Raw genomic sequence first — 125275 nt, 5'->3', positions numbered from 1 at the left:
CCTTCAACTTTAAATTGTAGTGTATAGAGTTTTACTGCAGCGGCTCGCCACGAACTAAGCACTTGACTATACACACACACACAGATGCATGTGTCCTATATATACACACACACATATATATATATAAATATATATATATATATAAATATATCCAAGTATGCGCATGTAGCTGCTTATTGGGAGGTGGCCCAACAAAAACACATCTATTTACTCCTTATTCACAAAAGACGTTACAAATCACAAGTCCAATGGTTAAATTGGTGACAAAATCACAACAAGCATAAAAATAAAAATAATAAAAAAAACTATGTTAAGTTAAAGACTGATGATGTTTATAAATAATTAGAAACAATTGCGAAAAGCTTTTGAGCAAAAAAAAGGAATCGATAAACAAAAATTGTGTGAAATTGAAAACATTTCAAAAATTGATTTAAAAAAAAACATTTTTATTGATATTATGTATTAACTAACTATTATCTGTTAGTATCTGTACTTAGCTACTGAACATGAAATATCACTAAATGCTAAGCAAACATCTGAACAAAACCTAAATTGTAAATAGTTTAATTGTTTTAAAGAAATATATATGTTAAAAAAAAGAACAAAAAACAAAAATAAGATATACACAAAAAAGCACTAAAGTAAAACATATAAATAATTATAATAATAATAATAATAATATTCATATATGTTTAAAAAGTTGCAACCAATTCGTGAGCCGAATTGCTCAAGTTTCTTATATATATATATATATATATATATATATATATATATATTTTTTTTTTTTTGGATTTTTGTTTTTATAATTTTTTCATCCTATAAATGTTAAGCGTATCTGTCTTGTGACTAAAGTTGTGTTCAACTTAATTGTATATAAATTTAAAACGATCTTTGCACGTAACTCATTTTGATTTCGCACTTTTATTGTTTCCTTATTTGAGTCTACTCAATTTTAGCAGCTTAGTCAAATTGTTGGAACTAAATGAAAAGTTGTTTGCATTTTGCATAAGCGTTGATTTGTATGGGACATACTATATACATATGCATATACATATACATATACATATACATATAGATATAAAAATAGATATAGATATAGAAATATCTACACCAGGTTGCAGATACTTAAACTATTGCACTAGATCACATCGATCTACCATTAAATTAAAAATATATACATAAATACAAATATATATAGATATGCCTACAATATAAATGTATACATATATATATATATATATATATATATAAACATTCATAAATGTATTAATGTTAGTTGATATGATGAGACCCAAAATTTTTTTTTGCCTAGCTAATAACAATTGATATGAGAACAAGTGATTGATGAATAAAATTTAAAAAATTGTACATTCACCCGAGTGTTTTAACTCTGAATCAGTTTACTAAATATATAAGTCGCTGTTCAAGTCTTGCTCAAGAGGTTTGCCAATTGGTTTTGCTGCAAGACTGGCTAAGGAATATATATTGAATAGTCTCAATTCTTTTTGGCTGGCTTTGGCTTTCCTTTGTAAGGCTTAAGCCGTAGATCCGTTGAAATACTTAGCGTCTCAGTTGCTTGAGCAAGCTAAGCGGTTCAGGAATAATTCTTTGGGTTTCCTTTGGCAGACTTATTGCCGACGTTGGCTTAAATTTAACTTGAGGTCAAATGGTTGTGGGGCTGCAGCTAAGCACAAGTATACTATTTGGTCCATTTAAGATAGCCAAATTTGAGGCATGCAGTCACAGACTCTCAGACACACACACACACACATACACTTGAATAGAAACAGAAGCGAGGTCTTTTCCAGTTGAGTGGTTAGCTATCCAGGCACCTTGGCTGGAACGTGGCATCGTTGCTTACTGCGCGTCCAGCGTGGCAAGACGTGAGATACAAAACTTCTAAGAATGTAAACAACAAAGCATTTGTTCTCGGGCATAAATGAACCCACTTACGCACAACTTGGCTGGGAGCAAGCAGCTAGCCAGCCAGCCAGCCAGCCAGCCAGCCAGTCAGCCAGCCAGCCAGTCAAGACGGCAAGCAAGGCGTACATACCTTAAGCCACTGCACAAAGAACGTTGTGCTCCAGGAAGCAACGGAAGGATACGAACTACACAAAAAAAAATAAAAAACAAAAACAAAATAAAATAAAAATAAAGAAGGAGACGAAGTTACAGGGTATTTTGGGGTTGGCCGAGCTGGCTGCGTGTCAGCGGCGTTGGCACGGTGGCTGGAGCCAAAGAAATTTGTATAAACGCAACTTAAGTGAGCATTAAACACGCTCCACTGAAGGACTCCGGCCGACGTCGTCCCTTTTCGGAACAGTGGCGCTTAACTTGGTTAATAAACATTACCAACGCCACAAAAACCATTTACGTGAACTATTAAAATTCCGCAGCATTTTAGTTGCCTTTGCCTTGTTTCACGATTATGTTTATTTATATGGCAGCAGCCGAAGCAGTAGATGCTGCTCACACACACACACACACATACACAGACAGTAAAGCTGATGAGGCCTCAGCTGGAAACCCCTTTCGGTTTTGCATGTGCGTTAGCCGTTAAGTGAAATCTCATGGCTGCATGATGAGACTACTTTAAGTCTATATATCCTTTTATGAATATGCACCCATTAAATAGGGGGCTTCTTGGCCCAGCGCCTAAGTTTCCAAGGCGCCTCGTTCTTGTTTGGGTTTATGGGCCATCATTTCGACCTCATATATAGTGTCCACAGCTGGCAGCTTGAGGCGCTCCGGTGCGCTACTCGATCCGGATCGGCCGCTGCCAACCGACTATCAGCACGTTGAAGTGCGATTTATAAATTATGAAAAATACAATTTAGAGCGCTGGCTTGGCTTAAATTGTATGGGGCTAGCGGCCGGCCGACCGACAAATCCAAAATGCTGTTGCAAACTAATTAAAATCTACTATAGGATCGGTGGGCAGGATATTTATAATGCATGCACATAAATCCTGAAATTAAGCGCTTCGGCTTAAAAACCATGCAAAATTAAAATGTGCAATTACGATGCAGTTGCCAGCTATCTGTGTGTGAGTGGGTGTGTGTCTGTGTGCGTGTTTTTGTCTGTTTGCAGAGAGACTGAGTTAAATTAAGCCCATTGCCCAGCGGGAAATTGTTCAACTCTTTCTTTTTAAAAGCTGCTAAATTTGTTGTTTTTTTTTCTGAATTTTGTTAGTTTTTTTTAATAAAACTTTTGCACTGACACAAATAAAAACATGTATATATATAAGTCAGACAGGTTATTTGATAAGACCACAGTCTATTCTAGTTCTAGCTATATTAGTCCAAGTTGCTATTGGCTGCATTTTCCCTGCGAACTGAACTACTGCAGCCAGCGAATCGTTTCCCGCTGGGAAATCGGGCAAGTTGCAGTTATTCTTTTTTAGCTTTTAGCTTTTGGCGTTAAAAACTAGAACCACATGAAATCCGTGCATTTGGTCATTTGCCTGATTTGTCGGTTGATGTGAATAGAGCCAATTGCGGTTTTGACTGCTCTGCAGGTTTTGACCAATTGTGTGTATAATGCGGAGCCATGGAGCTATGCGTGTGTGAGCGGATAATACTTTTTTTGTCATCTAGAAAAGTATATAACAAATTAGTTTTTTTATTGTTCATATTCGCTTTCATTCGTATGTACATTCATATTCATATTCATATTCACATATTTCTGCTCATATTTAGACATTCACACTCTTATTCATATTCGCATTCACATTCATATTTTAAAGCGTTGCATAGGTAGCTAACCACGTAGCTGTCATGTATTCGCATATATATCAGCAGCAAGGATATCACCAGTTAGTTATAATTATCCCACACACACACACACACGCATACAAACTCATATGCATGTAATATTCGCTTGCATATGGCGGTTGATTTTGGGCTGCGTGCTATACGCTATTGAATGTAATTGCATATAAGTATACGCACAACTGTTTGTGTGTGTGTGTGTGTGTGGGCGTGAGTGAGGGAGGCCAAACAGGAAATGCTAATTGCATGGAAGTGTAGACGCCCGACGACATGTGTGTGTCTGGGTGTATAAGGCAATGTGTATGCAAGGCGCGGTCTCAATCGTGGTGCGGAAGAGTTGGTTGGATTGCATTCGCGAAACGCCAGCTCGACCCCACTCCAAAGCATCTAACTGGGTAACCCGACAGACTCGTACAATATTATTGCCCGCAATCTAATTAGCCTCACGGAGTGAAGCAGACAGAGAGAGAGTGAGTAGGAACGAGTGCGAAAGCCGTGAGACCGATTGGCATCGCTTGCCTCCTGTGATCCTTCAGTTGCTCACTTCCCACTTCTAATCCTTGCTGCCAATATTTGCTTCACGTTTTGGTAGCCCTCAATTGGCTGCTGTGTTTGCCTGCTCAAGCTTAAAGTATAGCCACATGCCTGGCGCGTATCCAGACACAGCCACTCGACCACATATACACACACACACACACACACACACACACACACACGCGCAACTGGAGCTATATACTTAATTGAGAAAGGAATTCAGCGGTAATTCAATTCGTTTCGGCTGCGTATATACATATGTGTGCACGCTGAATTGAATGGCAAACGGATCCGGCTACAGCTGACGGCTCTTGTGGCCAGGCATTTGCCTGTTTAGTGCATTTAAAGAACAGCAGCAGCATGGGGTTAAAGCTCCGATTCCCATCACAGGCCGACACAGGCAGTGACACAGTTTTCGCTCCCTTTGCTCTGGCTGCCCATTTGCCACTCACTATTCACACTTGCGGCTGCCAGCGAGAGCGAGTGCGAGTGCGAGGTCTGGCACGTTTTGCTCCTGCTGTCGATTAGTCAATTATAGACAAATGGCCTGGGAGTTGCGCGCGGCGCAATGTAAACAAGCCATCAATAGCATAAAGGAGTGCACAGCGTCGTCCTGAGAAACGGAGAAATGGCGAAACGGCAAACAGCGAAATGGGAGATGCTCGCGTCCAGGTCCAGGCAACAGCCCGAGCGAGCGGCGTGGATGAGATAAAAGAATTATGCATAAGCAGCGGGGCGCACACACAGACACACACACACACAGAAGACACGCCGTCCAGAGCGCAAGACACCCCGGGGCACAATGGAGCGAAAAGCACAAAACGGAAACCACAAAACAGAGAAAAATTTAAAAACAGGTATAACGGAAAAGTGCATGAATAAGTGGAACGCTCTAAAGCGTTTCAACTGAATTAAATGGCAAATCTTGAATCATATATGCGATGGGCGTGGCAAAATAGTGTCAGATATATTGTGAATTGAAGAGCAATTCGAGAAATAAAACCAACAAGATGCAGATATAGATGTCACTGTAGACAGAGCAGAGAAGTGAGATATATGAACAGATGAGGTATTCAGTCCTCAGTTACCAAAAAGGATATTACGGCAATCGAATCGAGAGGGACTGACAAACAGCTCTAGAAATTTGTATTGCATACCCGCAGGGGCGGCAGCTGGCGGGAGATTTGAAAATACTTTTAGCGTGGCGCACTTATCGTCCCACAAATCGGCGCTTGATTTGGACCTGTGTAAAGGTGAAAACATATACAGCACACACACGTATATAGACACACACACATATATACATTCACACAACGAAGCTGTCGTCCAAGTTTTCTGTCGCACAAAACAAAATACCAAATGGATATCGGCAAAAAACAGTCTGGCGCTGGTCATTTGCTTGGCCAGAAGGTTGGCCATGGGCAGGTGGATGCTACTGGAACATAGCTGTGTTTCGGACTTGTGTCCGGTGTGCGGTGCCCAGCGACAATGCTAAGAGATAAATAAAAGTTTTGTCGCCATTGAATGCCAGGACTAGAACAAGGTGCCACAGCTCACACCCAGACAAACATTTATGGAAACTGAACTGAACTGAACAACGGCCAAAGAATGCACAAGTTTAAATTGTATCTGGAGCACTAAAACAGCATCAGCATTGGCATCAGGATGCAGCTAAATGAGCATGGATTCTAGAGTAAATGTCGTCAACATTAACGAATCATTTTTGCACTTTCCAGACGTCACTCTGCTCCATCTTTTAAATTATATTATAACTAACATTATATTATAATTATATAAAATAAATTATTAACTTATACAAAAAATGATTCATCTTAAATGTTCTGATATTTCTTACGATATCCGTGAATAAGGCAAAGTTTTCGGCGATATTCATGCAGAAAGTTGGCTTCATGAAATGATCAGGAAAATTTGCAACTGCTGCCATGTGGTAATCAACTATTCAATATCATAAAATACCAATGATTCGATATGAAAGAGGTGTCAATCTCAGTTGCACGCATGGCCATGGTATATGGCCGAAACAATAACCATAATCGGGCCGATCCAACCCTCGGCTCTGGGCATTTGGGGCTGCAACGGACACACGATTTCCGCTGAATGGCAACTAGAGAATGGTCGACGCTTTCATTGGCAGGCCCAGACCCAACGACTGTACTTTTTGGCTATTGTTGTGCCAGCCCCGAAACAGACAGCCGATGCCTGGCTGCTGGCCTGCCAATGGGGCTGGCAGAGCTGGCAAAACAAACAGAAGCAAAATCTAGTTAATTGGGTAAAATGCTGTGCGGAAATTGAAAGCAAAAGCACAAACACAGAGTCAGCAGCAGTGTTGGCGGCAATGGTAGAGGCGGAGGCGGAGGTGGAGGCGCCACCAAAAGTTGAAACCAGTTGCATTTGGCATTACCGTTTTGGAGCGGAAATGCCTGTGATCCCGGGCAGCGCCTCCGTTCTCCAAAATGCAATAAATATCTAAATTGGCGCATGGCAGTCGCATTTGCATGCTCTGTGGCTGCTGGCCATTGCGCTGTTTGTGCCATTGTTCATCGATTTATGCAAATTTCTGCGCACATTTTATCAATAAACAATAATAAATTAAAATCAACAATCATTGTGCGCGCCGCTCGCCAGGGAGTCCACAGCCAGGCGCCGAAATTGAAAACGAAATTTTTAAATGCCAATTGTCAACGGCCGCTGGCTAATGGGAGAAGGCCTGCAGTCTCGCTAGAGATGGCCAAATGCACAACAACAAGAAACTCTGCTAGTTCTGTTAGTGAAATATTTACAATTTACAACGCACTTGGCTTGCGATAGCCATTATATACTATCGATACTATCGAACAGCTTGAACAGTCATGCATCGATGATGAGCCCAATGATCTGATATAATAGTTAGCTGGAAGTGTCCATCACTTGGTAAGTGGATTTGATATTTGGTTATTCTGCAAGCCATATTTATGCGCATAGACAAATTTACGCGAATGCCATGGCAACGACAATACAACAACAATAGCAAAATATTTCTATATTTGCAATCAAAAATTATACCGAAAAACTAACAGAAACGCAAGGCATACCAAATGGGGGCCCAGCTTCGCACAGAGCTGGCAGCAACAGGCATTGGCCAATGGTAAATCCAAATGTCGCTTTTATGACAAACCACAAATAAAATAGTTTAATAATAATAGCAATAATTTGAATTAGATGGGCTGTGGATAAAAACAAACAGAGCTGTCGGCATCCATACGCTTAAATTGATATAGTATTCTAGATTTCATAGCACAAATATACATATTATTCTCTCTCTCTGAAAAAACAATTTGCATTTAGATTAAAAGTCTGCAAAAGAGTTGTTAGCATGGAAAAAAGCTATAATATTTCAAATGTTAGTTTGTATAGAAAATGTATACAAATGCTGCTGCTGCTGCTGCTGCGGCTGCTCCTCGTGCCATCTATCAAATTTCAGCTCATATTTGGCAATTTGAAGAATGCTCAATGAAAAGTTTGGCACGCGAACGGGCTGAGGCCTGGCCGGCTTGGCCAACAGAAATGCTTTGGCGTCCAGTGAGAAAAGTGCGATAAAGATTAAGAAATAACAGCCGCATTCCTAGCGGGCATCATGAAGCCACAAAGGGGGTTAATTGCGGGGGTGTTCAGCTGGCAGCGCATTGCTTGGTGCTTTTCGTTTCTCCTTTTTTTTTTTTTTGTTCAAGCTTTGGCTTGTTGGGTCAGTTTTGCATACTTTTGTGCGGGGCACATAAAAAATTTGCATTTTCCAATTCACGGCAGGCGTTCGCGTCAAATGAATGAATCGCCAAGCCCAGCGCCCTCGCATTGCAGCACCAACCAGCTGAACATCTGCAGATAGATGGCCCAGTCAATGCATGAGGGCAACGAGGGCAAGGCAGGCGGCTCAGGTTATTCAGATGCAAAAACAACAAGCTGATTGATGATTTATTACGCTTTTGGCATTATTGATATTTTATTTGTATGCGACGAAGTCATTTGCCTCAACTGCAACTGCAATGAAATCAACTGCAGTCTAGCCACTCAGCCTGGGCAGGCATAATTAATGTTTTGTTTGACATCTCTGCACCCATAGCTACACACACACACACTCATGCACATACACACAGATTCGTTGGCGAGGTAAGAGTAAATTGAACTGGCTTTCATCAGAAATTCTTAGCCAACTGGCACTATGGGCTCATTATCCTTCAATCAAGCTGGGCACATGCGAAACCAGGAATCACAGAACTCATTTGAAGTCTGTTTTTATGTGATATTTCCAATTACTATTCTAGCTTAGGCACGCGTCTGCTCGGAAGACAGGTATGCACGGCATGTAGAAAGCAAATTCATGTCAATTGTACTTTCAGGATGTATGTAGGGCACTCGCTGCTCAAAGGAAGTGCCATGGCTTTTTGAGCCTGCAGCTCTCTATATACGCTCCATTACCTGCTAAGATCTCTGCTGAATATTGCCTGCCTCTATCAACTCGTACGGTTGACTTGTTTCCTATATTATTTATCACTTAGCCCATTTAATTCATAATTTTTTCTTAATCTAAGCAACTTTAACTTCTAAGGCAGAGCATGCAGAGTTGGCTATGGAAAAAGGACAAGTAGTCTCAGCCTTTTATTCAATAGAGCACACTCATTTCGATAGTTGGAGCAAAATCGGTAATTCAAACACACTACAGCAATTAAATTTAAAAAATGTCCTTGAACAATTGGACCCGTTCCTGCCTGAAGGCTCGGCGCCTGGCGCTCTGCACCAACCATATGTCGCGCTGCAAATCGGACTACTCAAAGACCATTTGCAATTTGAAGATTAGCAAGGATACCAAGCTGCTTGTGCAGGGCTTCACCGGCAAGCAGGGCACCTTTCACTCTGAGGAGGCTAAAAAGTATGGCACTCAAATTGTAGGCGGAACATCGCCCAAAAAGGCCGGCACAACTCATATGGATTTGCCCGTGTTCAAGAACGTTAAGGAGGCCGTCAAGGCAGTAAAGCCGGATGCAACGGTCATTTTCATACCGCCGGCCTCAGCAGCTGTTGGCATTTGTGCTGCCATTGAGAACGAGGTTGGACTAATTGTGGCCATCACAGAGGGTATTCCACAAGTGGATATGGTACGCATTTTACAGATGCTTCATAGTCAAGAGAAGTCTCGCTTGCTGGGACCCAATTGTCCAGGAATTATATCTCCAGGCCAGTGCAAGATCGGCATCATGCCCGGCCACATCCACAAGCGCGGCTGCGTGGGTATCGTCTCGCGTTCCGGTACCCTCACCTATGAGGCAGTACATCAGACTACCAATGTGGGCTTGGGACAGACCCTGTGCATCGGCATTGGCGGGGATCCCTTCAATGGCACCAATTTCATAGATGCCCTGAACATCTTTCTCTTCGATAAGGAGACAAAGGGAATTATACTTATTGGTGAAATCGGTGGCTCCGCCGAGGAAGAAGCGGCCGACTTCTTAAAGGCCAACAACTCGGGCTCGAATGCAAAGCCTGTGGTGGCATTCATAGCCGGCGTAACAGCCCCACCGGGACGCCGTATGGGCCACGCTGGTGCCATCATATCCGGCGGCAAGGGTGCCGCCTCAGACAAACTGAAAGCCCTTAAAGCCGCTGGTGCATTGATTGCCCTCAACCCCAACCACCTTGGCTCGATTCTTCACAAGGAGATGGTGCGCAAGAAGCTGGTTAGCCCCCAAGAAGTGAAGGCGTGAGTATCGATGGCAGCCGCTTAGGCGAAAAGCTATTAACTGATGTATGCTTCAACTTCATTGCGGATTCGTGATTCTGGTTATTAATAACGTTCAATTATCAAGACTTGCCTAACAAAAAGCACAAACATATCATTGATGTACACACTCTTGGCCAAAAGGGCTCCCAAATTACCTAAAGCAAACACAAAAGGAACAAAGCCCATTTAAATTATGTTTTAAGGTTGGTCGAAAAGCCACACATTATCATGAGACTGACATAATCTTGCATAGTTTATATAATAAAAATATTATATCACGTTTTCAAAGCTACATGAAAATGTGTATGGAGTGCTTGAAGCTGATGGAGGCAAAGCGCCGATTCGAATGACTAGCGCCTAGATCGGCTGTTAAAAATATATACCAAAATATATACTATAAATACATGATTTATATCGCAATTGTATTCAAGTTGAGCAAATTTAAAGCGTGTACAGCGTTTCCTGCTCTGTGGGTCAACATTATTTGGATTGTCCTTGTGCTGTTCTGGTCGCTGGATAGCCTGACCTGCAGCTTGGGGGCACGCAATTACATGAGTTTCATTTGCTTTAGCGCCAACCAAGTTCAGTCAACTTTTGGTGTTATGTCTGTGCGCCAAAAAGCTAATTTTGTTACGTTGTCTGTTTTGTTGTTTGTATATTGTGGGTGCCACAACCACCTTGCCTGTTGTGGTGTTGTTTTTATTGTTGTTGCTGCTGCTGCTGCTGTTGCTGCTGCTGCATGTCATGTCGTGGCGCTATTTTTCCGTGTTTTGCCTAACTGCCGGCTATAAACTAATTACCGCACACTTTTTGCAGTGCTTTGTTGTTCTTTGTTGTTGTTCTTTGCTGCTGCTGTTGCCGCCGTTGCTGAGCGTGTTACTTTCGTACTGTCTGCGAGCTGCGTCCCTGCCAACGATTATGTTGATAATTGGCGTTGGCGTGTCGGCATCACGTGGCGTATGCGCAACATTTGCAGCTGCAGCCAGCGACATCTGCTCCCTGTTGGGCAAGTTACCAGCTACCTGGCCATCCACTTGACAAATATTTAAATCATTTGCTGTCAGGTAAAAGTCAGGTACGGTGTGTATGTGTGTGTGCACTTGTGTATGGCAAGTATGTCTCTTATCCAACTGGCGCATAATTTAACTAAAAGCAATTCAAAAGGCAGCTCAGCGCAGCAACAGCAGCACAAAGTGAAGCCAAGTGTAGCCCGGCTTCAACAACTGCTAAATGCCAGCAGCCATGTACCAGCCACGCCTCTTTTGAATGAGACTAGCAAGTGGGCAGACACACACACACACACACACACACACACACACACACAGAGAGAGAGAGAGAGAAGCACACACTTGAAAATATATGGTAAAGTAAGTTCTTGGCTCTGTTTCTGTCGCCGGCTTTAAAGTATTTGCCCGGCTTTCTTTGCCAGCTGCTTAGGTGTCAACGCTGCACTCGAGCAACGTGCATTCCAGTGAGTTATTCCTTTTCAAGCTTTTTACCAAATCCCACAGCATTGCATACACAGACAGCTAGACACACACGCATTCAAGCCGCAGCCGAGTCCTAGAGCAGTTGAGTTCCCAACAAGTGCCGCACTTCTATGGACGAGTGTGCAGCACAAATGCATTTTCCTTATTAAAAACCTTTGGCTCTGTGTGTGTATGTGTCATTCATTTAAATTAAATAGTATGTGGATTGTGACAAGTGCCAGCCCCCCAAATAGGGTCTTAGCTAGTTGAGCAAAAATAATTTTGGGTTTGCTGTCGTGAGGTGGGACTCGACCGCAGCTACAGTGAAATGCAATTACAGTTGCAATTGAGCACAAAGAAGCTCACAGAGCACTTCGACTTCTGATTGAAAGAGGTGAGACCTCTGCTCCCGTGAAGCAGGTGGTAATTGCTGCTTGCGGTCAGTGCGGTTGTAAGGCATGGCTCCACCTCAGCTTGACATTTGATTAAACGGCATTCGAATCGAATGGCAATTGAGTTTTAGTTTCTTATGTCACCTCAATTTCAGCACAATTGTTCGCTCTTAAAAGAATTCGTACGAATCGAGCAAGTCAAATCATGATTGCTGTCAACGAACGTAGAAAATATGACAGAATTCGTACAAAGCGATTGTATTCATATTGCAATAAATGGAACACACTTCAATTATTGATTCACTCAACACTCGACGGCATTGTAGTTAACCAGCTCTTGTCGCCCATTAAGCACGATAATGGCATTGGAGCTTTATCAACAGCACAGTAAACCACAATTTTGCAGCCACTTGCAGGGCAGCCACATATCGAACTAATTGAAAAACTAAGCCTTCTAGATGAGCTATCTCGAAAAAAGCGCAAGACGGAAGCCCAGTGGTCCCATAAAAATAAACACACGAACACACTCACACAGAGATGTATATGTGGATGGGAGGATTGCAAACAAAGCCCTAAAATGTTGCATTTAATTGGGACGATTGGAAAGTTTTGCCGTTTTATTGCCCCGCCCGGTGCCTGTAACAATTGCAGCCGCATTTTTGCACGTAAAGCCAAATTGGTTTATTTTCTTGCCAAATTCTCGTAACATGTTGTGTCAATGCGATGCTGCATGGCTGGGAGCTGCCAATTGAAAATGGAAAATTTCATGCAAGGCATTTATCCCCAATAAGTCAAAACGAATTTGTCAATTTATGCAGAGCATACAACGGGGCTACGGTGCTGGCCTCGTTCTCAACTGCATCATAAGCCGAGCGAGTTTACATAGCCCCGAACCCACTGAACCACAAGCACCAAGCAATGAGCCACAGGTCTCAGCAAGCCAAAACACTGCTGGCATTGCCATTCGCTTATTTTGTATTTCATTTTTGGCAACTGCAAACAACTGAAATGCTGCACGTGCCACGCCCAACCAAACACAGCGGCAACTCGCAGCTGGCAGCCATCACGGAATTGACAATTGCGAAAATTGTGATTTTATTTGACAAAGTTTCGACTGGAAATAATCATTTGCGACGCATTCAATGATTACTAATGATGAGACATCCCCATCCCAAATGATCCATCGCCATCAACTTTTGCCGCAATTAACAACGCTTTGCTGTGCGCAAATTGATTTGAATATTCAGCTTATGCAATCCATAAATTCGCATCAATTCACATTTGATATTCGATAAGGCTGGCAAAGCTGCGCTGGGAGATTCCTGACATTCCTTTATTTATTTCCCAATCCTTCTCTGTGTATTTATTCATTACAAAATTGCCTATGCATATTTGCTCGAAGCAAATACTATTTATTATATATATATGCAGTTCATCAACTATTTTATTTATAAAAAAATAAAACAGAAACAAATTCCTGGCAGACAGCGCCCTCGAGCTCGTTGCTCGCTCTCGTCAGCTGAATCGCCCGACTGTCCGGCTGCAAACTATGCAAATTTGCTAGCACATGGTTAAAAGCTGTCAACTTTTATGCTTAGCGCGCAAATAATTAGAAAAGTTCGTTGACTGCTGACCAAAAGCCCGCAATGCCCCCCAAAGATAACAGCTGAAAATCATCATGTGTGAGAGGAATTCAATTAAATATGCTAAAATAAATTGTATATTAAGCTAACAAAACAAAGTCAATTTTGATAAGTTACAGTTGATAAATACTCTAGTTAGGGATAGCATAAAAATTATTATTGAAAATTAACCAAAAATATAATGAAGGCCTGATCGAATAAACAAAACGCAAACATCAGATTGAGATAAAGTAATGTGCTTAAAGTTCATTCGGATCTGCTTCAGTTTTTCAGCAACAACATTTAAAATTTACAGCACAGAGGAGTCCGGGGTCCAATTCGCCGGAATAATTATATGCTCTTTTATGAATTTTTAAAGTGTACAGGGTAAAAAAAAGAACATAAATGAAATGGGGGAAAAGTAAACAACGCGCGTTTTAATAGTTTCAAGGGTTGTTGGGATTGAATTAGGGACGCTTGCGGCTGCAAACTTCACTGTCGCAATTAATAAAGTTTTGGCCCCAGCAAAAAACCACTGAAACAATAGCAAAAAAACGTCACATAAATGGCGTGAAGCAGCAACAACAACTGCGACGCGTTTCAGTTGAAAATTTTTGCAATTTGTGGGAAAATGGCTGACATTGCGTATACGCCGCATATGACAGCAAAGCAATTGCCAGCAAATGCTCCCCTTGGCAAGCGTCTATGTATACATCATTTGTCGGCAACCCCACCCACCGACCACAAGGGATACCATACAACCTCATCACGATTGTGTTTTTTCCCACCACGCTGTGGCCTACCAATAGCCGTATCTGAATACTGTCAACATATTGATTACGCAGCTTTAATCAAATTACGAGCAGCCAGCTAGAAACAGATGACACAAGCTGCACATATCAAACCAAAAAGAGTTTCCCTTGCCTTTGTCCGAATTGATTGAAATATGCATTTTTTTACAGTTTCGGATAATCGAAGCGCTTGCTACCGAAAGCTCATACAATAATATATTCAAGTTTTTCTATCGATTTATATGTTTTTGTTCAATCTTCATGAACTTTACCATGCAAGTTCTCTGTCTGCCTCTCTCTCTCTCTCTCTCTCTCTCTCTCGCATTATATCTCTATCCTCTCTCTCTCTCTTATTCACCATCTTTATCTCTTTCTTTCTCTCTCTGTCCCTCTCTCTTTATTTTTCTATCTTTCTTTTTCTCAGTCTCCCTTTGTCTCCCTCTCTACATCAAACGCTTCATCTTTCTTTTCTCCGCTCTATTTCTCGCTCTTCCCTCTCTTTTATTCTCAATTGCTCTCTATATCCCTTTCTTTCTTTCTCACTCATTTTCTCCTCGTCCCTCGTCCTCTCTTTTTCTCTTTTCCCTTCTCGCTCTCACTTCCCTTTTCTCTATCTATTTATAAATTTCTTTCTCTTTTTATCTCATTAGTCTCCCTCTCTCTCTGTGTCTCTCTCTCTCTAATTTTCCCCTTCTCCCACCCTTTCCCTCAGTCTCTATCATGCCATCACCCGCTCTCTCTCTCCCCCTTCATACTCATGCATATATAAATCCTTGTGAACGAGCTCATAGCCGTTAACGATAATTATAATTAGGACATTTAGCAACGCATAGAATACAATTATGAGTATATATGGGCAATTACTATAGAAAAATGTTGCACAGTGTGGTGAACACGAAGTGCTGCCACGGCTTATGTTTTATTAAACAATTGGCAGCCCTGACCACGTGCAGCTACCTTGTGGCTTGGCCTGCAAATATTTCGTTTCGTTTGAGACAACTTTGTGTTTAAAATTCTTTTGCAAACTTTACGCAATTAAACGCTCTTCAAAGTGAAGACATACCTAGGTAGATGGTTACATGTGTGTGCGTGTGTGTGCGTGTGTTTGTGGTGTATGTAAGCTGGTCAGCTGACCGCTGCCACAGCTGAAGTTATTTTTCTACTGTTTTTTTGCAGCGCGTTTCGACAACACGAAAGAGAAACAGCAGAAGTTGCAAAGTGCATTGGTTACTGTGGCAATAACACTCAGACTTTGTGGCATGCTGAGACTTTGCGGTTTTTATGCTCCACTAAATGACGCTATCCAAAAACGTGGCCGTGTGCTTGGACGCGTGTGTGTGTGCCAGCTGAGGTGTTTGGGCGAAAGTTTTGTCGACATCTTAATTTCTCACTTGTAAATTGAGCTGCGCCAGCAACCGCAAATTAGACCCCAAAGTATACGTACTTTGTGGATGCCAAATATGGCCACACACATACACACACACACGCACAGATACAATGTACGCACACTCATGTGTAAAACCAACATGCACACGCATGTCGGCTCACACGGACACAGACAAAGGCGCTTACCCGCACACAGATGCACAGATTCGCTGTGTAACCAAGTTGAAGTGGGCGACGTGAAGCAGGGCAAAAGACAGAATTGAATTGGCCCATAGATTGCGATGAAATTGAGTTTGAATTTGTGATCAGCAGCGGCTTTGATGTGGCCAGACTCAAGATGGGGAGTCTTGAAATAAGCGCCAACAATTGATGCCTTGTATTAATTGCAAATTAATATTACCAATATATAAATATATGATATATTCCACTCAAGCTCGACTAGAGATTTGTTAAGCCTGCTTATTTAATTACTGTATTTGGATATTGTGGTTAATACATTATGATTCATTGGGATCTTAGTTATATTGCTAGAAATTGCCAACAGATAGCTGATAGCAGTGGAGGGCGCGGGTTAAGAACCTGTCAATTTGCCAGTCGCGCATCGCTGAAATTTCCCAGCGGGCGGGAGGCTGCCTCTTTTCACACTCAGTCCGGAGACAGGGACATATACCTAGACACACGCTGGCAGACAAACATGTTGGCGCGCATTTCACACCGCACACGTAGACAAACATTTACAAATGAGCGCTGAAGCGTGGGACACCAGACGCCGCAAATGCCTCAGGTGCCATCAGCTGGGTCCCAGCTGAAGTGCAAGCTTCCGCCCCTCCCACAACTGCCAGCTCTCGCACTCTGATTGCCATTTCCATTTGCCCGGCGCCCGCTCGCTTTCTAATGCGTGCACAATTAGTGCCAGTTGCAGGCAAATTGTGATATTTAATTAAACGTTGGCCACACTGCGAATACCCTTTAGATTGTGTGTTTATTTGTGCGTTACATGCATGTGGAGCTTCTATTTGGCTGGCGCAGCTCAGTCGAAAGTTAAATCCGAACTTTGTTGGCTTGCCTTCGGCCCCAGTCCCCGTGGCACAGTCAATAATTTGGCCAATGACGTGCAATTATTTGCCCAGCCAAGTTTTGAGACAACTCAGCCGCTGACACCACCGCCCGGACCGGCCCGGCCCGGCCCGGCCCGGCCCTGACAGCAGCAAACACTCTCTGCCTGCTTTTTGCCAGCTTTCCTGCATTCTGGCTGGCTGGCAACTGCACGCGTGGCACGTACAAAGTTTGTCTACTTGGCGAGTGCGGAGCTGAAGTTGAAGTGGAAGTTGAAGTTGAAGTCGTAGTCGCAGTCGCAGTCGCAGCCGCAGTCGAAGTGGAAGTCGAATGATTCATGGCCGCTGCAATTTAGCTGCCAACTCGCGAAAAGTACCGGAAACGCATTCATTTTCCGCATTTTTCACATCAATAATAAAGTGCACCCGGCCCAGCCGTTACCCAGCTGCCAATGGCCATTGAATGGCCCTGGCAACTGGCCACACAAACTGTGGCAAACCTAGCGCTGGAAGCTGCAAGAGACAAGCCTAATTAAGTTTGCAACATTTATGACTTGTTAGCTGTACTCCAAACAGTTGACTAACTAACCAACTGAGTTGAAACAGTTGCAACTTGGCCCTTGCCACCGTCGCGACGCCCCCAGCCTTGCCAACTTTCGGCTGAGGGGAAATGAAAAATGTTGAATGCAACTAAAGAAACTAAATTCATTTACAGAATGCAATTGACAGTTCGTCATCTTAAGAATTTCAATTAAAATTTGCTACGTTTCGTCTCATTTCCGAGACAAAAATCGATGGAAATCAAAATGTTTTCTCAACTTATCGATCAATTGTATACTTTTGTCTCTACAATGTGAGAAGAGAAAACTTTTCCAACTATTTTATTTCATTCCAATTCATTCCATTCACTCTGTTTCATTCTCACCCAGTCAATTCCATCTGGCTACGCAGCTCAAAGCATGTGCCAGCTGCAAAGTTGAAGAGATATTTTTCATCATTTCTTTTGCAGTCCATCCCAATCGCGTTCCCATTCCATTCCATTTCTTGCCACATGCCACATGCCACATGGCAAACCTTTTAATTCCCGTTCCGCTCAGAAGAGAGAGAAAAACTGCGTCCATAAACTCAACTAAGCCACGTAAAACTCCATTCATTTCACGCTTCGCCTGCCAGCAAATGCCCGACCCAAAAGATGTCGGCGTCATCTTCAACCTCATTCGTATCCGCATCGGTATCCAAGTCCGTATCCTCGCTGTCCAGCCACTACAAGTATTGAACTTTGCTGTACCGCGGTCGCTGTTGTCTCCATCGCCGGGGAAACGATGACAGTTGCGCTTTTTTTACGCAGCTCTCGCTTAGATTTATACGCAATTTTTTATGATTTACGAGATGGGCAGGCAGAACACACTCATTTCAAGGTAATCTTTGGGCTGGGCTAGCGCAACGGTAAGTCGGCCAGCTGGTCAGTTGGCCAGTTGGCTTAGCTGCCAAATCAATTTGCTTGCCAGACTGATGAGCTGGTCAAAGTCCAAAGTGCGCCTCACTTGGCTAAACCTTTTCGCATTTCCCAAGCTGTTCGAAACTGTGGCTCCTACTGCAGCTGCCCGCCACCTAGACAATCCCATTCTCATTGTTTTGCCAGCGAGTCGCTGATAAGACACCGGCCCAGTCAGCAAACTGAACGGACAGCGAACGACACAGCGCGCACCAGACAGACAGCTGACCCGGCTGCTAACTACCCGATAAGCGCTGCAATGTGCGGCTGCTGTTGCTGTTCTTACTGCTGCTGCTGCTGCTGCTGCTGCTGTGACTGCTGTGACTGCTGTGCCTGCTAGTTGCTGGCTTCTGGCTGCTGCCTGCTGGTGGCTGCTGTTCATATTTCAGACTCGTGTTTATGCAGCTTTGAACTTAACACTTTGCGACTTTCAGCTTGCTGGCGGGCATTAAAAGCGAAGCCGTTAAGCGGCTTAAGAGCACATTGCGCATACGCAGCGTGGACTTTATTAAATATAATTATGAAATACACACGAAGAGGAGTATGAAAAAAAAATAAAAAAAATATGGGAACAGGCGTGAACAAAAGTTTGTACAATGCACCGCATTTGAGATAATCTCTACAGCTAAATTCACTACATTAGAGCCGAGCCCAGAGCCAAGATAATCGTTGCTCCAGCTGCGGTTGTCCAGCGGCTGGTCGCGCCCGAACGCAGGCCCAGTGCCTCGCTGCGGTCCCTGGCCACACGATCGACGACCTGCTGACAGTTGGACTCCTTGCGCACGTAGCGGAACATCGACTCCACGATGTTGCTGGGCGTGATGTTGCTGCACGTTTCCAAGTGGCGCACGACGCACGACTCGAAATCGTGCAGCTCGGTGCACTGGCGCGTGCCGAGCACCAGCTCGGGCAGCTCTGCCTGCGATATGTTCAGCTGGCTGGGCATATAGTGGCCGAAGGACTTCTCCAGGCAAGTGCCCACATTGTCCTTGTGGTGCTCCAGACACTCGGGCCCCTGCTCAGCAATGAACAGTGCTATCTGATCGCCGTTCTTGTAGCAGACAAAGTCGAGCAGCTTGCCGATGATGCGCTGCAACACGGCGTTGTGCTGGCGCTCCTCGCGCGTCAGACAGGGTAGCAGCACCGAGTTGAAGTCCGTGAGGCACTGGCGGGCCTGTGGCAAGCGCAGGCAGTACTTCTCAAAGACAACGTCGAGGTCGCCGAGTGGTCGCGCCTGCTCTACCTCGTCCAAGACGACAGTGATGTTGGCCAGCCCATTGATGCACTCCATCAAGCGGACACCAGCTTGCTGAATATCCTGCCTCAGCTTGGTCGCATTCACTTCGCTGGCGGGCAGAGCGGCATTCGCCTTCTCGCACTTCTGCTCCAGCAGTCGCTCCAAGTCTGCCAGGCTAACGTTTGCGGGCGAATAGCCAGCGGGTAGATAGTGAGCGCTCAGCTCATCCAGATCCTTAATATTGGCCGCATTCGGCAGCTGCAGCTCTGCGGCGACCAAGCAGCAACAGCAGCCAATCAGCGCCACGCACAATGCGAGCAGCTGACGCGAACCATTCAACGTTGTCTCCATGACTGCCAACTAGCAGCTAGCAGCTAGGCCACGCTCTCACTCTCTATCTCTGGCATGGAGCTGGCCGCAGCTGTAACTATCGCTGGCTAGCCATCACCATAGGCTTATCTTATCAGCGGCCAGCGCCGACACACTTTATAGGCTTCGCCCTAATGCGACTGCGTCTCGCGATTAACGCTCTGCGGTCAATGTACGAGATTATCACGTTGTCAGCGTCAAATAAACACTTCCATAATCGCACCAGAATGCACAAACACATAGAAATACATATAAATATATATATATATATATATATATATATATAAATACATATATATATATACTCTTATGTGTGGCAAGCAATTTATCAGAGCAAAAGGCAGAGCAAAGCTACAAATTTTGAAACCAATGCAGATTAGAGTTAAGAGCTAAGACTTCAACGGAGTGGGAACCGGAAGCAAACATAAATCGGCTGAGGGTTAAAGTTAGAGTGGAGTTTCAGTAGCATAATATACACAACATAACATGACCCTCTATTGGCATGTCTTATGTAAAGAACAGCTCTTTTAGTCCAGTCCGTAAATGTAGTCCACTTAAGCAAACCGATCAAGAAGCTCTAATTGAATGGCTTATGCAATCAGCAAGTGAGTGAAAAGCCTTGTGTCCTCCAGTTGGCCTGTGTGCACGGCGATAAGCGCCAGTCAGCATGAGCCAGCATATAGAGATTGTATTGTTTTGGATCGAACTTGATCCATAGTTCAACTCTCCAAATCGAAGCTGATAGGGAGCTCAGGAAATGATGTGTTTGACTCAATTCCCGATCGATTATCAGCGCGCGAGCTGGCAGGCAATAAACGCCAAGCGATTCCACAATTTTTGATAAGTTTTCCAGCAAGGCTATGCCACTGTGCGCACGCGAAGTGGAGGTGAAATTTGAGCTGCAGCAGCTGCTGGCAAAACTCAAATAGAAAAACGCAACACGAACTAACTAACAACAGCAACAGAAACAACAAGCGGCGAAACAAAAACAAAAAAATTTAACAATTTATCTTCGTTTGTAACGGAAGTTGCAACGCAATAAACAACACGGCAACACGGGAGGCGTGCACCAAGGAGGCGTGCCACGAAACTTTGGTTGCATTACACAAAGAATTTTCGGGTTGCTGAAATAATACAGCAAAATTACAGCTAACTGCGCCTCGAGACGATTTGGCTGCAAGTGAATGAAGCGTACGAAAGGATTCTAAAAAATGATGGCAATTAATTGTTGCTGTTGTTGCTGCTGCTGCTGTTGCTACTGCTGCTGTGGGCGTGGCATGCTGCAAGGAATTGGACTTTAGCGAGTGCTGCCTGGCATCGCCTCAAACTAGCTGCCAGCAATTAGTGCGCTGGCATTTCTCAGAAAGCGCAAATTTGCATTTATCACAGCCGCAGCACCAAGTGGTGAAGTAGTGAAGTGGTGGTGGTGCAGTGGTGCAGCGGCGCTATATCGAAAGTCCTTTCGCATCCCTCCTGTCTTGCGTTTACATTTCTTCAAAACTTAGCTGGAAACCCAACTTAAGCTGACTTTGAGTTTAACTGCAACAGTAGCTGCCAAAATAAAGTGCGGACTTCTCGTAAGGCTTACGGCTTAGGCACCACCCATTCGCTGGTAATTGGTGTACGTCAAACATTTTGCGTTGCCATAGCCATGGCTTAGCTGAATCCATCTGACTGCGACAGTGACTGCCAAAAAACAAAGCATACCAGCCTCAAGTTAGCAAAGCTGTTGACTCAATTTCAAAGACTGCACAGTGGAGCGCCGTAGCGGATGCAACCATTATAGCTGCCGAAGCACCACTCGACAGCAACACAAGTGCAGCAGCTCAAGCATTTCGAGTAGATATTGCCATTGGCATGCGCTTAGCTTAGCTTGATGAGCTGAGTCTGATTTGAAGGCAACGCCGACATTGGCTGCCAAAATTAAGTGCATGCTCGTTTATTTTTAGCCGATTGTTGACTGGGACTGTCACAATTTTAATGCTCAACTTGCATTGTAATTGGCACGCAGCAAGTTTGCCAAGTCCCTCGGCTGGCCGAAGTCGGAAGTGCGGCCAACTAATTGCAGCTGCCAATAAATTGCAACTGTGCAGCCGCTGCTGCAGTCGACGTCAACGCCAGCGTCAGCGTCAGCGTCGCCATTTGCCAATTGCTTTTTCAACGTTTCCGTTTCCGTTTTTGCAGTGTGCGTGTAATGCCATTTAGAAGATTACGATGATGCTCATGATGAGCATCTGGCAAATGAAGTTGTTTTATTGTTACGCACACGATTCCAGCAGCTGCTTGTTTGCTTCAGCCAGTCTGTGTCTCTGTCTGTGTGCGAGTGTGTGTTTACATCGGCTAAATGGCACCCGTATTAGTATGTATCTGTGTGCATTTCAAAGCAAATATTTCATTTCCATAATCAGGCGTCGTCTGAGCAACAAATTGAAGCGCATGCAGGAATTCTATAATACGTGCATATTTCTATATACATAATTAAATGCACACACTCACACACATGTCTTATATTAAGCCAATTAAATGCTGATTATAAAGGTACTCGAAAGCACACGCTCTGCGCAATTAATTAGCCCAAATTTGCAGCTATTAAGCGAGTGCTTGATCAAAATGCATATGGAATATGTACATATATATAAACATATATACAGATATATAAATTGAATTTGTTTTTTCCCAATAGGCGAGCTAAATGAGAATTCGTTGACAGCATTTTAAGAACTTGGTTGACTTCGCAGCATGACGGCCCTTTGTTGATGGCGACAGTCAATGCGCTGTGTCCAAGCGGCTACAGCTAAAATCCATTAAGCAACGCATTGCAATTAAATTGAATACAAACCGCAAACACAAATTCCAAATGGCAAATGCCGAATGGCAAATGACAAATGCCAAATGCCAAATGCCAAATTTGGCAAATGGATGCAAAATGCTTGCTTGGCCCTCGCAACTGAAAACAGGCCTGGCAACTGGAACGATTACTGGAGGGAACTTTTATCGCCTCGACTGCACTGCTGCAACGCAAACGCCAACGCCAACGCCAACGCCACCGCCAACGAAACTGAAAACGAAAACGAAAACTATTTCGAGTGAATAGAGCAATAGTCGAAACCCAAACCGCAATACATTTTTTTTGTCATAAAAAAACCGAAAATAAGAATTGAAAACAATCAAAACTAATATGGGATCAGCATAGCCAACTAGTGGGATACCACGTAGATTAGATTAATGTCTTTTCCAATAGAAAATATCTAATGTTGTTCCTTGCACACAATATATATCGCCTATGATTCGATGTTTTACTATCGATCCCGCCAGAAAATGCTGCATCGATAAATATTCAAGGCGCAGCATAAATATTGATAGCTGGAGCCATGGCATCGACAGCTTAGCCAGCTCTCATGCCCATTTCATGGCACATGCCAAAAGATAAAAATAAATGCATAAAACGCTTCTAAGCTGACAAAGACGAGCAGCATGCAAAGCGGGTCACGCCTATTCACGATAGTTGAGTGCGCGTGACACGAAAGGGGATCAAAATCCAAATCAATAAACTGCCAAACATTGTGTCAAGCGGCTGCGTGCCACAACTATAAAAGCTATAAACAAGAAAAAACAATTGCATTTCACTAACAGCAGCTTGAAAAGCGCTTGCAACAAGAGAGAATCAATGTGAAGCGTAGACACACAGCTCCAACCCCAACCCCAAACCCAATCCCAACCCCAACTTTTCACCCGACAACCACAATCATCCCATCCATATGCGACTGTGTGTCCAAGTCTTTGTGCCTGGCGCATGCAGTGTGTGCGACAATGGCGTGTGTCAACTGCCATCCAACATGATATCTATCAAATTGCTGGGATTTTAGCTGATGCTGTTTTCCAACAGCAACAACAATAGCAGCAATAACAGAAAACAAAAGCTGCTGCGCTTGGCAATCATTATAATTGTCGCTGTCATCAATCGTTGGATGATTATCCGCGCCGTCGGCTGATCACCATGATTAGGACATTGATGCCGCCTACTCGCATCACACAATGCTTTACATGATTTGGCGATCCATTGCGAGGTGTCGGCCACAAACACTTTGCCCCAATCAATGATTGCACTGCCACTGCACACACATATTGGCATTCGATGCAGCCTGAAAGTATGCAATGCAGAGTAGCCAGACGAAGCAATAGGGGATCAGGCGGACATGTGTCTAGGCTTATTAAGTATGTTCAGTCTTAAAGGGGATGTCTTCTTCTTATCACAGAGAAAGAGAGAGAGAGAGAGAGAAGCATGCGATATATACTAGTTAGTTTATAAGTTGAGATAGAAGGGAGTTTTGTTAAGAGGCTTAGAGCTTTGCCTTGGCAGGTCTGATTTACGAGACATTTCATTTCACAGCTAAAATATGTTTGTTATTGAGCTTGTATTGACATCTTCTTGCAATAGGCTTACACTAGAGCAATGCTTGCATATTGTTTAAATTTAGTATCAAAACTTACATCGTCCATAAGCATGAAGCACATTTTGGTTGAATGGGTAAATAATTAAGCAGAATTGTCGTATTTACCGTGAATACAGTTCACAAGATTTGGCGTGACACTATTACCTCCACTATTTGTGCGCTTTATGAGCTGACAGAGTCATTGGTCCATAAGTATTCAAAATCGATGATGGTCATTGATTGTGTAAATTGGTGCTTCTGTGTGCACTATATAGCTAAAATTATATTGAAACAATAATGTGATACAATTTCATATTCCATAAAGTTAATTGTATTTATATTAAATTATATTTCTTTGCTTTATTATCGCTTAAGCATGTATAGCTCTGAGATAAACACTCGATCTATATTACATCAGGCGAAGCGAGTTATTAGCTCATATAACTCGAATAACTCAATTCATGTGTTACAATTTCTAAAAATAGCACATCCATAACATATGTATTTTACGAACGTGTGTGTTTTGCAATAAAAATAAAAAAAAAAAGAAAATATTTCAAATCTCAAAGCGCAAAATCAAATTCTAAAAAATTTGAGCAGATTAGCAAATGCATTATATTTGTTTACACAGATATTGGAGCGGCACAACAATGGGGTCAAAATGTGTGTATATATGTCGGTTTGTATGTGTGTGTGTGTGTGCATGTTTTGGCCATAAATCAACAGTCTATCGCATTGTATTAAAAACTTAGCATTGGGCACATTTTGTACCCATTTCAATGCCAATCGTTTGACTGCCAGCCTCCCAGATAAAGTCGAAATTATATGAGCATTTTATGGCCAGAGCCCCAGAAATCAGTCAGTTGTGAATTGAAACGTTGCACGGACTCAGAACCTGCCGCCACTTCACTACACAGACGCAGGCACAGGTTGGCCCTTTATGCCGCACGGCAATCGCAAGAGCTCAAGGACTGAATGTCGATGAATACGATATGATACGTTTGATGCGTGCGTGCGTGTGGCCCGATGTTTGCCGATGTGTGTGCGTGTGTAAGTGAGTGTAAATATGTGTGTTATATAGCAAACGCCAGACTTTTACACTCTGGCGTAAGGATGGGCATCCTAAACAGTTAAATATGCTGCAATTACATGAAAGTTGGATTACTAAATGTATTCTATAAATCATTTGTTCTTTAATAATTAAATAGATTATATATTAAAAGACGTCTTTGTAAACTCTAAATGAGAAACAGCAACTGCCTTGCTCTTTGGGCCACACATTCATCTGAAACTCCACGATGTCGAAGGATATCAACAGATCCAGAGAGAGATCAACAGATTTGATATTGATATCCGAGCTGTCAATCGAACAAACGACTTCAACTTATCGTAGACTTTCATATAGGTCCTATGTTTTCAAGATCCTTCGCCCACTGCATAGACATATGCTAGGGGTTCGACGAACCACACGGACTAGAGTATAGCATAGTGAACCACTTGACAATAGTGAATTGTTTCCGGTTCGCTGTTTTTGGTTTATTCCAGTTTTTTTCTGTTTCGTTTTTTTTTTTTTGCCACTCCCTTGAGTTTTTCATGTTGATTGCGTTTGAATTTCCGCTGGCTGTTCCGATATGACTATGCTTGCCATTCATCGAGATTTTCTTTTTTTTTTTTGCGAAATTCAATGAATTTGAGGAATACACAAATCTGAAGAGCGCGCAGCCAGCCTGGCTGCGTCTTTGACACAGTCACACAGACAAAATAGACAAACAAGGCGGAGAGTGGGCGGGTGCGTGGATTGGCTGTTGCATGCTCGACGCTGCACAGCATGCGGTATATGGTGTATGGTATATGGTGTAAGGTATACGGTGTATGATGTATGGATGGTGTGGCATATGGGCAACCCGTGCTCCTACAAACATGTTTGCATTTCAAATTCGACCGTCAGTTCCTTTCATTCCTTCCATAGGCAGCATGCGAAATTGGAGGCCACATACGAATACGAAAACGAATGCGAAAAAGGGCCGAAATAAACGCAATCACAAAGAAGGGGAGACAGGCCGACTAAATGTCTGGCTGACTCACTGACTGGCTGTCATCGTGTTTGCTCCTGTAAATTGAGCACCCCGCTCAGTGGGCGGCTGACGTGAGTTTATTAACGTTTGGTTTGGGCTCCAGCCAACATTCTCGACTCAATGACAGCAAACATTTACATTTTGCATGTTGTCAGCGCTCGATTCACTAACGCCCCCATTTTGGCCGACCCATTCAAAAAACGCTTCCCACTCTGCCCACTCTATCTCTGTCCCTGTCTCTCTGCCCTGACCCCTTTTCGCTTTTGAATGCAGAGGCTTTGTACCTGAGGATTTACTTAGCATCAAAGTTCTTTGTTACTTTTGCACCTTTCTTGTGGCTGTTGGCTGTCAATTGATAAGACTCAATATATATTTATATATAAAAGCCAGCCAATATTTATTCAGGAGTAGTCAAGCGGCAACCTAATGAGAAATAAGAAATTTTAACAAAAGTATTTTAAATTGACATCTCCTGAATTCGAAATATAAATGTTAAATTTCTTTAATAACTTTTAATTGAAAATTTAAATTGTACTTAGATTATTGTACTGAATTTTTACACCATACACAAAAATCACACGTCTTTTCGTCTGTCCGTATGTGTTAATGCGTCGATCTCAACATCTATAAGAGCTAGAGACTTGAAATTGTATATTATAGGCTAATATAACTTAACTTGAAAGACATAGCAACTGAAGCCTTTCCACTGAAACTATGTAGACAATACACGAACCCACTCCGATCTTTGTAAGGCAGCAAAGCTTATCATAGTTCATCCCATTCACAAACCATAGCCAAGACACCCACTGATCAGAGCAAAGTCAAGACATAAAATTGCGTGCAGCGCACGTCGAGCTGTGACTAGCTTTTGTTAGCTTTAGCAAAAAAGCTCAGCTTCGTCTTCCTAAGCTTTACTCTTCACAGTTAAAGCAATCCAGAGGTTTTCAAGCTAATTGTCAAATAAGAGAATATTTATAGAAAATATAAGTGCTAACTGATATAAATTTACACATGTATATATTTATGTAAATATTTCGATTAAAAATGCAATTTTGATTACTGTGATACTGTGTGTAATTATACCCCACATAAGAGCCTTTTAAGCACGGGGTAGACTCATAATTAAACCTCGTCATGCGGTGAGCAATAATAACACGTTCAAGCAAACAAAACTCAGCAGCTGTTTATCAATTTGGAATCTTTTGTCATTAATTAACAATGCTTAATTGGTGTAGGAACCACGTCTGCTGCATTTACTGATGGGAATGCACGTGCCAGCGGAATCGCGGGCATATCCTTTGTTGCAATAGCAGCCGTCGGGGCAACGGATATGCCTGATTAGACAGGGCTGGCCCAGGGTAGCGCACTCCGTCTGGCAACTGGGACCGCACGGCAGAAAGGTCTCATTCGAAGGACATTCGCGAGGTGCTGCAAAGGATGTGCAAGGATTGCATTAGCTGGGCAAACACTGCACCATCAACACTTACTGATAGGCGGCTGGGCAGCCACCAAAACCGAAAGGCAGACTGCAAGCAGCAGGCACGCATTTAGCACTTTGCACGCAGACATTTTGAGCTTCTCTAGATTTCCAGAAATGTTTCCAGCTGTAGAACTTGTTGACAACTGAACTGATTTGCATGAGTCAAGCGTGTTTTATCTGTATTTCGTTGCTCGCTGGGGAAGCACCTGCGCAAATACTGACTGAGTGGCTTTCAAAGTGTTAAGGCCGCAAAGTATGCTATGAATTGTGTTGAATACATAATGTGAGAAATATTTGTGATAAATGAGCTGTCAAAGAGAGACTAAAGCTGTTCAAATAAATTGAACAATGCGTCGAGACGTGACTATTTTTAAATTGTGTTGAAGTATTTTTATACACTTCTTATCAACAATATGAGTACATAATATCCTGTCTGACTATTTATAGAGCGTCGTTTTTGTTTTTGTTTTATTTTTTTTAAATATTTCCGTCCACCTGCCTGAATAGCTCTCCTCTTCCATAACGGTGATAACCCAACCAGTTTAACCGGCTAGATATTAGTCGTCCGTTCGTTTGACTGCATCTATATCTCAGTATCTTCCCATGGTAGATAGCTCATTAAATACTTGACATTCTATAGAAACAAATTCCATTAAATATTGGCCACGTATTTTCTTTTAGTACAAAATCCATATCAATGAAACACGATTATGAAATGTTATCGATCGTCGTTTGTCCGTCAATTGCTTTGCTTTTTTAGCTATCTGGCTACACTGCATGCTGCCAGATCGTGGCTAAATCACACGCATCTGGCAGCGCTAGCTGAGCGACTTGAACAGGTAAACGGGTCGCAATACTTGTTATAGCTGTGTACCTGTTTTTCGTTTCTTTTTGTACCGCTCTCTCGCTCTGTTTGCGAGTCGCCGTCTCCTTCTTCGCGTTCGCCTTAGTTGAGTTTTGCATGCGGCGCGTTCAACAACGAGGCAAAAAACGTAACGCGATTCGGATTTTTTTTCATTTTTGTTGTTGTTTATTTTTTTACTTATTTTTTTGATTTGTGTTCGGGCATCTCGACGGCAACAACAACAACAACAACGGGATATAAAGTGAATATTTATTTTATTGTGTTGTGTTCTGTGCCAAAAGCGTGAGTTGCCTTTGCCAAGTGGTGTCTTTGGCTTAAACGATGTAAATGGCCGATAGTGCTAAAGAAGCGATCAACGGGCCGTTGCGGCCTTTGAACTCTGACAGCTTTTGACATATGTTCAGAGCTTTGGTCGCCCACTCTTCGCAGCTCGCACTTCTTTGACTCCCTACTCATTCACACGCTTGTCCTCTCACTTGCTCCTTTGCACTCTCACTCTCTCTCTCTCCCTCTCTGTAACTCTCGCCTCTCTCTCTCTGTCTCACCAACTGAGTCCTTCTCTGTCACTCAGTGGAGTGCTAACCAGGCCATGCATTTTTCTGTTTTCGCAACAAGACGTCAATGGCCAAAGGCGCTGCCAGCATCGTCGTCGTCATTTTTCGAAACGTTCTCGCTTTGTTGCATTCCAAAGTAAATGCTACTAATAACAAAAAGGCAACAACAACACCAACAACAACATAGTGGTAGTAGTTGTAGTAAAGAGAAAAAGGAAGGCAATCCAAAGCGGCGGCCGCTTCCAATAAAATGAGGAAAAATAAAAAAGTTGCCTGACTTGTTTCAGCCACGATTGTGAGAGTGTGTGTGTGTGTGCTTCTATGTGTGTGTATGTATCGAGAGAGTAAAATACTATGTGTGTGCTTGTGTCTGTGTGTGTGCGCATTGGTTTAAGGCGGTTGGCTTTGGGCATGCCCAAATGCCTTTCTGGCCAACTCAAAGGCTAAAGCTAAATTCGACATAAGAAATTTAAGCAAGTTAAATGCCAATAAAACTCAACAATAAACTATTTAAATAAGTTTGGCAACAAGAGCCAAAAGTCAACAATTTAAGGCAATTATTTATTATTATGCAAAAATTTGAAAAGCCAATCGAATATTTGAAATTAGTGAAATTAATGCGGCCATTAGAGCGCCTCTCTCTTTCTCTTTCTCTGTGCGTGCGCGTGTGTGTGTATACAACAAGTTCGTTGCCTAAGTCATTTGTATGATAATAAGCCAAGCAGCAACGACTGCAGTTAATCAAACCTAATCCCCACGCAGCTGGACGTACAGTAGACAAAGAGAACAACAAATAGATGCGAGGCATTAAAAAGCCATCAGCTGTGAATTAGACACAGAATCGAATTTATATGTATAACTGAAGTAAATTGCAAGCTCTGACTTACACTGCTTAGAAATATTTATATATATATATATATATTATTATATATATATATTATTACAATATATATATGTATATGTATATATATTACAAGCAACTGTAAACTCTCACGTTAAGTCTCAGGCAGATCACAACCCAGAAACCTAAACAAATTAGATACAAATACAAATACAGTCGCTCATAGCATATATGCACACATATGAGCAACTATACACACACACATATACACACACTTATATATATATATAAGACGGCAATTTACGACGAGGCGTCGGCGACTCCAGTTCGGGACGCTGTCGCCACATTCCACGGTAAGTGGAGGCCATAAATTTACAGTGAAAATTTGTAGCCCGAAAATGCTTAAACATGAAATTTATTAGACAAAGCCAGGAAAATTAAAAAAAAATACCAACAACCAAAATTAATATGCGCCGGGCAGTGTGGTGCGTAAATCAAATGAGAGAAAACACAGACGCAGCATCAATAAACGTAAATAGATACACACATAGGCATAAACATATACATTAGCATATACGTCTCTGTGGATTCTTTGGCTTTTCAAGCGATTTGCATAGATTAAGGGCACTGGGAATTGGAAATTGAAAATCTTTGCTGGTCGGGGCACCCGGTTGCTGCTTGCCGATGCGGTGGGTCAATGCCATGGCATGGCATGGCATATGAGAACGGTTAACGTTGATAACGGGTCTCTCTCGCTGGTCTCGCTCGCTCCATTGCTCCCTCGCTCGCTTGTTCTCTGACTCGCTTGGTGGCAGGCCACTTTCTAGTGCTCCTTTTGGCTGAGCTGGTCGCCACACTCTGGTCGCTGCTCGCGCTTTAGTCTAATGATGTCAATTACATCGTGCCACTCGCATTGTGGGCAACAACAAATGCATGCCAGCTTATATGGCAGCAACAATGTGGCCAACAGCAGTAGCGGTGGCAGCCGCAACAACTAGCAACAAGTGTCTCGGACTCGGCTACAACTACAACGACTTCAGCTTCATTAAAATTGCTTTTCATTTTGGTCCACGTCTTTCATACAGATACGTTTTGGCTTTTCTTGCACGGTTTGTTGGCTTTTCAACAACGGCAGCAGCAAAATGGCCAAAAAATTTTAATGAGATTTAATGAAATTGTATGAGCATGTGGCCGGCCATAGACAAGTTACCAAGTAAAGGCCGCAGTGACCAATCGCAGCAATAACCGCAAGCAAAGATTTCATTTCATTTCATTTCATTTTGGCTCGCTAGAGACACAAACAAAAGACTTAGGCAACGAACTTGAACAAATCCATTGCTATTTCATGAACAGAACGAGCACAGCGCGAGCTGAGCTACAATTTCAGTTGCCTTGGGCAACATACGCACACATACACGACCACATACTTGATGCTCAACAAATTGATTGCTTTGTTATAGTTTTTTTCTTCTTATTCAAGTGCTTATCAAATAATGTGCTTTGAAAAATATCACCAAATACTTAAGCACTTAAACATGAGTAGCAGCACATTTATAATGTGTCGTCTTCAGCTTGGCACGAACCCCTTCGCCGTGGTGCATCAGCGTCAGTGCGCTTCATGTTAATCAACTTTAAATTTATGGCTCAATTTTTGGCTGTGCTTAAGCAAATTTTTTACCTTGAAAAAATTGTTAAGAAAAAACAAATGAGAAAAAAGAAGAACGTAACAAAATCGCTTCACGTCACGCCCACGTTTCTGACTTAATGAGCCTGCACTGGGCGGCAAAGGACAGCGAGCGGCAGCGGGGAGGAGCATCCTTTTCACTTCGGCTGTTTACGCCCAATTTGTCACACATTTCAACAGGTTGCGAGCAGGCATCATCAAAAAGCGAACGGCGATGGCGATGGCGACAGCGACGTCAACGTCGAGAATGACGATGGGGCTGGCGATGACGAAGACGATCAACGAGCCTCCTCAAACGGAGACTTAGCCCCAGCTTGGACTCGGATACCAGATCTGGGGATGGGGCTGTCTGTCCAGCCTGGGTCGGGGTAGGCGTTGTCTTGCGGAATTTTCGGGCATGCCTCACGGGCGTCTGAAGCGTGAGGAATTTCTTTTTCGCCGTTTGCTGTTGACTCCGCCTCAATCGCTGTGTGCTGCTCCCGCTGCTGTTGTTGTTGTTGCTGTCCTCTCTAAGTGAAAAATTATGCAAAAGTGTTTTATTTTAATAGCGGAAATCATTTATAGATGTTGTAATAAAGACCCAGATCGTTCGCCCTGCTCTGCTTCGGCCAGCAAATGCCATGTTTTGAGGATCTTCGTTGCCGCTGTTGCCCAGGGCTGTGCTGCTTTTGTACTCGTTGAACGACCGCCAACGAAGCTGCCAATGCGCAACACTGTTGCCACAATTGCGACTCAGAGACTCAGCTAAAAGTTTATGAGGGTGGACAGCTTCTAAAAGCGAAGCGAATCGAAGAGTCAAAGCCATATTTGTGATAGTTGCCAGGGCTGGAGCTAATTTGCCATAAATTAAATATGTATAAATATATGCATATACGTATGTATATATATGTGTATATAAATCTATTTATGCCCACAGAAAAGGTTGATTCATATGCTTTAGTCCCAGTGGCAATCGTCTCTTTCTTGACCCTGGTATCATTGCGATTTTCTGATTTCGATTTACGTGTTAACAATGACAAAAAAAAAAAACACACATTAAATAAAGTATTGAAAGTGAGATTTATTGCATCGTTGTGTGTTTAAGAGTCACCATTTCCCGTATGACTTCATTTTTGCACGTTGGGACGCGAACTGAACTTGATCAACGCTGGCCGAGGCAATCAAAGAGCGCTCCACAATCGTCACACTGGCTCTTTGAGTCTTTTCCGCTCGCATTTGGTCGACTTGAGAGCAGCCATAAAAACGAGCGGCCGAAGTACAATTATAAAGCCATTAATGCGGCTAAATTAGCTCATTTGTAATGAAACCGGGCTTCATAATCGTTAAAAAATGTATATAAAAAATAAAAGAAAAATAAAAACAAAACGCCAAAAGGCGGCCGCAAAGATACAGAAACAATCAAAGTAATAAAAGCTGAGCGCAGCGCAATTGATAAGCACTTTACGCCGAAGGTAGAACAAACAAAAACGGCAACGATTAATATCTGCTGTGATTGCGACTCTCCAGCGGAAATAGTTGGAGAGCAAAAAGGAAAAAATTGGAAAGGAGAAAACGAAATGGACTATTAGATAGCATTAAGAGAAATGAATAGTGAATGTCATTCAGTATCTGTTAACATATGCGAATGCTTATATGCAAACGAGTTCTTCTATGACATAATGATAAATAAAGAATATCGCTGGCAAGCCCTTCTGTGTCGAGCGAAGTAACCGCATTGAGTTTGTGTCGCAAGCTTTTTGTTCGACTTGCGGCATTTCAGGTTTGTCGCCTAAGTCTTTTGTCATCATGCGTAACATTTCAATTAATGTTAATGTTAATGCTAAACAAGAATGCGCACATACCAATCCACCATATGGCTTCTGTATGGCGAGTGTGAAACCGAAGCCAACAGCGCGCAGCATCAATTTCCGCTGCTTATGAAATGGAGATTGAATTGATGTGGCCAATTTTACATTGCAGCTGTTGGGCTTTTAATTAAATTGGCTAATGTAAACTTTCTCTAGCTACCGCCAAACCCAATTAAATGATAACATATTAAATATACAATGTATTTTCACAAGAAGCCACAGCCGCTCAGCTGAGCTCGCCGCTTGGGCATCGAGAATGAATGAGAGACTTAAAATCGAAGCGAAGACTGGGCACTGGCCTGATCCTCATGATACTGAGGCGCCGCTGGCGAGTAAGCGGCAGAATTCGCACCGAGTTGCTGTGGCCACTGTGCCGCTGGTGCGGACGACACGTCTCAGCTTCGAGAAATTTATGGCCACATTCAATTGTCAAGTTTATGTGACTGCGGCCAGGCCTAAATTTGCATAAGAGCCGTTGGTCAACAGCAACAACAACAACAACAATAACAGCAACAACAGAAGAATCAGCAACCGCAGCCGCAGCAGCAGCAGGCGAACTTCTCTAGAATTCTCTTGTTGAGGCATTTGAAAGTTTTGTTTCACATATCTTGCTGCAGCGTCTCTCTCCCTCTCTCTCTCTCTCTATCTCTTCTTCTCGCTCGCTCTTCCTGTGTAAGTCTTTGTTTCATTTATGTTTAATTCTCGTTTTCTTTTTGTTCTTACAGACCGGCATGCTAAAGGCGCATTGATGGTTCTTGCATACAAATGACGAATTATGAGAATCTTATAAATTTGCCATTAAATTTTAATGCAAATAATCATGCAAATAATAATGAGAACAATGGCAAAATTGCTGTTGGCGAGCAGCTATTGAATAAGATGTCGCAGCGGGACTTCTCCGAGGTGAGTCTGGGAATGGGTTTTGTAAAGCTAATAGGAATTTGAATAGAGTGTGAATGGACCAAAAAGAACAGAAACCAAAGAAAGAAATCTCATATAGACGAGTAGGTGGCAAGAGAGCTATACGTTTGATAGGCAAAGGCTAAGTTTATTCGCCAGTCAGCAGCAATGCTGTTTGGATAAATGCGACTAAATCCGGATAAAGGCAATTAAGAATGCTATCAGTCAAGAGCAACAATTTGCAATAACCTAAACGTCGCTCTGCCTTTATCTCAATAGCCATTCACAGAGTGCTGCTCATGTTTGCATGCATTTCAAGTTCCCAATTTATGCAGCCTGACAATTATTTATGGCCTTCACAGAAACTTAATCATCGAGTGCGCTTGGAAATTAAGACGGATAACAACTACAACAGCTGAAATGAACAAGAAAACGAAAAGCAGCAAAAAAAAGAAATAAAAAAAAAGTAAAGAAGAAAACAATCAACGAAGCCAGCGCTAATAATCAAAAAGATGGCAAAATGATTTCAATGTTGATTAACTGAGCGGCGAGACAACAAAAGGGTTAAGCAACAGCAACAGAGACAGCAGCAGCAACAACAACAACAACAACAATGCAACACACGCCAAATTAAACAAAGCGCAGAGATAAAAACGCCAAACACACAAACCCTTTTTCAGCTCCGACTACACCCTAGGCCCTTTCATCATATTCCGCGCTGTCATGTCATGGGCAACAACGATGACAATGTCGAGACTTGGACTGCGACTGGGACTGGGACTGGGACTGGGACTGGGATTGAAACTGAGGACGACAACGTCAACATTGTTGGATAAGTTTGTGGCGCATGTTTAGAAGCTGCCCGCTGCTGTCTCACTAGCTGTCCATTGTGTCCAACTGTCCGTGTGTCTGGCTGGCTGGCTGGCTGGCTGATCCGCCTCGGCTTCGACCTGAGCAACAGCTAGATGACAGCCAATTGAATCTGTGCATTTTGGGCAGCTCAGCTCAATGGATAATATCTACATCTACTAAGCTCAGGCGACAGCAGCCGGATAGCAACAGCACGGATAGGCTAACAGTAGTAGGGCCTGGAACGGGGAGGCCGTGAACGCAGAGCAACAGCTAATTATTTTATTACGCGTTAAATTGCAATAAAATTCTTGACTTAAGCGCAAAACATGCCAATGTGCGCCACAAGCAATCGTGAAATTGTTAGCATTCCAATGCGGCGACTCTATCGATGGGCCATCGGGACGGGACGGGTCGAGCGCGGCGTGCCACTGGCTCACATATTGCTCCGGCCAGTTGGCACTTGCCGCCTGCCACATCCCGCCCCACCACCGCTTCACGCACATTAACATCGACATGTGGTGCATGTGGCATGGCAGGCAACAACCTGAAGCCAACTGCTGCGGTTGCATCTTTGGGTGCCACTTTTTTTTCTCTTTTATTTTATTTTTTTTTTTTGCTTTTACACTGTTGTCCGCCCAGGCAGCCAAAGCGCGACCAGTTCTCAAGTCGATGGTTTTTTACTTAAAGCATTCCTGGTCGCTCACTCTCTCTCTCTCTCTCTCTCTCTCTCTCTCTCTCTCTCTCTCTCTCTCTCTCTCTCTCTCTCTCTCTCTCTCTCTCTCTCTCTCTCTCTTTAATCTCTCTCTATATATATATATATCTGACAGGCTCTTGCTTCAAGATTCTTGACTATTTTCTAAACAGAGGGCCTTTGGCTGGTGTTGCTGCTCGTGTTGTTGCTTTAGTTGGAATTGTTGGAGCAGGACAGCAGACATATCAGCTTACATGACTTCTCTATGTGGCATTTGGGCGCCAATCCCTAAATTGATACACAGCCCGTTGAATGGAATAGATTCACAGCCCCTGCTTTGACAAGCAAACCGTTTGGTCCACGAAGGCAGCCCCTTCAAGGCAGCCAAAATGCAGCCTTTGCAGAATGTGTTTAACTTCAGCTCTTTATTAAGAGTACTCAAAATTATTCCAAGCAACCCTTGAAATATATCAATGATAAAGCTACGCCAGGTCTTCAATAGTCTATTCTGTGGTTTATTGTGAACGTAAAGCTAGAGATCCCAAGGTTAGATCCATGTTCATACGTAAAAATAGTTAAATAAGAAACTGCAAATGAAATCACAAAAAAAAAACAGACACAACTTTTAAAGGTTTTTACATGAAACAGAAGCCATATGGAAATAGTTGTTGTCATTGGCACTCAGTGCGCTTGAGTTGGCTTAAGATTCGGTGCAAAATAAAGAAAACTTATATGATTAGAGTCGAGGGCTGCTGAATCGGTTTAGTTCATAAAGAGCTGTCTGGCTTGATTGTTATCTGAGGCATTTGCCGCTTATCCACAGCTATCCGGGGCTCATCGTTTGGCACGGATAAACGCTAAGGCCAAACGGCTAGCAGTTGGGCGCGCTCGTAGCGCGCTGCCAGTTATTATTTTTAGCTGGAACGATAATATCTGCTAATATGAAACGGCGCTCCCTTCCGCTCAGCTTGGCCTTAGACGCCTGGTCTCTGTTCGTCCGTTCGGCCTGCCTTTGGGTTAGTCTGGGCATGTTTGGTGCGTGTTTATTTGACTTTGACCATTGGAGCTGACTGTCTTGGACCAATCTGCTTGCTGTGATCTGCGCCAGCAACGCCAACGCTGTGCAAAAATTTCATTTTGCTAAGTTATGCGAGTGGTTTTTAAAGTTGTTCGACGTTTCGCCCTCTCTCTCTCTCTATCTCTCTCAGGTTATTTGCTTTTGTTTTTATTTTTTGATTGTTTTGTTATATTTCGCTTCATCTTCTTCTTGTTCATTGTAACGCCTACTCCATTTGGATTATCGGCTGATGGGGGACGTTGCTGAACGGGGCAAGGGCACGGGCACGGGCACGGGCACGAACACAGCCTTTAATGGTTGCATAAAACATAAATTTCGTTCTGCATCTGTCAGATACACTTTGTGGCTGCCACTTGTGTGAGTATCTATGTGCACGTACATATGAATAGCTGCATGTATCGACGAGTTGATTTATTCGCATTAGCTGGACCCGAAAAACAAAAAGAAATAGCAACAACAATCAGAAGAAGCAGAACGACAACGCAAGCCAGAAGGCTAATCTAAGCACGTTATCCGTAACCCACGCCCCAACTACACCTGGCCCTGCCTCCCCCTCTCTGCTCCACGCTTCACTCTTCGACAACGGCACTTGGCACTTGGCACTTGGCACTTGGCACTTGGCATTTGGCACTTGCTGTGCACGTTTTCTAGGAAAGAGCTCAACGCTTTGGTCTTGCTTTTGGTTTCGCTTTTGACTGTGGCTTTGTGTCTTCAAGCCGGGCTAATGCATTTGCATACTCATTCCATTTAATTGCTTTAAAAATATGTAAAAACTCTACGCTCTTGTCACGGCCTCGTCCTCGTCCTCAACCTCAACCTCAGCCTCAGCCTCAGCCGCCGATCCCGTTGCCTTTCGGTATCGGGCTAGCCTTCTTGTCTTCGCATGGCTTATGCCAAAAAAGGCTCAGACACTCAACACTTCGCTTGGCCACTGGCTCCCTCTGTTTGCTGCGCAGTTCTTGGGCCACGAATTCGTGGAATTGCTTCCGCATTTGACGAGCAGAACTGCTGGCGGAACAGCAATTGGATGCTGACTTCTCAGTCGCCAGTTGGCAGTCGCCAGTTGGCAGTTCGCCGGGAAACGTGACTCAGTGGTCGCATACCTGTAGCATGGATTTGAAGTGGAACTGCGACTGCGATTACAGTGGCGGCAATTTAACGTAATTACAGCCTAGCGCATGCACAGTGGTGCAAAGCCAAGCAAAATATGCAAACAATGTGTGATGTCTCTCATAAATTTCTAAGATAAATCTGAACTTCTGTGCAGCTAAGCCGAAAATGATTCGACAGCAATATTTGTTAGCACATGAAGACTGTAGAGATATATAGAAAACATTCCGAAGAATCCAAGTCAGCTCGAATCTCAGTCACCAGAGAGACACCTACTTAAATCAAGTCACGATTTTTCCTTTCTTGCAGAATGAACCGGAATGCACACCGGAGCTGCCCGCTGCAAATCGCGCGCTCTTCTTGGAGAAGGTGCGCCAGTCGAACGCTGCCTGCCAGAGCGGAGACTTTGCCACCGCCGTGCTGCTGTACACGGACGCACTGCAGCTGGATCCGGGCAATCATATACTCTACAGCAACCGTTCGGCGGCGCGGCTCAAGCAGGGACAGTTTGCAGCGGCGCTGCAGGATGCGACGCAGGCGCGTGAATTGTGCCCACAGTGGCCCAAGGCGTATTTTCGTCAAGGCGTTGCGCTGCAGTGCCTGGGCAGGTATGGCGAGGCGTTGGCTTCCTTCGCCGCCGGCCTGGCACAGGAGCCGAGCCACAAGCAGCTGCTGGCGGGTCTTGTCGAGGCCTCGCTGAAAAGTCCGCTGCGTGCGGCACTGGAGCCGACGCTGCAGCAGCTGCGCGCCATGCAGCTGCACGAGTCACCGTTCGTGGTCAGCTCCGTGGTCGGGCAGGAGTTGTTGCAGGCTTCGCAGTATCAGGCGGCGGTTGCCGTGCTGGAGGCGGCGCTGCGCATTGGCAGCTGCTCGCTCAAGCTGCGTGGATCCGTCTTCAGTGCATTGAGCTCGGCGCACTGGGCGCTCAATCAGCTGGACCAAGCTATTGGCTATATGCAGCAGGACTTGGCCGTGGCCAAGTCGCTGGGCGACACAGCCGGCGAGTGCCGTGCCCATGGCAATCTGGGCTCCGCCTACTTCAGTCAGGGCGCCTACAAGGAGGCACTCACAGCGCATCGCTACCAGCTGGTGCTGGCCATGAAGTGCAAGGACACACAGGCAGCCGCCTCGGCTTTGACCTCACTCGGCCATGTGTACACGGCCAGCGGAGACTATCCCAACGCCCTGGCCTCCCACAAGCAGTGCGTGCAGCTCTTCAAGCAACTCGGCGATCGACTGCAAGAGGCGCGCGAAATCGGCAATGTGGGCGCCGTCTACTTGGCCCTGGGTGAGTGCGAGGCGGCACTCGATTGCCACACGCAACATCTGCGTCTGGCGAGGAAGCTGCACGATCAGGTGGAAGAAGCGCGCGCCTATTCCAATCTCGGCTCTGCGCATCATCAGCGGCGGCAGTTTGGCCAGGCGGCCGCCTGCCACGAGCAGGTGCTGCGCATAGCTCAGACGCTGGGCGATCGCAGCATAGAGGCGCGCGCCTATGCGGGATTGGGGCATGCGGCACGCTGTGCCGGCGATGCGGCCGCCTCGAAGCGCTGGCACGAACGCCAGCTGGCCATGGCGCTGGCTGCGCGCGATAAGCTTGGCGAAGGACGCGCCTGTTCCAATCTGGGCATCGTGTATCAGCTGCTGGGCGCCCACGATGCGGCGCTGAAGCTGCACCAGGCACATCTGGGTATTGCACGCGCCTTGGGCGATCGGGCGGGCATGGGACGTGCCTATGGCAACATGGGCAATGCCCACGCTGCCGCTGGCGCCTACGAGGCAGCTGTCAAGTATCACAAACAGGAGCTGGCCATTAGCCAGGCCGTCAACGATCGCAGCGCCGAGGCGGCCACGCACGGCAACCTGGCGGTTGCCTACCAGGCGCTGGGCGCCCATGATGCAGCACTGGCGCACTATCGCGCCCATCTGGCCACCGCCAGATCCCTGAAGGATGCGGCTGGCGAGGCTTGTGCGCTGCTCAATCTAGGCAACTGCCTCAGCGCACGCCAGCTCTACGGCGAGGCGGTGCCGCACTACGAGAGCTACTTGATGCTCGCCCAAGAGCTGGGCGACGTGGCCGCCGAGGGCAAGGCCTGCCATCTGCTGGGCTATGCCCACTATTGCCTGGGCAATTATCGCGCCGCTGTGCGCTACTACGATCAGGATCTGGCCCTGGCCAAGGACGCACAGCATCGGCCGCACATGGGACGCGCCTACTGCAATCTAGGCCTGGCTCACCTGGCGCTGGGCCACACGGCCGCCGCCCTGGAGTGCCAGCAACTGTTCTTGGCTGTTGCCCATGCCACTGGTCAGCTGCCGGCCAAGTTCCGAGCACTGGGCAACATTGGCGACATACTCATACGCACCGGTGCCCACGAGGAGGCCATTAAGCTGTATCAGCGTCAGCTGGCGCTGGCTAGGTCGGCCGGCGAGCGCGCCATGGAGGCGGCTGCCTGTGGCGCTTTGGGCTTGGCGCATCGTTTGCTGCGGCGTTGGGACAAGGCGCTCGGGCATCATACACAGGAGCTGACACTGCGCCAGGAGCTGGGCGATCTGGCTGGGGAGTGTCGCGCCCATGGTCATCTGGGCGCTGTGCACATGGCGCTGTGCAGCTGGACGCATGCCGTCAAGTGCTATCAGGAGCAACTGGAGCGCGCCCAGGAACAACGAGATGCCGCCGTCGAGGCACAGGCACACGGAAATCTCGGCATTGCTCGGCTCAATATGGCGCACTATGAGGCGGCCATTGGCTGCCTGGAGGCGCAGCTGGGCACCTTGGAGCGCGTGTCGCTGCCCTCGACGCAGGCGGATCGCGCCCGAGCACTGGGACATCTGGGGGATTGCTATGCTGCGCTGGGCGACTATGAGGAGGCGTTGAAGTGTCACGAGCGCCAGCTGCAGCTGGCACTGGGCCTGGCCAGCCATCGCGATCAGGAGCGCGCCTATCGCGGCCTCGGCCAGGCTCGCCGCGCCCTGGGGCAGCTGGCGACGGCGCTGGTGTGTCTGGAGAAGCGTCTGGTCGTCGCCCACGAGCTGCACAGTGCCGAGGTCAAGGCGCTAGCCTATGGCGACTTGGGCCATGTGCACGCAGCGCTTGGTAATCATGCCCAGGCGCTCAACTGCTTGGAGCATCAGCGGGAGTTGGCACGCGGCCTGCAGGATCGCGCCCTCGAATCGGATGCAATGTGCGCCTTGGGGCAGGTGCAGCAGCGCATGGGTCAACATGCCGAGGCGCTGCAGCTACACGAACAGGATCTCCAGCTGTGCACCGAGCTGGCGGCGCCAGCCTTGCAGGCACGCGCCGTGGGCAATCTGGGCGCCGTGCACGAGGCACTGGGACAACAGGAGGAGGCGCTCAAATGCTACGAACGACAATTGGCACTCAGCACAGATCGACTGGGCAAAGCGCTGGCCTGCGGAGCCCTGGGCCGTGTGCATCATCAGCTGGAGCAGCACGCGCAGGCAGTGGAATATCTGCGGCAGGGCTTGGCCAGTGCGCAGTCCATTGGCAAGTCAGAGGAGGAGGCCAAGATAAGACATCAACTGGGTAAGTGTGACTCTCCCTCGCTCTATGTGCCGCGCTGTCTTAACTCTCTCTCGCTCTCTCTTGCAACCAGGTCTTGCTCTGCGTTCCTCTGGCGACGCTGAAGGCGCTCGCATACAACTGGAAACGGCCGCCCAGCTGCTGGAGTCCGTGCGCCAGGAGCAGCGCAGCCCTGAGACGCGTCTAGCTCTCTACGAGCTGCAGACGAGCTGCTACCATCTGCTGCAGCAGCTGCTCGTGGCTCTGCAACGTAGCGAGGATGCGCTGGTCGCTGCGGAGCGCTGCAAGGCGCGCAACGGCGCCGATGCAACTGTCGGCGATGCCAAGGCCACAGCAACAACAGCAAACAGCACTGCGGACATCGATGCCATTTTGGAGGCAGTGAACCGAGGCCGCATGCCCGTGCTCTACTACAGCTTGGCCGGGGAGCAGCTCTATGCCTGGCTGCTGCAGCCACAGACGGGCATCGTGCGCTTCCATGCGGCGCGCATTGATCCGCAGACGCTGCAGCTGCCGCTGTCGCTCAATGAGTGCCATGAGGAGGAGGACGACGACGAGCAGCAGCCGGAGCAACAGAAGCAGCAGCGCGATGATGATCCTGAACCAGCGGGTCAACTCCTGCTGGAGCGCTATGTCAACATGGTGCGTGATAATCTTGGCGTCAACTCCCAGAACCTGTTACACGAGGGCGATGGCAGCGGCTGGCGTGCCAGCAGCGAGCAGCTGCTGGAGGACTTGCCCGGAGCTGGTGCCGGCGGCGGTGGCTTTCTGCGCATGGTCAGCCGCAATCAGCTGCTGAACTCATCCAACTACTCGCTCAGCTCACTGTTCTCTCTGGGCTCCGTGGCTAGTCTGCAGGGCTCCACGCGATCCGTGGGCAGCCGTAGCTCCCGGCGAGCGCCCGCTCCGCCCGCGTGGCGTGGACCCGCCTGCCTACACACGCTCTACAATCTGCTGCTGGCGCCGTTCGATGATCTGTTGCCCAGCGGCGCCAGCGTGTCGCGCCAAGGCAGACGTGAGCTCATCCTGGTGCTGGACAGCGCCCTCTACCTGGTGCCATTCGCCATATTACGCGCCGCGGGCGATGATGGCGAGTACCTGTCGGAGCGCTGTGCTCTGTTAACGGCGCCATCACTGCAGGCGCTGCGCGGCCGCTCCCGAAGCCGACGAGATCGTGGTCGCCCGCCAACAGCTCTGGTCGTCGGTGGACCGCGGGTACCATCCGCTCTTGCGGAGCGCTGGGGCTGGGCCGCCGCCGAATCGCCAGCAGCCTTGCAGGAGGCCGCCATGGTTGCAGACATGCTGCAGGCAAATGCTCTAGCCGGCTGCAATGCCACCAAGGAGTCTGTGCTGGCCGAGCTGCCTGGCGCCGAGTGCGTGCATTTTGCCGCCAATCTCAGCTGGAAACTTGGCGCTGTGGTGCTCAGTCCGGGCGATGTGGTTACCGCCGAGCAGCAGCAACAGAAGGAGCCACATGAGCCTCAGCTATCTGACTTTACATTGGCTGCCGCAGAGCTGCGTCAGCTGCGCCTCGGCGCACGCCTGGTGGTGCTCAGCTCCTATCACTCCGTGGAGCCCATAACAGGCACTGGTGTTGCCCAGCTGGCCGGTGGCTGGCTGCTGGCCGGCGCCGGCGCTGTGCTCATCTCGCTCTGGCCAGTGCCGGAGACAGCGGCCAAAATTCTGCTGCGCGCCTTCTACTCGGCCCTGCTCCAGGGCGCACGAGCGGCACGGTGAGAAATACTACTTATATATATATATATATTATATAACTGAACCTTGCCTCCTCTCACCTCTTCAGCGCATTGGCAGAGGCCATGCAAACGGTGCAGCATACCAAGCACTTTGCACATCCGGCCAACTGGGCTGGCTTTTTGCTCGTGGGCGCCAATGTGAGGTTATCGAACAAGGTGGCGCTGCTGGGCCATGCACTGTGCGAGCTGCTGCGCACGCCGGAACGCTGTCGGGATGCGCTGCGTGTGTGCCTGCATCTGGTGGAGAAGAGCCTGCAGCGGATACATCGCGGCCAAAAGAACGCCATGTACACAACTCAGCAGAGCATTGAGAACAAAGCTGGACCGGTGGCCGGATGGAAGGATTTGCTAATGGCTGTGGGCTTTCGCTTCGAGCCAGCCGCCAATGGCATACCCTCTAGCGTGTTCTTCCCGCAAACGGATCCCGAGGAGCGGCTATCCCAGTGCTCGGCCAGCCTGCAGGCGCTGCTGGCCCTGACGCCCGCTACGCTCCAGGCGCTGGCCAAGCTGGTGAACAGTGCCGAGCATGCGGATGATATTATTGCCGTAGTACGCAACATATTGGCTCAGTTCCCTGCCAAGCCGGAGGCTGAGGCCTGCATTGAGATGCCGTTGAGCGTGCGCCTGTGGCGCGTTGCCGGCTGCCACGAGCTGCTGGCTTCGGTGGGCTTCGATCTGACCGAGGTGGGCGCGGACCAGGTTATACTGCGCACCGGCAAACAGGCCAATCGACGTCACTGTCAGTTCGTGCTGCAGGCGCTCCTCGCGCTCTTCGGTAAGTCAAGCAAATCAGGCAATACAACGCCGGAACTAAAATGCTTTTATTTATTGCAGATACACACGAGGCACCCAAGAGTCTTAGTCTAGACTCGGCAGCTCACAGCAGCAGCAGCTGCGAGTCGCTGACGGAGCCCGAGCTAACTGCCGCACCCGTACAGCCTGTTACGTCGAATGGCAACAGCTCCACGCCCGTTGCAGCCACCAACGCCACACAGTCGCCTCTGCCGCTGCATCCACGCAGCGCATTCATCTCGTACGTGCGTCGCCGCGGCGAGCCCGACGGCGGCGGCGGCCTAGACTCCAGTCTGGCCAACACCACGGACAGCGAGCACTCGCTTTCCGATGGCTATGCCACGCAGGCGGGCAACGGGCAGCCAGCTGCACGCTTGGGCTATGCCAGCCTGCGTGGTCCAGTGCGCGTCTCGCGGCCTGGCGGCGGTGGTGAGAGTGATGCGGCCTTTACGCCCAGTCCGCCGGTAACCGACCCCAGCCTGTCGCTGGCGCTAGCTCACCAGACGCGCATACGCTGCCTCTACGCTCAGCCGAGCACAGTTGCTTCATCAGCTGCGCCTTTGGCGAACTCCAGCCGTCGACCCGATAGCTCAAGCTCAGCCAGCAGCACCACAACGGACTGGGAGGGCTCCGGACATGCAACAGTGCTGCGACGTGGAGCAGCTGCTGGCGCTCAGCAGCAGCAGCCGCAGCAACAACAGACGCAACTGCAGCAGCAGCCACCGCTGCCGCCGCCTCGTCCGCCCGTCTATCACAATTTAGGCGCTGGCGGACGCAGCAAGCCGAAAATCAAGCTGGGCAGCGCACAGAGCTCGCTGGCGGCACGCGTTAACAAGGAGCATGCTCTATTCATGGACAGACTGAGCGTGCGCACCGAGCTGAATGCCCCAGCAGTGCCCAATGGCGCGGCGAGTAACGTGGGTGGCGGCGGAGGCGCCGTGGTCACTGGAGGGCAGCGTAAGGCGCTAACATTGTCGGAAGAGGAGGCTGCCAGTGTGGCCTTTAATCCGGCCAGCCTGTACTTTTCGCCAGCTGACAGCGAGCTGCTGGGTGAGCCCAAGCAGCCACTGGAGGAGACGCCAGTGAAGCCGAGCGCCAAGTGCATTCAGGACAGCATTATGCGGCACATGAATCGCGAGCTGACGCCCAGCATCTCGGAGCTGTATCATGAGCGCAATTTGGGTCTGGGTCTGGCACCGCCGCTCTCCAAGCTGCTGCTCAATCCGAACTACGAGGAGCAGGAGGTGACTGCCATGGTCGAAAGCAACAATCCATCTGCTGGTAATGCGGCTGCCATCAAAACCCTCGTGGATGCAGTTAACGAGCTGGAGCTGAGCGGCAGTTCGTCCGGCGCCACAATACCAACTGTGGTCGGCGGCGGCGAACCGGAAAACAATCCGGTCAACGGCGTCGGGGACACCGAGCGCTTCTGTTCCATATGCGGCGAGCACGCAGACGTCGTCTGCCGCTGCAAGGCGGCCACCATGCAGAAGAAGTCCACACTAAAGCCCTGGCTAAGCAATGTGCCCGCCAGCAGCCTGGTCCAGGCTAGCGAGCTAACTACCGCAGAGATACTGGAGCGACGTCTGGAAACGGTGGCAGCAACCAGCGCACCATTTACCGCCGAGCTATGTCGTCGCGACGAGGGCGACGGACGCTCCGTAGCCGATTCGCAGTGCAGCAGCAACTACAAACGGGTGCTGGCCACCGCCGGCGCCGTCAGTCTGGTGGTTGGCATCGGTGCTGGCGATGCGGAAGCCCAGAACACAACATCGCCTGCCACCTGCTCGGCAGCGCGTCTCGTCTAGATGCGACTACCCCACCACTTGCCACTTGCCACTTGCCACTTGCCACTTGCCACTTGCCGCTCTTCAATTGATATTAGACTTTATTTATAGGCTTAATCGGAGACACCCTGTACTGATCATCGTAGCATTAGTTATTGCATTTTATTTATTTATTTATATACAATATCCGTCAACATTAGTTAGATAAGACACACACACACATACATGCACACTTGCATTTGTAATTTGTAATGTTTCAACGAAGCCACTGATTAAATTTTATGCATTTATGTGACCTTCTTTAGCAGAATCCATTTGTACAGCTTTCGGAGATAATATTTAGGATTAAGTGCAAATAAATATGAATTGATTGATTGAAGTTGTTATACTGTTAACTAACTGTTATACGATTGTCATGCGATTGTCTTAAAACACACAGTTACAACTGATAGGCAACTGTTATACATTGAAAATGTCATAATAATCGTCAAATATGACTTAGAAACCATCGTATACCACAGTTAAATTCTGTTATACAGACTGGTATATCTGATATTGAGCTGTTATACATTGAAAGTATGATCATTTTCTTCAAATATAACTTAGAAACCATCATATAACACAGTAAATTCTGTTATACAAATTTGTATAGTTGATATTAAGCTGTCATACATCACTTTCCTCAAATATGATTGAGCAAATTCTATTATACAGCTCTTGAACAACTGTTATACCACAGTTATATACTCAAAGTGCAAGAAAGTGCAGTAAATGGATATTTACGACTTAACAACTGTTATACAAATATTATAGACGACTGTCATACAACTGTTATACAGCGGAAATACAGATCTAACTTTCAGTCACAGTCAACTATCAGCGACCAGTCGGTGACCTCAGCTGTCAGGCATAGCCCTGACATGAATTATTGCAAACATGTGCAAAAATTTCTATGAAGAAAATATCAAAAAAATTAAAAATACATTCCAAACAAATGAACAGAGTCGAAGAGTTCGACGAGCATACAGCAAAATAAAAGCAGACGAATATGATTTATTGATAATATAGTATGTATGTGCATGAACCTTGATTAGCACAGTGAAGGGTGCCTGTGACACACCGAAGTCAACGCCGTAACACAAAGGCCCACAGAACGGTCGTCAAGGCCAGGCCTCACTGTGCCAAATATTCGGCGTATACGCTCTTTTTCAAGCTGCCGGCCAACCAATTCGCGCTTCTCGAATTGCATCAACATCATGATTCTTGTTTACTCGAAGCTGTCGGTTGTGTAACTGAGCGAGCGGCTTGCGATGCTGGCCTTTGACCCTTGCGTGTGATCTCTCGTTAATATCAGCACGTAAATATTTATGGCCATTTAATTAGGCATGCTGCGTTCATTAAAGTGATTGATACTGCTATGGCAGCAAAATGAACCCCAAAATTAGCAGAACTCATTTTTAGATTTAGCATTCGAAACTGTTATACGAATTTATAAATAGATACACTATCATCTATTAGACTGTCAATTTTAATATTATTTATTTGTGTAATTATTGAACTGTTTTTCTTGTTACTTTGAAATTCCAGTTCAAAGCGGAATCAAATATATTATATTTACATATATTTAGGCTGGAGTCCAAACATAGATCTTCGGTGCTCAATTAACTCATCCTCGAAAGGCAGTTGAGCAATCAGAAAATAAAATGTTATTTTTACACTCTTATTGCAGTTGATCGATTTATACTTGGGCATTTTATGTATGCTATATTCAGTGCCATTGCGTTTCAATAGTGAACGACAACAACATGGTATACAAATATTATAAAACATTTCCATTGACTTTAACACCCCAAATATGTACCTATATGTACACTTCGTATCATTAGCTTTTACACTGGACAACAAGCGTTGGTCAGATCGACATTCTAAAGACAGCTATAAAATCAATTATATAACTGCATTAAATACTATATAGTTTAAGAATATTTCTCATTGAAATTTATGAATTTTGATTTTGATTAAAGACTTATTTCGAATTTATTGACATATAATTACGATATTCTGTTGACTAGTGCAATCTGTGGCTGGGGGCACGTGTTTATTAATTGATAAGATTTATTGACGCCGCGCACTCGATCGTTACAAATTGACCTTTTTACGATCGGAATCGTGACGACGTCGTACTGCGCCGCAGGGAAACGAGCCCCTTGCCCAGGCCAGTAAACGTCCGCTGGCAGACCACTCGTGGAGCAGCGCGGAATCACGCACCGAATCCGGAGTCGGACACCGACGTCATTTAGTATGTGTCGATGCTGCCGCTCTGGCTGACTGATAACTTTTCTCTAGGCAATCCCCCCCTTGATGGCACATTATTTTTGCGTTCGATGACGATGTACCTAGATTAGACGGAATTATGGCGATTTTGGCGGTACGCCGGAGCGCTCGAATCTGGAGCGCTTGCCCCTGAGATTTGCTCAAGGTGACGCCAAAAGCTATCGTAGCCCGTGGCACACAATAACAATAACAAATTTTCTATGAAAGCAATTGATACTAGGAAGGAAAGTTAAAGATCTATTAAACATGGAAATTCCTCTGATTGACAGGTAAACATAATATAGATAATAGCTAAATAAATAAAAAACATTTAATAAAAAAGTAGAATCATCCAAAGATATATGAACCAAACAAATATCATTTATCTCCTTTAGGTAGATCTGATTTCGTAAAATTGAGAATTGGAATTGACGCAAAAAGAAGCTTATCAACTCACCTACAGAAATCTCAAGTTCCTCACTTCTACTACAAAATATATAGAGTATATAAAATAGAAATACGATTTTGGTTCCTTTTAAAATAAATCTGGAACCGACTAAATATTTCAAAATATTATAAATATTCATTTATAATATATAAGTTATATATTAGTTATATATTCAACAGAAGCAATTCTCGACAGTGCCAAAATCTTATATGAAAACGACTTTAATAAACTCACTAGAACAGTTTCGTATAAAGAAATTTGATATACGTATCAATTTCGAGGGACTTGCACTTGCTCCAGTTAAAAGTCTTATCGGTCAAGTGCAGCCTTTAGTTTAATATATAAAGAATAATATACAAATACATATATATTTATATATATTATATATATATATATATATATATATATATATATATATATATATATATATATATATGTATGGAGACAGATAAGAGTGCTAGCACGTGTTGAGGCAATGCTCGAGTCGCGGATGTGGCTCAGGCCTTCAGATATATAACTTAGGGTATGCACTTACGGGACTTCATGCAGCCGGAATGTTGAGTGAGCCCGAATCGGACGTATTTCCTACATCTACATCTCTATGTGCGATGACTTGAGTGGGCTCCCACATTGATAACTGATTAGGTGACTACACATATACATCTGTATGTGTGTGTGTTTGCTTTGAATAACAACAAAAGTGCTATAAATCATATATTATACCATAGAAATACTGTATGTACCCTAGATGAGAGGAACATATAGCTGGGTGATCTATAAAAGTGTGCGCACGGACAAGCTGGCGATTCAATAGCATCTTGTTCGGCCTGCCGTGCGGTACTTGAAGCCAACAATTTGAATTATAATAGTTTTTCGTTTTCTATTTTTTGTGTGGTTTTTGCCTTTTCAAAAATGAGAATCTTAAATGAGGTAAAAATCCGAATCGGTACAGCGATTTCGTAGTTTTTATTGAAAACGATTTTTTTTCTCCGTGTTTCTTTAGCATCAAATGTTTTTTCTGGATCCTTCGGAGCTTTTGCGGCCTGAGCCCACATTTGCCGACAAGAATCCTTCGCAGTTTCGAGACTATAGCGTCGACACCGAGGATCCACTAAAGGAACGCGTGCGACGCACCTACCGTGATATGCACTTAAATCAAACTGTGGACTTTGTTATGGGTAATAGGGATCCTTGGCTGTTTCACCTGTCAATATTCAAGAATTGTTTCCTTACGCAGGCCGCCGTGACCACTGGCTGAAGTTCAACACCATTAAGATGACGGTGCGTGAGGCATTGGAAAAGCTCAATGATTTGGTAGACGAGTCCGATCCCGATCTGGATTTGCCCAACATCATACACGCTTTCCAGGCTGCCGAGCGGGCACGCACCGAATTTCCCGAGCACGATTGGCTTCATTTGACGGCGCTGATCCACGATCTGGGCAAGATCATGGCCTTCTACAATGAACCCCAATGGGCCGTTGTGGGCGATACCTTTGTGGTGGGCTGTCGCTGGGGCGACAGCATTGTCTATCGCGACGAGAGTTTTGTGGACAATCCCGATGGCGACAATCCCAAATACAATACAGAATACGGCATGTATGAGCCGAACTGTGGAATAGACAATGTGCTCATGTCCTGGGGACATGATGAATACATGTACTCAGTGCTCAAGCACAACAAGACCAAGTTGCCCGACGTGGCCTGCAATATCATTCGCTTTCACTCGTTCTATCCCTGGCATAACGGAGGTGACTACAAGCACCTGGAGGCGCCAAAGGATGATGAGACCAAGAAATGGGTATTGATTTTCAAGTGAGTTGAACCGTTACTTAAATATAATATATATTTATATATGATTCACTGATAACAACTTCACTCTGCTTACAGCCGTTACGATTTATACACAAAGAGCGAAGTATTGCCCGATATTGATGCTTTATGGCCCTACTACCAAACGCTCATTGACAAATATTTGCCTGGTGTCTTGGAGTTTTAGGGCGTTCTTTGTATCCAAACATATATCCCCATAGATATACACATATACAATTTACTATAAACTACTAACTATATTAGCTATCTAATTTTCCCTACTACTTTCGTAAGAAACTATATAGTCATATTAGCCAAGCCTATAACACCAAACTTACAAAATGTTGCTTATGATAATGCAATGTGATGTGTCTATAAATAATCTCTACTAACCATTGACAAAAATATATACCTTTAACCATTGACAAAATTACATACCTTAGCTACATGTATAGATAAAATATAATTATTATATATACTTGTCCCAGAAGACTTGTTTTCCTATTTATCATAAATAAGAAAAACGACGAGAGATTTCCATCTAGTGTAGCCCGAGATTGTACTGGTTTCCATTCAGAACTATAGTAACCATCCAATTATTTGTATATAATTAAACAAAAATCTGAAATATGTTGTGGAAAAATCTTGACAACTTTTTTTCTTACACTAAAATTTTATTATTGACGACCAAAATCTATGGATCGCATTCAAAACATTTGCTCAACATTAAAAAAAAGAATGAAATGTACAATCTTTAGAACTTAGACCCTATATTAATTAAGACAATGACACGGTTCATTGGGAGACGGATCCGCAGCTGCTGCGTCGACGTCGCTTGTGACGCTTGTGACTCTTTTTGGATGATTGGCGCTGATGATTCCTTCGCCGTGATAATGCATCTTCCTTATCCCGATGATGGTCGCGATGACGGCGTGAGCTCGAATGACTGCTGCTACGACTGCGACTTCGACTGCGACTGCGACTGCGACTGCGACTACGCGACAAACTGCGACTGCGACGGCGACGTCTATGTTTTGATATGGAGCTCGCTTTGCGCTTGTGTCGCTGCCGATGTGAGCTGCGACTACGACTCCGTCGGCAGCTGGCATTGCTGCTGGATGAGGTCACTGAAGCATCGCGGCTTGTGGAGCTGCTGCTACTGCGCCTGCTCCGACTTCGACTCCGACGGCCAGTCTTACGGTGTCGCGCAGCCAATGATACGGACGACAATGATTGCGGTGCGGCTGCAGTGGACACCAGCTGCACATCATCATCATCAGAAAGCAGGACGGGCGCTGTTGCAGCAGCAGCCGCCGCTGCCTTGCTGGTGTACGTATTGGTGCTATCATCGTTTAGCAAGTTGTATTTCTCTAAATCACCATCATCGGTTTCATCATCTTCGTCAACTGCGTGCCTTTTCGTCGCCGACTGCGCCCCGACATCATTTTCGTCGTCGTCATCATCATCAGGCCCAAAGTACGTGATAGGTATGGAACGCACAGAATCGTTGGAGTCACTATTTATGTTGTCAGCTGCCACAGTTGATTCACTATTTGAGGCAGCCGTCGCATCCGATCCAATTGTTGCACCAATGGCAGTGCCTTCAGCTAAATAATAAGGTTAATATTGAAATACTTGTTAGTATAATACTAACTTACATTTGATTTGATTGAGAAATTCCCTGGCCTTGCGCTTTCGCTCCAGCTGCAACTGCTTCTCGCGCGAGACCATGCCATTTAGCTTGTCGCGTGCGACCTGCGCTAGCTTGTCCTTGAAACGCTCCTCAGCTGAGAAAATAAATGTTGGGCATTACACTATGTCTCTGTATCGCTCACTCTCTCTCTGTTACTCCTTTTCCATCTCTTTCTAATTGATTTGATTGTCTATACACACCTTGGCGTTGCTCCTTAAGTGGAGACGTTGCTGTGGTTGCTGAAGCTGCCACTGTCGTTTTTGGACCATTCGTTCTAGCTAACAATTGAGTCTCCACTTGCTTAATGGCACGTTGCACGCTATCGGGCATGCCAGGCCGTACTTGCTCGGTATTCGATTTGGCCTTTTGCTCATCTTCATCGCTAGCTTCCTGTGGCAGTGCCGGGTGCAAAGATGCGTTTTCATCGCGTGCACGTATAGCAAAGCTAACGTGTGCTACAAGAGATTGTGCAAATGAGATATGGTTCATTATATACTATATAGCGTTATACGAACCCTTCTCACTCGCGCTGGCAGCAGCTGTGCCTCCTAGACCTTTTTTGCTGATCAGGGCAGCAGCCACAGCTGCCGCCTTGCGCGTTTTCTCCTCCTTGGAAGCGGCGTCCACATCGCCAGTTATCTTGTACATATAATACGCATAGAACTTGTGCTCTGGAAGCAAAAAATTGAAACGTTCCACGCTCTTGGTGCGCAGCGTCTCCTCAAACTGGCGACCGTTCTTAATTACATACGTGGCCGTCTTATCTATGATATGGCGCAGCGTCTCCTCTGGCAATGGAAAAGTTAACAAGGGTGGTGGCGCCAGCACAGCAGCGGGTTTCGCATTGGCGCTGGCCGTTGTGGTGCTTGTGGTGCTGTTAGTGGCGCCCGATTGTGTGGTTCGTTGTGACTGTTGCTCAGTTGTATCATTGTTCTCATCATCCTCTTCGTCACTGTCCGAACTATAGTTTTGGGCGAGGGCCAGAGCACTAGTGTTCTTCAATAGCTCCACTTTGGGCGGCGCATCGTTGGCATTATCTTCCTCCGCCTCGTGGGCGAATGTGCTACCATTGTATTGGAGTAGAACAGGTGTAAACTCGCCATTTGACGCAGCGGCGGCAACGCTGCTTTGGCTTTGGCCCTCCGACTTGGAGCTGGGCGTCGGCGAGACGGTTCCGGCGGAATGCTGTGAGGCGACCTCATCATCTAGTACTGTCTGGAGCGGAACTCCTTTGATTTTGCTAATTAGTTGCGTGTAGGCGCAATTGGCCGACGGTTTATATTTGATGGTGGGCACCGTAATAATCTGCTGGCTGCGCTTCGGACTCACGGGTAATGCGTTGGCGTCGGTTACGGCATTGCCTTTGTCTAATGTTGTCTGCACGGAAGCTGCGAATTTTCCCTGCTTGATGGCAGCCAGCAGATGGCGATAATATGGCTGCAACTGACTGCCCTGCGATAGAAAGTCAAACTGTGCGTTGCTTGCCTGCTTGGCTTTGATAAGGATCTCCATCTGAGCGCCCTGAGTGGCAATGAAACGTGCCGTCTTCTCAATAATCGCATGCTGTTTCATTGTCTCCGGCTAAAAATAATGATAGATAATTTATAATATATAATGTTATCATATTTGACTATTGTCAGCTTACCAGCTGCATGCCCGGTGCAGGCGGCACGAGAAGAGTGGGTGGTAGCGTGTAGGGCAACTCGGATTCCTCAGTGAGTGTTGAGGACTCCGATGTTGGTGAAGTTGCATTGTCCGCACCAGATGAACTACATGTTGACTGGCCATCATAATGGAAATCTACTTGGCTATAGTTCCCGCCCGATGTCTCCTGCTGCAGGCGCTTCAGATCCTCCTCTGTACGTGAGTGTATGTTGGTGGGTAAGTGGTTGGGTTGTGTTGTGTGTGTGTGTGTGTGTGTGTAAATGTGTAATTGTGGTAGTATGTGCATATGAGTGTTGGCAAAAATAAGAAAACACAAGACAAACGACGCGACTTTAGTACAACAACAATACCAGAAATAGCTAAAAACGCGAGCCACATGGCACAATAACGGAATACAAATATTCAAAAATTTATGAAATTCATGGAATAAATTGCTTGAGTTTTGGGGGTTTTCATTTGATTGTAAGCTTGATTTTGTTTCTCTTGACTTTTGCATTTTTTAGCTTTCTTGTGGAGTTTAAGTTTTGTAAAGGGTCCAACAGTGAAACAGAGTAGGACAGAGAATGCGGAATCCCAAAGTGTTTGCGGAATCTGGAAAAAATTGTTTAATTTGTTAAAGGTCAAGTAGTTGTTATTTACCTGAACCATGGCGGCACCACCCACAAGGCACTGGACGACACTTACGTTGTTATACGCTATTTCATTGCTGCTGCTGTTGTCGTTGTTGGTTTTGGGTTGGTTTTTGTTTATGTTGCTATTTGCTTTTGATTTAATTTCTATACTTCTACTTGATCATATTCTAGTTAATATTTTGGTCTTGCATTTGTTCTTGATTTTACATTTTTGTCGATTTTTAAATTTTTTTCGGTTTGCTTTTTTTTTTTTTTTTTGTTTCATTTAGATATCGGTATTTCTTGGCACTTAGAATTTAAATAGTAGTACATACAATTCGCATTGAGAGTAAGCTGTGCATACGAGATGCCGGTAGCTGTACTTACCTTGCTGCAGCCGAAGCTCTTCTTCGTTGTTGTATAGAAACAGATAGCGCTCCTCTTCGCATAGCTGCTCCGCACGCTGCTCCTCGGCGCTCAGATATTCAAGACGATTGCCGTAGCCTCCAGGTGGCGCTTCGTATGTTGATAGTTCGCACAACGCTCCACGCACGTCATATCTATATATACATATATATAGATGTGTGTGTGTAAGTGTGCGTGCATGTGTGTATGTATGTGGGTGTCCAAAGAAAAGAATAAGAGAAATATAAACGGGAAAAATAACGTTGTTAGTTAACAACGTCAACATTGATCAGAAGGTGTTTATCACACTCAGTCACAAACACAAACAAACTCACGCACACACACTCACATCCACACACACGCACGCACGCATACACACAATTGAAATCAAATAATAACAAAAGATCTTTCGACCTTTCGGAACCGAAAAGAAATATTCATCTCGATCAAATTGCTTCACACAGTTGTTAAATAAATTGTATTGGTTAAATTAAATGTCTATAATTATGTATTTGTATATATATATTTTATCAATTATTAGATAGGTCTTAATCATTCATACATACCGCTCCGGTTGCTAAAAAAAAGTTAATTGTTTGACGATTACAGTTTAAGAATTTGTTTAAAATTATATTACAGTTTGAAAAGCACTGAAAAGAGCTGTTATTACAATGAGAAAGCTTTTACAGTTGCAAAGTCTAGGTCAGTCCGGTGTCTTTCACCTCCTCCCTTCCTATTATTCATTTATGTTCATAGTTTATCTTAAGTTGACTGTCTACGAAAATATTGGACTAAAATCGATGAGAAGAGAAGTTGTCAAAGTTTTTAGTTATGGTAGAATTCTAAGGTTCGGGTCACGTTCGGTCCGGGCTTATTTACTGTTATGAATTTTGCAGTTGTATGTTTCTTCACAACTATGTTTGTCATGTATATTGTTGGCTAGTGAAATGTGCCAGTTGCTTTGTTTCTCTTCTGCTACATAAACATATGGGATCAAAGATGTAACATACATATATGTATATATATATACACACATACAAGTACAATATGTATGGTTGTATAGCGGTATTATATTAGGTATAATTAAGCTTAAAGCCGCCGGCAGGCAACAATTATTAACCTGTCTATTTTGAGATTTACATCGCCCATCCAGGGAATCAGCTGTTTGCCATGATCCATCTCGCGCGCCTTTTCATCGTCCCGAAAAATCTTGCAAGCATAGCCAAACACGAGCAGTTCTAGTGGGGGCTGGCGTGGATCGGTTGCCTGCCCATTTGAGCACATGCCGGATGCTGTTGCTGATGCTGTTGCAGCGCCTCCCGTTTTGCGCAGAATGCCATTGATGCTACCGCCAGCGTACTCACGTACCATTGCGTTGCTGCCGCAGGCACGCATATTGTAGGGCATCATTTATTTTGATTTTGCAATGTGCAACCACACACACACATATATATATATATATATATATATATATATATATATATTTACACTCTCACTTCGTTTTGGCTCAAGCACTTTTATTTATTGCAATCAGTTTGCATTTTTTGCCACCAAATGTATTTTTCTTGTTGATGTTGATATGCATATGCCAGACAAGGGTTAAATGGAGATATATCGATGAATTGACAATGTCGATAGTTTTCAAAGCACTTCTTTTCAATAGCGCACAATGGTGTGAGTACTGTTCACATCCAAGAAATATCGATATCGATAAGAATTGTCTCGGCAACGTCGTCTGTTTTTTAAAATATCAGAATATAAATTGAAATGAGAGCCAATGGATTCTGTGCACATATATATATATACATATATGAATTTATTAAAGTTTATATTATCAAACTATATTTTACTGAATACTCAATATATATAATGTGTCTAACTACTCGCATGTGGGAACTTAAGTGTGCGTAGCTTCGAGTAGATAATATCCCAATCAACATAGGCTCCTACGAGATGCCGCTTATTTTGCGGTGAATCTTCGTACGCAGTACGTCCATGCAGCATGCGAAGATTGTTAAATACAAAGACATCACCAGGACGCGTTTTGAACTCCACAGCTTCAGCTTGGGCAAGTTGAAGAAACTTGTCATAAGCCTCGTACCAGGACATGACTTTGTCCAACGGCACAGTAAAGCGACTGTCGCGTTTAGTTGTGTTTTGATTGATACGTGCATACTGGCCATCAACATCCAGGCAAATGACGGGGGCACGCCATAGGCTGTGGAACGGTTTGCCTGCGTCGCCATCGTGTCCAATGTCGAACCAATTAACAGGGATGGTGCACAATAACTCGTAATACTCTGGATGCTCTCGACGCATCTTGTCGGCTATGAAAAACCCATCGGTCATCATATTGGCGCCACCCGGTGACTCCGATTGAACCAGCGTATGCAAAATGTTTATGCCCGCCTTGTACTCATAGTAAGGCATGTCTGTGTGGAGCGGCAATGGGGTCATCAGATACGCATAGTTGTTGGCATTCGGCTTCGACTTCACCTCAAATACATCCCTTTTCAGAGCGCAAACAAACTTCAATTAGCTTAAAAAATATGAACCTAAAATACTGAAAATTACCCGTAGGTGGTACGCTTTATGTGGCCAATGCGTTCGGCCAGATGGCGCGCGACTTCCGTGTCGTTCGGTGCACCCCGCAATAGTGCGAAGCCCTTTACGGCCAGTGCCTGGAGCCAGTCGCGCAAAACTGAATCCTGTTTGAGCACATCCTCATAGGAAAACTCGCGTGTCACCTCGCCAAACTGTGGTTTGCCCCACAGCTGAACCGGCGGCTTGTAAACTTCATTTAGATATCGTTGCCTGGAATCCTGACCGAAATCGCGCTCCTGCAACCACTCCAAGTCGTAGATAGAGTTGTGCGCATCTTCCCAATTGACAATCAGTTGTTGACTTTTCTCGTCGTAGCTCACGAGTTCCGGCTGTACGTTCAGCGGACCACGTTCCCAGTGGCTTTTGCGTACCCGAGTCGACGCATGGAAGCACTCACTGCACTGACAATTGTCCCGCAGCCAAATACTTGGATACTTGAGCTTTTGTCCATCTGGCCGTGCCAACTCCACGTAACGCTGATTTAGCAGCTTGGCCGTAATGCCACTAGCGTGCCGTTGAAATTGACGGTTTAGCATCTGGCCAATCAAGTGCTTGCAACTCAGCATGTTGACAATTACTAAAGGCTGAACAATGAACGGGGAACAGCCGATGGGTGATAATTCCCATCGCTTATCAACAAGTGGTGCTGCACGTGCGCTCTGCTTATCACTACTCTTGTACCATTTCGTTCTCTCCTTTATTGTCATCTATGTTTGCTTGATTGCTTGTTTGTAGCACTTGGACAATCGCCTCCGTACGTTCCACCCAGCACTCATTGTGCGTGTCAACGTGAAAGCGACGTTTGGCGCCGCACAAACTACACTCCAAGTACAAATTGGTCTGTTCATCTATATTAATAGTGGATGCAGCTTCTGCTCGATCCACTTTGCTCGCATCTTTGTGAAACTTGTTGCGCTTGCCGCGCAGTCGACGATGGCGTCGTTTGCTGGCAGTGCTAGTTGGCTTCTCTACTTCCATGGAAATTTGCTGCTGTTGCTCCTCCACTTTCAATGTGGTGTTGACACCCGGTAGCAACGGCAAAGAGCACCGGTTGCATAGCGTGCGTTTCAGAGCCGGTGATCTACGTCAAAAGGTAGTATATTGTTAGCTATAATATAAATACAGCATCACTTAGGAGCTCACATCTTAACAAGCGCTTTGGTGCCCACGTTGCGACAAAGCTTTCCATAGTAAGCGGCCAGGGTGTTGTTGTTGCTGTGTGCCATTAAAGTGGACGCCTGGTACAAGAAATTCATTCTGGAGCAAACGTGACGTTGTGTCAAAGATTTTCGATTGCCCTTGTTGTTTCCCATGATTGAATATACTTTAATTCATAAAAATTGCGAACTGTTAACTTCTTGATATAAAAGAGATTTAATTTTAATATTTAACTGTAGGACATATGTAGTCGGCATTAAACTATTAATCGTGTTCACTTTCGATACATGAAGCAATCGATAAATAAAGGAATGGTACCATAATTAATAAATAAACAGGCAACAAACAAAATATAAAATGTGTGCACTATTGAGTATCAATTATGTCCAAAAGTAAATGTTTCTTAGACTAACTTTTACAATGAACACAATGCAATATTTTACGTACCACCCAAAAGTGGCTGTGAACGTTAAGACATTGCCATTCACAGAGTTGCGCGAGCGCGCTAAACAGCTGTCGATTTCCCGCCTTAATTCGATCCCGCAGCTGTGGGGCATGCAGGCCGCAAAGACCTGAAAGCGAGCTCTGTGCGAAAAAGCGATCAAAAGCAAATCCAGAAAAATGCAACGCGCAATAAAACCCAATTAAGTGCCTCAACAGCAACATTGCATTTATAAAGTAAAACGACGCTTAACGTCTACAAGTGTCGCTATTTGACATATTTAATTATTTATTTGTACAATTTGTTTTTTTTTTTGTGTGTCTCTGTACCGATCGATTTGTTACCACTCCCCACGCTTAGGGGCTTATTGTGCGCGCAGCAATCATGTTCATACAGGACTTGAAGAATGACTTTTATAAACAACTGATAGGCAAGCGCATTTTGATTATAGTTAACTATGATGTCGACGCGATCTGCGCTAGCAAAATCCTGCAGTCGCTCTTCAAATATGATCACATGCTCTACACTGTGGTGCCCATAATGGGCGTGACAGGACTGCGACGTGCGTACTCGGAGCACCAGGGCGATGTTAAATACGTGCTGCTGATCAATTGCGGTGGATGTGTAGACATCGTAGAGCTGCTGCAGCCGGCGGAGGACGTCACCTTTTATATATGCGATTCCCATCGTCCGCTGGATGTTTGCAATGTTTACAGCGATCGTCAGGTGTGCATTCTGGGCGATCCAGCTCTGGAGGAGAACATACCTGGTTTTGAAACCATATTCTATGATTCAGACGGTGAGGATGACGATGACGACGACGACGATGAGGATGAGGATAGGAATGGGGACAGCGGCGCTGGCGAATCCGATGACGGCGACAGCTCGGAAAGGGTACGCGCTCCCAAGCTTAGTCGTATGCAGAAACACGAGCAGCGTGTCCTGCGACAGAGGGCCAGAAGACAATGGGAATCTGAACGGGATCGCATCATGTTCGACTACACACAATTCAGCTATTACGGCCGATCAACGGCTCTATACATCTTCGAATTGGCCTGGAAGTTATCCAAAGACAACATGGACCTGCTCTGGTGGGCCATTGTCGGCATCAGTGAGCAGCTGCTGCTAGGCAAGATTGAGAGCGGCGCCTATACACTCGAGCTGGAGCACATACAATCGCACGTGTCTCGCCTCACCAATAAGACTAACGATCAAAACACAATGAGTGCTTCGAAGATCAGCTTCGAGAACGACTTGCATTTGGTGCTCTATAGACACTGGACGGTAACCGAGTCCATGCGGTAAGTGAAGTTACTAAACTTATAAGCTCTCCGATTGAACTTTCGCATTGGTTTAATTGCCAGCTACTCACGCTATTCCGCTTGTCAGCTGAAGCTGTGGACCTTGAGGGGTGAGAAGCGGCTGCACGAGCTGCTCGTTGAAATGGGCCTGCCTTTGGTGCACGCGCGACAAACGTACAGCGCCATGGATTTGATCTTGCGCAAGGAATTCTACTCCATGGTGGAACAGCTAGCCGAGAAATATGGCATTCCGGACATTGTCTATGGCACCTTCACACTCAGCTATGGTTATCGCAGTCGGTATGCAGCTGCCGACTATGTCTATGCCCTGTTGGCCATTCTACAGTCGGTGAAGAAGCATAAAACTCCAGAGGACTGTTTTATGGAGGCTTCGGACGCACTGACGCGCCAGCACAAGCAACTGCTCAACGTGGGCATTGACAATGCCAAGCTGCTGCATGCGGCCATCTTTCGGCAAGTGCAGAGCTGCCTGGAGGCGCATCAGGTACATTCGACTGGCTCCTTTTTCTATTACGTACTACAAGAGGAGCATGCCTTCTTTTCGTATCCATATGCTCTGGCTCTGCTGGCCAAATTCGTGCTGCATGGCCATGTGGCCACGACGAGAGTGCGTCAGGCGCCGGATCTACCACTCATTGCCACCTGTCCACTGGACGCGTCGCAGGGCATGTGCCTGCTGGTGGGCATTGCGCCGGTGCGCGAAGACTCGCCGAAGAACTTCTTTGGCAAGGCTTTTGATCAGGCGGCGCAGAAGAGCAAGACCAGTTTGCTTCAAGATTTCTTTGAACCGTCCATCGTACAACTGCGCCAGAGCGACTTGACTCGTTTCCTAGACGCGTTGACCGTGCTTCTAACCTAAGCTCAAATGCTCCCCACAAATATAGTGTAGCTTAGCGCCTAGGACAGTATATTGATCCACTGACCCTTGGTATTTCGGACTAGATCATTTTTAAGATAATCTAATTTATAAACAATTGTTTTTTTATTAGCATAGCAATTTTTTTTCGCCATTGCTGCTAGGACTACTTATAGAAAATTATATAAATGTACATCAATAACTTAATTAAACCGATTACGAATAAGACTATGTAAACTATGTTAAGCTGACCTAAAATTGAATATATGGAAATAGATTAAGCTATGCGTTTGTGGCATTCGATTTGAAATTGTGTAAAACAGACAACAAATATATAATAATAATAGTGTTTACTATAGGAACTGGATGTTTTTTATATTTAACCTTAGAGCGATGGGCTGCATATGCTGCAGATAGAAGATGCATTGCAAAGAGTTATGAGTTTTGTTTTCTATCTATATTTATGTACATTTTTACAGAAGTGTAAGTGTATAAAAAAAATATATACCATATACAAAAGTCATGTAATTAACTGTTATCGCTCCATGGCCACTTGCTGCTGCTTGCGATGCAACGGTTCGCCATGCAGAATGCGCGCAGCTCCCAGGCATGCCACATCGTCATAGAAGACAGCATATTGACCTGGGGTGATGGCGCGCAGTGGAACATCCAGCTGCACCTCGAAGGGACGCAGCTGACAGTCGACCAAAGGTTTTGTGTGCTGGAAGCGAAAGCGACAACGCAGGCTGCCTTCTGTGGACAACTTTTGCCGTGCCCGGCTGCATAACCAGTTCACTTCGTCAATGTGAATGCGGGTGCTGTGTAACGCGGGATGTTCATGGCCAGCGGCTACGTAAATGATATTGCTGGCTGCGTCTTTGCGGGCCACAAAGTATGGCAGAAGATAGGAACTTAAGCGACAGCGCTGTCCTACGGTCCACTGGTGAATACCCTCGTGGGTGCCCACTATACTGCCGCTATCGACGTCCACAAAGTCGCCCGGTTTGGAGATTATGTACTGTTATTTGTTGGGGTGAAGTGGAATTGAGTGCGTCAATACAATTTGCGTGAGTATATATCTACCTCCCGTATAAATGCCTTGAAGTCGCGCTTGCCCACGAAGCAGATGCCGGTGCTTTCACGCTTTTCTGCAAGGCGCTGCAGACCGATGCGACGCGCCAACTCCTTTACGTCAGTCTTCTTCAGGCCACCTAGCGGAAACATTGTGCGCTGCAGTGCTGCCTGTTCTATGCCGGCTAGAAAGAAGGTCTGATCCTTGAATGTGTCGGCGGGTATGAGCAAGCGAACATCTTCCGCGCCCCGGCTTCCGGCATGCTCCAGAAAGTCTCCCAAACTGTTGCGAGCATAATGACCAGTGGCTATGGCATCGTATTGAAGCGTATGAAGTGCGTGCTGATGAAACAGGTTGAATTTGATATGCTTATTGCACAATATGTCCGGATTCGGAGTCAGACCCTGTTGATAATCCTCTAAGAATTGACTAAATACCGATGTCCAGTACTGCTTCACATAGTTAACTTGGCGTAGCTCAATATCCAGTTTCCGGCAAGCCCATTCCGCGTCCTTTAAGTCCTGCTCGCCACTGCAGCGGCCGGATTCATCGTGCTCATCCCAGTTACGCATAAATATGCCAAGCACATTAAACCCCCGCTCCTTGAGCAGATGTGCGCTGACCGCGCTGTCCACGCCCCCGGAGACGCCCACCACCACATTGCGTATCATTATGAAACATCCAACATTTGACCAGTTTATTATGATCTCCACAGACGTATTCTTACCTTCCGCTGTTTCAGTTTTGAGTGTGACCAAGTTGAGCAATGTAGTATTTTTCGGAGTCAATATGGAATCCCAATGCATGCTGGTATTTTTTGTGGCATTCCCAAATTGTTCTTGAGTTTGAAAATGTATTAAAATCTCACTTGACAAAATTAAGAACATTTTATTTATATATCTATGTACCTGATTAAAACTTTTATTACAAATGTTATGACTATGCAATTTTTTTTTAGTTGTCAATTGTATATAAAGTTGCATACATAGATGTTGTGTTGCCATTAAAATGGCGTTTCATTTATAAATCTATCATGCATATTACGTTTGAATTAAATCCTTTCATTAATCAATGTAGTATTAGAAAGTAAACAAATGGAAAACAGATAGAAATTGTTTCCGTTTGAGCTTTCATGGCGCATGAGAGCCGTTTTTTTTTTGTTCTTGGAACGCCCTACGTATTTTTGTAAAATACCGTTACTTTTGGCATTATTTGCTTCTTGTGGGCGGTTACACTGCTGCAGGCTGTGTCTCAATATGCCGTATTTACTGTTAGTTCATTCGTCGTCTTTATCGCGTTCGCATGTTGCGAGCTTTCGTGCGAATTTGGATTTTGTGTTTTTAGAAGTTCAACGAATTTCAGAGTTTTCGAAGTGCGTGCACATGTAGATTAACGAAACACCTTGCCAAATATTTTTTTCGAGTGTTTGGGTATGTGATTGGTCGAAAGAATCGTGTCAAACCTATGTAGAGTGCGGTCCTTTTTTTTAATCCTGCGAACTTATCTCTTATATTTAATGTTTATAATTCGTTTTAGAGCGCCACTCGTACAGCTGTTGGTATCGTAAAGTGAGATTGAAAGCGACCTCGTATCAGCAGCAGCGTGCATCGTTTAATACAAAGGTAAGCCCGCTTTAAAATTGAGGTTATGTATGAACTGTTGATCAAGTCAATTGAATTTACTCTTTTTATTTTTGAGGTTATGGTTGAAGTTGGGCGCGTCTTAACTGGTATCTTTAAGAATTCAAACTTAATCAAAGAAGAACACTAAAAGTAAATATAAAACATATATGTTTATATCCTAAGGTCAAAAATGAATTGTTGAAGAGTTTGAAGTTCCTTGGGTGCTCCCAAAGGTTTAATCCTGAAAATGTAATTATTTGCTGTGCTTTATACATCCTTAATAAGCTCAAATCTTTTGCTGTGCCCAGCTGTCAAAACCAAGCAAATCTTTTTCATTTTTATTTTCTTTTGCTTTTGCGGCTCTATTCTTTCTGAGAACATTTTCCAAAAAGGTATTCAATAGCCAGCAATGGTCGAAGTAGCAACCACAAAGGAAAATCTCTAATTAAAAATTAAACCCAAAATAAAATAAACAATTTACTCTGGGTATAACAATAAACCGAGTTCTCGGGGCTTGCGTTAATTGTTAGCCAAAAAGTTTTAAAAGTTCTTTCGTGTAGAGACAACATTGACTTGATTTGCTATCAAAGCGGCTAAATAGCCCGCAGTATCATTGACTAAAATAAAATAAAACGAAACATTTCGTCATTTCGGTCTTGCTCTCTAGGCACTTTCCTTTCTATTTACTTTTAGTGCAATTCAAGTTGTGCTTGAACTTTGCCAAGGCTTTCAAAAGGAGGCCACAGACATTTGTCAAGGTTCTCTATAGAAAAATATTTTCTTTAACTGTGTGCACACACACATATATATATATATATATATATATATATATATATATATAAATATGCCAAAATATTTTAAAGTAACTTGAGAGAGTGGGCGAGTGGGTGGTTTTTTGTTACAAATGCATAATAATAAATGGCTACAATTTGCAGGGAAACGGAAACAATTAGGAAATAGAAACAGCGAGCGGAAACGTAAGCTGGGAGGGGACAGTGGTGCATGGAGAGTGGTGATTGGAGAGTGGCGAGAGAGAGAGTGAGAGGGCTAAGCGTATGGCAGTTGGCAATCTGTGCAAAGAGTTATGTGTGCCGAGGTGTGTAGGGTTCGGGAAATTGTTTTGGTCACAACAATTAAGCCAAACTGAAATGGACGCAACATTAATCAAGTGAGCAGGCCAAACGAAGTGTGGCGGCGTGGCAGCGTAGGTGCCAGGGTGCCAGTGTGCCAGTGTGCCAGGGTGCAAGGGTGACTGGGTGCAAAGTGACAAATAGGCATGGCTGCAGGTCATGCAGCATAATGGCGGGTCGTTCTCAGTCGTCAGCTAAATGAAAACGGCAAGCGCAAAGGGAAGCGGAAACGGAAACGTGGTTAGCCCTAAAAAGAAGAAAGAAAGAAAGCGAAAAGTAAAAGAGGATGCCAATCTGTTGTGCAGTAAGCGGCTTTGGGGCCACTTTGCGTGATTCATTTTGCAATTTGCAAGAGATAACAACATGGAAACTCTATTGCTCAGAACAGCGTTTTGGGAACACCGAGGCCGGCACATCCTTTCGCCTGGCAACCTTTTTAAGCTGATTTCGTCAGCTTTGGCTTGTGTTGCGTCTTGACTTGCCCAAGTATAAAAAAAAAATAAAGTAAAAACAAAAAGCAGAAAAACAAAAACCAAAGCGAAAACAATTTCCGCCAAAATTTACGAATGGTTTTTGATTATGAAATGACGCACGTGGCGGTCGATTGGGGAATTGGGGTATTGCACGGGGGCTGGGCTCCGAGGCTTGCACTGAGCACTTGGAACACTGGGCGTGGTCGCACTTGAAACTTTGCCAACTCTTATTGTCGTTGTTGTTGCTATTGCTGCTGTTGCTGATGTTGTGTGTTGTCGTTTGTAGCTGCTACGCTTATTAAATTTGTTTGCTCTGTTTTTTGGGGATGCTGTTGCGCCCACTGTTCATCGTAAAGATGAAGGCAGCAGCAACAGCAACCACTCCCATCCCATCCCACCCCATCTCAGTTCCACTCCGCCTCCTGCTCAAAACTTTCGGCTCGTATCTTGATGTAAATGCTGTCCCAAAACATTGCCGGGAAATGCTTTCAACCTGAAAACAGGCGCTCGCTCCTTGAGTTTGTTGTTTTCTCATTTAATTTTTATATGTACGCTTATATATATGGAGAGCTTGCCATGTACCGTTAAGCTCTTCAGATTTGATTAAAGTTAATTGGCAGTGGGTCAAAGCTATTGACGGCTGGGCGTCACATGACGAGCTCAGAACGGAAACTTTTCACGTTCCCATATTAAAATCTTTACTGAACTTTTTAAATTCTTACAGGCATAATTATATAATTGCTTTTTTTTTAATTTTTTTTTAGAATTTTTAAAGAGATTTTTATCTTGAACTAAATTTTTTTGACAATGTTTAATTAATGTATATATATATATATATATATATATATATATATATCTATATATATACGTAGATCTAGCAAATTTCTAATGAATATGTGTTATGAAACTGCATATTGCTTAAAATTGAATCTAATAAAACAAAAATTAAAAGCGTTCACTTAAAATATATAGACTAATGAACTAATTGAATGATATAGTAGTATTTAGTATGTGTATCGTATTGCTTGTTGCATTATTTGGGATCGTCTCTTCCTGCCGCCTCCCGTGTCCTTATGCATGGTCTCTTTTCATATTTATTTTCTTTTTCCTTACTCTATTCTACTCTACTCTACTCCTACTCTACTCCTACTCTACTCCTACTCTACTCCTACTCTACTCCAACTCTACTCCCATTCTACTCCTACTCTACTCCCACTTTACTCCTACTCTACTCCTACTCTACTCCTACTCAACTTATATTATCTACTCTACTCCACTCACTTCTCTACTCTTCTGTATTCTTCACTTATCTTTTCTTCTCTTCTCGACACTTCTTAACTTCTCTGTACTATTATCTTATCTTATCTTCTCTTCTTATCTCTTCTCTTCTCATCTCTTCTCTTCTCTGGAAGTAAAGCTGAAAACAGCTAAAAAGTTTTGGTTTCCTTCTGTAATAAACTCAAAAAATTCGATTAATAGTTCTTAAGAAAAGTGAATTAAAGACTTCCAATAAATGTGTATTCATGTATTCACAGCCAGGGTATTTTGTAGTCAAGCATAGCTGTTTGTTTTAAATTAAGATAAAAGGAACAAAAGAATGCTTGGTTATTCAAAACAAGTTTCAGGTTACGAAAATTTCACTTAGCCCAGATTGCAATGCATCGGAAAATCTGGAATGTTTCAATGCACGCATAAACACACACACACACACAGAGAGAGAGAGGGACACACACACACACATATATATATATAAGTTGAGTATGTTGCCTGTCATTGGGCTGTGAAGCTGGCGAAAATGTAATTTAAATCATAAATATAATTTTCATTTAATGAATTGGATCATGCTGCAAGTTGCTTGAGCTGCCTGCTCATGTGTTTACGTGCTGCATGAAGCACAGGCATACGCACACGCACACGCACACGCACACACACATACGCATGCCGCCTTCTGGTGGCAGCACTGACGTGCAACAAATATTTTACATGACTGGCTCAAAGACGGCAAGAGAGAAGAAAATTGTTGTAAAGCAGCAGCAGCAGCAGCAGCAGCAGCAACAACAAAATGACTGCAAAACTTTTCACATAAGAAATTCTCGCATTCTCCTTTGCCCTCTAAAAGCACTTTATCGCTACTGCTGGCATCATCAAGTTGATTAAGTGCATAACTTTGCATTGGTGTTTGTTGCAAATATGAATGGTTGGAATCTGTCAGGAAGTTTTGCCAATTGCAACTGCTAGGACGGCAAACATTAATTTGGATGCTGATATGCCTCGATCGAGCTGCGCCCTGGCTAATCCCGAGCTCGGCTTATGGCGGCTGATTATGCAACGGTAACTGTCAACTGTCGACCTACCATTTTATAGCCCAATGCCCATTGCTTCCAGCGCCCATCTTCCATCTCGCCATCGCCATCGCCATCGTCATCGCCATCGCCTGTGGCCTGTATAAGCTGTCGCCTGTCCAGGTGAGCGGCTGTGCAGCTGTGCAGCAGGCAGCAGGCAGTTACGTATACAAAAGCGCAAAAGCTGTAACACAATGGCTAACTGCGGGCAAAGAGTCAAGCGGGGGGCTGCTGAAATTGAGGATGGCCTTGCATGTCCGTGTGGCATGCCGCCCCGCGACCCCCTTTACAATGTTGCACCCCCGTGTGCCACAATGTCGCCTGTCATTGTTCGGGCAACGTTTGGGGACAAGAATAGCAGCAGGAGCAACAACAATAAAAATAACAGCAAGCACAACAAAAACGAACGCCATTCAGCAAAAATGAAAGAGAAACATACGAAAATTTTTGGCCATGTGTAATCCAAGTGGGTAACGAACGTCTGCCCCAGCAGCCAGTTCGTCCAGCAGCAAGGACATGGCACAGTTAACGATAGCGGAAGCGGAATTGGCGCGTGGTGGAATGATAGCGGGTGGCCTAATTAGATTTTCGCCACAGTTACACCAATTCCATTCAAAATCGATAGACATTCCATGGCTTGATCGAGAAATCAGTATGAATGTGTACATACTATTCACAGTCTTTAATCTTATCGATATATAATCGATAAGTGATCGATTTTTGAATATTTTTACTCAGTGCATTTCTTACATTTCAAAGTCTATGCAAATTGTCTTTGACTTTATTGATATTTTTTATATATGATCGATTTCTATACGATACAAAATGAATATCTCAAAGTATTTATTTAGCTTGCATGTCTCTATTATTTTGTGCTGAGAAAGTTCATAGCCTAGTTGACTCGTCACTTGATTTAATTGATTTGCTTAATTGATTTTCGACCGATGCGTACTTACTGCATTTACCAGGAATTCGGCCGAAATATGAGTAGACTAATGATGATTGAGTGCGATTTACATTTGATATCCGGGCTTATTGAGTCTATCTCCGTCTCTCTCTCTCTCTCTCTGCCCCTAGTAACAGCCTGTCCTATTTCAAATCAGTTGAAATTTATATACAAACTGCATTCCACGTTAAGTTCTCTACTTAACGCTGTGCATTCTGTTCGGGATTTTCATACTATAGAAATCGGAGGGGCAACGACAGGCAACGGCCTTAAAAGCAACTCGCTGCAATGCTGCTAAATCAAAGGGCGGAGCTAAGCGGATGGATGCAAATGACTGCACTTTGAGCTTTTGAGATTTGCATGCATAAGATATGATTGAAATTGGTCGGCTGGGGCGGGTCGTAAATAACAGTTAACTGCAACCTAAGTGCTGTCAAATGTTCGTAGTTGAGTATGAAATGCTTCCTTTAGTCAGTCTCCAGGCATGCTGTATTGTCAATGTCTTATGCCTGCTCGCCAGAGCACTCATTTCGAAACAAAAACACACAATAATTTAACAATTTTTGGCTGCAGAAAAACGTATATAGAAATTCGCTTGAATAGCTGCCACGAGCGCGCAGGAAAGGTAGACAAGGGCAAAGGACCGACAGGAGAGTGCGAAGGTAATGTGAGGCATGGAACACAATGAGCCCCAAAACTGCACCGAGACTCTTCGGAATATGCGTCAACAGATCGCTCTGGCCAACGTCCAGCAGATGCTGGGCAAGATAACGGTAAATTGCTTTAGGAAATGCATTGAGAGGCCAGGAACATCGTTGGCCAGAGCTGAGGAGCGCTGCGTGGTGCAATGCATGGATCGTTTCATGGACTCCCTCAAGGTGGTGTCTCTCACCTACAGCAAGCGACTTATGCGGGAGACTAAATAGTGCCAACATCCGAGCCGAGCTCAAGAGATTTTTTAAACATGCTTGTACCTGGCATATCCTCGAGAATAGTTCGCCTTTGTTCTCCTTTAAAAAAAAAAAAAACAATGAAACAAATACATCACTTAGCAATGTTTAATGTGGTTGCGGCGGCAAATGCTTGTAAGCCAATATGGGTCATTTGGCCATTTTGACTCGTCTCCGATGGTTGCTGCTCACAGCTTGCTTAGGCGTGAACTCTCCGGACCTAACTGGCCGTGACTTTTTCTTGCTTCCTAAACTAAAGAGGTTCATGAAAGGACAACGCTTGATGATAATGTCAAAGAGGGCATCAAAGTTGAACCAGCTTACAAAACATGAATTTCTGAAGTGCTTCGAGGATTGAAAGATCTGAGGGGGATTACATTAAAGGGGCTAAAATTGATATTCATAATAAACAACTTGTGATAGAAATATACATAGATCCGCAGCTTAAGGGAACTGCACAATGTATCGCAAAAGGGTTCAGCTATCCCCGATTCTCAATTGCTTAAGTTCGTATTGTATTTTATTCATATTCTTATGGCTCTTGGCTTTTACCTAGCTGCCAATCATGTTAACTGGACGAGTCTAGGGCTTTCATGAAATCTGTACAATATCTGCTTTTTCATACATGCTTATCTTTCTTATTAGTGTCAAGTATTTGTGCGAGGTGCTTTCATCAGCTGTAACATTATTATCCCGATACGTGGCACGCTTGATGCGAACTAAGGCGCAGAATTGTCGTATAAAAGAATATTTTATATATACATATTTGGGTTGCAAGCGTAAAAGCGTCAACAGTCGATTAGATTTAGCATGTTAAATTTGTTGACATCCAAAGCCAACAAGTCGCCACATACACCCCTTTGATCTCCGAGATCTGGTTGCTACTCCTCGCTTGCTCTCAACAAGTAAGCGTCAGAATAAGCTGAGCTGGTGCGCAGTGCGACAAATCTACTTGCCAGAAAAACTGTCAGTTTTGCAAAGTGTAATAAAAGTAACTGGGATGCCACAAAAAAGGGACGAGCGGAGTCTCTGTGTCTGTGTGTGTAGGTGCGTGTGTGTGCACAACAAATAACGAGCAAGAAAATAAAACGCATGGAAATATGGCGATGAATACGTAAAATAGATGAGGCGCGCAAAATGCAAATCCACAGGCAGCTTCTGCGTGCGTGTGTGTGGGAGTGTGTTGTGGGGTCGTGACTAGATTGTGGGAAGCACGCTTTGGGGCACGCGATGACGTCAGCAAATAAAAGGCTTAAAGGCAACGCGAAGCAACCATAAAAGGGACAACAAGCTCAACAAACGCACAGACTCACATTTAAATTTGAAGAACACACAAACACCACTACAAACCTTACTACAAATGTGCCATATGTAAACGTGCACATGTCCTAACATATGCAAAGCTGAACACTTTTAATAGGCCTACTTGCTTTTATACCCTGGAACAAACCTAGTCAGCCAATTGTGTTGTCCGTTGAACGTAGCTGAAACGAAAAAAATATACAACGTCTCTTTGGCTTATATCAATTCAATCTGTTTTATGAGAACTTACTTACAGTCTCAGCACATTTCATAGCAGTGCTATTCGCCAGTTACTAGAGTATCTACCGGTCGCCCACACACTCGCAAAGGTTTTTGTGTTTTTCTTCATTTTTCTGTTGCCTTTTTGTAAGTCGCTTGAGCCACATTCGTGTCTGGTTGTCCGCTGTCTTCTGTTCTCTCTTGTTTTTTACTGTCCAGCCCCAGCTCATGGCACCCCTCAGTGCCTTCCCATAATTCGCCATTTGTTGGCAGCATTAAGTCAACATTTAAGTACAATTTATTATAAATGAATGCCTCGTGCTTAGCTGTAAAATATTTTTGTTTGCCAGCAGAGGAGAGATTGTATCTCAATTGTGCGTTGTGAGTAGAAAATTTTCAAGTGGCTGAGGATTTATTAAGTTTCTTCATTATGCAGGTTAAGCCGAGCTAAATATATATATATATATATATATATATATATATATACTTCTCTTCCAGCTTGTGAGCATTAAAATTAATGCCGTCTAAAGTTGTGTATTATAAATGAGCGCCACTTAATTCGTAAGCATTCCAAAGCTAAGAAACTTTTATTACTTTGCTAAAAATATGTAATATATATACTATTATTATTTGATTCTTTTTATTTTTATTATATATCTCTTATATTCAATTGAACAAACTAAAGTGGCAGCGTCTGCAGACGGAGTGCGACAAAAAAACAATGAAAACTTCTAAAGTATCATTCATTGAGCTCAGTCACATCGAACAGGTGGGCAATCCCAAAGTATCTTGACAAAAGTTTGCAGTATTTGAAGGCGATGCCAAATCAAGTGCTAAGCGTGCCTCAAATTAAATGACTCAACGATAGCCAGGCCAATGGCAATAGGGACTAAAGCTGCCAGCTGAGTCTGCTTTGCAGCATAAAGCCTTTCAGCTCCCATCTGGCCAAGTTGGCTTATCATGGCTCTATGGCTTTCAAATTGTGGGCGTTCAGCAGTTGCCAAGCAGAAATTGTACGAAAATAATTTAATTTTTATATATTTTGCTTTTCCTCTTCTTGTTTCACAAACAAATCATATTCACTTTTGCAATTTGATTGCCAAGCGAAGCTGTTTCATTTGTGTAACTAAAAGCGTTGCATTTTTTGAAATTTTATTATTGATTAACTATTTTGTCGTATGTTGTGAGGGCACTTTGGTCACTTGTAAAATTTTAATAAAATGATTTCATTTAAATTGCATTTGATTGGATTATACTCAATTATGGGCTGCAAAATAAAAGTGTCAAGAGCTTTTGTTTAATTAAATAATGAACTCAGCTCCATTTGTACGCACTCTATTATTTATAAAAGGCATAATCCGCATTGAATGTAATTGGATTTCGTTTCAATGTTACATGACAGCCAATCCATTAGCTTATATTGTCGTGCATGTATGTCGCCTAGACTGCCATAGTTCGCCTCCGAGTATCTAGTTGCCAGTTTATCATGAAGGGAATATATGTATCAACATCAGCATATAAGATACGATCTCTAAAGAATGATTCCGAAATTGATTGCATATATTTCTTACTTTATTCAAACTAAGAATTAGTTCAATTTATGCAAATTGTTAAATAGAAATTCAGGGCATCATAGTTTTGTGAAATTGTTGCAGGCAGAAGCAAGAGCGTGAAAGACGCCATAAAATATATTTTTTAATCATGACGACGAGCTGACGCGAGCTACAAAAGCTAGACTTGAAATTATAAATGCTTATTGTTGTATACCATACACAGCACAAGCTAATCATATATCTTGCGATAGCTCATTTATTATTTCTAATACAGTGAATTTGTGAAGCGTACAACGATTGGAATAGGAACTCTGCCTAGGGCTCAGGGTAGCTGCTATGCTCAATTTATGAACAGATCTTTGATTGATTCCAATTCTAATTAGCTTATATAAAATGGAATACATATGACATTTGTTTATTGGACAGTTTCTATAGAAAAGACTTAGATAGCTTCTTAGACAATATATAATAAAGAATCATGTAACAAAGTAATATCACAGTTACATTCTCAGCTGCTAAACGGTTGTCCTTGACACAGATTCAGCCAAATATACGTATACAGCTCGATTCGCTTAGCTGGAAACCATTTTAAACTGGGCTGGCGAATCATTTGTTGTCATGCGATTGAACTTTGGCTATTAGATATCGAAATAAACACATTGTAACAAGTAAACTGAACTGAATCCAGGCGCAAAATTATATATAAATTTTCGTTTCCCGTATAGAGGGCAAAACTAAATTTCTTTGTATTTTTTAAACGCGTGCATTTTCAATTAGGCAATCGGCCAAAATTTTAAAGTGAAACCATGTCCAATTCGAATGTTAATGTGGAAGCCTGTGCCGAGTCCAGCCCAGCGCCTCGCCCTAGCAATGTGCGACAGCTAATCCAAATGTTCGAACAGCTAACCATCTACGGCGTACAGTCCGCACCGCCACCTGTACTCCGAGGTGAGGCCGTGGCAGCCGAACTGCCGGATCCGAGACCGACAACCTACAAGACGCTTACCTTACTGGTGAATGGACGACGCGTTGCCCAAACCATGCAGCGTGATACCGCCGAGTTGGCGAAAGGCCTGGATGCGGGCTCGTGATAAATTCCTATCTGCAAATTAACAGTGATGACTTATTTTATGTAGCAAAATCGAGGTTCCGATAATCGATAAGTAACTGCACCGCCTTTATGAGTTTGAGGGATAGCCAGGAGGCGTGCGCCGAAAATGAATGCCACATACTTTATGATAGGCGTAATCGATCGGCCTCAGTCAGTATTCCGTGATCCAGTCATAGACTCGTAAAGTGTTGCTGTGTTGTAAAAAAATCTAATTTAAATGTGTCGACATCCCATTGATTAAATGTGAGCATTAAATCGATAAGTTTCCAGTGATTGACTATGAAACTCAATTTTATATCGATAAATATAAATTAGAATTGATACTTATCAATGGATAGATGATAGATGAACTATAATCGATATATATTAATCGATGGCCGTTTGACCTGAGGCTCGATTGAATATCGATAATATAAGTTATCGATATACATTAATTGATGAGCACTTTGATTCTCGTGTAGTTCAATTGGATTTCGATAAATATAAAAAATAAGCGATATCAATCGATTACCTTTTGGACTTGTGACATATATAAATTAATCGATTGTTAGTCTATCGTTAAGGTTTAAATGTTGATGCATTGATATCGAGCGCATAAGCGGTAGCAGCTCTTGCCACTTCCCTAACTGGCACTCAAAACTTTACTCTTGAAAGCCAATTCAAAGACGTTGTGTAACCGGAGTTCACTCAAGTGTCCCACTCGACTCTTTTGTGGCCGAACGCTGTTGCACGTGCTGCACAATGCCAGCGCTGATTGCACATTCAAGACGCATTCATTCAAAGCTTTCTTGAGCTCGAGCTCGGGCTCTTGGTCTGGTCAAAAGTTGGTCAAAACTTTTCAATTGGCTAATTGTTTGTGCTTTCCGCTTGAATGAAATTCTTTGCCCTGTGGACTCCCAGCAAGGTTTTCGGTCCAGCTGTCCAGCTGCAGCTTGTTATACATTGATAGCTGCAGATGAAGTTACACTTAATGCATGCCCCTTTAAATATTTTATCATTTTATTTATTTTCAATTGGCATTTCACTGAAATTCAATTACCCCTGCTCGGCTGCCTGCCCCTGCCAAGCCGTTGCAAATTATCATCGAGTAGGTCGCTGTCAGAAACAGAAACGCAAACAGAAGGACGCAAAGCGCATTGCCGCTTATCTGTTTGTATTATTTACATCAAATAGGCTTTGCCGAATGCTGTACAAAGCATAAAATCAACATGTCACACACAGACACACACATATATATTCACTTGTATTTGCATTTGATTAGTTTGATCATTAGTTTGTTTTGCTTAAACTAATTAGAATTAGCTTTATGTACACGAAGTTGCACAGCCTGAACAACGAGCTTAAGCGGAAGTAATTTAGAGGGAATATACGATAGTCAAACTTGAATGAACACACACTGACTGCACAACACTCGTTCCAGATCCAACAGCTTAATTTATTTAAAAATGCATCGACATATAAAAGAAGAAAAAGACAAAGTCACTAATATATTTATTAGCAATTCCAGCGCTAAGACTGCCAAATATATCCCTTTACCCGACAAAGAGCATATATACTATATATATATATATATATATATATATATATATGCACTCCATATGCTGATATATTTCAAATTTCAAGTGTTTGGGTTGGCTTCTATATATATAGACGGGCTGCAAAGTCGGATGCATTTTGCATAACATCAATATACTCTTTTCCCTTGATGAACGAGTATAGCACTTGACGTTGGTTTATATGCATCACATTGCACAGTTGGAGTTCGGCTTCCATCAATTAGTAAATCATTTTTGACTCTATAACTTATATGTCTACTACTTGCAGGATGTCTAGAAGTCGAAAAATTTAGCCAGAGTAAAAATATACTTTAGCACTTCTTGTGCTCAAAAGAAATTCTTCTTTGCAGTTGCGCCTAGCTTTAAATTTTCTTAAGGATTTATGATGCCTGCAGGATAATTTTTTAGTTTTAGCATTTCGTATTTTATACTTTATACTCAAACACTTTCCGAGATGCTTCTGTAAGTTATATTCTTGGAAAGTTTTCGCTTAAGCTTGGCTGCATCCCATTGAGAGCTCGCAATGCTCATAAAAATCTGGTCAAATATTGCACACATGCACAGGGACTCACACACACACACACACACTATGAAAGTCTACGAAGCTGAACAATGTTTTATTTGCTTGGCTTTGTTTTGCGTTTCGCTCGAGCTGTTAAAATTTTATGTGCCAAAATTTACGTGTTGCACACTGAATGGGTGGGCATGGGCGTTACGGGCGTGCCGTCGTATGTGTGTGTGTGCACGTGTTTATACTGTTTATTTAGCCACATGTATGTGAGTGTGTCTCTGTGTGTGCGTGCATTTATTCATTTATTTGTTTGTTTTGTTTGTTTGCAGCATATGATTTATGCGTTGGCAATGTGTAAACTTTAGCTGCGTTCATATTTCCATTATTGGTTTATCCCAGTCGAATTCTTCCTCTTGTGCAACTTTCCACAGATGAAATATTGCGTATACGGAATGTTGGACAGCCAAACAGCACCCGAAGTTGACTTGCGCCATGTTGCAGTTAAACAACAGCGAACGAATGTAACATAAAAAAAGACTCAACTGATTTACTACACTGCGGTCGCGGCCACAAGCCAAGCCGCAGCTCAGCGCCACGCGGCAGCAACAAATTCAAATTAAACAATAAAATGGGCGCCAAAAAAGATTTGCGGCCTTCATTCTGGTTGCTGCTGTTGTTCGCGCAACCCTTTGAGGTTTTACGGCCTTAACCATATTCAGGCGGCTCAGTCGTATTGCGGGCAACCGCATGCCAATTTGCTAGGGCACGCCAACGTGTTGTCTGTGGGCCCATTGTAAATTGGTTGCGTTTTATTCATATTCCAAATGCCATTGGCCATAGCACTAACATAATTCGAATACTTTGTCAGCTCGAGCTGCAGATAAGTATGCTATAAAAAATAAATGTATAATTTATTCTATCTTGAAATGCAAATATGACAGCCCAGCGCGTAATTTATGTATGAGAGTGTTCGATATGTCTCCAGAGAAATTGTTATACAGTTGAATATAAACAGAAGAAAGCACTATTTTTATTTAAATGATTAAGTCTTCAGAAAATTGTCTTTACTTTAAGCTTTGTATGGCTAAGATCTTAGAGCTGCTACTAGGTAATTGTTATTATTACTGTTATGGTTAGAAGTTAGGGAAACTATCAACCCAACTGGTTTCAACTGGCAACAATGATCTCCATGCACTGTAGACACAATTGTTGGCTAAGCTTAGTTGCACTGAGCTGGAAGTTCTTGAAGAAGAGGAAGCTAACAATGCGATGAGCACGGTGTATGTGATGAGGACAAGCTGTTCCCAAGTTCAGAAAGGAAGCGCATCCTTGAAACGATCTTGGCGCAGCTAGGAACTCAGCTACACGTATCAAGCTTCAGACAATAGCTCATGCCACTAAATAAAAGTTGTTAATTGGAAATCAGCTGACTGAGCTGAGCTATCTGCCGGCTGAGAGGCTTTTGGGGACGCTTCACTTGTCACTTTCGAACTTTTCACATCAACTTCGTTTCATTTATCAAGGGCTCATCACTTAGTCGCTGCTGCCATGCGCCTTGTAGCAGCTGGCTTCAACTTTCAACTTGCAACTGACGCCTCAGCTGCTGGGCGGTTGCTAATAAACAAATCAACTGCCGGCAGGCGAAGTTGTGTAAAGCGCATTAGTGACGCGCCACTTGCCACGTGATGCAGTGGTGCGGCACTGCGTTCATTTATTTCACGTCAGTTGCGGACAATTTTGATGGGCTGCCTGTGTGTGCGAGTGTGTGTGGCTGGACATGGCCCCTGACGACCAGCAGTGAACAATTAACACTTTTTGTTGTTTTTAGGGCGTCAAACAAGCTGCCAAAGGTGTGTGTGTGTGTGCTGTGGAATGCAAATTTGGATTACACAATGAGCACAAAGTTGTTGCACACATTATTCATGACGATGATCACCATGACGATGACAGAGAGTTGAGAATGATTTGCTGACTGGGAATCAGTTGCTTAAATGCAAATGCCAAGGTCCACAAATTGAGTTGATGGCACGTTTTAACGGCTTAACGAGCAGTTTAACGGTAATTATGTGTGTGTGTGTGCCACGTAAATCCATCAGCGTAGATGCAAGCTGTGCAGCTGGCTGTTAAGCGAACACCCATATGCTGCCACAAGTGCTGAAGATAGTATATAGTGACAGGGAATGGGAGAGAACGACAGGCATCGATGCATGGACATGGGCGTGGCATGAGCATGGGCATGGGCATGGGCATGGGCATGGGCATGGGCATGGGCATGAGCATGGGCATGGGCATGGGCATGGGCATGCTTGTTGTCCTCGTCCAATGACCTCGTCTCTCTCTTGTTCTCGCCTTGGCACTTCCTTTTGGCCATTTATTTTGTGGTCTGCCAGCCAAGCAGCCAGTTGCCAGCCAGGGAGCCAGCAGCTGCATGTGGGCCATGTCGGTCACATCCTTCCGCTTTGGACGCATGCAGGCATTTTATTGTTCGGGCAGAACTGCAGCTGCAGCTGGTGATAATGTTACTGATGCTGCTGCTGATGATGATGATGATAATGTGATGATGGTGATGATGTCCTCGGGCAGCCGTACGGCAAACTGTGCGCGGAATGAAATATGTTGCAAAACTGTGCGAAATGCAATTTAAATTTTTGACCCAAATAAATTTCTCGCCTGGCAGAAACTCAATTTCTGTTTTATTCACCTGGACATCTAGCCAATTTCTCCTATGCCCTTCTTTGTTTACCTTCTCAGTTTGGATTTTGACTGCCCGACTCATTCGTCTAACTCTTAACTAAGATATAAAGCTATATATGTATATATCTGCCTTTGGTTATTTCCGCTAATTACATCCAATTGGCTCCTAATTGCTTTTCATTTGTCTCATTTTTGCTTTTGATATTTCTCTTTGAACATTTCGATGACTACGCCTGACCCGCCCAACCCCCAATTGGCCAATTAGCAAAGGCAGAGAAGGTGCCTGCATCAAAATCCTAATTTCCTATCATTTATCTCAGCCTTAGGGAGAGCGCATCTCCTTCCATTCGAAGCAAAAAAAGAACGCAACGCAGACAACACTTAATACCATCAGAAATTTTTCAACATATACACTTGAAATTTAAATGGCCTTACGAGACGCACATAGAAATTGATTTATCGTCCCCCAGTAGTGACCTTTTGCTTTTCATCGAACCTTGAGGCAAGTCATAATTGTGGACTATGTACCGGACTGTATGTTTGGGAACTGCTCGTGCATGAAAGTGGAGCACTCGACGACGCACCGATCGATCGGCTGGATGCGACACCAGACGTGAGCGAACGATTTACCAATTGCAGCTAAGGCTTGGCCGCACGTAGAGGCATTCCTCATCACCTGGCGAGATAGGGAACATATCATCAGATGGCTAGTTGCCTCATTTGAGAGAAACATATCAACTAGGGTCCAGTTGTGAGGGAATGTAGATATTTACAGAAATCGAAGCTGTTGAAGCTGGGTATCGGTGGCAGCTCCATATTTGAGGCAAATGCACTGGTGTCCGAGCATTGCATTGCTAAAAAAAGCTTCGATTTCGCTCCGTCCATTGTGACGGACAGGGGCGGCAATACCGCGTGCTCGTCCAATAGTTCATGCCCCATTAAATCCGGCTCATTCTCTCGTGCCGCTAGCTTCGAATGCTTCACATTTAATAGCTTCAGGTGCGACGGTTGGGCAACTTGACTGAGCATCCTTCGCTTCAGTTCGGCCAGCCAACGCTCTGTGGCCTGGTCGTTGCAATTATGCTGGAACCGCGCATCCAGTAAACGATGACCCAGGAAGCTGCTGTGCTCAAATTTGGCCACCGTTTCGGCCACGCGTCCCCTCACCTCTTGTATATGCCAGTCCTGCCTCTTGCCTGGCATTTGAACCTTGCGCTCTCCCAAGCCTTCAAATTTCTCTATTAACAGTTTAACGCTCCGATTGCTATGCATATTCATACAAGAGACATGCTTTTTATCCATCGCAAGTAAAAATACCGTTGACAAAAACAAAACAACAAAATGTATATTATTATTTATATAACATATATAAATCGAAAGGTCAAAAATAAATAACGGAAATCTTTACTTTTACGTTAGTGAATGACAAATGCCAACTGGCAAAGGCATAAAACTCATTCGCAGCCTACTGCAATCACAGGCAGAATGCGGTATTCGCTCGCTATCTCTCTCGCTCGCGCACTCCCTCACTCGCTTACTCTCTCACTGTCTGTCTTCGTCTGTGCTTGTCTGGTCGCTACTTGTCCTGCCAGCACATCAATCACAATCACTGTACCAGCATTTATGGCTGCTTGTTTGGCTGTCAGTCTTGGCATATTACACATACGCCCAGTGTTCGCCCCGATGACAGCCAGAAGGCAGCAATCGCTCGCGCCACAAGAGTCTCTCGTGTCACGTAGATTAAATACATTAACAAGACGTGCTAAGTCATTGCCCCAAGCCCCAAGGCAGCTAAGCATCGAGGGCTTACCGCAAAGAGCCAAAGCTTATCGCCAAGCAACTTGTTGGATGACTGAAGAGAATGCAGAATTTCTTAATGCGACCATTTCATTTGAATGCTGATTATCGTTCGTTACGTTCAGTCAATGAAATGCGCATTCCAAGGCAGCAGCTGAATAAATTGCGGCTGCCATGTTTCTTTCAATTACAATCGAGTGACCACGAACTTCGCATGCCAAATGCGAGCGAAGAGAAAAAGTTTAAATATGCTAATCAGGCCACAGCATATCACCCTGATGCAGGAAGCACGAACTTTGTTTCATTTATTTGCAGCTATTCGACTCTACCTGCTCGAGTGTCAATGCGTTCTGCATCGCCTTGAGGGCTCTAAAGCTAACATTAAGCATATTTTCTGCTCAGACACGAGTATTGTTTACTAGTTTGCTTGAAGACTGTATTGCCATGTTGCTATTTAGCCTTGAGTGATGCGAAATGAACTTGGAGGATGCCAACTAATAACAGACTCGAGTATAGTAGCAGGCTCACATCCTGCCTACATTTGTTGTGAATCAGCCCCGAGTGCTGAAGTATGTTTACTTATGTGTATTAAAATTGTATATATATCATCAAGTTATTTATGTGCTTCAGCAGGGAGTTGGCCTGCTACTCCTACTTCTACAATTGGCTAGATAGGCAAACCTCTTCCCATTCCATAGTGGACAGCACCCGCACCTAGTCCTACGAGTGAGTGGAAATAGTTAAAGAGAACTAAAGGGAACCATTCGGCTCTTAAATTAACTGCAGCCGCACAATGTCAGTGGCAGTTGGACAAGCCAGCCAACGACCACGCTTCCAACTAGATGGTTAATTCCGACATTTAATTGTGAACTGCCTGTCATACGATTTGCATGATGGCTTTCAACTTACGCCTGATTAGCTGGCCAGGTGGACATGCAGTTGTGTGTGAAGAGGGTTGGGCGTTGTAGGAGATGGGGAAAATTGCCATTGCCATTGTCCCGGCTCGTTCCCTCGCTTTGGGCTTGTCATATAGGAAAAACCACATGCGGGCACGTCGAGGCCGTTAGCCAGTAGCAGCAAATTTGAAACGTGCCAATTTAAATGCTTCATGCTAATGGAATTGATCGGCGCATATGGTTGGCATCGATTGCACGCAGCCAATTGAATTGCGCTGAACACTGAACGCAGCACGAGCAAATTGCTTAATTATCATATTGCTATTTCCATTTATTTTCAAGCTGGTTCCACGCTGGCAAGGACAGCACTAAGTACGCAACGCCAATGCGTCCACTCCACACCATTCAGCATGGAACAGTGTAACTAGAGTGCGCACATCCATTAATTGGCCAGCCAGTTGGACACTGAACAGCGGGAGCAACACCTTCAAAGTCAAAAGCCGTCGCAACCAAGGCCGTCAAATTGGAAGGAAAACGCCTTTTCACGGCAGTTAACAAGTTTTTAACTGGTTCAACAATTGCCCGCGAGCTGAGGCAGCTAATGGTAAGCTACTGAATGGTTCGCTTCTCATAAGAGTACAGAATGCATAGAGTCTTACGGTCTTATGTAACGTATCTTCTACTTCCGCATAAGGCAATACCATTGCCTGTTCTGCTTCTGAATGAACCGAAATCTCTTGTTATAATATTTAGCCATGCTGAGATATTTTTATTGATTTGTTGTCGCATTTCCATTAAAATTTGATACCGTTTTGTTGGCACTCTGCTCGACAGACGAAAAACGCGCCGCTCAGTGGCGATGAACCCGACGAAGAGCAGACGGCGGCGGGCACAGACAATGAGCAGGAGCAGGAACAGCAGCCAGTAGATGATCAAAGGCAGGCTCAGCCACAACCGCATACAAATGAGCGGCAGGGACATCAATCGACGGCGAAGCCACTTCAGCGGCGCCAAAGACAACGCAAGAAATTGATAGCCCAACAGCAGCAGCAGCAACAACAACAGAGGGGCGCCCTCTCGGATGCGGATACGGATTCCAGCTCGTGCGAGGCGGCGGGCACGACCAGCACACGAGTTAGCTATGCGCAGCGCAACCTTAGCGACCAGGTGGTCTATGAGCAATACAACGACGATGATGACTATGACGAGGAGGAGGAGGAGGAAGAGGAGGAGGACGAAGATGAGGATGGAGAGGACTACGATGACTACGAGCAGCTGGCCACACAGCGTGCCCCATTGAAGGCAGCGCTACGAGTGCGAGCCCATGTGCCCACCGGCACAGCTGGCGGAGATCAGGGCATCGAGACTGGGTCATTGCGGGCCAAGCGCAAGACGAAAACACGTCAATTCTCGCAGCGCACCAGCTCCTATGCGGTGGATGCCGGCCATGGTGAGGCGGATGCGGAAGCGCTAGACAAGCGTCGCTGTATCTCTAAAGGACAAATGCGCGGTAAGTGAAGCCAATGCTAATGCTATGACTGCCATTGGACAGTCATCAGTGTGCTTGCTGCGTTCCAGAGTTCCGTGAGGCATTCCGTCTATTTGACAAGGATGGCGACGGCTGCATCACCAAGGAGGAGCTGGGCACGGTGATGCGCTCGCTGGGACAGTTCGCTCGTGTCGAGGAGCTGCAGGAGATGCTGCAGGAAATTGATGTGGATGGTGTGTAGACCATCTTTGGCCCCTTCTCTGCGCCTCTGCTTTTCTCTATTCCTCCGACTTCTCTTTGCAGGCGATGGCAATGTGAGCTTCGAGGAGTTCGTCGACATTCTGTCTAACATGACATACGAGGACAAATCGGGCCTGTCCTCCGCCGACCAAGAGGAGCGCGAGCTGCGCGACGCCTTTCGTGTCTTCGACAAGCACAATCGTGGCTATATAACTGCCTCCGATTTGCGTGCCGTGCTGCAGTGCCTGGGCGAGGATCTCGACGAGGAGGATAGTGAGTATACAACTTATATGACTCCATAGCTGCTTACATAGACATTTTCCCATATTTACATATATGAGCTATAGTTATGTAGTGGGTCTTAGCCACGTCTATACCATATTGCTTTGCTCTCTGTGCTTTTCTATCTAGTCGAGGACATGATCAAGGAGGTGGATGTCGATGGTGATGGACGCATCGATTTCTATGAGTTTGTCCATGCCCTGGGCGAGCCAGAGGACTCGCAGGAGAATGACGATGAAGAGGAGAACACCACATCGCCGTTGCCCACGCCCAAGTCCACGGTGTCCTTGAGCTACGAGTGAGTGATGCGGTCGCACCCATGATTTTTGCTCCAACTCTATGCAACGATATATAAGATATCGAAACGCCATTTGCTCTCAACGCACAGCTAAACAATTGCAATGCATATATAAAAAATTCTTTCAATAATAATTAAACAAAAATAAAAAAAAACAAAAAAAATAACAATTTTACTTTACTAATATAATAATAATAATATATATTCCAAGCAAATTAATTATAGACATTATAATTCTAGTCTCCCTCTAACTCTCTCCCTCTAACTTAAATTGAAGATTGAATCAAAAGGTATCTAAATCTAAAAACTTAACTTATATTCTATATAAACTTGACTTTAACTATATACAATATTATATTTAACTGTTGTTTACATTATGCAACATCGATTTGTCGACAAAAAAAAACATAAACATATCAATGTCGCCTCTGTTTAAGTATTTTCACCACACAGTCAACCACCAATGCCAACCACCAAATAACAAAAATAAAAAAAAAATACATTTTTCATGGTAAATAAAATTCAATACAAAAATATCTAAAATACCGAAATAATACCAAATTGTTGCCCAGTTTTGAGGCGCTTCTATAGATATTCAACATAGCAAACGAATGCAACTTGTAGCGTTTATCCATTTTGGGCTAAGACTTATAATAATGTATTTAAGCAATTCTTTTCTTCCATAATTCAACATTTCAAAGGATGCATATAAATAATACTAATTACGAATTACGAATTACGAATTACGAATATATATATATACATACATATACACATATGACAAATTTATTTAGCTAATAATACGAATATTTGCTCAATTATTGTAGCAGCTGCGCCTACAAATGGCAAAACTTTAATTACACTCTAATGTAAACTTTTTATTCCATCGAAAACGAAATCAAAATCAAACAAAATAAATACAACCAAAAAAATAAAATACTAACTACAAAATTATATTTATTTTATATGGGTAAAGTGAGTATGTTGGCGCACTATAGATCGGGGCATAATAATTCTTAATGTTTCTTCGTTGAGTCCAAGCAGCATATATTACTGACTTGCTCATCATTAACAGCCCAGTCTAGCAACTGAAGTCCTTAAACGTTCTCTTATATACATAGAAGTAGCAATAAATGTCAAGCAGAGGCAACAGTATCCACTAGTCGAGCACTGCCAACTGCAATACACTTAACATGTTTAATCATCAAATGCTTGTTTTTAAGCTTATGTGGCTACAGCTGCTGCAATGTAGCCTTAAATAATGCGTGCTTAATCCCAGCTAAGCGCCCCATATATGTATATACATTTATATAAATGTTAATGCTCTTAAACGAGCTGCCCAATTGACAGCAAATCAATGCGAACTCAAAGAGCCGGAAACCTTTTGTCTCAAATCTGAGCCACTCTGTGGCAGGGTCAACCCATTTCACAGCCAGATAATTTCTGAAAATTTAAAAACAAAATTACCATATCAAATTCCTATATAGATAAACATATACATATATATTAGCATGTCACCAAATAAGGCAACAATCGGGGAAAGTTTCAGAGCGCAGCTGCGGTCAGCAGCGGTTGGTTCCCAAGGCGCAAATTTAGGCGAACGCTGCGTTGGCAAAAGTCACATTAATGGTCATGTAAAGGACGCCCGTCAAGTGCTCAGCCAGCAAATTATTGGGGGTAGCCGCACACACACACACGCACAGAGAGAGAGAGACAGTTAAGCAGCCTCTTAACGAGCTATGTGGCGTATGCGTAATATTTGTTGTCAGTTCAGTCAAGAGCAAAGGCTATTCAATTTAAATACAATATGTTTATATAAAAGCTTTTTTGTGTCCCGCTTAGTTATACATGTGAAATATGCTTGATTGCTTTCGGTTATTGTCCAGAACCTATTTGGGCTCCATTCAACTGGTCCAACAGCTTCAATTCCTTTGACAGTTTTGTTCGTTGTGCTGTGCTGCGCTGTGGTTTCGTTTGCTTTGCTTTGGTTTGCTTTGCTTTGCTTAGCCGCCTGGCGCCACTTGAGACTAGCAAAAGTTTCTCTTTTTATTTTTAATTAAAAGGCCTGGCTCGGGCTTTTGACTGATTAACAACGTGGCCTTTGGGGACCCGGAAGCTGCCAACGGGTGGGCACTTTGCTAACTCATTTTGGGCCAATTTGAGCGCCCCGCAGCCGCAGCCGCAGCGGCAGTTCCATTTTATTATCCACAGATTTTGATGGTTTCGTATTCATTTATTTATTCTCATATCTGTTTCTGATGTCTGTAAATTTCCGCATTTACGGCCATTATTTCTAATTAATTTTAATGAGCGCTGAACGGCCATAAAGGCTAACCCCGAGAGGGATTCCACATCGACCTACTCCAGCCTCTCAGCCTCGTTGTGTGTGTCTGTGCGCTTTGTTATCCGGCTGATTGATATATAGCTAATACTTCAATACTGATATATGGAAACTGGCAGTGCGTGTGTCTGCCACATACGAGCGGGTCCACATAAATCATAAGCTCTGCCTCCATTTTAGCAGCCAGCGTTGTACCCTACCATTGCTTGGATATAACAACTTTTCGTTTTAGTTGACTAAAGTCAACCCCAAATATTTGTGTTCGATCAATAACAAACAGACGAATCTGCTTATCATCAGCTGTTTCCCCTGCCGGATTAGGCAACTGTAGCATACACATATAAAGCTGACATGGGAAACACTGTAAAGCTATATCGCTCTGATACAATATATATATATTTATGTGTATATATCTACTACATCAGTAGTCTATCAGAGTATCCACTCTTCGTTCTCTTGTGAATTCTCATTGTCATCATCATAAATACATAATTACGATAATATAAAAGGAACTGTCGTTGGTTCAACGATGATAAATCAGTTGAATTTTAGTTTGAATTGATGGAAACACTGAAGGAAGCTAATGCCTAATGGCATTCTGGGGTAAACTAATGTAACCAAAGTCATTAAAATGACGCATTAGCAACATAATGTGGTCAATGGGAGAGCTTTTTGAATGATCATTTAAATTAACTTTTACTACAAGTATTTAAAAGTCCATAGAGTGGAAAGCACATTTTGAATGCCTTAGCAAATAAATGATGCCCATTTTACTTCAGCTTTTCCCTGTGCTGAAATATTTAAATATTAATGCCATATAATTTTCTATTTAATAAAGTTTATTTTATTGTTATTAAAAATATATTTCTATATACAATTATGACTTAAGCTTGTATAACTCTAAAAAAGCAGCCGTTCTTTAGCTATGCCTGACTTCGTCCTCAAAAAGTTGCGTCTTTAAAGTTAAATCCTTTTGTAGCTAATAAAATATGATTTGATTCTATTAATTTGTAAGTAATTATCTTTATTAAATCTTCGATTCAATATAAAATATAAATCGATACACTGGTTTTGAACTGCTTCGCTTGACATCTTATTTCGCATATGTTTCATTGACTCTTGGCACTTGCTGAACCTCAATTAATGATTTAATTTCATCAAAAAATTTATTGACTATAATTTTAGTTCGGTGGGATGATCGAAGAAGGAGATTTTGCTTTTAATATATAATATAGATGTGGGTTCATTTCGATGATAACGACTACGCCTTTAATGACCAGTTTGTTGGCTCTCAAAGTACTTGTGGTAGGTCGATTCGAGTTGATCCGCTAATCCTTGACAATTAACTTGGCCCTCAATAGCTTTTCCAGCTTCAAGCAGAACTCCGATTTGGCAATGCCGGCATCTAGTAGCACCTCACCGTCCCGTCGCTTGCGCACCGACAGCGGTGGCTCAGTGGTGAGCGGTTGCTGCTGCTGCTGCTCCTCCATGACGGAGTCCAATGGCAATGGCGCCGACACTGTGTCGGGCGATCTCCTACCACTACCACCGCCGCCGCCGCCGCCGCCGTCGACGCCGCTGCTACTGCTGCTTCTGGCGGATATGCCGCGCAAATAATTATAGCCAGGTAGCCAACGGCGTAGCAGGCGATCCAGTCGAGCCAGTGGACGCAGCTTCGACAGGCGCTGGCTGCCGCTATCATTGATGCTATCTGTGCCGTTGGAACTGTTGCTGCCACAACTGCTATTGTTGTCTCTATCGAGTCTGCTGCCGCTGGCACAGCTGGCCGTCGCCGTTCGCCCTCCGCCATCCGTACCAGTGCGGCGTGACATTTGGTTCGGCATGGAAGTATCTTTCGGGTGGTTATTAAGTTTCAGAAACAATACGTATTGTACCGGCCTAATTGTAAAAAATGAGCACTGAAAACGTTTACAGCGAACTACCAAATTTTCAACAGTGACACTCTCCGCCCGGGGCAGTCTGATTGTGAATGTAGATTCAAAGCTATACAGGAGCATACATGTGCTTATGTACGTGCTGACAGATCGGAGCGTACGTGCTGCTGTTGCTGTCCAGCTTCCTGCATCCTGCCAGCTGTATCCTGCAGCCTGCCGCCCGCATCCTGCTGCTTGATTTGTCGCTGGGCATTATAAGCATTAAGTGTGTGTGTGTGTGTATGTGTGCGAGTGTGCGCCAGTGTGTGACCCTTGAATGACAGGGCACTTTGGAGCTATGCAACGACAGTTGCAAGTGCAGCCACCCCATCAACACAAAGACCTGCAATCCCCAACTAAATCTCGCACAGATAAATGACAGGACGGCGACTTTAAGACTTGATTGCGCCAGCAGCAAAAGTAATGCGCTTGCAGCTTGGAATTGAAATATAATATAAATTTAGCTACGTTTTAAGCAATTGCACTTTCCGCTCTGTTCATGTAAATTGCATGCTCAAGATTCAATTCTAAGCCAAGGCGAACAAGTCGTTTGCAGCTTCAACTTGAATTTCGTCTTCAGCTGCTCGAACATCGACATTACAAGAGAAGAACGGCAGCTGCCCCAATAGGAGTTGTATATTTGAAAAGAGATTGCGGCCATTCGTTCCGTGTGAGCTTATAGATATGACAAGCCATGAATTTGCTTAAGCGACACAAGTAAATGAGTTTCAGTGAAGTTAAGTAAAATAAATTCGAGGCGTCAAAGGTTTTGGACTTAGCTTTAATGCAACTGGAAGCAGCAGCAAGCAGCTGCGCAGCGTGAAATGGAATCGGAGCTGGAACTTTTTTGTGAGCAAATGTCTAACGACTTGCAGATGAATGGAAACGTATAATGAGGCAAAGCCACAAGACGCTATCAAGCGAAGCATAAAAACTCATTTGCCAAGGCCACACGCATGTGTGTGTGTGCGCGTGGGAGTGCGTGGGAGTGCGTGTGGCATAAGAATAAATAATAATATTCAATTAAACATCACGCTTGCATAGTATAAAGCATAATAAACTGCCAAATGTGGGACTTGTGGGGCAAGATATACTCAAAGCAGATGCTGATGCCGCTGCTGCTGCTGCTGCTGCTGCTGCTGCTGTTTTATTTGTTGCTTAGCTTATCTGAAAGCGTTTATAATTGAAAAAGTTTTGCGCTACGCTGTGTGTCGCCATGGCCGTTGCCTTCCACTTTCTCTTCCTCATCCACTTCCACATCCACTTGACTTGCTGTTCACACTTAATATTTCACTTAGAGCAGCCGCAGCCACAGCCGCAGCCGCATTTCAAGACTGTTGTTGCCTCTTGACTTGGACTTGGACTTTGCCTTTGACATTGGCATGGCTGAGATGCCAGATTGGCATGGTATGCCGCTGCCGAGGCCAACAGTGCGGCAAGCCGCTCCGTCGTCAACGCTCACCCGCTCAGCCACTTACCCGCCCTGCCACACTGACATTGACAGACAGCTGAGGCCCAATACGATCAGATCTTACCAAGCTTAGGACTCAGCCCCCAGCCAGTCCCTGTCTATATTTGCTTTATGTATGCGTGTCTCCTAACGTGTTTATCATGTTCATCTTGTTATTTATTATTTACACGCTGCACGAGCTACTCCTGCTGCTGCTGCTGCTGCTGCTGCTGTTGCTGTTGCTTCCAAGTGCTTGGCGCCAATTTGCATATTTCAAATTAAATTGCTACACGATGTTCTGGAAATTGAGCGCAATGCCAACAAAAAATAAAGAAAAAACAAGGAAAACGGAAGAAAAATAACAGCAGAAGCTTTAACAAATTTTATATTACGAATTTTTAAGATTGCAATTTTATTAAATTAATTTAAGCAGAGATTATTAAAGCATTCATTTTATTTATTTTCTTATAATTTATTTATATATTTTCTATAATATAAACTGACGCTAAAAAAATATTACATACATATTTTATATATATATAAAAAATATTATTATTATATATATATATTTAATATCAAAATTAATTATTGGCAATTGAAAATGATGTAATTATAAATATAAATTAAAATATAAATAAAAATCATATTTTAGTTTTAATTTTTTTAATAAATATCATAAGTTTAAGCTTTATTTAATAACTTATTATTGTAATTTTATTTTTTGTGAATTATCTTGATTTTGTTTTTAATTTGTATTTTAATTAGTAATTATTAATTTTTAAGAATTTATATTTTTAATATTTTTATTTTAGTTATTTATTAAATTCTTGTTTTAATTTTAGTTAGCAATACTTTTAATAATTTATGCTTTTTATATTATTATTTTTTTCTTAATAATTATTATATTTTTAATAATTTATAGCTTATGATTTATTTTTTTACATTTATATTATTAATAATTAAAGTCATTTTTAAATTTTAATAATTTTTAAATCATATTTACTACTTTCTTTAATGCTTATTTTGTATGCTTTCATATATATATATAAATGAAATATCCATTCAAATGTTTTCAAAGGAAAGTCTCAAGCATTAAGTTTTCCTCCAATCGATACGAAATAGTTTTCCTTTCATTTTCTTTGAACTATGGCTCAGGTAGCATGCATAAAGAATACAAATTTCCATTTAAAATTCCTATGAAAGCGGCTAATTAGCCCTCTGTGCAGCTGTTAATGGATTTTAATTAATTTATGTGCAGGTCGCATAATAAAGCATCGGCAATGTCCTGTTAACCCTGCTCGAATGGAACACACTCAATGCCAATGCAGATGATTAATGCACAACTTGTTTTCACGTTACACGCGCATGAGTCAGGTTGGGTGTGTGTGCCGTTTCCGCTTCCGTGAAAAAGGGACAAAAACGAAGAAGCAGAAGAGGAGGAGAAACAAAAGTGACGGCCAACTAGGACTGGCTGCCGCTGCAGTTAGCTGTCAGCTGGCAAACGGAAAATATTAAGCTGCATAACCGCTAAGACAGGCAGGCAGGCAGGCAAGGAAACAAGGACACGCCTGCCAGGACAGCGCAGCGGAAGTTCAGCTCACACACACAAACAAAACACACACGCACACAGAGACACTTTTGAAGGTTAGCTGGCTGCGCTGTCTGGCCGCTTAACCGAGACACTTGCAGCTGAAATTAACTAAAGTGCTGCCTACTTTGCGGCGCGTGCACAAGGGAATGCCCCTACTGGCAGAAAACTCGAATAGAATTAAGAGCGAATGTCGTTTATTAACGCAAAAGCAATACCTGAGGCAGGCTTAGGGATGTTCAGTGCCTAGTTCGAGAGGGAATATCTCTACTGTGATCAATGTTTGCATGAAATGAGCTTCCTTTAAAGCATTTAGACTGATTGACAGACGATGACTGGAAGATGTTAGCAGAAGATGTAAGCCATGTGCTGACTACCTTTATTTCTGCTCAATTGTCTAGATTGACTTAAATTATATATAGAGAAAAATGTATTTTCAAATAATATTCCTATATACATCAGAAAGTCTAATAATTTGCACGTGCTATTTACAAATAATAAAGCTTAATTAATGTATGGAATCTCTCGGAAACAGTTGCAATTGTTTTGTGAACTGGTTGAGCGCACTTAACATAAATCAGTTAAGCCTTATGCTCAGTGTCGAGTTCACAGCAAATGCTTAACACTTGATTGCAGAACTGAAGCTGGATTTCGGTCTAGGAATCAAATTAAATTGCTGTTGCCTTGCAGCTCTCATGTCTAATAATCAAAAAGCCGAACTAATTTGCCACAATTCTGTTTAACAAGAAATTCTCAGGGGTCTGTGTGGGTGCGAGGGCGAGGGCGAGGGCTTATGAAAACCACAAAATGCAACCACAATAAAGAAACAGAAACTGCAACGAATATCTAAGAAAATTGCGTATTTTGTTTAATTAAGAATTATCTATTTAGATAGGTGCTTCAACTCGGCAGCTAAGTTATAAAATTCGAGATTTAATTTATTGCATAAACTCTGCCACAATTAGCTGAGCTACTTTAACCTAATGGGGTTTGCCTTCTTAATATAAAAAGGGGAATATCCCTATGTCATTAATCTTAGCTCATTTCACTTTAACTTAGAAACTTTGTAAATTTAGGTTAAGAGTTAAAATGGAAAATAATGTAAAATGAAGATATAAGGATATCAGGTAAATCATATATTGACAAACGGAGCAAAAAGAATATGGTAACTGTACCTAAAAGTTATTTAATTAATATTAAATAAAATATAATTTTTAAAATATATATCTTGTTTAATTTCGAAGCTTAATTTTAAAAATAAAATATCCCTAAAACTTAGCCTGAAACTTGCTTTCGTTCAAGGTTCGAAAACAGGCTTACCTGCTTAGCTCGTATCGTAGAATATTTTCGTATTCTGCTTAATTTTCATAAATATCCCAGCAACGGATAAGTGTAAATCGTAGATTGTGTCTAAATGACAGGGAAATATGCCATAAGTCCCATCAATTTCCCAGAGGCTTAGCCAAGTCATATATATAAATTTCACAACGGATAATAGTTTACCGTAATTTGTGTCTAACTTGCAGGGAAATATTATAAAAGTCCCATACGGTATGAAAGTTATTAAATTAACGAAAGTCTTCACACGAAAGCTTAATTGCGCTGCAAAAGCTAAAGCTTGTGCTGCAGCACAGCAGATTCATACTCAATGTGCAGACTCACCAAATGAGGGGAAATTGAGGGGAAGTGAGGGAAATTGAGTGAAAAAGGTGAAAATCAAAGGGAGTACTCAAGCCTTAGCCAAGACTCACTCCGAGTGACAAGTCGCAAAGCACTCAATGCTGAGCTAAAAGTCGAGCACTTGGCACACGCCGATGCGATCGGAGCAGGTGCCAGGATGGGGAGGAGTGGTCAAAGTGCGCCCGTTGGTGTCATCATCTAGTTTATCTTTCTTATTTGTTGTACTTCCGATATTTTGGGCAAAATGTGGTCAGAGAAATTGGAAATCGGACGGGGCGTGGCAGAAGAGGCAAAGATGTCAGACTTGAGATGCGAGGAAATGAGTTGTCAAGCGGACGCAGCCGGCCGAGCACCGGAAAAGCCAATTAATTTGACAGCGACCATAAACGAGCAGCAGGCGCAGCACAAGTCGCCGCCGTCGCAGCTGCAGCCCGAAACGCAGCCATGCGGAATGCAGAGAGCTGTTTTAGTGAAGAAGTAGAAAATTCGGGATGGGGCAAGTCAAGGAGTCGAGGAGTCGAGTAGCAGTAACTATCTGCACGACAGAGACTGTGTCGCCAGTGAAGCTGCAACGGGCGTACATTGAACTCAAGCTCAGGGTCGGCATAGGTCGCCTCACTCACACACATGCACAGCTAATTTGAAGTGTGTGGGTGTGTGTGTGTGTTCGTTCACAACGCCCCTGGGCAGCACTATGGAAATGTAGAAAAAAGGTCCCCAAAGAGGCGGCCAGAGCACTCGCTGCTGCTACGCAACACTTTTAGGCAGAAGACATCGTTAACTTTGCGGCCGTGCCTCATTTGATTCTGGAGCACTCGCCCCGTCCAGGTTGGCCAAATTAATGGAATCCATAGACAGCTGACAGCCGACAGCGGAGAGCGGACAGCGGACAGCCAACAGGCGAGACAATTGCTTGCTCTCCATCTGAAGCACACCCAAGAGCTGATTGCAGGAACAAATGTTTCGCTGCTTAAGTGACTTATTCACGCTTAATACACACAAGTTTATTCAATTCCCATTTCAGTTTCCTGCCCAATTTCGAGCCTAATTGTCTGTGTGTTGCTTCCCTGTTTGAGCTTCAAATTACAAACTACAAATCTGAAAGTTCCCTCAACTCAGTGCAGCAGCCGGACTTTTCTTTGGCTTCAATTCGATGCGGCAGGGAAAAAAAAAAACACAAATTTTCATTCTATGCATGAGGCAATTCCAAACGAAGCCGATTTACAGTCATCAATTTTCCCTCTCTATTTTCGGTTTATCTTATGCTGCACGCTGTGATTCAGGTGAAACTAGTTATATATGTATATCTCCTCATATGTGTGGACATATTTTCGTTATCCTTTATTGCTTCTTGTGTTGTGCTCTCTGTGCCCCACTGTCTAACCGCCTAGCTCTTGCTCGGTCTCTAGCTCCGTGAAACTCTGTATCTCTGTGTATCTCTATCCCTCTCTCTCTTACTTTCTCTCTCTCTTGCTTTCTCTCTCTATCTCTCTTTATCTCTTTCTCTCTCTTTCTCTCTCTCTCCATCTCTCTCTCTTTCTCTCTCTGTCTATCGCACTCTATTTATTTTTCTCTTTTTCTCTCTCTGTCTCTATCTCTTTCTCGCTCTCTTCTAATGCGCCTCTCTCTATCTCTTCATTTCAGTCTCTCTTCAATCTCTCTTTCTATTCCAATTTTACTGCCTGTCTCTGCCTCATTCTACTGCTCTCTCTCTCCCTCTATCACTCTCCATCTCACTCTATTTCAATTCGTTTCTTTCTATAAATTTTTCACTCAGTTTCTCTGGCTCCCTCTCTGTCTCTCTCTCTCTCTCTCTCTCTCTCTCTCTCTGTGCCTTTCTTTCTTTTTGTTTTATATTTCCCTCTCTGCCTTTGCTTTTCTATCCTCTTCTGCTCTCTCTTCATCTCTCTCTCACTGTGCCTTTCTCTCTCTCTCTCTATCTCTACATTTCAGTCCATCTCTTTCTATTTCAATTTACCTGTCGGCCTCTCGCTCTCCTCTTCCCTCCAGCTCCATCTCCCTCGCAGTCCATTGCAATTTGTCCCTCCCCTTATCAATTTTTCACTATATTCCCCCACCCCCCTCCCCTCTCACTCTCTCCTTTACTCTGAATATGATTTTCTATGCACAACCTGCTTGCATTATATCCTCTTAGCTCTTTGAACTGAACTTTCAAAGAGGATTCTTGATTTGGTTGCGTGTTTTCCTCAAAGTTTCTGCTCTAATTGTTTTTTATGTTGCTGGCGCTGTTCCTTTGGCAGCAGCAGCAAATGCAATAGGAAAATAGCTTCAGACGAGTCGCTGAGCGACGTCGGAAATCGGATAACTTGGAGAATACACTTAGTCCGTTTAGCCAGCTGCTCCAGCAGCGCCCACTGCCGGCCCAACTGTCCCGCTGCTGTTGTTTGAACATTAGATGAACCCACTCGCATTTCAGCTCGATTTTGGGAAACTAAATGGAAGACATTGCAGTTTATCACTTGGCGGGCGCTAAACTGCGAGTTTTGGTTGAAAACTTTTACGGATGCTATCATAAATCAACGGCTGCTGCTTTCGCATTTTCGCATTTTCGCATTTTCGCATTTTGCCAGCTCCACTTTTGCCATCGCCTTTTGGGCTGTGACTCTGCCAAAGCTTGGCGTCCGCTTCATTTCGACTTATCATTCGCGTTACAAGTTATGCACTAAAAACGCGTTCGCCCCATTTTATGGCTCTTCATTTTTAACTTTACGCAATTGCTGGGGTCATGACTATCAAAAATACTTATTGTCCCGTTGGCCGCAACTGACTTCTAGCAGTTTTTAGTTGCCCAGAGCTGGCAGCATGATCGACTGATAGATAGCCTCCAAAAGTGCGTATCGATGGGTAGCAAAGGTCGGAAAGCCCCCCGTAACAGAGTCTTCTTCCAGATGGCATTCCAGTCGCAGCTAGGGCAAATTGTTGAGTAGTTGTTGCCTACCATTTTGTAGCTTGGTCGCTGGGCTGTTAAATCATTTTCATCTGCTCCACATTACACACCTTTGGCAAAGCGAAAGTTTTCCGAGCTTAAGTTACATTTTTGGCCACAAACTTTGCTCTTAAGCTCGGCATTATAAAATAATAATTGCACGCTTTAACGTTACATTAAAAGTTGCCCCCACGCTAATGTAGCTGACCGCAAAACTTTGATTAGAACTTTTAGTCGGGCGATATCAAGGCAAACTAAAGATCAGAAATTTAAAGAGCTTATCGTCCCGGGCAGCACGTCGAACTGGCCTTGATACAGCGCCCCTCTACACAGGGTATGAACAAACGAAAGAGCATTCTGTTTGTTGTTCACAGTTTCCGCTTACAGTTTGCAGTTTACAGTTTGCAGTTTGCAGTTTACAGTTTACAGTTTACAGTTTACAGTTCGTCTAGTGTCGAGTGCTGGGTGTCGTGCGCTGCTCTGACAGCCAGATAAGTCACATTTGCGAGTTGACTCAGCCGCAGGTGCTGGTGGCACAGTTGCCACAAAGTAGGCAACGAAATTCAGCAGAATTTCGCTCACAACAACAGCTCCCCTGACAGGAGCTGCTTGTTATTGTTGCCTCTGCTGCACTTTCACAACTGTCGGCCATTGTTTGACCAGTTTTTTGCGTAATTAACAAACAACAAACGCGCTCGCCCTGCAGCAGTTGCCAACTTTGTATCTGCCACGGCAAATATCATTAAAAAAAGGCAGTCGCCCAATGCCACAATGTATGCTATCAGGGAGTTTCCCTTTAAAAGCAAAGTATACTTGCAATTGTAGTAGTAGTACTAGTGAAAGTAGGAGTAGTGAAAGTGGAAGTCCTACTAACAATAGCTGTAGTATCAGTTAAAGTAGTAGTAGGTGTAGTAGTAGTAGTAAAAGAAGTAGTAAAAGTAGTAGTAGTAGAAGTAGTAGTAACTGTAGTAAAAGTAGTAAAAGTTGTAGTAGTAGTAGCAGCAGTAAAAGTAGTTAAAGTAGTAGTTATATAAGTAGAACTGAAAGTAGTAGTAGAAGTAATAGTAGTAGTAGTAATAGTAGTAGTAGTAATAGTAGTAGTAGTAAATGTAGTAGAAGTAGTAGTAAAAGTAGTAGTAGAAGTAGTAGTAAAAGTAGTAGTAGAAGTAGTAGTAAAAGTAGTAGAAGTAGTAGTAAAAGTAGTAGAAGTAGTAGTAGTAATAAAAGTAGTAAAAGTAGTAGTAACAGCAGTAGTAGTAATAGTAGGAGTAGTAATAGTAGTAGTAGTAATAGTAGTAGTAGTAAATGTAGTAGAAGTAGTAGTAGTAATAAAAGTAGTAGAAGTAGTAGTAACAGCAGTAGTAGTAATAGTAGTAGTAGTAATAGTAGTAGTAGTAAATGTAGTAGAAGTAGTAGTAAAAGTAGTAGTAGTAAATGTAGTAGAAGTAGTAGTAAAAGTAGTAGTAGCAATAGAAGTAGTAGAAGTAGTAGTAAGAGTAGTAGAAGTAGTAGTAGCAATAGTAGTAGTAATATAAGTAGTAAAAGTAGTAGAAGTACTAGAGGTAGTAGTAATATAAGTAGTAGAAGTAGTAAAGCAAAGTAGATAAAATAACAGAAGTGCTAAGAGTAGGAGAAGTACATTAAATAGTAAAAGAGCTAAAAGAGTAACATAAGTTGCAGTTAAATTGGTAGTAGTTTAGGCAGTATTAGTAGCATTGAGTAGTCAAAGTTGAAGTGTGAGATTCCAGCTGAAAGCCGAAGATCTCATGGCTGTCTTAGTCAGAGTAAAAGCTGTCATAGTACTTTAGTTTGAGTCATGTTTCAAAAGTGCGTAAATCAGGATTTTCAATCAAGCTCGCTGCCTCATAGATAGACGCTCAGCATGTGTGAACGCGTGCGATAACTTGACTCTGAATAATATTGAAATAGTGCAAAACTATTTACTGACAGATACTTCCAGGCGGCGTGCTGCGGCGCTCGACAGCGACAGCTGCCAGTGTGTGGTGCTTGAAGTTGAGCGGAAAATGTTTGTTTTATTGATAAAGCTGCTGCACGGGGTTAGTGCTGAGTCGGATTCAGGGGAATTTGTTGCTGATGTAACGTAATTTTCATAATTTTCTGCGGCTGCATTCGGACAATGTCAAAAATGAGCAATCATCGGAGTGGGCAACAGGGGGCGGAGCGTGGAGCGCATAGAGCAGCTGCTGCCTGCTCCATTGTAATTCAAATGCCAAAAGCGTCGGACGCGAATTCAGCTGCGTCTCCACAAAAAAAGAGAGAAAATTAAGCGAAATAATATAAAACGATAAAAAAATAATATAAAATAAAATAATAATCATGGCAGCCAAAACGTGCGCAGCGGTAAAAAGGGAAAAGGCTACAACAACGAACCGGTTTCAATTATTTATTGGAATTTTTACCTACTGACAGCAAACAGTAAAAACAGAATCTAGCAAATAACAAGAATCAACTGCGCGACACAAGAGTCGAACACGGCATACCCTTATGGAGATGGAAGAGACTCCAGATAGAACTGAGATTGAAAATGCTTAGTGAAGAAATGAGTGAATTAAGAGAAGTGAAAATTCCATCTAACTAAAGTGAAAGGAAGGCAAATTATATAAAAAGAGATCCAGAAAAGATCAACTAACTTAAGCTGAAATATAAAATAAACTACAAGTCGCTCTCTCTAATCGCTGCTCCCAGGAATATATTGAATATAGCCAACATTTATTAAGCTTGTTACAATTCAATTTAATGAATCGATAATGCCATCAACTCTGAGCACGTTATGTCAGACAGAAGCTTAATAGATGCTCGCCAAAGGGTATAACAACGACGGCAAATGGCAAACCAAAATCCAAAAAAAGAGAGGAAAAAACAAGAAGCGAGAGACCAAAATGTGCGCACACACAAAGATTGTTAAATATATGGATGTAGGCAACAATAAAAATAACAACAGCAACAGCAACAGCAACAGCAACAAGAGTATCAACAAAAGCCATAGCTGCCAACAACAACAGCAACAATACTTGCAATAACATGCAGAGAAACGACAAACTACGGAACGAGCTAAAGTCCGTGTGGGGGGAGCAAGACCTGGCTGTGGCTATGGCTGTGAATGTGAATGTGGATGATGTCGACGAGCAGCGACAGACAGGGCAAAGCCAATGCACAAAATATCAGCAGGTAAAATGCAGCTGGCAAATATTTTCGACAGCACAATGCACAATGGGTATTGAGTGGCCTATTAGATGGCTCAACTTGCAATGGCTACGATAGATGCATATACAGGTGTTACACCAATTGTTTTCAATCGCTTTCACTAGAATTAGTTTGATTATTTTGCACATATTTCTGAAAAGCTTTAATGAGCTTTTACGTTGCAGTATGCAGCAGCTTTAATGTGCTTTACAAATTGAAGTATCAAGCTCTACCAAAAAGGAAAAGCTTTAATGTGCTTTATAAGTTCAAGTTCTCTTGAGCTTTGCCTATACACAAATGCAAAAGCTTTCATGTGCTTTATAAACTAAAGTATTAAGCTCTGCTTTGAGTTGCTTTATAAGTTTGGTATTAAGTTCTATAACGTTAAATATATAGAAGCACTTTTTTAATTAAAAGCTCGTCATAATCTATAAGATCTCTATGAGATTTTAACTAACTTTTTTTGCAGTTGGTAACAAACACTTTAAGTGCATTTTAAGCACATTTTTTTAATTGAAAACTAAACTTGATTAAGGTCAGATCATTCCATAGCAATCACAATTAGCTTCAGATGCTTTTGTTGGCTGAACATTTGTGAAAATTACTTTCATGCCGCCAAGCAACAGCACTGAGAGCTCTCGTCTGTTGTCTAACTAAACTCTCAATGCGAAGCCACCAAATTCAATTAAAATCGATTGATCGACCTCTGCGAAATTGAACTAGAATCACTTCTCCCGCGTGTACTCTCCTTGTGTGTGTGTGTCTGTGATTGTGTGTGTGTGTGTGAGCACACTGTAAACGAATCCATATACATTTGTCATAATCTTCTAGAAGTGAAAAATGATGACGATAATAGCAGAGACTATTGAAAAGGGTTTATTTCTTGCCAATTGTGGCGGCCACTTTGTATTTTGGTCAATTTCCAATCGGGCATTTGTAATATTATGCAAAAGTGACCCACACTTTTGTCTACTGTGCGTTTAAGCCGTTTTGCTGCCGCTGCTATTGTTGGCTATATTTGGGGCTCCACTGTGACTCGCTGATGCTTGCCGGCGCCAACTATTACGTCCATTGCCTCTCTTATTGGCAACAGCCACAAAATTGGGTTCTGGTTACGTTTTTGCTGGCTGCTGGCTGCTGGCTGCTGGCTGCTGACTGCTCGCTGCTGCCTGCTGCCTGCTGTCTGCTGTCTGCTGTCTGTTGCCTGCAATTCGCTCTTAATATAATTTTTTTTATTTATTTCATTTTATTTTTGCTATTTTCGCTGCTGTGACGGGGCTTTATGCCTTCCACATATTTTATATGACTGCACACAGCACAGCAACAGAAAGAGAAGGATAGCGAGAGTGAGAGTGAGAGAGAGGGAGAGAGCACGCGACTGTATGCATTTGGTATACCTGCCTCTCCAAATATACACGAGAGATCCGCTACTATAGAATTGCCCTTTTAATTGTCTTTCATGCTGTCTCGAACTGTAATAAATCTACTATCATCGACAGCTGCTGCTGCTGCCGCTGCTGCCGTTGCTGCTGCTGTTGCCTATCTATGTTTCTGTATGTGTGTGAGAAAGAAAAAGCCGAGGCTACAAGAACTGCGTGCACAATTCCCGCTCTCTCTCATTACGGCTGACAAAAGTGTGTTCAAAACTATGCAAATTTTTGCTTTGATTATAAGTATTTTGGGCTTGACTTGCTCTGCATGGGCTGGCGGGTGGGTGGGTTGGCCGGATGGGGGCTGGCTGAAAGTTTGCGTTAGTTTGAATTGCGATGCGGATTCCGTTGCTCCATCTGAGTCTAACGGCGGCTGTCATGCTAAACTTTAAGCTGAATTTTGGTTTCGGTTGCCTCGTTATGGCCAGCCAGGCAAATCATTTACACACACACGCACACACGCCCAATGTGCACACGCAAACCACACAAATAATCAAAATTTATTGTTCAAATTAGTGCAAATATTTCACAGCCAAGTTAGAGCGCCGCAGATAGAAAGCCGTTGCGTAGGTGGGGCCGGGGCAGATGCAAAACAATTTGTATGCAGCGTTGCAATTAGAAATTTCTGACATTAATAAGCAGCAATTTGTGAACATGACACCCAGAAGAGCAGCAACAGCAGCAGCAGCAGCAGCAACAACAGCAACAGCAACAGCAGTGATGCAGGAAAGTAGGTAAGAGCAGTCGATGTGGACGGACAACGAAGCTGAAATCTTTGCAAAGAACTTGAGACAAAAATATGGCAATTAGTTAGTTTCTGGCTTAATATTGTTGTAGCTCCTTGTTGTTGTTGCTGTTGCTGTTGTCGTAAACAGACTTTGGCTCACTCTTGACGCTCTCAGCCGTAATTTAACTCATATTTAGGTTCAACTTTGAATTTTAATTATCACCATAGCAGCCCACAGATGCGAAATTATCAATAAATAAGAGAGGAGTTGTGGAGATGGAGAGCTGTGGGGCGTGGTCTGTTAGTTGAGTTGCCAGAGAAAAGTCTTAAGCCGACGTTAAGCTTCGAGTTTGCTTTTAAGACTTGCAAGTATTTTAATACAATTAAGTTGGAGCAACAATTAAGAATATCAATTGCTAAGCCGAGCAGCTGAGAGTTTCAAATGTTGTTACATAAGCAAATAATAATCATATTAGTGGCCACGACTGCCAACAGGTGGCGCTAGGCAACCGCAGATAATAGAGTGCGCTCTACACATGTAACAAGAGCGCAGATTCATCGACAATTCGAACATCAAAGCGAACTGTTCACATTTCAGCTTATTATCAAATTTCAAGCATTCTAATCTGTCTTCTCTCGTTTCACTTTTACGCTCCATTTTCAGCTAGAATCTGCACAATATTTTAGCATAAATATATACACACACATCTGTGTAAATATGTGCATTTTGAAGACTGTTTTGCTCATTTATGAAAGCAGCTAGCATATGGGCTTCTTCTCTTTTTCTTTTGATGATGATATTTCATACGACGGTGATGCTTGGAACATATGCAGACTTTGTTGTCGATGAAGGCAGCAAACGTCTGTCTGTCTGCCGGCCTCTGTGTGTCTGTGTCCTTGCTGGGGGTATTATAATTTTATCAAGAATTATTTGACTGCACATAAGACGACGTCTACAAAATCAAGAAGTATTTACATATATGTATGTGTCCATATGTATCTATGTATGTATGCTTGTCATATGTCAAAGGGACCATCGATTCTATGGAAAATCATACACTTCTCTTATTTATGACACGATTCTAAAACAAAAGATTTGTCGGCTCTACCCTTACTTGATATGATTTCTATCTAGCTTATGCTTACTGGCAAACTTATTGGTTGAAACAGTTCCACATTTGAATTTAAGACTTCAACTGTTTCATGCACTTAGAATCTAGTCCTTAAACTACTTTCAGCCATTGGCAGGGTCATAATTTTCATGGGATGATATTTGTCTAGCCTTGAGCTTTATTCATGGAATAGATTTATGTTCAGGCTATGAATTATTTTCACTTTTAATAAATAATCACGCTTGACTTGTCTCTGTTGTTGTGGTCTCTGCTTTTTATATATATTGGTCTCTGCTGTTATATACATTTAAAATAAAAGACATTTTTAAAAATTGGCCATAAAGTTAGTAAAATTTTCTTATGAAAGCCCATTTGCTAATTTCGAAGATAAAGTGTTTGGATTTTTTTATTAAATGATTGAAGGGAAATGTGTAGTGGGGACAGGACTGGAAGCAAGCGCTTTCAATAAGTAATTCCGAGGGGCATCGCATCACATACATAAATGGCCATCTCGTGAGATTGGCCTTTAAGAATGCCTCTCAATTTGCCACAGAGCCTCCACAATTTACGTTACTTATACAATATGTAAGTACTCAGCATGTTTATGTGTGTGTGTGTGTGTCTGAGTGTGTATGTGTGTGTGTGTATTTGACTGTTTGCGGGAGCCTTAAGGACAAGCTAAATGAAACGCGTCGCGGCTCCTAATCACGCGGTGGCGACGCCAATTTTATGGCCCCCCGGCTCAGTAGGCGCCAAGCAACAGCAGCAGCAGAAGCAACGGGAGCAGCAACCAACAGCCAAGTCAAAGCCCTCGCATTTGTCTGTGCGACGCAGCAGCTGCTACCAACGAGTGGCCAAAGAGTTGCAGCGACCGTAGAATACCCAATTCTGACTGAGAAGAGCAGTCTTTGAGCCATCTGAGCGTGTGACGTATACGTTTTCAAGTCTATAAACTTTCACAATATATCACTCATACGCCAAGTTGTACGCACTTGGCAGCTAAGTCCACTTGAGCTTTGTGAAAAAGTAGCTGCCACACTGGCTGTAACGTTACGCATACATATACACTTGACAGCTAAGCAATATACCCCGATTACGCTCAGGTACAGTGTATAGCAAAGGAAAGCCAAACCCAAATTTTGCAGGCCAAGCTGCCCCAACTTAGAGTGTCCCTAAAATAAAAAGCAAAGTTAACAAGTTGTTGCCTTTTGTGTTACACATAAAGTATGTATACTTGTGTGTGTGTGTGTGAGTGAGTGGATGTGCTGGTGTGTGGTGTGCGTACTTACTATATACATTTCAATGTGGCTTTAGAGTTATGGGGCGATGTGCAGATTTCTGTTATCTCTTTGTTGCCGCGACCGGTAAATGGCGAGCAAGCAAATTTTTGAGCTGCTCATCTTTCGACCCCTCTGCTGCCGCACAATAGCCCTTCTCCTTTTGGCATATTTCGTCTTTTTATTTTGGGCGTTTTGTTGGCGGCCTTAATATAAATTCGTTAACGTTAACCTTTTGGCAGCTGGCTGGCGTTATCCTAAATCAACAATGCCTGCAACAAGGACTTAGGACCAAGGAGTTGCCTTCAATTGTGCCAATTGCCAGCCGCTTGTCAGTTAATCAAAATAAAAGCCCCCAGCCAAAAAAAGGGGAGGAAGAAACAGAAAATAAAAAGAAAAAGTGAAGAAAAAAAACTTTTAAACAACAAAAGAGTAAACGCAGCCAGAAAACATTCAGCGGACTCGATCACGACGATAGCTGGCTATAGGCGTGGCTCGTGTTGCCACTGCTTTTTTCTGTTTTTTTTGTTCTTGTTCTTTTTAAAGTCTGGCGCGCCGCCAAATACATTCTTGCCCGTTCCTTTTTTGGCACACAAAACCCAACACGTTGTGCTTCTTCTTTCTGCTGTGTTAGGTTTTATTTGGGTTTTTGTTGTTGTTCTGCATTTCGCCTGCGATTTGGCGTTTGCCTTTCGCCTGGACCATATTTTAGTGCATCGATGGCGAAATATTTTTCAATTTTTCAACACATTTGGCTGGTAGCAGCAAAACGTTGCTCATATTTTCACAAGCTGTCAACATATATCTTGTTGTGGGTGGGGGCCGTGTAGGTGGCGCCAGTGTCGACTGCGGCTGCTGCTACGTGTGCATAGCTGGCAACACTGTTGCAGCAGGCAGCGGCAGTAGCTAACGGCAAACAAGACTTGTAGCAAGTGTGCTCATGCCATGGCCACGCCCACTAACATATGAAAGTGACTGTGCACACACACACACACACACAGACGAACGCTCGCACTGATTGACAAAGGCAAAGTAGATGGCGGGGCAGCGAAGGGACTGCCACTGACGCTGTTGCCGCTAGGTGGCGTCTGGTGGCTAGCAGGCGTTTGCTTCACAGTCAACACCAAACATGGCATAAAAATCAGCGCCGACGCTCGGCGAGCTCGCTGGCTCGTAAATGGGCAAAACACTTTTACAAAGTGCAGCTCACACAGAAACACACACGCACGCACTCACGCACACAAAGAGAATAGAGCGTATGAGGGGAGAGTTAAAGCGAGAGTAGTGAAGATTTGTTAACGCAATGGCGGCGCACTTAACACTCAGCTTAATCCACCCCTCCCTCTCAGCGATTGAATTGATGTCGTTTTTGGAGAGTGACGCTTGATGCGCGCGTTTTCAGCTCGATTTGATGGTGCTTTTTGCAGTGCCTTTTGATTACTTCTCCTGACCTCAGCAATTAAAGTCGCCTCGTAAAGTCATCCCAGTGCCCAAATCGTGACAAGCGCGAGCGTGCGTGTGTGCGTGCGCGTATATGAGTGTGTGTGTGTGTGTGTGGGCAGGCGTCTGGGTTTGATTTCAATTTAGTTGGATTATTGCTTTGCTTGGTCGGCCACAAAAAAAAAGAAAAAAATAATAATAAGCCAAATAGGCATAAAGTAGACCGAGCACAGCTCTCGCTCTCTCTCTCCCTCCCTCTGTTTCAATTACCCTGGAAATCCACCCGAAAATAAAACCTCCTATTCGGCAAGCATTTGCCTAGTCTCGGTCGCGGTCACACATTGCATGCCAATTGATGATGATCATGGTGAGCAGCGGAGCGTGGGTTAGGCAGGAGGTATGTAGGAGGCTGGTGCACTGGCATGTGAAAACGCGTTCAATTGAAACTGGGTTACAGCTTTGGGGTTACGGGTTATGGGCTGTATAAGCTTATGGGTTATATGGCTAATGGCGTAGATTGAATGCGTATGTATGCGTGTATGTATGTGAATATATGTTTGCTTTTTGTTTTTTGATTATATGAGCACATGTTGGCAATGGCCATGGCCAAAGAGCAGCCCAGACATCGAGGTCAGCTGATTGAAAATACATACATACATCGCCCGATTGTTGATGTTGATGTTGATGCTGATGATTTGGAACAGGTCCTGAGCGGGAACTAATTGATTGCCTGACAAAGATTGCATATACAAGCATACATACATACATATACATATATATATATATATATATATATATATATATATATATATGTATATATATACATATGTGCCATACATGTATGCATGTGTGTATATAAGCACATGTATGTATATAAATGGCTGCAGTCTGGGTTGATTCGTGCTCGGTGACATTTTGATTGATTGTTGATTAATTTTAATTGCTTTAGCAGTGACTGAATGGCCTTGTGATTCATTGATTGATTGGGAGCCTAATTAAATGTATAGACGTATTAATAGCCGAAACAAGTTAATAATGCAGGTTTAAACCTGTTACATGAAATTAAGGTAGCCGATGATTGAAATATAATTTTGATTGATTTATTTCTGATTTGCAACCTTTTACATAGTTTGATTAATTTGTTTTCAATTAAAAAGCATTTATGAGCTAAATACGGTGATCGTTTGAAAGAGTGATATGATAGACAGCTTTAAATCATTTTCATTTACAAATATTAATTATTTTATAAGTAAATTGATTTTTTTTTTCTTTCTTTGACGACCAGGGATGCCAGACTATTGCGGCATCGTAGCCACATGAAACAAATTTTAAAGGATCGCAACCGAGTATCGCAAATTTCATAAACTTATCATAAATTGTATTCAATGTGCTCTTAATTTAATATATGAGAGACAAATATTAAATACGTTTTATTTGAGATAAGTTAAGTTAAGTTGTTGAGCATAATATTCATCACAATTTATACAATCTGACAATCACAATAAGCACTTGCAAACTATCGGCTGATCGATACTTTTTTGTGCTGGCAATTACCCAAATTTACCGTTGACTTAGAGTGTAGACGCATTCTTATTGCGCATTTTGATTTTAAAGGAGACTTCGAGAAAGATTTCTTATTAAATCAGGTAAATTACTCAAACGTCATTTTATCCATATGTAGTCGGATATTAAAGCCTTTAATAAGTAAGCTACAAATATAGATCTTCATCGCATATCTCAATAAACATGCCACCGGTTAAGGTAGACACCCAAGACGATTCGAGTAAATTTTTGAAGACATCTTCGAAGTCTGGAAAAATTAAAATGAATAGAGCTATTAAAACCAATGCTCCTCAAAGAGCGCCACTATCTGATCCGACCAGTCCCCAAAATGTATTAAAATATTATGTTAAGCACCACAAGCAATCCCTCGAGGCATTTAAGAAGAAATCTAATGAGATTTCCGAGAAGATGCAAAACACCAACATATGTGTCGCAGAAAAAAACCAGGAAAATGCACTCTTGAAGAAACAGTAAGACAAACGATTATAATGTTATATTCAATGTAAGGAATCAGTTGATGTTTGGTGTGTTTTGTTAACAGATTGCAAGAGGTTAAAGAGCAATTGCAGAATCTTAAGAGTACGTGTAGCGACATATCTAAGGAAAAGGATGAGCTAAAAGATAAGTACACGTCTGACAAGAAGAAATACATTGAGTTGGAGATTGCCTACGACAAGGAATTCGCAAATATGAATGCCATTTTGCTCAAGCAGAAATCTGCTATGCGGCAAGTGGAGAATCAACGGGAACAGGTAAGCGGATAACAAATAGATTGGACAGAAGGAAGTAGAATAGACTGGATATTCCTATCATATTTAGCTTAAGGCTGCGCAGCAGGAGAAACAGGAAGCGGTGGCCCAACTCGAGACTGAGTTGGCCGAATTGAAATTGCAAAATACGCAGTTGGAAGCGCATATTGAAGAATTGATTTCTACTATCGAGCAGTATAAGCAGGAGACAGTCCATCATAACGAGGTTCGTACTGGAAAGACCATGTGAACACAAATCTAAAAAATTCATTCTTTTGCGTTACGAATTATCCAATCACAGCTAAAAGATGAGCTACAAGAACAGGCAGCTACACTTCAAGAGCTGAAGGAGAACAATATGCGGCGTGAAGCTGAATTGAAAATAACCGTAAAGAAGCTGAAGAATGTTGAGGAACGCAACTTTGATCTACAAAAGGCAAATCAGCAATTGTCTATTGAGTTGTCTGGCGCTGATGAACGAATGTCAGCTGAAATAAATCAGCATAAGCTAAAGATAGACGAGTTACAAAACCAGAATGTAAAATTGGTCTCTGATGCAAAGCGTTATCAATCCGATATTGCAATGCTTGCAGAAACCAACAATCAGTTAACGGCTGCGAATGCTGAGGCAGCTGATGTTGCTAAATGTCAGCTGGCTAAGATTACGAACGAATCCATTCAGCTGAAGTTGACATTTGAAGAACTTCAGCAAAAGCACGAGGATGCTACGAATACCTTGTCAGCTCAAAACGCTGAGCTGGCACAACAGTTGCAGGAGCTAAAGAAGTTATACGAGGTAAGACAGCATAAACTTGGGCAAAAAATGTAATTAATGCTCAAGCATTCGCAGACAAATATCGTAACACTAGAGGCCGAGCTACAGCAAATGGACGCACGCCATAAGGAAGACCAAACCAAATTTGTCGAGATGGAACGTCAAAAGAATGTTAGTTCTATTATTGGACTTAAAAACTCAAGACTACTTAACTTAAAGTTCTTTCCATACAGATTACTATAGCGGAGCTTACATTCAAAGTGAATCAAATTAAGAATCTCTCTGCCCTTCCAGTAAAGATTGCTAGAATAATTTCTAGCCAGCAAGACGAACAACCGAATACTAAATCAATTTCGGCGACGAGCGCACCAGTTATCCATCAAGCTGCACCCATAGAGGATTCTGCAGTCGAAAGTATGGAAAACGTAGCAGCGGAAATATCTGCATCAAATACTTCGGTACCCCAAAGACGTCGCAGGCAAGCCAAGCGATCTTTCGTTCCACATTACAAATCAGATTTCAACACTGATACCGATGATAACGATAAAGACTCTGATTGGGAACGGCCATGCCCTAAGATGGTAGGTTTCCATTGCATAAATAATATACAACTTTGTGACTATAAATTTATTTTACATGCGCTTATAGGTGAAAACCAATCGATTGGGCTATCAAAAGACTAAAGTGTCCTGCGTTGATTCCACCTCTTATGACACTATGGATGCTTTCGATAAATTGAAAGCAACAAAAAACTGATTTATTTATAAGTCTAATCAAAATCTCTATTTCATTTAATACTTGGTCAGCTTAAGTATGTTTATTTGAAAACTAAAGCAAAGAGATTTTCATTTTGTATATTTGAATCCTTATGACAAGTGCTTAAGCATTCAAATAACGTGAATTCGTTGAATTTAACTCTCGTGTTATTTGTTCAAAGATCTTATGATCGTACCACATTTGTGAAATTATAAAATTTTTTAATTTTGAAATAGTTGTTTAGTACGTTCACTAAATGGACAATCTACTGTTTCTTAATTTACGGCCTCTAATTCATCTGATTTTCAATTATAATTACTAGCATAATCCTGATTGAAGATGATTGATGCAATGATCTAAGCGTGACCTGGACTTGATTAAGATGATTAATATCTGTGCAGCTGACTGATTCATGTCAAGTGCTCAACACCCATAATCAATTGATAAGAGTTCTTCGTCAATTGGTTTGATTCTTTGCCGCAAATTTAAATTTTAGCTTTGATTAGGATTATAGTATTGTATACATATACACGCCATTGACCAAGCAGAATGATTGATTGGATTCTTCCCGAACAAACGCCACCAGTTTGTCCACTTATCCACTTAACCATCCATCACCATCAGAGACAGGCGCATGCTAAAGCTCAACCCCCAGTCACAATTCAATAAAGTTAAAGCCACAACACCACGCCCAGCACATGACCATGGCATTGCCCCCACCTCCAGCACAACAACCATTGCTAATTGTATTGCGGAGGAATAAGCGCCGCAATCCTTTCAGTCGCCTCGAACCGCAGCGGCGACGGCGGTGGCAGCAGTTGCAGCAGCAGCAGCGACGGCAGCAACAAGAGCAACTGTTTACTGCCATTGCGACAGTTACAATAACTCATGGGAAACAACGCGCCATTGATACGTTTTGGCGACAATAACCGCCTGCCACACCGCAAAAACTAAACAGAGCCCCGATGCTCGGTTTAATCAGAAACAAATGCGTCCGGCCGCTGCTGACAGAGTGCCTAACAACAATAAAGTGCCCGGCTACCCGTGCCCATTTTTGTGCGCTTTACTAAAAACAATTGCCAGCGCCGTCCCACGTCGCTTTGTCCCGAACCGCCTGCTACAAATCCGGACAATGACAGACCGTTACACATTCTAGTCCGCTATTAATTTTCGGAAAAATATTCAAAAACCAAACAGCGAAAGTTTTGGTTTCATCTGTTGTGCCAACAACAGCAGCAGCAGTAGGATTTCGACTGTACAATTATTATTTGACTATTCTCTGTTGGCTATGACTGTGATGGTCGTGGCATGACAGTGGGAGCTTTGTAGCTACTTCTACAGCACCCGCCCTGCCTGTCCGCCTGCCTGCCTGCATTGAATCACACAGAAATAATTATCAGCGCTCTGATTTGCGTTCGCAGCAGCTACAACCACAACAATAATGTTGGTAAATCACTTACGCTACGTTTATCAAAAAAATAAAAAAAACCATGCCAGCAGCACCTACGAAGTTCTGCTCAATAGCAAAGCACCCCCTCTCTCAGCCCGCACCGAAGGCATTTGCTGATTTGTACGTCCGCCTGGTTGCAGCCGACAGCAGCGACAGCAACGTTGATGATTTTTGCTGTCGTTGTTACGAGTATTTGTTGCAAAGCGCATAAAAAGCATAAGCGCGTAAATAAAGTCAACCTCATTTATTTTGAATATAAACTACATTTTTTACGACTGCCAACAGCCAGAAACCAGCAGCAGCAGCAGCAGCAGCAGCCAGACCCAAAGTCAAAGCACTTTGCAATAGTCACCGTCATCGCTGGCATCGCTGTCGCCGTTGCCGGCAGCCGTCGCCTGATTTTGTTACAGGGGTCCATGAACAACCTGGCAAGCGGCCATGTTAACTAAGTAATGCAGTTCGTTCAGCCACGACATTCTCACATTTTTTTGCTTCTTGGGAAAGCGAACGAAGCGTGCAGCTTTTGTCTGTCTTAAGTTGCAGCTGCTTGCTTTGAAACTTAAAGCTGCTTGCTCTGAAACCTGAGGCGCAACCGCTCTTTGGATGAATAGTTGATAATTATCAGATTAAACGGAGTATCTGTGTGGCGACTAGCTGCCGTGTGCCTTTTGCTATTGTTGTACACTCTGTAATTAAGGAGCAGACAGGTAAACATCGACTAGACGCGTACGTTATTTGTTTTAACAAAAATTCCTTACAATAAATTTTTTAAAATTAAAAAAAAAAAAATAAAAATGATTTTGTTCAGAGAGAATTTGTATTGTGTATTTTATGAAATTAAATCAGCATTTAAATAGAGAAAATAAATAATAAAAATAATTTGTTGGATTATTGGAAAGTATTTCACGAGGCATTTTGTGCATTGAAAACTTCTGCATGTTTCAGGTAAACGTTTAAAATTTTATGAATCGTTGACGGGTTTCAAATTCTCTTTTTTGCTGGGTATTTTTGGTATCATAGCTGCATACTCTAACTTTTGTTTGTTGGCTTTTTTTGGTTTTTTTGTCAGCTTGCTTATTGTTTTTATTACATATTGTTGTTGTTGGTTTTTGGGCTTGTTGTTGTTTGCGCTGGGCGTTGTTATCGTCTCGCCCAACCAAAGGTAAGCAATTTTCGTTGAGCTCTCGACATTAAACGCAAAAATGACATACAGCTTACAATGTGTGGCTGGAGGTGGGTGGTGCGGCAAGTTGTTGGCCGATGGGTTGAAATGGCAGTTGCTGTTGTTGCTCGCTGATGGTAGATTGTGTATGGGTGGCACGGGGGCAACAGTTCATTGCCGCCAGTTTCTTGTTTGCTTCAAAATACACATACAAGTGAGAGAGAGAGAGAGAGGGACAAGGAGATAGAGAGAATGAGAGGGGAAGCGAGACACAAAAACCAGAAAATAAAGAGAAATGAATGCATTTGTCATGACCTCGAAACGGAAACAATTGAAAAAAGCTTTTCCCATCGCGTTGCGGCTACTGCAAGCCAGCAGCAAGCGGCGACATTGCCAGCAGCGGGCTGTGGGTTAAGGAGCAGCAGCAACGGGTGCAGGGCATGAAGAAACAGGGACAGACCCCAACCAAATGGCAGCCCCTCTCAAGCACACACACACACACACAAATGTAGCCGAGGCGTAGCACAAAAATGCAACTGACATAGAAAAACGGCTTTTTATATGGCCAAACACACACACAAATATAAATATATATATATATATATATATATATATATATATATATAAAAACATGTGTGTGTGTGTGTGGCAGTTACATATAGACAAAGTGTGCCCGAGCTGGTTTCAGCTCAATATAAAGTCTCTGGCTCCGTTTTGCTTAGGTTTTTTTCTTTTTTTTTTGCACACAATGCAGCAGCAAAAACAACAAAAGGTGGCAGTAAAAGTAGAAGTAGATGATGGAAAAAAGACTGGCAAGAAAATTCTTTTAGCCATTTGAGCAAAGTAAAGTAAGTCAGTCGACTGGCCAAAGGCACATCATGGCCCTGTGAATGGGCCAGCACAGTTGGTCAGCTAAAAAAAGCAAAGAGCGAGGGCGGCTGCGTGTGTGTGTGTGTGTGTGTGTGTGCGGCCTAGAGAGCAGCTTGGGGCCGAGATTGAGCTGCTTGTGCCTGGCAGCAGGTCGACATTGACGTTGACGTGAACGTTAACGTTAACGCTTACGTTTACGTTTGCGCTTACGTTGTTGTTGACTTGGCTTCGTCTGGTGCTGTGCCTGGTTAGGCTTGGGTGCGTCAACTTCAAATTAATTGCGCTTCAACTTCATTATTTTGCATGCCTGAACATGTTGGCCTGGCTTCGGCTTTAGCGTTTTAGCCTTTAGTTGCTGCTGCACGCTTTTCGGCGCCTGCCTGACACCATTTTGCGCTTGGTCAATATTTCAAACAGATTAGGAGAGCAACAAAATGCGCCTTAATTGAATGCCACAAGCCGTCGAACCCAGCGCAGACCCAGACCCACACCAGCTTAGCCCAGTCAAACCCAACCCACAGTAAAAACCCAAGCCAGCTGCTGCTCGGCACAAGACATACATATTTAATGAGCCTCGACACGTCTTGCGACAGGCTCGCAGCCTGCTGCCGACGCTGGCGCTGGTTATGGAGTTGGAGTTGGAGTTGGAGCTGGAGTCGGACTTGGAGTGGCAGACATGGCATGTGGCTGGAGGCATGTGGTTCCAGTTGCTCCACAGCTTCATTCGCGTCGGACAAGATGGCATCGTTAGCGTTGCGTTGCGTCGCAGTCGCAGTCGCAGTCGCTATCGCAGGCGTAGACGCAACCGCACCTTGACAGCGGCACGCACTCACGCACACATTCAAGCACACACATACACATATATGTAGGTATAAGCCGAACCATAAATTTCGTTAATCATTGAACTGGAAATTTAATAGCCAAGCCATATACACAAGCGGCATTAAGCGCCAGGCAGTCTACGCAACCATTTCCGTATGCCCTTAAACTCGCACTCCGGCTTAAGGTAGCCCATAGCCCGTAGCCCGTAGCCCGTAGCTCGCGGCCCGCAGCCTTCCATCCGTAGCCCCTTCTGCCTTATTCCTGGTATCCTGTATGCCCAGCACTCAACAAGCATTGCAGTTAAAGTTTCGTTTGCGTCCAAAGCCAGCAAAGCGCAAAAATTCCATTGCACGGAGCACGTACCAGCTTGGTGGGTATCTGGGGAGGTACATATATATATATATATATATACATATTATGTGTGTGGGTGTTACACTTAAAAACTACAGAAAATATAATAAGCATTTTGCTAAAAAGACGACGACACTCCTGACCCCTAGCGTGACTTTAGAAATGAGGCCCTGCCCCACCTTCCTTCTCTCAATCTCCTCGCTCTCTCGACCATTGCATTGCGCTGCTGGCCAAGCTAAAATACATAATTATATGGCTGTTATAATAATGCGAGTTGGCGCAAAGTTCAAATAACAAAACAAGCACAAACAAAAAAAAAAAAAGAAAAAAGATCGAGAGAAGGACAAAAAAGAAAGAAAGAAAAAGGAAATGGCCCAAGGGTCGAGCCATGCGCCATGAAGATTCCCATAGATCAGAGATAGCGACCTAAATGGCAGCACTTTTCCTTTTTTATTTAGCCACGCCCTTTCCCTGCCCTGGCAGGCAGCTGCCCAAGCCACTGGTATTTCGGAAATAGATTAAGCTTTAAATGCCACAATGTGTAACCGTAATAGGGTCAATAGCTGCCACACAGCCTGCCTCGGCACCGGCACCTGCCACATTAGCATTCCTCCTCTTTGTTGTTAGCGCTCTCACAATGTGCCAATATATTTAAATGGCTGAGCAGTGAACAAGTTAAAAGCAATTGCCGTTAGGAATTTTCACCCCAACACCAACACACACAAGCACTCACATACACACAGAGCTGCCACAGGGCATACAACGCTGCATCCATGTTGGCCGCAGCCTTGCCGAGCACACACAAATAATATTGTTGTTATTCAATAAATACTGTAATTAAATTGCTTGAGGTCATTTATAATAAGCAACACTCGTGTCAGCCTGATAAAAAACACACAGGCAAATACTAATAGCGCTTGGCCAATGGATTAATTAATTAATTAATTTAACAACAGATATTGTAAGACGAAACAAATTTTGATTATCTGCAAAATGCAAATGAGCCACAAATAATCGAGCAGCAACTGGGCGAATGCTGGATGTGCCCGACTCGGAAATACCCTGAACGACTTTAAGTTGAAACTGAAGCGATCTTTATCTTGTTGTTAATATATTATATAATATATATATAAGTTATATACTTCAAAGTGTTGCTCGAAATTTAAAATGACTATCTTTGTTTGTTTTGATGGCATAGCTAATGTACCCGGCATCCAAACTGCGCAGAGCATTATGCCTATATGTATCGCTCGTAGAGCCCACACTAAGTGTGAGCCAACCTTAAGAATTTGCCAAGCAACATTTTAATGGCTTTAAGCCATTAAAAAAGAAGGTATAATAAAGTTCTGCAAGAGGATGCGTCAAGCATGTGTAATCCAATGAGGTATTCAAACTCTTCATCAGGCGCCAGCTGTGTCTAAGTTGGCTTAAATTTGCCAGAAGTTAGACAGCTAGAGAAATAAAATTGGGCATGTAGTACGCATATAAAGTGTATTACCTTTGCCCTCTGCCGTGCTTAATGACGCTCATATTTTGAAGGACTATGGATCTCCATTTTCAGAGATGAAACAAAAAGTTTCACTCGAGTCTCGGCGAGACTTTTTATGGACCTCAACGAGTTGTGTCTAGTAGACGCCCGGGTTGTAAACCTTATTTGATTTGGTCCTTAATATATGCAGCCCAAACGGAATTCGGAAGAGGCCTTAAATAATATACTCGAACACTGAGTCGTATATTTTATGCGACGCCTTCCGTTTGTACTTAGGGATGTAACAATAACCAAGGACATGGCCTGCAGCCAATGCTTCGTGCACGCACATGGATGTGCATAAATATTATATATCAGAAATTGTTATAATTAAGAAAAGTATAAAATTGATGTAAGTGGAAATTCGAATGAGGAACAGAGTCTGGGCGAGGGCGATGGCGAGGGCGAAGTCGAAGGCGTGGCGGATGCGAAGTAAAGCAAAATCCGTTTCAACTTAAACACATCCGATTCGATTCTTTTTATCGCTTTCGTTGTCGTTTGTCCCAGCGCAATCCTCTGCTGCCTTCATGTTCGGATACGAACTGCAAACCTGTGCCGGGGCAGCTGGCGGGCCATAAAGCGAACCGTGCTAAATCCGACAACAATTGCAGCGCCAGCTTGCGGCAGTCAAAATGGCCCGAATGAATGAATGGGCAGACGGACGGAGGGACGGACGCTCAGCTCTGCCTTGGCTCAGAAATGTTGCACAAAACTTTTGCAGCGAGCAAAGCCCATAAATGCCAAGCACCCAACGCGGAATCAGATGCAGTTGCAGCTGCAAGCAGGGCACAGTGTGTGAGACAGAGAGAGCCAGCAGAGGAGGCAACGCCAAATAGGGCGTTGGCGGCTAAGTGGGAATAACAGTTGACGAGTAACTGTGAATGTTTCTGATAAAAAGAGCTCGTGTTGTTGTTGTTCTTTGAGCAGTTATGTCTTATTAAGCTAACTCACCTAAGTGCCCCTAAGTGTGGCACTATCAAAGGCAATGGGCTTGGCTCTTGCAGCAGCTGAAACTGGATTTGGGTCCAGCGGGTTGAATCTAGTCTGAGCTGGGCCAATGGCACGAATCAATTTGCGCAATACACAACAAATGTCAAAAAGAAAAAGAATGCAAAGATTGACAATGTACACGCCCGCACACACACACACACGCACACACACTCACATGACAGTCAGCAAATAGTTTAAGTAAACAAGCAACAACAAGAACAAGCACAACAATGAGTACCACAACAAGAAACAAAGGCAACAAGGGTCAACGCTACTCTCCATGTGTACAAAGCACTTTATATCAACACACACACACACACACACCCACACACACACCCACACACACACCCACACATACACACACAGACAGAGCAACTATCGTCCAGTATCTGTAAAGTTAGTTAGTTATATACAAATATGTGTACAAGTGGCTGGCCAGAAGCACAGCCCAGTTTGAAGAAGAAGGGTCAGTCGGAAAGTCAGAGGGCAGCAGGCGGCAGAGGGTCGCTTCAGCGTTCGAGAGCCAGTGGAGTCCCGCCGAGTCGAGTTAAGGCGAGGCGAGACGAGGCACGACGAGGTGAAGCGACTGATGGTGGTGATGTGAGTGAAGTGAACTGGGAATTGACAGATTGAATGCCATGTTGAATACACAAATCCACTAATTGCAGGCCTGTTGTAAACAGATAATGTGCCATCGATAACTAATTGTTGGGTTAGTTTTCACAGTCATTGGGCAAAGCTAATTGTTAGACCATGACCAGACATTTGTCTAGTACCTGAACATAGGTTACGAGAAAACTATGCATTAAGTGAAAAGCTTATAATATCATCAAAGCTGAGTTATGGATCACTTAATCGATAACTGTGTAGCGATGCCTGATCTTCGATAGGTGTTATTCAATAATAGTGGATGGGACACTAACTAACTGATAATAGCTGACTGCATATCGATAGTTGCTAATCGATATTGATAAATCGCTAGTAATGATTGCGATCTGTAATCGATAGCTGTTAATCCTAAACTGTTTACCGATAGTCGTTATGCAACAACTCTCAATCACTTACTAATCGACATTAGTCGTAATCAATAACTGTGAATCTAATTGCTAGACATACATTTATGGGTGCTAATCGATAATTGCTTATCGATAGTTTTTGATTTATTATAATCGCCAATGAGACATTACTATTAGTAATATGTATAAGTCACAATCGATAATTGTGAATCGAAAGCTTATAATCGATAGTTATTAATCGATAACAATTAATGCGCTGCTTTTATTATGAATGTGAGTAACTATTTCAATAGCTGTTAATGTTGTTAATGCTGTTATTGTTGATCCATCCAAGCTATTGATCGATATATATCTAACAATAGCTATGAAATGATAGCTATTTAATGAGAGCTCTTTATCGTTCTCTTTGAACTTATCGACTTGATATAGATTCAATGATGCACATCTCAAGTGTGTTTCCAATTTGACTGTTGATAAGTCAAGCCATAGTTGAATGAATAAATTTCTAATTGAGTGGCTTGCTGCACTCTAGAAGTATTTGCACTTGATAATCCAATCGATTGGTGGCAGGCATCGCAAGTTTAGCTTGGGACTGGCTTGCTGCAACTTTAAGTCGGGTATATTTAAGAGTGTTTTAAACATTGCTCTATCCCAATTTACTTAATTCGTATTGTTATGCATTTGTTGTCGCAATTGAAGACCCATTGTGGCTCCTCACTTGTTGGCCGACCGGCTTCCTGTGGGTTTGACTTTATTAAAAATATTCTTTTGTTTTTTTCTTTCTATTATTATTTTTCAAATTTTGTTTTTTTTTTTTTTTGTTCTTTATTTATTTTATAATACAGTTGTTTCTCTGTTCTATGGTGTGCTCGGCACTGTTTTGTTTCTCTATTTTATTTTTAATTTTATTTTATTATTGTTGCTCCACTTGACGGTTGCTATGCGATTTTCATTTTAAGCGCTGGTTTTACGGCTCCGCTCTTCTTTATGGGCCAAATGCATGGCATAATTTTTACAATAAAAACAGCAAAAAATGAAAATGCAAAAACAGAAAACAAAACTGAAACAGACACTAGCACAACGGAACTACGGGCATAGACTCTCACAAGCACTAGCACTGGCACAAACACAACCAGCTCCCACACAATGATACAAAAGCACAACGCCCAGCAGAGTCCGCCACAGTCAAAACAACAAGTTTCCACAGCCAACAGCCTGCTACGACGACACCTGAATACCCTTACCTAGGCTCAACGACACAAAAGCTATTTTTCCTTTGATTTTTGGAATTGGAATTGGAAACAAAAGCGAGAGCAATTTCAGGAAAATGCCCATAATAAATGCTAAGAAAGGAAAGAAAGATCAAATATCTTGGCATGAGCTTGGGCCCTGAAATTTAAGACGTCTGTGCAAGGCTTAGCTTTTAGCTACAAAATATATCCAAGCAAAATATGTATATCGATGTCGTTTAAATGGCAGAACTAATGAAACGATTAAGGAACTTATAATGTTCTGAGTTTGACTTGGAGATCGAGATCGATGCGTCAGACAGGTCTGTGTCGACTCAGCTGTGGTCTGACTTTGTCACAAAACCCATATACTCCGTTTGGCCATTTGTGTGTAGAAATGAAGACGTGTTTTACAGTTTCTGCAGTGCCGACCCCTTGGCCAACTGGGCGCAAAGCAATTAAATGTGACTTTTTTCTTATCAAAATGTAATTAAACTAATTTGCAATTACATAAAACGTGCTTAAAGGCAAACTGCGAATATCAAAATTGTTGACGAGCGCAACTCAGGTGCAGGGAGAGGTGAATGCACACACAAATGGTTTGCCAATATAATTAAGCCAAATGACAATAATTGCTATTGAAACAATGCGGCCTGCGAGATAGCTCGAATACTCTAGTTGTTAGAGTATTAAAACAAAGCAATGCCAACAACAATAACCACTAAAAATAACAACAAATACGAAAACACAATTGTATTACGACTTTTATTCGCACACTTTTTTGTGCGGCCACAAAATGATTTAAAATGATAATTTCGGCGTATAAAAAAATACGAAATAAGTGAAAAAAGAAGAAAAAATAATAATGATAAAAACAAAACCCAAAAAAAAAATGAAAGAAATAAAACAAACAGAACTCAGGAGGAAGCATAATAAATGCAAACCCCCAGCCTAGAAGCTAGACTGAATGTAATTTAGCGGCTTTTTTTCCTTCCTGCTCGTAATTTCAATTAAAATTATTCTAGTCGCCGTATTACATGCGCCTGGTTTGTAAGTACAACGCGTCGGCGAGTGGGCGGAGCGGAGGAATGTAAAAGCCAGCAGAGCGATTGAGGGGCAAGTTAACAGCTAAGTAATACGCACTCGTCGGCTAATGGTCCGGCACTGCATGGACCGCAGCCATGAACTAGCTGCGTGTGGCTGGTGGGACTGATGGGGCTGGGGTGGCGCCAGACGCCAACGACAAAGTCAGGAACTCCTCCGCAAGGACGACTCCAGGACAGTCCATCAGCGGCTGACATCCAGCGCGTTGTCCCTGAGCGCCATTACCGCAAAACTTTAACGCTGAGTTGTTAGCAGCGGCGGCAACAGCAAACGAACTTAGAAACACAAACACGCGCCACACACACACACACACACACACAGACACCCGCCCCACACACACACACTCCTACATACATTATAATGTGCCCTTACCTACCCAAAAAGAAAGGAAGAGTTAACTGCGGCAGAGCGAACAGCGAATGCCCTAACTTACAATAGTAATCAATTCACAATAAATATATATATATATAAATATATATATATATAGGAAGTTCATAGCTAAGTCGAGCTCCATATATTTTGTGAAGAGTTGAAAAACTCTGTTATCTGGCATAGGCAAGCTGCATGACGCGCAAACAATGCCCTATGTCAGGGTATGTGCATGAAAGTTAAGGCAACCAATCCCTCTATACCTAGCGAGCTAAACCCATCGTTAGTCCCCTAGTCCAAGTCCAAGCGCAGTCGAGCCGTATCAAAACGCTTGCAGCGAGACGAAGGCGACATTAACTTAGCGCGCCAAAGCTGAAGCGTTAGCTCGACTCGCCCTCCACCCCCGCACATGTCGCACGCAAGTTGAGTCAATCTGAGTCAATCAGCATTGCGCTCGGAGAGCGAAACGAGCATGAGAGCAAGCTTCACGAGGCGCGAGCTTTGGCTGCAAAGAATTTGTTGCCTACATTTGAGCGCTTTTGCGTCTGGCTTTGCTTTGAGTGCATTTTCTCGCTCGAGTCGCGACTTAGGGCCATTGAGCAGCTTAGTCGTTTGCTTTTGACTGTTGTTGTTGTGCGTGTGTGTGTATGGGTTATTTCTTATTTTTAGCTGCTCTTCAGCGGCAACTCTTCCATTTGATTTCTTTGATTCTTTTTTTAGCAACAGCAACAACAACATCAGCAGCAGCAGCAGCAGCAGCAGCCGCAGCCGGCGACAGCGCTTGGCCCATGCCAAAGACCAAAAGTGGGTCAATTTACGTGCCGTCGTCGCCAATGGTACGCTAAAAGGCACTGTGCGTGTGCGCTCGTCTGTTGTTGTTCTTGCTAAATAAACCATGCTGTGTACAATTGCCATGTACTACATATATATATATATACTATAAAGTAAACATATATGCACTTAAGCTAGTATATATGTGTGTCCACATATACATAGCAAGAGACAGCGCCAGGGGAACGCTCCCGATTCTCATGGGCATTTAATTTGCAAGTCAAGGAAATGCATGTAATGATGGCAAACTTTAAATTTTGATTACGCCAACAGCAGCAGCAGCAGCAGCAGCAGCAGCAACGGCAACAAAAGCAAAATACAAAAGGTTAAATACAGCTGCAACTCTTATCTGAAGATGCACAGACACATCTATCTATATGTTAGATATAAGATATATAAAGTGTATGGCATGCAGTGTATGCATGCACATCTATCTCTATCTATGCCATCTATCTAGCCAGCAGTAGCAGCAGTAGCAGCAGCAGCAGCAGCAGCAGCAGCAGCTTCTGCCACTGTCACTGGCACTGGCGGGAGCAGCAGCATCTTCATCTCCTGTACCAACGGCTTTGCCTTCCTCAATTTTGCGTAGTTATTTTCGTAAGTGCAAACGAGCAATTTGAAGTGCTTAAATATTTGATATTGGTTTTGCTTTGCCTGTCGTCGCTGCAGCTGCAGCAAATACAACATAAGCCCTGTGCAACATTTTAATGAAATTGTCTGTGTGCATCCGCAGTGGCAGCATCGGAACCAGTCGATGTTGGCATAAAACGTTTAAATAAATTTATCAATGCCACGTTTGGTAATAACTGTAATCAGTGAAAGCTGGCCAGCAGGTGTTGCATCTGCATCTGCATCTGCAGCAGCAGCAGCAGCAGCAGCAGCAATATCTGCATATTAGCTGCTTGCATTGTTGTTGCAAATGATTTTGAAATTAAATTTAGTGTAAGGCGATGCTGCAGCTAATGCCATATCAATTAGGTAATTGCGTATGGACAACTAACTATTTAATTTGCCCAGCCTGAAATGCTGATGGGCTGATGTTAGCTAAAATTTGTGCGGTTGCCTTCGGTTGAGGCTTGACTGCTGAACGCCGCCCGCTCTTGGATTAAAGGGGCAATAAATAGGCATTAAGTGGGCAAACAGCAAGTGGGCTGCATGCTGCACATACAGTGGCTATGACGGATACAGTGGGGTGCTGAGCGCCGACAACAGCTTGAAGAGCACCACAAAGAAATGTAAGTAAGTCGCACGAAAATGTTTTTGCTATTTGTTGTGGTGCGGCTGATGTTGATGCCGGAGCTGAAGCCGGTGCCTGGAACAGAGACGGAAGCGGCAGCGACTACGGCTGAGGTTCTTGCTTGCGGCCAAGGATGAGAGCAAGCAAAAATTGTGGCTGCCTTCAAGTGGATTGCTGCTAGACAGGCTGAAATGAAGGCGAATAAAAGGCCATGAAGTGCAGAAGCAGAAGCAAAAGCACCAGCAGCAGCAGCAGAGGCCGTAGCAAAGGCAGCAAAGGCAAACGCAGTAGCTGATGCTGAAGAAGATGAAGGAACAGAAACAGCAGATGCCACAGACACGGCCATAGCTCAAGCACAATGGCTGAGCATGCTGGATAGTGTAGACAGCGCAGTGCGTGCAGCTCTGGCGGAGCAAAGCGAAGGAAAAAAAACCTATTTCGCAGCTGGAATGAAGCAGAAATCTGTTAAGACTTATAGGCAGACAAGTTTTAAAAGATGAAGCAAAAACCAGAGAGCGCACATTGACAACCCAAAGTTTAAATACCCTTGCAGTACATGGCTTTCAGGTAAGAATTTTATTCTTATGCCATACCCAACTATAGGTTTGCGTATCTAAGATATATATGACAAACAGCTTGACTATATATCTTTGATATGATTACTCTACTAAAACTATATTCACTATCGAGTCGTCTTCCCATTTCATAACACAATTATAATACCCTCTAGATAGCGGCAAAAGCCGAAACAACAGCTGATTAACTACTTATGGTAATTTGGATCAAAGTTTCAGTTTCGAGCTGTCTCGCTGCAAAGTTTCATTTTGCCAAGCAACAAAATGAAAACTGGAATATTATTCAAAGATTATCAGCTGCAGAAAAAATGAAAGAAAAAATAAGGCTCACTAGGGATGTCCTTTGCCATAATTTAGTCAGTAGGATAAAAAAATATTGCAAATATGGACCACACTGACCGTGAGGGAGAAAGGAACGAGTTCAAGGATAGAGCTCAACACAAAGAGATGAAGATGGATATTCATAAAATTTGAACAAAAACATTTAAAATCATGTTTAATGCACAAAACCGAAAGCATAATCGAATTTTGTCCAAACAAAGGCGCTCTAATAGTAGGAAGCGCAAGATTCACGCAACAATCCATAGAGTTTGCGTAGCCAAAGTTAATAAAATTGTACAAAAGTAAATAAAACAAATTGAATTAAATTGGAAATGGTTGGTTTTGCAAGTTTTTGTGTTTTTAATCCAATTAGAAGAATATCGAACAATATACGCTTTGAATGAAGTCAAGAGTGTTGTTTAAAGGCAGCCTAGATCGACTAGAGAGTACTCTGTAATTGATACTGAATGGCTGAAAGACTAGAAATATATTTTACAGTACAGTCCTCAAACTGAAAACGAAGTTCAAAATTAGTTTTTACTATCAACCGAATCAGTTTCAATTGACTTCGGCACCATCAGTTGCATCGATATATGAACCCAAGCAACTTAGAAAGAGCTTGGGCATATGAAGCCTACGGTAGCCCAATTACAGGGTATCTAAAAAGGCCTTTGTGTGTGTATGTGTCTTGCGACTATCTCGAAATGAAATCAATGAACACTGAACAATGATCCCATGATGAATAAACATAAGTGGAACAAAACCAAAAGCCCCAACCGACTTGCCAAGGAGAAAGAATTTGCTCATTAGAAAACTTTGGGAAAAGTCTTGTGAATGCCGGCGCTGTGGAACATACAGCTTAAAATGCACTCCGAATCAGTAGCAAGGCATCTTAGAGTGTTGCTAGACAGAGACAGTGCCAGCGAGAGGGACAGAAAGAGAGGGAGAGATAGTGTGAAGAAGAGCGACGAGCTAAGAGGCTCCTTTGTATGCTACTCGCACAATTGCATGCTGACTGCTATAAAACTCGCTGCCACACATGCATGCCACGCACACATCATATTCACTCTGGCTTACCTCTCTCACTCGCTGGTATAGGTGTGTGTGTGTGTGTGTGAGTGCCAAGCATGTGGAACAAAACGCAAAAGTTGTGCAAACTTTTGCGGCGATCTCTGGCTGCGAATGCTGCAGAATGTTGGGGTATGCCAGTATGTATGCCAGGAGCGGCCAACTATGGGCTATCCTACTGCCAGGGCAAATGAAGCGTACGAAGGAATGCACACTCAGACACACACGCGCGCCTGCACACGCACATTGACACGCATACACTCCACATGCAGCACTCGCATGCATTCAGGGCAAAAAACAATACATTTAATTAAAGTTTAAGATGAGTTGGCACAACAGCCAGGCAACAGCAACAACAACTAGCTACAATAGTGACAACAACAGCAACAACGGAGGCCAAACACTTCACACTTTCAACGTTTTCTACTGTGTGTACGAGCTTTAACTAAAACTATGTTAAAAATTGTTAACGCTCTGCAATAGCATCCAGATTTAATTAAAATTATAGCCTCAACAATATCTGAACAGCAAAACTTTAAGGCGTAAATTCTGTCTGTCTGACTGTCTGTCTTCCATTCTCTGTCTTTTTTATTTTCCCTCTCTCTCTGTCTCGCGCGCTCTGGCTTGGGCCGCAACTAGTTGGCCGGGTTGCAATTTATATCAACGTTTCGTGCAGCGCAGAGGCAACTTTAGTGAAAGAATTATTTGTGCTACACTGTGAGAAAAAGCGACTAACCCAGCCATAAATTTTAGCTGCAGCCACACTGAGCCAGCAGCAGCAGCAGCCAGCTTAACCTCAATTAAAAGCAAGTAAACTAAGCTTAACTTCGAAATAAAGTTTTGTATATTTTACTTCTAGTTATATGCGAATCAATCTTCGTTCCTTTCACTGTTCAGCAGGCAGCATCAATTCTGTTAAGCATATTCACAACAGGATTATCAAGGGAATACATTCTTAAGTACTCTGTGCTTGCCCCTTGGAGCCAAAGAAACGTAAGCTTAGCCAAAGCCTGTCTGGCCTGAGATTATATTCAGTGGAGCTGGATAGAAGCAATAAGTATAAGAGCAAATAGTATCTTAGGCAACAGATTTTTTGAAAATCATTCAAGGCTTAGTTTAATTTATCAAATCCTCAAAAATATGATATATCATTTACTATATATAATTTGAGAGTCTTCAACTTTATTTACAATTCATGAAGTTTTTATTTCAGTATCATTTGATTTAAAATAAATTATCTGCATTATATATGCATGTCTGAGAATCTCAGATTAACATTTCTAATTGAGCACAAAATAATCGCAATTTACATAAATTCCATTGATCTGCCAATTAAGATATACAATTCAGCCGAGAGCGTGGGCTCCGGCTTGAGCTTTTTTCGCGCC

The 125275-nt window shown here is 43.4% G+C and overlaps 15 protein-coding genes across 20 annotated transcripts; 7 read left to right on the top strand and 8 right to left on the bottom strand.

The window, feature by feature from the left end:
- Positions 1 to 8945: 8945 nt before the first annotated feature.
- On the top strand, positions 8946 to 10424 carry LOC111601892 (succinate--CoA ligase [ADP/GDP-forming] subunit alpha, mitochondrial). Its single transcript, XM_023318735.2, has one exon. The coding sequence runs from the start codon at positions 9038 to 9040 to the stop codon at positions 10058 to 10060; it is 1023 nt and encodes a 340-aa protein (XP_023174503.2). The 5' UTR covers positions 8946 to 9037; the 3' UTR covers positions 10061 to 10424.
- Positions 10425 to 18713: 8289 nt separating this feature from the next.
- LOC111601899 (27 kDa hemolymph protein) lies at positions 18714 to 19937 on the bottom strand. The gene has a single exon (XM_023318741.2). The coding sequence runs from the start codon at positions 19873 to 19875 to the stop codon at positions 18922 to 18924; it is 954 nt and encodes a 317-aa protein (XP_023174509.1). The 5' UTR covers positions 19876 to 19937; the 3' UTR covers positions 18714 to 18921.
- A 7529-nt stretch (positions 19938 to 27466) lies between these two features.
- On the bottom strand, positions 27467 to 28012 carry LOC111601931 (venom peptide CtAPI). The gene is made up of 2 exons (XM_023318784.1): positions 27889 to 28012; positions 27467 to 27829 (listed from the first exon to the last, which is right to left on the bottom strand). The coding sequence occupies exons 1-2, from the start codon at positions 27968 to 27970 to the stop codon at positions 27624 to 27626; spliced, it is 288 nt and encodes a 95-aa protein (XP_023174552.1). The 5' UTR covers positions 27971 to 28012; the 3' UTR covers positions 27467 to 27623.
- A 6425-nt stretch (positions 28013 to 34437) lies between these two features.
- On the top strand, positions 34438 to 46506 carry LOC111601905 (tetratricopeptide repeat protein 28). Its single transcript, XM_023318751.2, has 5 exons — positions 34438 to 34575; positions 38613 to 41850; positions 41921 to 43580; positions 43649 to 44376; positions 44436 to 46506. Exons 1-5 carry the CDS (start codon positions 34438 to 34440, stop codon positions 46199 to 46201), a joined length of 7530 nt encoding a protein of 2509 aa, XP_023174519.2. The 3' UTR covers positions 46202 to 46506.
- A 3236-nt stretch (positions 46507 to 49742) lies between these two features.
- LOC111601861 (inositol oxygenase) lies at positions 49743 to 50982 on the top strand. Its single transcript, XM_023318702.2, has 4 exons — positions 49743 to 49871; positions 49945 to 50119; positions 50179 to 50755; positions 50831 to 50982. Exons 1-4 carry the CDS (start codon positions 49854 to 49856, stop codon positions 50937 to 50939), a joined length of 879 nt encoding a protein of 292 aa, XP_023174470.1. The 5' UTR covers positions 49743 to 49853; the 3' UTR covers positions 50940 to 50982.
- A 158-nt stretch (positions 50983 to 51140) lies between these two features.
- Positions 51141 to 56567, bottom strand: LOC111601860 (protein suppressor of white apricot). Of its 4 annotated transcripts, XM_023318697.2 has the most exons (7): positions 56247 to 56567; positions 55109 to 55281; positions 54091 to 54302; positions 52961 to 54026; positions 52646 to 52900; positions 52411 to 52539; positions 51141 to 52359 (listed from the first exon to the last, which is right to left on the bottom strand). In XM_023318697.2, exons 1-7 carry the CDS (start codon positions 56534 to 56536, stop codon positions 51548 to 51550), a joined length of 2937 nt encoding a protein of 978 aa, XP_023174465.2. In that variant the 5' UTR covers positions 56537 to 56567; the 3' UTR covers positions 51141 to 51547. The 4 variants fall into 4 exon arrangements, with proteins under 4 accessions (XP_023174465.2, XP_023174466.2, XP_023174468.2 ...); XM_023318698.2 differs by lacking the exons at positions 55109 to 55281; positions 56247 to 56567 and adding an exon at positions 54750 to 54992 and having other exon boundaries at positions 54091 to 54701; XM_023318700.2 differs by lacking the exons at positions 55109 to 55281; positions 56247 to 56567 and adding an exon at positions 54756 to 54992 and having other exon boundaries at positions 54091 to 54701.
- A 415-nt stretch (positions 56568 to 56982) lies between these two features.
- Positions 56983 to 58319, bottom strand: LOC111601890 (gamma-butyrobetaine dioxygenase). The gene is made up of 2 exons (XM_023318732.2): positions 57701 to 58319; positions 56983 to 57635 (listed from the first exon to the last, which is right to left on the bottom strand). The coding sequence occupies exons 1-2, from the start codon at positions 58294 to 58296 to the stop codon at positions 57002 to 57004; spliced, it is 1230 nt and encodes a 409-aa protein (XP_023174500.2). The 5' UTR covers positions 58297 to 58319; the 3' UTR covers positions 56983 to 57001.
- A 65-nt stretch (positions 58320 to 58384) lies between these two features.
- On the bottom strand, positions 58385 to 59222 carry LOC111601891. Its single transcript, XM_023318734.2, has 2 exons — positions 58874 to 59222; positions 58385 to 58811 (listed from the first exon to the last, which is right to left on the bottom strand). Exons 1-2 carry the CDS (start codon positions 59041 to 59043, stop codon positions 58400 to 58402), a joined length of 582 nt encoding a protein of 193 aa, XP_023174502.2. The 5' UTR covers positions 59044 to 59222; the 3' UTR covers positions 58385 to 58399.
- Positions 59223 to 59437: 215 nt separating this feature from the next.
- On the top strand, positions 59438 to 61852 carry LOC111601927 (cell division control protein 45 homolog). Its single transcript, XM_023318780.2, has 2 exons — positions 59438 to 60631; positions 60695 to 61852. The coding sequence occupies exons 1-2, from the start codon at positions 59715 to 59717 to the stop codon at positions 61509 to 61511; spliced, it is 1734 nt and encodes a 577-aa protein (XP_023174548.1). The 5' UTR covers positions 59438 to 59714; the 3' UTR covers positions 61512 to 61852.
- A 63-nt stretch (positions 61853 to 61915) lies between these two features.
- Positions 61916 to 63342, bottom strand: LOC111601928 (mitochondrial tRNA-specific 2-thiouridylase 1). The gene is made up of 2 exons (XM_023318781.2): positions 62592 to 63342; positions 61916 to 62526 (listed from the first exon to the last, which is right to left on the bottom strand). Exons 1-2 carry the CDS (start codon positions 63249 to 63251, stop codon positions 62044 to 62046), a joined length of 1143 nt encoding a protein of 380 aa, XP_023174549.2. The 5' UTR covers positions 63252 to 63342; the 3' UTR covers positions 61916 to 62043.
- A 525-nt stretch (positions 63343 to 63867) lies between these two features.
- On the top strand, positions 63868 to 84091 carry LOC111601921 (calcium-binding protein 1). 3 transcript variants are annotated; one of them, XM_023318771.2, is made up of 8 exons: positions 63868 to 64010; positions 64117 to 64202; positions 64279 to 64352; positions 82025 to 82286; positions 82517 to 83192; positions 83261 to 83404; positions 83475 to 83684; positions 83823 to 84091. In XM_023318771.2, the coding sequence occupies exons 4-8, from the start codon at positions 82284 to 82286 to the stop codon at positions 83993 to 83995; spliced, it is 1206 nt and encodes a 401-aa protein (XP_023174539.2). In that variant the 5' UTR covers positions 63868 to 64010; positions 64117 to 64202; positions 64279 to 64352; positions 82025 to 82283; the 3' UTR covers positions 83996 to 84091. The 3 variants fall into 3 exon arrangements, with proteins under 3 accessions (XP_023174539.2, XP_023174538.2, XP_023174540.2); XM_023318770.2 differs by lacking the exon at positions 64279 to 64352; XM_023318772.2 differs by lacking the exons at positions 63868 to 64010; positions 64117 to 64202; positions 64279 to 64352 and adding an exon at positions 74430 to 74471.
- Positions 69580 to 70144, top strand: LOC111601924 (mitochondrial import inner membrane translocase subunit Tim13-like). Its single transcript, XM_023318774.2, has one exon. The coding sequence runs from the start codon at positions 69768 to 69770 to the stop codon at positions 70017 to 70019; it is 252 nt and encodes an 83-aa protein (XP_023174542.1). The 5' UTR covers positions 69580 to 69767; the 3' UTR covers positions 70020 to 70144.
- Positions 79422 to 80386, bottom strand: LOC111601923. The gene is made up of 2 exons (XM_023318773.2): positions 79763 to 80386; positions 79422 to 79665 (listed from the first exon to the last, which is right to left on the bottom strand). The coding sequence occupies exons 1-2, from the start codon at positions 80289 to 80291 to the stop codon at positions 79616 to 79618; spliced, it is 579 nt and encodes a 192-aa protein (XP_023174541.2). The 5' UTR covers positions 80292 to 80386; the 3' UTR covers positions 79422 to 79615.
- A 3239-nt stretch (positions 84092 to 87330) lies between the features above and the next one.
- LOC111601911 lies at positions 87331 to 88312 on the bottom strand. The gene has a single exon (XM_023318759.2). The coding sequence runs from the start codon at positions 88174 to 88176 to the stop codon at positions 87661 to 87663; it is 516 nt and encodes a 171-aa protein (XP_023174527.1). The 5' UTR covers positions 88177 to 88312; the 3' UTR covers positions 87331 to 87660.
- An 18780-nt stretch (positions 88313 to 107092) lies between these two features.
- Positions 107093 to 109039, top strand: LOC111601883 (paramyosin). The gene is made up of 7 exons (XM_023318725.2): positions 107093 to 107154; positions 107226 to 107436; positions 107504 to 107659; positions 107735 to 108229; positions 108284 to 108379; positions 108442 to 108789; positions 108857 to 109039. The coding sequence occupies exons 1-7, from the start codon at positions 107093 to 107095 to the stop codon at positions 108962 to 108964; spliced, it is 1476 nt and encodes a 491-aa protein (XP_023174493.1). The 3' UTR covers positions 108965 to 109039.
- Positions 109040 to 125275: the final 16236 nt, after the last annotated feature.

The sequence above is a fragment of the Drosophila hydei genome, unplaced genomic scaffold (assembly GCF_003285905.1).
Source record: "Drosophila hydei strain 15085-1641.00,03,60 unplaced genomic scaffold, DhydRS2 tig00000211-arrow-pilon, whole genome shotgun sequence".
NCBI lineage: Eukaryota > Metazoa > Arthropoda > Insecta > Diptera > Drosophilidae > Drosophila > Drosophila hydei.
This window is presented reverse-complemented; position numbering and strand designations above follow the sequence as displayed.

Bases quoted from the DNA above. Each gene is read 5' to 3' on its own strand.
- LOC111601892 (XM_023318735.2), top strand. From the start codon at position 9,038: ATGTCCTTGAACAATTGGACCCGTTCCTGCCTGAAGGCTCGGCGCCTG.
- LOC111601899 (XM_023318741.2), bottom strand. From the start codon at position 19,875: ATGGAGACAACGTTGAATGGTTCGCGTCAGCTGCTCGCATTGTGCGTG.
- LOC111601931 (XM_023318784.1), bottom strand. From the start codon at position 27,970: ATGTCTGCGTGCAAAGTGCTAAATGCGTGCCTGCTGCTTGCAGTCTGC. The intron at 27,830-27,888 runs GTAAGTGTTGAT...CATCCTTTGCAG, and splicing joins GGCTGCCCAGCCGCCTATCA to CACCTCGCGAATGTCCTTCG.
- LOC111601905 (XM_023318751.2), top strand. From the start codon at position 34,438: ATGACGAATTATGAGAATCTTATAAATTTGCCATTAAATTTTAATGCA. The intron at 43,581-43,648 runs GTGAGAAATACT...TCACCTCTTCAG, and splicing joins CAGGGCGCACGAGCGGCACG to CGCATTGGCAGAGGCCATGC. The intron at 44,377-44,435 runs GTAAGTCAAGCA...TATTTATTGCAG, and splicing joins GGCGCTCCTCGCGCTCTTCG to ATACACACGAGGCACCCAAG.
- LOC111601861 (XM_023318702.2), top strand. The intron at 50,120-50,178 runs GTAATAGGGATC...TTCCTTACGCAG, and splicing joins AACTGTGGACTTTGTTATGG to GCCGCCGTGACCACTGGCTG. The intron at 50,756-50,830 runs GTGAGTTGAACC...CTCTGCTTACAG, and splicing joins AAATGGGTATTGATTTTCAA to CCGTTACGATTTATACACAA.
- LOC111601860 (XM_023318697.2), bottom strand. From the start codon at position 56,536: ATGATGCCCTACAATATGCGTGCCTGCGGCAGCAACGCAATGGTACGT. The intron at 54,303-55,108 runs GTAAGTACAGCT...ACTCACGTACAG, and splicing joins AGAGCTTCGGCTGCAGCAAG to AGGAGGATCTGAAGCGCCTG. The intron at 54,027-54,090 runs GTAAGCTGACAA...CATTATTTTTAG, and splicing joins CTGCACCGGGCATGCAGCTG to CCGGAGACAATGAAACAGCA.
- LOC111601890 (XM_023318732.2), bottom strand. From the start codon at position 58,296: ATGCTGAGTTGCAAGCACTTGATTGGCCAGATGCTAAACCGTCAATTT. The intron at 57,636-57,700 runs GTAATTTTCAGT...CGCTCTGAAAAG, and splicing joins ATAAAGCGTACCACCTACGG to GGATGTATTTGAGGTGAAGT.
- LOC111601891 (XM_023318734.2), bottom strand. From the start codon at position 59,043: ATGGGAAACAACAAGGGCAATCGAAAATCTTTGACACAACGTCACGTT. The intron at 58,812-58,873 runs GTGAGCTCCTAA...CTTTTGACGTAG, and splicing joins ACCAAAGCGCTTGTTAAGAT to ATCACCGGCTCTGAAACGCA.
- LOC111601927 (XM_023318780.2), top strand. From the start codon at position 59,715: ATGTTCATACAGGACTTGAAGAATGACTTTTATAAACAACTGATAGGC. The intron at 60,632-60,694 runs GTAAGTGAAGTT...TTTAATTGCCAG, and splicing joins ACGGTAACCGAGTCCATGCG to CTACTCACGCTATTCCGCTT.
- LOC111601928 (XM_023318781.2), bottom strand. From the start codon at position 63,251: ATGATACGCAATGTGGTGGTGGGCGTCTCCGGGGGCGTGGACAGCGCG. The intron at 62,527-62,591 runs GTAGATATATAC...AACAAATAACAG, and splicing joins TCAAGGCATTTATACGGGAG to TACATAATCTCCAAACCGGG.
- LOC111601924 (XM_023318774.2), top strand. From the start codon at position 69,768: ATGGAACACAATGAGCCCCAAAACTGCACCGAGACTCTTCGGAATATG.
- LOC111601923 (XM_023318773.2), bottom strand. From the start codon at position 80,291: ATGGATAAAAAGCATGTCTCTTGTATGAATATGCATAGCAATCGGAGC. The intron at 79,666-79,762 runs GTAAATATCTAC...CTATCTCGCCAG, and splicing joins CTTCAACAGCTTCGATTTCT to GTGATGAGGAATGCCTCTAC.
- LOC111601921 (XM_023318770.2), top strand. The intron at 83,193-83,260 runs GTAAGTGAAGCC...GCTGCGTTCCAG, and splicing joins CTCTAAAGGACAAATGCGCG to AGTTCCGTGAGGCATTCCGT. The intron at 83,405-83,474 runs GTGTGTAGACCA...TTCTCTTTGCAG, and splicing joins GCAGGAAATTGATGTGGATG to GCGATGGCAATGTGAGCTTC.
- LOC111601911 (XM_023318759.2), bottom strand. From the start codon at position 88,176: ATGCCGAACCAAATGTCACGCCGCACTGGTACGGATGGCGGAGGGCGA.
- LOC111601883 (XM_023318725.2), top strand. From the start codon at position 107,093: ATGCAAAACACCAACATATGTGTCGCAGAAAAAAACCAGGAAAATGCA. The intron at 107,660-107,734 runs GTTCGTACTGGA...ATCCAATCACAG, and splicing joins AGACAGTCCATCATAACGAG to CTAAAAGATGAGCTACAAGA. The intron at 108,230-108,283 runs GTAAGACAGCAT...AAGCATTCGCAG, and splicing joins AGCTAAAGAAGTTATACGAG to ACAAATATCGTAACACTAGA.